Genomic DNA, 144179 nt, shown 5'->3' with positions numbered 1-144179 from the left:
CACAACTTTAAGAAACATTTAGACAGGTACATGGACAGGATAGGTTTAGAGGGATATGGGCCAAACACAGGCAGGTGAGACTAGTGTCGATGAGCCATGTTGGCTGGTGTGGGCAAGTTGGGCCAAGGGGCTTGTTTCCACGTTGTAAGACTCTATGACTCGATGATAGAACTAATGTTTGGCATCAGTGATTCCTCAGTAGAACCAACCCACTAAGGACTGCCCAGCACTTACCACTCAGTGCCTTCAGTCAGGTACCTGGGCTGCGTTGCAACTGCTGAAGCTGCATGGTTGGTGAAGTCCAAGGCTGGCCGCAGGCGGGGAGGGTAAGGAGGTGCCCTTTCCTGTATCCGCCTGCAAAACGACAAGACAAAACTGCTGGAGAATGGGCCTTTTCTGAGCGAATCATGAAAGTTGCAGTGAGCTAACGTTTGCTGATGCTGACCCAGAATTTAATCATTGCAGAACAAACATGGGGCAGATATTCCATTGCCCTGGAACCATAGACTGCATCTGGCTGAACTGTTGTCCTTGTTTAGACCTTAGTGCAGTTTTACAGGGGGAGCATGGCTCCCAGCTCTTCAGTGCAGAGAGGTTTCGATTTTTTTTTTAGATTTAGAGATACAGCGCGGAAACAGGCCCTTCGGCCCACCGAGTCCGCGCTGCCCAGCGATCCCCGCACATTAACACTATCCTACACACACTAGGGACAATTTTTACATTTACCCAGTCAATTAACCTACATACCTGTACATCTTTGGAGTGTGGGAGGAAACCGAAGATCTCAGAGAAAACCCACGCAGGTCACGGGGAGAACGTACAAACTCCGTACAGACGGCGCACGTAGTCAGGATCGAACCTGAGTCTCCGGCGCTGCATTCGCTGTAAGGCAGCAACTCTACCGCTGCGCCACCGTGCCGCCCACCGTGCAGTATGGAGGAAGGCAGCTTGCTGGACTCACAGACTATGCAGCCCTGTCTCACCATGAGAGGAAATCCCATTAAACCAGGTAAGAAACCTCTGTCGTCACAAGGAACTGCAGATGCTAGTTTACAAAAAAAGACACAAAGTCCTGAGGTAACTCATGATTAAAGGAGTATTCTTTGTGAAGAAACTTTTCTGTGGTCAAAGATCCTGAAATTACACTTAACATTCTTACCTGAGGTTTTACCATCCACCATTTTGTTTCAATGGGTTAAAAAACAGAGAAGGCCCAGTCCATAAACACAGGCCATCCAGTTTCCTCCACCATGCTGCCTGTGCCACTGAACTCTTCCTGCACTTTGTTTCTCGCTTGAGATGGCTAGGCTGTGAATTTTCTCCTGTTAATCTCGTTATTCTATCAAATTTGCAAACTGGGAGATCTTGGGTGAAGGTTTGGATACTGTCCCTCCAAGAACCCCAACTTTAAAAGTCACTGCACATCAGGCAAGGTTGTTGAACCCACAATTACAGGGAGAGTGTGCAAACTCCACACAGAGAACACCCGAGGTCAGGATCGAACCCGGGTCCCTGGTCAATACTTACTGAATGTTTCACTTTGGAGGAAATCAATGCCAATTCCAAATGGAAAACTTGAGTAGGTTCACTAGGTTAATTCCCGGAATGGCGAGACTGTCATATGTTGAAAGACTGGAGCGACTAGGCTTGTATACACTGGAATTTAGAAGGATGAGAGGAGATCTTATCGAAACGTATAAGATTATTAAGGGGTTGGACACGTTAGAGGCAGGAAACATGTTCCCAATGTTGGGGGAGTCCAGAACCAGGGGCCACAGTTTAAGAATAAGGGGTAGGCCATTTAGAACTGAGATGAGGAAAAACCTTTTCAGTCAGAGAGTTGTGAATCTGTGGAATTCTCTGCCTCAGAAGGCAGTGGAGACCAATTCTCTGAATGCATTCAAGAGAGAGCTAGACAGAGCTCTTAAGGATAGAGGAGTCAGGGGGTATGGGGAGAAGGCAGGAACGGGGTACTGATTGAGAATGATCAGCCATGATCACATTGATTGGCGGTGCTGGCTCGAAGGGCCGAATGGCCTCCTCTTGCACCTATTGTCTATTGACCTTTCCCAACCAGGGGTCAATGTTTGCAATGATAGAACCTGCAGCTTGATCATGATCGGATGAGTCTAGTCACACACAAACCCCATGGATGGGTGAGAACAGCTCAGAACAGCTCAGAACTATACCGCATTCACTTCAGGAGTACCTCGGACAGGTTTCATATCTCAACAGCATTGCTTGTCCCTGGCCTTCACGTACCTGGGGAACGGTAGCAGCCTTCCCCGCTGGGCATCGAGCAGCTGGTGTTGCAGGAGGTATTGCTGGTGCAGCGGCTGAGGTAAGTATGAGGGCAGGTCTTGGAAGCGGCGGCTCGGTAAGGTTGCCAGAGGCCGGGGCAGTGGCAGAGGCGATGCGGCATGCTGGTGCGATGAAGCCACGTCGGTGCGCAGGGCTGGTTGTGGCCGGACAGAGTAAGGCAGAGGAAGCTCGTCTTGATGAGCCAGCTGAAGCTGTCTGCAGGAAGTGACTTGAGAAGACTGCCACCTTGGGAAGGTGGGACCTGCGGAGATAACAATGATCATGACTAACACACTCACCCAGGATTTCCATGGGAGTTCTGCAGGAGTGCATTGAAACAATGTACACAAGAGGCTGGAGTAACTCTGCAGGTCAGGCGGCAGTTTTTGAGAAAAGGAATAGGTGACGTTTTCGGTTGAGACCCTTCTTCAGAAAGGTGCACATGGCTAATCTGCGCATTTGTGCTGTTCCTTTTGTTTTAAACCAAATTTGTAATTTGGGAGATCTCGAGTGAGGGGTTGGAGACTGCCTTGCCGAGAAGTCCCAATTTTAAAACTCACCGCACATCAGGTAAGAGATCTGAACTCACAGCTCTCTGATTCACGGCCAGATGCCTTCAAACGCCCCATGACTCAAGAAATGAGAAATAGGGTTATGGGTTTTACTTTGCGTTCCCTCTGTCCCTTCTGCCTTCCCGACAGTCAACAGGTGTGGTGGGGTGTCCTGTGTGCAATATACTGAGTATCTCCCACTCCCTTCACAGGACTGATGGAGTATTGGACCAGAGTTAGCCAAAGCTGCAAATACATTTTTAGAAGACAAATCAATTGTCATCAGATTATCTCTGGACAGATAATTATTGGTTCATGTCTTTCTGCTTCATCTTCCTCCGAACATGTAGGCAGAGGCAGAGGTAGTGGCGGACAAAGAGAAATTGGAAGGCTGAAGGAGCCCCCATTTTGGATAAAAGACAGGCACAAAGCTCTGGAGTAACTTAGTGGGTCAGGCAGCATCTGTAGAGAAAAAGGATGGATGATGTTTTGGGTTGGGACACTTCTTCAGACTCTGATTAAGATTAGGAGTCTGAAGAAAGGTCCCGACCTCAAACGTCACCCATCCATTGTTCTCCAGAGATGCTGCCTGACCACTGAGTTAATCCGGCATTTTGTGTCTATCTTCAGTATCTTAGGTATAAACCAGCATCTGCAGTTTGTTGTTTCTAGATGTTTCTCCATTTTGGATACAGTGGCCTTCATGCTGAACCAGGTCATTGGTTTAGGTCTAGGTTTATTATTATCATTGTGCTTCGTCTTGCATGCTATCATATCAGATCAGATTACACCAGACATAAATACAATCAATGTGCAGGAAGGAACTGCAGATGCTGGTTTAAATCAAAGATAGACACAATAGACAATAGGTGCAGGAGGAGGCCATTCAGCCCTTCGAGCCAGCACCGCCATTCAATGCGATCATGGCTGATCACTCTCAATCAGTACACAAAATACTGGAGTAAGTAAGCGGGACAAGCAGCATCTCTGGAGAGAAAGAATGGGTGACGTTTCGGGTCGAGACCCTTCTGCAGCCTCGACCCTAAACGGCACCCATTCCTTCTCTCCATAAATACAATCAAGTCACGCTCAGGTACAATAGGTAGAGCAAAAGGAAAGATGATGAAGTCCATGAAGAGGATAGTTAAATATTTAACACAATCTTAAAAAGAAAAGAACCTGTCAGTGCACAGTTTTATCACTCAGGAGTCAGCCTGATGTGTTTCAATTCATTGATGGTTCGGTGGGTGGGTCCAACACAAGTGACTTCCAGGAGCAGGGCAGCCCTCTGTGTGGGGTAATTAACCAGCCCGAGGTCTCATTACCAATCTGCTGCCCTCAGATTCTTCTTCACTAAACAGCTTCTTAATTCAGTTTAGTTCAGTGAGATACAGCATGAAAACAGGCCCTTCGGCCTACCGGGTCCACGCCGACCAGCGATCCCTGCATATTAACACTATCCTACACACACTAGCGACAATTTTTTACATTTACCAAGAGAATTTACCTACATACCAATTAACCTACACACCTGTACGTCTTTGGAGTGTGGAAGGAAACTGAACATCTCGGAGAAAACCCACGTGGTCATGGCGAGAACGTACAAACTCCATACAGACAACTCCCGCAGTAAGGCACAACTCTACTGCTGTGCCAATGTGCCATCCTGGTGTTCCATCCGGAGAAGAAAACAGATACAGGGAAGCCTGCACCATTCATTATACCTGTCACTTCCAAGCTTTACCATCTCATGCTAATCCCTACTCCCTTTACCTTTCTCCTCCCCACCGAGATTTTCTCAGATATAATCTCAAATCTAAACTGTATCAGTTTTAGTTTTAGTTTACCGGCCCACCGAGACCATTCCGACCATCAATTATCCTTTCACACTAGTTCTATGTTATCCCATTTTAACATTCACCCCTCACACTCTTGGTGGAATTTACAGAGGCCAGTAAAACCTACAACCTGCACGTCTTTGGGATGTTGGGAGAAACCGGAGCACCCGGAGGAAACCAACGCGGTCAGAGGGAGAACGTGCAAGTCCACTCCCGAGGTCGGGATTGAACCCGAGACTCTGGCAATGTGAGTCTGCCAGCTATGTCACAGAGCATCCCTCTCGGAGCAGTAGCTGGAGCCCTGTAATTGGATGCAGGATTCCTGGGTGAAAGAGGAATGAAATGAGCAAAATTCCCACTTCTGATCACTCCCGAGTAATCCCTGTTGGGGTGGCTGGCACTGCTTCAGGTTTCTATTTTTATTGTTATTTCAGGTACTTTAGATCAAATGCAAGGGTGACACAGTGGCGCAGCTGGTAGTGCGCTTGCCTCACAGCGCCAGGGTCCCGGGTTCAATCCTGACCTCGGGTGCTGTCTGTGTGGAGTTTGTATGTTATAGACAATAGACAATAGACAATAGACAATAGGTGATCATTCTCAATCAGTACCCCGTTCCTGCCTTCTCCCCATACCCCCTGACTTTGCTATCCTTAAGAGCTCTATCCAGCTCTCTCTTGAATGCATTCAGAGAATTGGTCTCCACTGCCTTCTGAGGCAGAGAATTCCACAGATTCACAACTCTCTGACTGAAAAAGTTTTTCCTCATCTCAGTTCTAAATGGCCTACCCCTTATTCTTAAACTGTGGCCCCTTGTTCTGGACTCCCCCAACATTGGGAACATGTTTCCTGCCTCGAAACGTGTCCAACCCCTTAATAATCTTATACGTTTCGATAAGATCCCCTCTCATCCTTCTAAATTCCAGTGTATTTCCAGTGTTCACCCAGTGACCCTGTGGGTTTCCTCCAGGTGCTCCAGTTTCATCCCGGGACGAGCAGATTTGTTGGTCAATTGGCCTCTGTAAATTGTTCCTAGTGTGGAGTAAGTGGATAAGAAAGTGAGATAACATAGAACTGATGTGAATGACAGATCGATGGATAGCATGGACTCCATAAGCCGAAGGGTTTGTTTCCATGCTGTATCTCTAAACTAAACAAATATAGGGAAGGAAAGCATGGAAAAATTAGGCTTTATAGACTTTAGAGAGATACAGCGCAGAAACAGGCCCTTCAACCCACCGAGTCCAGGCCGACCCAAACACTAGCTCTATGCTACACACGAGGAACAATTTACAATTTAACCGAAACCAATTAACCTACAAACCTGTACATCTTTGAAGTGTGGGAGGAAACCGGAGCACCCGGTGAAAATCCATGCGGTCACAAGGAGAACGTATAAACTCTGTCCAGACAGCACCCCTAGTCAGGATGGAACCCGGGTCTCTGACGCTGTAAGGCAGCAACTCTACCGCTGAGCCACTGTGCCGCCCAGCGGGAGTGCCTTGAGATATGTGTGACCATGAGCAAAGAGCAGAGGCAGCCTCAGCTTTGAATCCTCCCAGGTTGTCTGTTCACTGTTATGATTTACATCTGAACAACACGAGTACTGACGAGGCCTCCAGAACCAAATCTCAGAAACTAAGAACAATGGGGGATGGAGGCGGTCAGGGAATTGACGAATTTGAAGAATTATGCTGTCAGATGGTGCTACAGGAGAAGCAGTCCCAGAGAAGGATCACAAATAAATATCAATCTCAAGCAGTGCAGAAACCAGAGTACAGCAACAAAGAAGATAACATCAGTTCAGCTTCAGTTCATTGGTACATCACAAGAAACAGCACCGTTTAACAGGACAGGTACCTCTGCAGGGAACAAAAAGCCAGTCTGTAGTCTATAGTACAGCACTCACACTTATATTCAATAAAGCACTTACAGTGAAGGTGTATTTTCAATTCTGCATTCTCAGCATTAGACGCAAAACAAATTATGTCAACTTGTTGCCTGGGGTGAGACAGATCGACTAACAAAATACATTTCATTTTAAGTTAATAGAGTATGGAAAGTTCAGCGTAGGTAGCTTTTGTAAACAAATACAGAGAATGTGTTATGATTTACACATCAATATCCCCTCACAAAACTGAAACACAAAGAGCACCTGAACTGTGTCACAGAATTCACACCAGAGATTTACAACATAACACACACTCCACAATCAGCAAAAAATGAAAGCAACATCGCTTGTCGTTTAAAGAAGAGAGAACACATTTGATAATTTCTTCCCCTTGAAGGGAGTACCTCTATTGTTCACAGAGCCCAAAACTGGAAGAACAAGATAGCCGACATGTACCAGCACCATCCTGCCGTCTTTGTTGCTGCCGGCCGCTGGGACAGATGGCCCATGGAGCTGCTGCCTCCCAATCCCGATGTACATTCAAATGTGGAGCTGTGCCTGCAGCTAGCTGCCTCCCGCACAAAGAACAGCAGTCCAATCGAGAGCACTCATTATCCAGGGACTTTATATCTTGTCGCACTACAGCCAGCCAATCGGGGGTGACTGACCCTATTGTACTTGCACCCCATCACTCCCCTCCCCCAACCAGATACACAACCTCCCTCTCCCTCTCTGCTCTGCAGTCTGGATGTGAATCTGCCAGTCCCGGTGTGTTTGTGTTCAAGTGCGGGTGAGAATTTTGGTGCCAGGATTGCATCTGTTAACATTAGGAACATTATCAGTGACTCTCATGATCACATGACAACTTTAACAACATTTAAAAGACATTTGGACAGATATATGGATAGGAAACGTTTAGCGCAACACGGGCCAACATAGATAGGGCATCTTGGTTGACATGGGCAAGCAGGGTCGAAGGGGCCTGCTTCCTTGCTGTATGACTTAGCTGTAAACCCTCATCTGCAGTTACTTCCTACATATTTAATAGGAATTTACTTGACTTTATCTTGCACTAAATGTTATTCCCTTTATCCCGTATCTGTACATGGTAGACGGCTTTATTGTAATCATCTTTTCACTGACTGGACAGCACTCAACAAACAGCTTTTCACTCTACCTCGGTACACATGACAATAATAATAAACTAAACCCGAAATGTCACCCATCCTTTTCCCCAGAGATGCTGCCTGACCCGCTGAGTTACTCTCGCACTTTGTGCCTATCTTTGGTTTTAAACCAGCATCTGCAGTACCTTGTTTCTAACTAAACCATTATTTAGGAAGCCTTGGCATTTGCAACCTGACATTGCATAATGTTTGTACGTAAATGGAATTACTTACCGCTGCCTCATCAGGAAGGCAGGTAGAGCCGCTGCCTCGCACTGCCAGCTCCACGATGTTAAGTCCTGCAGGCTCCCACGGTTGGATCTCCCAAAGCCGGTCCCCAGCAAGAGGCTACCAGCTCCTCGATGTTAGGCTGCAGCGCGGACGCAGATACGATACAGAAAAAAAATCGCATCTCCGTCAAGGAAATAGATTTTTTTAAAGTTTCCCCCAACCCCCCCATATAATACAAGGCTAAAGATACACCAAAACATACATTTAACACATATTAAAAAAACAACAAAGAAAGAAAAGGATGAGACAGACTGTTGGCGAGGCTGCCATTGTACGGCGCCACCTGGTGGATTTGAAAGTAAAGAGCAAATACTATTTATTGTGCAAGACACAAAATGCTAGAGTAACTCAGTGGGTCAGGCGGCATCTTTGGAGAAAAAGAATGGGTGACGTTTCGGGTCGGGACCCTTCTTCAGACCTTTATCGTGGCATTTAGTCATTCCATACAGCCAAGCAAGGGATGCAATTTGCGACTGTTAATCGTGTTTTCATCTCTGGATCGAACCGAACAGCAGATGTCAATGAACACCAATAGCTCACCAATGGATACAAAGTGCCGGAGTAACTCAGCAGGTCAGGCAGCTTCTCTGGAGAACATGGAAACGTGACATTTGGGGTGAACAGAGCGGCACAGTGGTGCAGCGGTAGAGTTGCTGCCTTACAGCGGCAGCCACACGGTTCGATCCTGACTACGGGTGCTGTCTATACAGAGTTTGGATGTTCTCCCCGTGACTTGCTTGGGTTTTCTCCGAGATCTTCGGTTTCATATCACACTCCAAAGACGTACAGGTTTGTAGACTAATTGGCTTGGTATAAATGTAAAATTGTCCCCAGTGTGTGTAGGATAGTGTTAGTGTGTGGGGATCGCTGCTCGGTGCGGATCAGGTGGGCAGAAGGGCCTGTTTCCACACTGATCTGCAAACAAAACTAAACTAAACTAAGACACCCTTCTCACCAATAAAGCTCCTGCTGTCTTTTTATAAATAAGCTATCTCCAGAAATTTTCCAGGCACATGATAAAAGTAAAATTGAATTGTTCATTCGGCCACTACAAATGAAGAACAATTCCTACACTTGACCTCTGGGTGGGCCATGTACCCACATGCTCGGGTGCAATTTACTCCTTCAGTCTTTCAAACCTCTGAATATCTTCTGATGACGAATAAACAGTCAAATCTGTCTGGAGACTGGGTGGGATTGGAGTTGCTCAAGGTCACCGTCAAAAGGATGTTTAGTTTAGTTTAGAGAAACAGCGCGGAAACAGGCCCTTCAGCTCACCAAGTCCGCACCGACCAGCGATCCCCACACATTAACACTATCGTGCCACACACACTAGGGACAGTTTACACATTCACCAAGCCAATTAACCTACAAACCTGTACGTCTTTGGATTATTGAAGCTGTGACAGACACAAAAAGCAGGAGTAACTCAGCGGGTCAGGCAGCATCTCTGGAGAAAAGGAATAAGTGGCGTTTCGGGTCAAGACCCTTCTTCAGACTGAGAGTCAATGGAAAGAAGAACGAGAGATATAGACGGTACTTAGGAGAAATAAACGTAAGATGTGCAAAAATCAACGACAATCAAGGAAATGTGGGGCACACAATAGCCCATTGTTGACTGTGGGATAGGTGACAATGAATATACAGACAGGAACTCAACAGGATAACAGTAAAACTAGTACAATGACCAGGGTGGAGAGAGAGAGGGGATGCAAGGGTTACTTGAAGTTAGAGAAATTAAATTTCATACCGCTGGATTGTAAGCTGCCCAAGTGAAATATGAGATGCTGTTCCTCCAATTTACATTTGGCCTCACTCTGACAATGGAGGAAGCCCAGGACAGAAAGGTCAATATGGGAATGGGAGGGGGAGTTCAAGTGTTTGGCAACCAGATCACATCAGCCGAGGAGGCGGGTTGCTAAGCAGACTCCATTAGGCGGCGCCCGGCCTCTGGACCTACAACGGACCCTGGGCCTACACTGTCCGGGCCTACACTGTCCGGGCCTACAGCGTCCGGACCTACAGCGTCCAGACCTACAGCACCTGGACCTACAGCGCCCTCCCTGGGCCTAACACGGGACAAGGGTGGTCCAGTATGGGACAAACCAATTCAGCCCAAAATACAGGATGTCCCGGCTAATACGGGACAGTTGGCAACCCTAGTGCCACCTCACAATGGCACTCAATTCCCTGCTCTTTTAGAAACATCTCTACTTTCGCTTTAAGTACCCCCAAAGATCCCGCCCTTCTCGGGTTGAAAAATTGAGAGATTCTCCACCCTCTGCAAGGTGAAATTTCTACTCACCTCAGTTTTAAATGACTGCCTTTTAATCTTGTAACTATGTCTGTGCAGGAAGGAACTGCAGGTATTGGTTTATACCGAAGACAGACACAAAATGTCCACAGTTGAGGTCTTACTGCCTGGACAGCAGCGAGGAGCCATGGCTGCCCCGCGCTTTCGAGGAAGTTCTGATGCCAGGCCTTGATCGGAAGGCCTTTGCTCTTCCTTTATTCCTTTGCCTCAGTAAGTTGAGGTTCAGTGTGTGCCTTGACAACTTTCGGTTCTGGACACCATGATGCAAGCTGAGCAATTTAAGGTCCACTAAGCAGCTAAATGCAATTTCAAACTTGATTTTCCATTTTCAGTTCAGTTGGAATATACCCAAAGCACTAGAAACCGATAACAGGCAGTGAAGAGGCTTTAACCATGCTATACGAAAATATCTACTCTCCATATAGTCTGGACTTTATGGCTGTAATTATGGAAAGGATAAACAACAGAACAAAGTTCACGTGATATCTGGGCTTAAAGCCCATATTGTACTGTATTGCCCGTATTGCCCCTGACTCTCAGTCTGACAAAGGGTCTCGACCCAAAACATCATCTATTCCTTTTTTTCAGAGATGCTGCCTGACCCGCTGAGTTACTCCAGGTTTTTGTATCTATCTTCGGTTTAAACCAGCATCTGCAGTTCCTTCCTACACAATCTGCACTGAACTGTCTTGATGTTAATTATATTCAAAGGTTCATTGAACTATTGCCAGTTGAGATTGCCGTTCATGGCTTTATGCCATTACTGGGATGTTCCACACATAGTACTAATGCATGTAACTAGGGTTAATATATTTCATTAGCAAATAAAGGTAAGTATAAAGCTTGGAGACAATGCCTGCAGATGCAGCAACATTCAGGCATATACAATTTTCAATTCTTGTTATTTACAATATATATTAACGATTTAGACGAGGGAATTAAATGTGACATCTCCAAGTTTGCGGATGGCACAAAGCTGGGTGGCAGTGTGAGCTGCAAGGAGGATGCTATGAGGCTGCAGTGTGACTTGGATAGGTTGGGTGAGTGGGCCGATGCATGGCAGATGCAGTATAATAATATGGATAAATGTGAGGTTTTCCACTTTGGTGGCAAGAACAAGAAGGCAGATTATTATCTGAATGATGTCAGATTAGGAAAAGGGGAGGTGCAAGAGACCTGGGTGTGCTTGTACATCAGTCACTGAAAGTAAGCATGCAGGTACAGCAGGCAGTGAAGAAAGCTAATGGCATGTTGGCCTTCATTGCAAGAGGACTTTAGTTTAGGAGCAAGGAGGTCCTACTGCAGTTTTACAGGGCCCTGGTGAGACCGCACCTGGAGTATTGTGTGCAATTTTGGTCTCCTAATTTGAGGAAGGGTATTATTGCTATTGAGGGAGTGCAGCGTAGGATCACCAGGTTAATTCCTGGGATGGTGGGACTGACATATGATGAAAGAATGGGTCGACTGGGCTTGTATTCACTGGAATTTAGAAGGATGAGAGGGGATCTTATAGAAACATATAAAATTCTTAAGGAATTGGACAGCCTAGATGCATGAAAAATGTTCCCGATGTTGGAAGAGTCCAGAACCAGGGGTCACAGTTTAAGAATGGGGTTGGCCATTTAGGACTGAGATGAGGAAAAACTTCTTCACCAAGAGAGTTGTGAATCTGTGGAATTCTCTACCACAGAAGGCAGTGGAGGCCTATTAAACATAGAAACATAGAAAATAGGTGCAGGAGGAGGCCATTCGGCCCTTTGAGCCAGCACCCCCATTCATTGTAATCATGGCTGATCGTCCCCAATCAATAATCTGTGCCTGCCTTCTCCCCATATCCCTTGATTCCACTAGCCACTAGAGCTCTATCTAACTCTCTCATAAATCCATCCAGTGATTTGGCCTCCACTGCCCTCTGTGGCAGAGAATTCCACAAATTCACAACTCTCTGGGTGAAAAAGTTTTTTCTCACCTCAGTTTTAAATGGCCTCCCCTTTATTCTAAGACTGTGGCCCCTGGTTCTGGACTCGCCCAACATTGGGAACATTTTTTCTGCATCTAACTTGTCCAGTCCTTTTATAATTTTATATGTTTCTATAAGATCCCCCCTCATCCGTCTAAACTCCAGTGAATACAAGCCTAGTCTTTTCAATCTTTCCTCATATGACAGTCCCGCCATCCCAGTGATCAATCTCGTGAACCTACGCTGCACTGCCTCAATTACAAGAATGTCCTTCCTCAAATTAGGAGACCAAAACTGTACACAATACTCCAGATGTGGTCTTACCAGGGCCCTATACAACTGCAGAAGAACCTCTTTACTCCTATACTGAAATCCTCTTGTTATGAAGGCCAACATTCCATTAGCTTTCTTCACTGCCTGCTGTACCTGCACGCCAACTTTCAGTGACTGGTGTACAAGGACACCCAGGTCTCGCTGCACCTCCCCCTTACCTAATCTAACTCCATTGAGATAATAAACTGCCTCCTTGTTTTTGCCACCAAAGTGGATAACCTCACATTTATCTATATTATACTGCATCTGCCATGCATTTGCCCACTCACTCAACCTGTCCAGGTCACCCTGCAACCTCCTAACATCCTCTTCACAGTTTACACTGCCACCCAGCTTTGTGTCACCCGCAAACGTGCTAGTGTTGCTTCTAATTCCCTCTTCCAAATCATTAATATATATGGTAAACAGTTGCGGCCCCAACACCGAGCCTTGCAGCACTCCACTCGCCACTGCCTGCCATTCTGAAAAGGACCCGTTTACTCCTACTCTTTGCTTCCTGTCTGCCAACCAATTTTCTATCCATGTCAACACCCTACCCCCAATACCATGTGCTCTAATTTTAGTCACCAATCTCCCGTGCGGGACCTTATCAAAGGTTTTCTGAAAGTCTAGATACACTACGTCCACTGGCTCCCCTTTATCCATTTTACTTGTCACATCCTCAAAAAATTCCAGAAGATTAGTCAAGCATGATTTCCCTTTCATAAATCCATGCTGACTTGGACTTATCCTTTTACTGCTATCCAAATGCACCGTTATTATCTCTTTAATAATTGACTCCAGAATCTTTCCCACCACCAAAGTCAGGCTAACTGGTCTGCAATTCCCCGTTTTCTCTCTCGCTCCTTTCTTGAAAAGTGGAATAACATTAGCTACCCTCCAATCCACAGGAACTGATCCTGAATCTATTGAACATTGGAAAATGATCACCAATGCGTCCACTATTTCTAGAGCCACCTCCCTGAGGACCCTGGGATGCAGACCATCAGGCCCAGGGGATTTATCATCCTTCAGTCCCATTAGTCTACCCAATACTATTTCTCGCCTAATGAAAATTTCTTTCAGTTCCTCCATCCCCCTTGATCCTCTGTCCTCCAGTACATCTGGGAGATTGTTTGTGTCTTCCTTTGTGAAGACAGATCCAAAGTACCTGTTGAACTCTTCTGCCATTTCCTTGTTACCCATAATAATTTCACCCGTGTCTGCCTTCAAGGGACCCACATTTGACTTTGCTACTCTTTTTCTCTTAACATATCTAAAGAAGCTTTTACTGTCCTTCTTTATATTCTTGGCCAGCTTCCCCTCATACTTCATCTTTTCAGCCTGTATTGCCCATTTTGTTACCTTCTGTTGTCCTATGAAAGTTTCCCAATCCTCTGGCTTCCGGCTACTCTTTGCTGTGTTATACATCTTTTCTTTTAGTTTTATTCCATCCCTAACTTTCCTTGTCAGCCACGGTTTACTCCTACTCCCCTTAGAATCTTTCTTCCTTTTTGGAATGAAATGATCCTGCTTCTTCCGGATTATGCCCAGAAATTCCTGCTATTGCTGGTCCACCGTCAATCCTGCTAGGATCCCTTTCCAGTCTACCTTGGCCAGCTCCTCTCTCATGCCTTCATAGTCCCCTTTGTTCAACTGTAACACTGACACTTCCGATTTAACCTTCTTCTCAAATTGCAGATTAAAACTAATCATATTATGATCACTACCTCCAAGCGGTTCCTTTACCTCAAGTTCTCTTATCAAATCTGGTTCATTGGACAACACTAAATCCAGAATTGCCTTTTCTCTGGTAGGCTCCATTACAAGCTGCTCTAAGAATCCACTGGATGTTTTCAAGAGAGAGTTATATTTAGCTCTTAAGGCTAAAGGAATCAAGGGATATGGGGAAAAAAAGCAGGAACGGGGTACTGATTTTACATGATCAGCCATGATCATATTGAATGGCGGTGCTGTCTCGAAGGGCCGAATGGCCTACTCCATCACCTATTTTTCTATGTTTCTATGTCTATAGGCTTTATGCCTGCCATTAGGAGCTAATCTCAACTTGGTGAAGAGTGTTCAGTGTTGGTCACCTGCTAAAGAAAGGATGCCATTAAGCAGGAAAGAGTGCAGAGAAGATTAACAAAGATGTTGTCAATACTGGTGGGACAAAGGAAGGATATAGGTGGAGACAGGAAGATAGAGGGAGATCTGGGAAGGAGGAGGGGAAGGGAGGGACAGAGGAGCTATCTGAAGTTGGAGAAGTCAACGTTCATACCACCGGGCCGCAAACTGCCCAGGCGAAATATGAGGTGCTGCTCCTCCAATTTCCGGCGGGCCTCACTATGGCACTGGAGGAGGCCCATGACAGAGAGGTCAGACTGGGAATGGGAGGGGGAGTTGAAGTGCTGGGCCACCGGGAGATCAGTGGCGTTAATGCGGACCGAGCGCAGGTGTTCAGCGAAGCGATCGCCGAGCCTGCGCTTGGTTTCGCCGATATAGATGAGTTGACATCTAGAGCAGCGGATGCAATAGATGAGGTTGGAGGAGGTGCAGGTGAACCTCTGTCTCACCTGGAAAGAATGTTTGGGTCCTTTGATGGAGTTGAGGGGGGAGGTAAAGGGACAGGTGTTGCATCTCGTGCGGTTGCAAGGGAAAGTGCCCGGGGTTAGGGTGGTTTGGGTAGGAAGGGACGAGTGGACCAGGGAGTTGCGGAGGGAACGGTCTCTGCGGAATGCAGAGAGGGGAGGGGATGGGAAGATATGGCCAGTGGTGGGGTCCTGTTGTAGGTGACGGAAATGTTGGTGGATGATATGTTGGATCCGCTGGCTGGTGGGGTGGAAGGTGAGAACGAGGGGGATCCTGTCCTTGTTGCGAGTGGGGGGATGGGGAGCAAGAGCGGAGCTGCGGGATGTAGAAGAGACCCTAGTGAGAGCCTCATCTATAATGGAGGAGGGGAAGCTTAGCTGGGGCATTTTGGTCGGCATGTGTGAGTTGGGGCAAAGAACCTATTGTCATTGATGACTCTAAGTGTGGCCTCACCAATGTCTTTTACAACTGTAACAAAACGTCCCAGCTTCTATTCTCAATTCCCTAACTGAACAAGGCCATAGCATGTCAAAATCTTTCTCACCACCCCACCCTATCTACCTGTGATACCACTTTCAGGAAACTGCACTTTTACTCTTAAATCAATCTGCTCTACAACACTCCCCAGAGCATTATCAATCACTGTGAAGGTCAAGCCCTGTTTTGACTTCCCAAATTACAATACTTCACATTTATTCCTCGACCCACATGCCCAACTGATCAAGATCCTCCTGTAATTTGTTATAACCATCTTCACTGTATACAATAGCACCTATTTTAGTGTCATCTGCAAGCTTGTTAATCATGCCTTATACATTATCATCCAAATCATTGATATAAATGACAAACAGCAATGGGCTCATCACTGATCTCTGAGACATACCACTAAGTTACAGGCCAGTGTGAAAAGCAACCTTCCCTCGGTCTCTGTGTCCAAGCATGAAGCCATTTCTGTATTGTGAAGCCAATTTACACTTTACTTTTAGACTTGAGTTACAGTGTGGAAAACAGACCCTTTGGCTCATCGAGTCCGCAACGACCAGCCATTACCCCATACACTAGCACTATCCAACACACTAGGGAGTGTGGAAGGAAACCGGAGCACCCGGAGAAATCCCTTGCGGTCACGGGAGAACGTACAAGCTCCATGCAGACAGCACCTGTAGGCAGGATCGAACATGGGTCTCTCTGGTGCTGTAAGGCAGCAGCTCTACCGCTGTGCCACTGTGCGGCCCTGGTGCCCAATGCTGTGTTCAAAGTTCAAGCATCTTCATTGCAGTGTGCACTCACTCCTCATTTTGACTCATCGGCCACATGGATACATTACACTCCACCCGTTCCTCCAGATTATTAATACAATCATTAATAATTGAGGGCCAAGCATAGATCCTTCAGCACTTCTCCAATAACATTCTTCCAGCCCGACAAAGACCTGTTTATTTCAACTCTCAATCTCCTAAACGATAGTTGATCTTCAACTCTCCTTATCTTCTACTCTCCTTATTGCAAACTTAAAGAACTTGAGCAAATATATCAAACATGATTGTCCTTTCATAAGGGATGAAACATGCCTCTCCATGAGAGGCATAGATAGGGTAGACAGTCAAAACCTTTTTTCCCAGGTTGGAATGTCAAACATAAGCTATAAGATGAGAGCAAAAAATGTAATGGAGATGTGTGGGGCAAGTTTTTTCATACAGAGTGTGGTGGGGGCCAGGAACACATTGCCAGGGGTGGTTGTTTAGTTTAGAGATGCCGCACAGAAACAGGTCTTCGGCCTACCTAGTCCGCACCGCCCTGCGATCCCCGCACATTAACACTACCCGACACACACTATGGACAATTTACACATACAAAGCCAATTAACCTACAAACTTGTACATCTTTGGAATGTGGGAGGAAACCGAAATTCACGGAGAAAACCCACAGGTCACGGGGAGAACGTACAAACTCCGTACAGACAGCACCCGTAATCGGGATCGAACCCGAGTCTCCGGCCCTGCAAGTGCTATAAGGCAGCAACTCTACCGCCACGCCACGCCACCGTGCCACTTTGTGGTAGTGAAGGCAGATGCGATGGTGGCATTTCGGAGGCTTTTAGACAGGCACATGGAAGTGCAGGGAATAGAAGGATATGGATTCTGCACAGGCAGACGAGATCAGTTTAATTTGACATCAAATTCGGCACAAACATTGTGGGCCATAGACAAGAGCCCATTCCCGTGCTGCACTGTTCTATATTGATTTGATCACTGTAAGCTTCTGTAAGTGACTGGCTATTTCTTCCCTAATGATAGATCCCAGCACCCTGCCAACAACAGATGTTCAGCCATCAAGCATGTCGTTACAGACTTTTCCTTTTTTGAACAATCGAATCACATTCATGGTTTTCTTAATGAAACCTAACGGCTCCACTATCTCTGGATTTGCATTCCCTAAAACGTTCAGATGTTAGCCATTGGAATCTGATATCTTGTCTGCCATTATGTGGATAAATGTGAAGTTATCCACTTTGGTGGCAAGAACAGGAAAGCAGACTATTATCTGAATGGTGGCCGATTAGGAGACGGGGAGATGCAGCGAGACCTGGGTGTCGTGGTGCACCAGTCAATGAAAGTAGGCATGCAGGTGCAGCAGGCAGTGAAGAAAGCGAATGGTATGTTGGCATTCATAGCGAGGGGATTTGAGTATAGGAGCAGGGAGGTTCTGCTGCAGTTGTACAGGGCATTGGTGAGACCACACCTGGAGTATTGCGTACAGTTTTGGTCTCCTAATCTGAGGAAAGACATTCTTGTCATAGAGGGAGTACAGAAAAGGTTCACCAGATTGATTCCTGGGATGGCAGGACTTTCATATGAAGAAAGACTGGATAGACTCGGTTTGTACTCGCTGGAATTTAGAAGATTGAGGGGGGGATCTTATAGAAACTTACAAAATTCTTAAGTGGTTGGACAGGCTTGATGCAGGAAGATTGTTCCCGATGTTGGGGAAGTCCAGAACAAGGGGTCACAGTTTAAGGATAAGGGGGAAGTCTTTTAGGACCGAGATGAGAACGTTTTTCTTTTTCACAGAGTGGTGAATCTGTGGAATTCTCTGCCACAGAAGGTAGTTGAGGCCAGTTCATTGGCTATATTTAAGAGGGAGTTAGATATGGCCCTTGTGGCTAAAGGGATCAGGGGGTATGGAGAGAAGGCAGGTACGGGATACTGAGTTGGATGATCAGCCATGATCATATTGAATGGCGGTGCAGGCTCGAAGGGTCGAATGGCTTACCCCCGCACCTATTTTCTATGTTTCTATGAGTCCCATGAGTTTATCTAAGCCCTTGTCCCTTGTGATGGTGATTATCCTTCTAACCTCTCTGAAACTAGCCCATCAGAAATCTTAAGGATTTTTACTGCCCTCAACCATGAAAACTGGCATAAAGTAATGATTTAACTTAAGTGGCATTTCTTTGCTTCCGAGTGGTAATTCCAGTTTCCCTCGCTTGGGGCCTATATTTCCTATTATTCGCCATTTTTTTCCATCTCATTATCAATTTGATCCCTTCCGCATTCACTTTACAGCCTCTCCCTGCTGGTTCTAGTAAAGTTCCCATTGCACAAATTCCTCCTCCCTGGTCACCTTGCCTGTTTGAACAGTCCAATGAATGTGCAGGTTAAAATACCCATGATAACTGCAGTTCTCTTTTCATGTGTTTTTGATGTTTCCCCCATTTATACGTTGTCCTACCACTGGGCAACATCTTGGAGGCCTGTTGATCCCCCCCAGCCTGTGCTTTCGTTCCCCTGCCATTCGTTATTTCCACTCAAACCGTTTCCACCTCCCCTCCCACTGCATCTGTACAGCTATTCAGCAGTGACCTGGTTTTCTTCCTTCATTAACAAAGCTAGCTCACCTGAGCAGTTTTGGGCCCCATATCTGAGGACGGGTGTGCTGGCTTTGGAGAGGGTCCAGAGGAGGTTTACGAGAATTATCCCAGGGATGATATGATATGATATGATAAGCATTTAAACGACATTGGACCTGTACTTGCTGGAGTTAAGGATGAGTGGGGACCTCTTTGAAACTTTCCGAAGAGTGAAAGGCTTGGATACAGTGGATGTAGAGAGGATGTTTCCACCAGTGGGAGAGTCTAGGACCAGAGGCCATAGCCTCAGAATAATAGGACGTACCTTTAGAAAGGAGAGGAGGATGAATATCTTTAGTCAGAGTGGTGAATGTGTGGAATTCATTGCTGCAGAAGGCTGTGGAGGCCGTAAAATTATATTTTTAAGGTGGAGATTGATAGATTATTGATTAGTACGGGTGTCAGGGGTTATGGGAAGGTAGGAGAATGGGGTTAGAGGGAAAGATAGATTAGCCATGATTGAATGGCAGAGTAGACTTGATAGGCCAAATGGCCTAATTCTGCTCCTATAACTTATGCACTTATGAATCTCCTGTTCCTTCATGCCATTTATTTTGGGATCTTAAATAACCGGTTTCCATTTGAGTTTCCATTTGTGGTTAGTCTGCAACCACATCTCTGTCATACCTATTAGATCATATTCCTCAGGTACTATTTCTGCTCTCAGATATCTTGTTACAAACACGATGTGCATTCAGACGGAGAGCCTTCAGCTTTGACTTGAGAACAGCACATGGACAGACCCTTCAGCCCACAATACTGTATCTGTGCCGAGTCTGATGCCAGGCTAAACTGTCCTAGACAATAGGTGCAGGAATAGGCCATTCGGCCCTTCGAGCCAGCATCGCCACTCAATGTGATCATGGCTGATCATTCTCAATCAGTACCCCGTTCCTGCCTTCTCCCCATACCCCCTGACTCCGCTATCCTTAAGAGCTCTATCTAGCTCTCTCTTGAATGCATTCAGAGAATTGGCCTCCACTGCCTTCTGAGGCAGAGAATTCCACAGATTCACAACTCTCTGACTGAAAAAGTTTTTCCTCATCTCAGTTCTAAATGGCCTACCCCTTATTCTGAAACTGTGGCCCCTTGTTCTGGACTCCCCCAACATTGGGAACATGTTTCCTGCCTCTAATGTGTCCAACCCCTTAATAATCTTATACTTTTCGATAAGATCTCCTCTCATCCTTCTAAATTCCAGTGTATACAAGCCTAGTCGATCCAGTCTTTCAACATGCGACAGTCCCGCCATTCCGGGAATTAACCTAGTAAACCTACGCTGCAGGCCCTCAATAGCAAGAATATCCTTCCTCAAATTTGGAGACCAAAACTGCACACTCGGGCCCTGTACAACTGCAGAAGGACCGCTTTGCTCCTATACTCAACTCCTCTTGTTATGAAGGCCAACATTCCATTGGCTTTCTTCACTGCCTGCTGTACCTGCATGCTTCCTTTCAGTGACTGATGCACTAGGACACCCAGATCTCGTTGTACGTTCCCTTTTCCTAACTTGACACCATTCAGATAATACTCTGCCTTCCTATTCTTACCACCAAAGTGGATAATCTCACACTGTCCTCTGTCTGCACGATACACATCGCACCATTCTCTGCAGATCCAAGTACCTATCTAAATAGCTCTTAAGCACCACCATCATACCTGCCTCCACCACCACCCCTGGTAGTGAATTCCAGGCACTCACCACTCACTGTGCAAAAACACATGCCCTCCATTAACTTTTTCTTTAACACTTTTTAATCTTCCTCTGGGTTTACTTTCGACTGTCATTTCTTTGCTTATTTTTTCTGCTCCTCCTGTCATGCTATGATTTTCAACCCTCTCTCCCCCCCCACCCCCCTTCACAATGACATACCGTTTGCTCTTGATTAATTAAACTTTGCATCATTAGATTTCTCCCCCTACCAAATTAGTTTGAAGCCCTTCCTACAGCTGTGTTCACCAAGACATTGGTCTCAGGTGAAGCCCATCCTGACCTCCTCCTTCCCCAGCACAGGCACCAGTGTCCCATGAACCGGAGCCGCACCAGTCTTTGATCCACCCATTTGTTTGTCTGACTGGAAGTTTGAAACCAGCAGTGCAGCAGCTGGGACTGTTCTCAGTGGAGTGCAGGAGGCTCTGTGGTGAATTTATTGAGATTTACAAATTTGAAGGACATAGACAGTCACTGTCTTTTTCCTGGGTAGGAGAATCTAAAACTAGAGAACAAATATTTAAGATGAGGGGGGAAACATTTAAAGGAGATGAGACAGATACAATAGAGACGTTTAGGTAGGCACAAGGAGGTGCAAGGGGTAAGATCAATTTAACTTGACATCATGTTCAGCACAAACATTTTGGGCCAAATGGCCCGTTCCTATGCTACACTGTTCTATGAGATCTAAAGGGAAAGATTTTCAGAGAGGGCGGTGAGTGTATGGGAAAATCTGAAGGAATACGTAGTAGAGATGACTACAATCACAGTATTTAAAAAGCATTTGGAAGGGTACACGGATGGGAAAAGAATAGAGGGATGTGGGCCAGGTGCAGGAAAATGGGATTAGCGCAGAAAGGCTTCTTGGTCAGCATGGAGAAGTGCCGAAGGGCCTATTTCCATGCTGTGACAATGACTCATCCCCATTTAGAACGGAGATGAGGAAGAACTTTTTCAGTCAGAGAGTGGTGAAGGTGTGGAATTCTCTGCCTCAGAAGGCAGTGGAGGCCAGTTCGTTGTATGCTGTCAAGAGAGAGCTAGATAGAGCTCTTAAGGATAGCGGAGTGAGGGGGTATGGGGAGAAGGCAGGAACGGGGTACCGATTGAGAGTGATCAGCCATGATCGCATTGAATGGCGGTGCTGGCTCGAAGGGCTGAATGGCCTACTCCTGCACCTATTGTCTATTGACTCATTTCTCTAATCAGTTCTCCTGCCATTTCCTGTCAAGTCATCCATTGCAATAAAGTCCTTGATTGACCTATGCAACAGGATGGAATGCCTTTGGCCAGCTTCCCATTACTCCATGTGGAACTGAATGACGCAGCCTGATCGCAAAGAGACGCAAAGTGTAACCCTAATTTGATCCTGTAAAACACACCTCCAGCGGATTAGACAAAAAATAAACTGGCAGGTTAAAATAAATCACAAACATGACGAGCTCACCCACTGGCTGGTGAGGCTGAGTATGGTTCAGCACGGTGTTACACTGAGCATATGTGATTCTCATGATCATGAGAGGAATAGATCGGGTAAATGCAGTCTCGAGCCCGGAGTAGGTGAATCGAGGACCAGACGACATAGGCCTTAAGCTGAAGGGGAAAAGATTTAACAGGAATCAGAAGGGTAACTTTTTCACACAAAGGGTGGTGGGTGCATGGAACAAGCTGCCAGAGGAGGTAGTTGAGGCAGGGACTATCCGAACATTTAAGAAACAGTAAGACAGGTACATGGATAGGACAGGTTTGGAGGGATATGGACCAAATGCTGGCAGGTGGGACTAGTGTAGCTGAGACATGCTGGCCGGTGTGAGCAAGTTGGGCCAAAGGGCCCATTTTTACACTGCATCACTCTATCATCTCCTTCCTAAAAGCACATCCTATAATTCTGAGGCTATGACCTCTAGTTCTAGACTCTGCCACTAATGGAAACATCCTCTCCCCATCCACTCTATCCAAGCCTTTCACTATTCTGTGTTTCAATGAGGTCCCCCCTCATTCTTCTAAACTCCAGCGAGTACAGGCCCAGTGCCGACAAACGCTTGACAGCTTAATGACATAAAGAGTAAACGACAAGGAAAGGCAACATGCAGGATGTTGCCTGGATTGGAAGGATGTGTCGAGGCCATGTGAATGTCATAAATTTGCAAAATCAAAGGGCCATCACATGCAAATAATTTTTAGTTTATTCCCCCTTCCTCCCCCCCTCTACTTTCAGTATGAAGAACGATTCCGACCCGAAGCGTCACCTATTTTTTCTCTCCAGTGAGAAACTACTTTCAACTAGAGCTGCTGAGGTTAAGTGACTCATGCCCTGACACCTTAAATAATTTCTGCCACTTGCTCAGGAGGGTTCACTTCACTTTGTGGTGAAGTGCTTTGAGAGGTTGGATATGGAACATTTCAACTCCTGCCTTAGAAAGGATCCGAACCAACTACAATTCATCTACTGCTGCAATAGATCAACTGGGATTGGGACAGTACTGGTTTCACACTCTGCACCAGACCACTTGGACAATAAGAACATAAACGTATGGCTATTGTTAGACAAAGTGCTGGAGTAAATCAGCAGGTCAGGCCTCCTGTGGAGGCTCCGGCCGCGTGGACGTCGGAAGCTCGCAGCCCCTGCCCTGGGTGGGGGCCGACATCTGGAGCTCCGGCAGCGGCAGTGTCTTCGCCCGCCCCGAATCGCGGGGCTTGGGTCGGCCCGCTGCGCACCTTTCACCATCCGGCGCGGCTTGGAACGTGGCAACTCCAACAGCCTGACCGCGTGAGAAGACGGCAGGGGAAGAGAAAAGACATTCTGGCCTTCCATCACAGTGAGGAGGTGACTGGAGGAGACTCACTGTGATGGATGTTTCTTTTTGTTTGGTGTTGGTTTATGATTGTGTGTGTTATTGCTTATTTTTATTGCTCTTATTGTTGGACTGTGGGTAATCTTTCATTTCACTGCACATTTATGTGTATGTGGCAAAGAAACTTGACTATAACTATGACATCTCTGACGAAAAAGGATAGGTGACGTTTCAGGACAGGACCCTTCTTCAGACTCATTTATATCTTGGGTATAAACCAGCATCTGCAGTTTTCTACATGTAGCTGTTGCTCATCCACGACAGCTCAGTGTTCAACACAATCATTCTCTCCAAACATAAACTTGGACGAGTTTAAGAAAACTGTTTAACCCTACGTAACTGGATCCTCGACTTCCTTATCAGCAGACCACAATCAATATTAAGATAGACACAAAAAGTTGGAGTAACTCAGCGGGACAGGCATCATCACTGGAGAGAAGGAACGTGTGACTGTTTCGGGTTGAGACAGTTCTTTGTGTCTCCCATTCCTTCTCTCCAGGGATGCTGCTTGTGCTGCTGAGTTACTCCAGCTTTTTGTGTCTATCTTCGGTTTAAACCAGCATCTGCAGTTCCTTCCTACACAATCAATATGAATTGGCAGAAACATTTCCTCTTTGATAACCATCAACACAGGTACACTACAGGTCTGTGTTCAGTCCCTTACTCAACTCTCTTGATACCCAATTGTGTCACCGGGCACAGCTCCAACCCATCTTTAAATTTACCGATATCATCATTGCTGGATGAATGATGAGTAACAATGTGTCAGAGTACAAGAGGGAGATTGAAAAACTGATTGAACAGTGCCAGAACAACCTTGCTCAGCAAGACCAACGAGCTGATGGTCGACTTCAGGTGAAGAAAGCCAAAGATTCATGGTCTTCAACATTGTCGGCAGTGAGTCAACATGGAACAGTATAGCACAGGCCCTTCGGCCCACAATGTCTGTGTGAAATATGATGCCAAGTCCAACTCTTATTTGCTGCACCATATCTACATCTCCCTCTTCTCTGCATATCCAATTAGTCTGCATAGTCCCTTAAGGCACCAATTAATCTCTTAAATGCTACTATTGCATCTGCCTTCTCCATTACACCCGGCAGAGTGTTTCACGCACTCACCACTCTTGTGTAAATAAAAACTTGCCTTGCACATCTCCTTTACATTTTGCCGCTCTCACCACAAAGCTATGCCCACTGGGATCCTGGGTTAAAAGGTTCTATCTACATTATCTTTAGCCTCACCTAATTTTACATACCACAGCTTCAAGTTCCAGGAGGCGCATTTCTCTGAAGATCTGTCCTGGGCCCTGCATATTAATGCAATCACAAGCAAGCTCATCAACTCCTCTACTTGATTCAGTATGTCACTGAATACTCTATTTAACTTCTACAGGTGTAGAGAGCATATTGACTGGTTGCATCATGGCCTAGCTCAGCAGGCTGATTGAACTATTATGGTTACTTAGTATTGCAGTCTAGCTATTGTATTTTTGATCATTACACGTCTGCTTGTAATTGCATGATAAGGGCCCATTATGCTGCAGCAAATAGGAATTTCTGTGCTCTGTTGTCAGCAGTGTTGCAGTGCTAATTTTTTAGGTGCCAGAGCTGTCATTGGTGCCGGAGAGGCCGCTGTTAAATTCCCCGCTAGTTAAAATTCCCCACTTTATATTTTGGCTTTTTTTTTTTTTACAGGTGTGCACCCCTGGTTGTCAGTACATATGACAGTTGTCTCTCGAGGTGGTGTTTTAGTCTCAAGTTTCTATTTCTCTTCATAGTTTAAGTCATTAAGAAAATCAATTATTCACTGTGACCCTTGTAAAAAAGTGATGCTCATTTAATGCTGGAGGTTATCACAAGTGAGATATTAAAGAACTTATTGGTTTTTCCCACAAATACATTGTGCAGTAATCTACTCAAAGACTATTCTGCTTGGGGTTTGTTTAATGCTCACGGGATTCTTCACGTCGGATGACGACTCGGGTACAGTCAGCTTGACAGCTTACCTGCAATTTCAGATCAGTTACTGTAGGCACAGTAGTTGAGTAGTTGACCAAAGAACGGGTGAACTGATCCACTTACTTACAAATTTCCATTTTCACTGAGTACTTTTCACCTCAGTCTGCTTTGATAGAGTGGTTTTCGGTAGGATGCAATTATGCCATAAATTTCACATGTGCGACATTAATACTTAACAAGCTTTAAAACAGATAGTTTTAAACTATCTGTACAAATAACGATTTGTCAGCAAGAACGCAAATCAGCTGCAATTCCTTTGCATGCAAGTCTTCTATTATTACAGCATATACTGAGGGCTGAAGCTGGCCTTAGAGATATGGAAGCTAAACGTCTGTAACAGTTACAGACTCACTGTCTGTAACTGAAACACAATATCTGTCACCTGTTCGGAATTTCCAACGCATTTACGCGTGTGGCTTCATGTACAGGAAGGTGATAGAGAGCTTAGTGACATGGTGTCAGGATAATAACCTCTCCCTCAATGTCAGCAAGACTAAGGTGTAATTATTGGTTTAAGGGGTGTGGTGGAGTACATGCCCCGCTCAACATCAATGGTGCAGAAGTAGAAATGATTGAGAGCCTCAATTTCCTTGGCATTAATATTACAAATGATCTGATGTGGACCAATCATATTGATATGACAGCCAAGGAGGTATACCAACTTGAGGAAATTCAGCACGTCTCCAGTGACTCTTACAAACTTCTATCGATGCATCACAGAAAGCATATGGTCGGGTTGCATCAGAGCTTAGTTTGGGAACAGTTCTGCCCAAGATTGCAAGAAACTGCAGAGTTGTAGATGTAACCCAGTCCACCACACAGACTAGACTTCCACACAGACTGGACCATTGATTCCATCGACACTTCACCCTGCCTCGGAAAAGCAGCCAACCAGACTCAGGAACAACTCTTTCCCTTCTGTTATCAGGCTTCTGAACCATTCTTCTCTAAGCCTGGGGACTGTTTGATTCACTTCTATCCCATTGTGGACATTGGACTTTGTCTATGGAACTGAAGCGCTACAATGCTGAGAACTACATTCTGCACTCTATCTTCACCGTTGCTCTACGTACTTGAGTTTGACTTGATTGTAATTATATTTGGTATATCTGATCTGTTTGGAAAGCATGCTAAAAAGCTTTTTCACTGTACCTTGGTAAACATAATAATAAACCTAAACAATATTAGAAATCGCATCAAAAATAGTGCAACCTTATTTTGGGCGTTGGGGGGTGCTGATATGTTTGATGGTTCAGGCAACGAAAGGCACAATTTTTTTAAAAAAAACTTAACTTGTGAATGCTTGACAATTACCCGTAGCAATTAAGAGGTTCTTTAATAAAAAGTGAACTGTTGATGTTTAAAAGTAATTTTTTTATTCTCCTTTCTCAATTTTTCTATTTTTTTGATAATCACTGCATAACAGTTAAAATTTTATACGCTGCCACCAGAGCTTCAGACAAGGCAGCATAAAGTATTTACATATTCTTAAACAGGGGGGGAAGGGAAAGAGAAAAAAACCACAAAATCCATAATTAGTGCAATCTCATCAGATCTTCATTTTACATATCGAAGATTATTTAGAATTGCTTCTTTAAACTGCGCATAAAACTCTTGTAATAATTCTATACATTTTTTATGCTTCAATAAAATCTACTTACAAGCATCCATACCTCAATTCTTTTAGCTCTGGCTGATACTATCCAGTGTAGCTATTTCAGAAGAAAATAATAGCAATTTTTATCTCATTGAAGAATTTGACACAAAAAATTAAATAAACCATTAAGCTGGTTCTGAAGGGAAAAAAATAACCGTACCAAAGTAGAGTCAGAAGGAGCTGCAGATGCTGAGGAACTCAGCGGGTCAGGCAGTACCTGTGGAGGAATGGACAGATGATGTTTTGTGTGTTGGGACTTTTCTTCAGACTCCCATCATATCCAACTGATTCAGCCAAAGAAAATCCTCCTCCAGAGGATTTACTCTTCAGCTCATCCTTCGTTTCCTCCAGGAAATGGATATATGGTGGGATAGAGTATGAGGAAGGGTCACAATCCAAAATCCTGCCTGTCCATTCCATCCACAGATGTTGCCTGATCTGCCGCGATCAACCAGTACAATCCGGATACAAAATATTTTAAAAACATTTTTTGTTTGTAGTAATGGCTCAGCATTTTAGAGAGGTACTTTTTTGATTTAGGTGAAATTCCGTACTAAATTCCCTGAAGTAGCTGATGAGCAAATATCCTCATACTTGTTACTGGGCATGTCATTTAGATTGTATCTGTGTATAGTTTCTACATTACCTTGCCTTGAATGGTTCCTTATGATTTAGCTAGAAAATCCGAAGTTCTAGACTTAACAACTCATCCTTTGCTCCTACCTTACTCCTCCAGGAAATGGATATGTGGTAGAACAGAGGTCAATTGATATTGGTAGTGATGTGATATAGGTATTGGTAGTGGTCAAAACTACTTCAACAAAGTGACGTTATAATTTATCCTAGAAGAGTTTTAATTTGGTATCTTTCTGTGTACTCTTCAACTGAGATTGCTGAGTAATGATCCAAATGTGAAAATGCAGACTTTACTTGTTTCCCTAGCTTCAATAACTTAGGTTAGATGTGATGCTTTAACCAAGCTCACTGAGGCCAAGATCAAATCTGAACATTACCTCATGTATAGCATCAAAGTATCAATGTATCTATCGAGTACTAAGTCGCTTCCCCTTTGTGCCTCAATGGAAAAAGATAAAAACGATCAGGATAATTAACAAACTATTTAAGTCTCAAACCCAACCCTGAATGGACACATCTGTAACAAGAATAATATGTGCCTTTAATTAATCCACTGCTTTGTTTTCTTACTATCACTAAATCTTAAAGTTAGAGAAGAATTCCGGATGAACGTTAAAGTGAGAGAATGGATCTATACTGTTCATTTCATCATGAGTGTTTGTCAGGTATGGGCTACTCACAATTTTTTTATCCTGAGACTGCTGCAGCCATTACTCAGAGGTGGCTTAGAAAGTTTCAGCGAGGGCTATCAGTAAATTTAACTTTTAATTTTTTTTTAGCATGCACCTTGCAACTAAACAGTTTAAAATTCACATGGAATTAGACAGCAACGTCCAACGTCTCTCTTCTTCCAGTAACACTCTTAGACATTACTCTAAAAGAGTAAGAGGAACAGAGAGCCATTGGGAATCTTCACCTGTCACATACCAATTCTGAGAGCTTTTTACTTGCAGGATAATTATTAAACACAACTATTATCCCTAAATGCAGAAGCACGAGAGCAGCAAGAGAGGAAGGACATTATTAGATGGAAATTTCTAGTATTTCACAGTACACAAAACTGGAGAGTGTAGCATCCATTATTGCTGAAATGTACAACCATAATATAAATCCTGGCTGTCACAAAGTAGCCCGATTGGTTTGAATAGTGCACTAAACTTTAAGTTCAAATGAAAACAAATTATTTCAGACCAATACACACAAACTGTACATCAAAGGAAGACCTACCCAGCTGGAAACCCCACCAAAGATGCTAAGCACATCTAAGCAATTTATCTTGAGGTTATGTGATAAGCTTGTCGATAATATCCTATGTTTTGTCCTCTAAAGGACACCATGTAAGTACTTAAGCTTGGAGTCAACAAAATCATACTTAAGGATTGAATGGCATTCTTTCACTTTTAGTTTGAAATGGGAAGATTGTTTTCTTTGTTTGACTATATACCACACAGGAAGCTGATACTCACAGTCCTTAAAGTCACAGGCTATGAGCTGATGCTTTTAGCTTAATAATCAAGATCAGAAAGAATGTGGTGTTGAGGCCAAGAATGGATCAGCAAAGACCTTAATGAATAGTGAAGCAGGCCCAGGAGGTAGTTCGGCCTTCCTCTGCTCCCACTTCTGATGTTTATATACAGCACTTAATTCTGAGCACTTGTTTCACAGCTAATGCAAACAATCAATGTTGAATAAAGATGGATACTATTTTAAGAAAAGTTGAACTTGGGGAAGTTGGCTGGGGTTTGATGTGGAAAGAGAAATCCATTGTTAATCATACTCCTTTCATTGAACAAATGAGCACTAATATTTGAATGCAAAAAACTTTGAATAAACACAAAGGACTAAAATAAAAAGTACATTCTATTATCGCACATTTTAGTGTTAAGCAACTTCTTGGAAAGATAATTGCCACTTGCGACTAAAAAGGTTCATTGCTGACGAAAGCTTCCCTCAACTCTCTCGACAGTTAATTAAAATGCAGTGAAATGCTAACATCTGAAAACTTTAATGGTGGGCTAAAAAAGATTCTGAGGTTTGTGATTGAAGATGGCTAAAAATATAATGTACTGGTCTCATTATCAGCAGTTTTATAAATAAATGAAAACTGCCATTTATCACAACACTACAATAAACAACTAATGAGATAAATGACCCAGTTGTCTTTGGAGCTTTGACTCTAAAATGGCAATCCTTCAAAATATTAGGAAGCAAACAGATCCACAAAGCAGAAATTTGAAATCAATCACAAAACAATGAACACAATTTGCCCAGATGTTACAACACCCAGATATTAGTTTCCATCCAACACTTCTTTCAATTACACTCTTCTTCAGATTCAAGCAATGTGCAGGGTAATGGGGCAGGGGCAGGAGGTAGGGGTTACTAATTAGAAAGGACTTCCTTGTGCACTGGATGATTCTGTGATTTACAGGCATTACAGCCTCCCCAATCATAGAAAGCCTCACAATCAGTCCCAATCAAACGGAATCTGAAATGCAAGTTCAACCTTCTAGCAAAGATTGGAGGAATTTAAAAAGGTGTAGCACATTCACCTCCTAACCCTAACAACCAAACTGTTTAAAGCAAGTGTCCAATGAGGACATCGGGTTGGACAACTATGATGTGCGTGGCACTGAGCTTCCAGAATGATTTACCGCGTTCTATTTTAAACCACCACTTGCAGCAGGCAGCATATCAAAAGTGACCACAATTTATCCTCAAGCTTGAAAATAAAAATGCCTGAGGGAATAATGCACGCTGCAAAAGTTTTCTGCAGTCTCACTGTCAATGGATAAAATTCTCGTGTGTGACAAATGTGGTGGCAGGGCACGTTTCAGATTAGTGCTTTGCTGAACATTTCTGAAATGAAGTGATGGGGGGGAGGAGGGGGAAAGAGAAGAGAAGTATTTACACTTGTGCTCATTTACTTCTCGCTGCAGCAATAGCTCAAACTGAGATTTTAAACCAACTGTTTGATACCAAACTGCAACTACTTTCAAATTTAGAAACAAACCTTTTGGTATTATTTGTGATTTTAACCCTCTCTATAATTAAATGTATTGATGTATTTCTGTCCAGTTTTACACAAGGACTTCAATGATATAGAGTCCAACTATTTGTTTTATTGGGTTTAGTCTATTGGGATACAAAGGAAAACCATTCCTTCAGTGGGTTTTTTCTCATTCCAATATATTCCCAATTGCAACTATAGGATTTTACAGCTGACTGCAGAGAAACCAACTGCAAACATAAAGGTTGATATGGCTAACTGCTGAAAGTTATTGTGAATGACAGATGGTTCTACTGGATTCAGCTTTATACTCAGCAATTGGCCCATCTCCATATAAATTAATTAACCAAACTGCTGTACTGCCAGATAATATCACAAATAACTTTAAGTTTCCCATTTAGGTTTTTGTGGCACCCAGGGAACCCAATCAATGCCATGGGACAAAGGATCCTTGTGTAGACTAACGCTGGCACGTTGTAATTAAGATACATTTTCACGGTACATGCAAGAGGTTAAAATCAAACGGTTGTGATGCTAGCCTTAAACAAGTTCAGTTATCCTGAATCAGCCTTAAAACTGCAAAACAAAAGAGAAATATTTGAAGTCAGCTACATTTTACTTAAATTTCTAGTGCACCTAGTTCCAGTCTGGTCACACCATTTAAAGGCCAGGTTTAGCGCAGATAACTCTTCAACTCTAGTTTAGGTACATGCAATGTGAATCCAATAATCTACTGAAACATCTGGCACATTGTAAAATACTAATTAAATTTATAAACACTCTTCCCGCATGGATCCCACAATACTGATGTATTGACATTTTAGGACAATTAGGAAACAATTCTTTTTGGGCGATACTAAATGATGGAAACTTCAGCAATTCCAAACAGAGAACAAAAATGAAATAACTTTACAAATCTTTGTGAACAATAGAAAGGTGATGTCAAGCTTTTTTTTTGTTTTTCCTTTTCTTGCAACACAAAACAAAGAAAGCACACGATTTCCATCACAGCAAGTATCTGCGTCTAGCATCTTCATCCAGGGTAAGGTCAACAACCTCTGGTGGCCCGCTCCAGGTCGGCTGGGAAATGGCAGGCCATGAATGCATTTGTTGTTGTTGCTCCCTGCTGCCGAGGCAGTACGAGTGAGGAGTCTGCTTCCATGCTGAACATCGCTGAATGACACCAGGTCTGCTCTGAGTGCACCTGTTTAAAACAAAAGTGAACAATCTGTCTTCAATACACTTTCGTTTTTGTTTGAATTCAAGTTTTTCTTTTTAAGGGCAACAGTTCCTTTGTAGAATCTGCCTCATCATTTCTGTCATAGAGCACATAACCTCAAGATAAATCGTTTAGATGTGCTTAGCATCTTTGGTGGGTTTTCCAGCTGGGTAGGTCTTCCCTTGTTGTGCAGTTTGTGTGTATTGCTCTGAAATCATTTGTGTTAATTTGAACTTAAAGTTTAGTGCACTATTCAACTCATCGTATGCAAAATTCTGAGCACTTTCCCTGCAGCAATACATTTTACCTCCAATTTGAATGACTGCACCCAAGCATGGTAGAGCTTGTAATTCTACATTTCCTACTACCCTCCTCTGCCTGGCCAGTAACTCGTGCTAGGTATTAACCCCTTTAATACAAGTAGCCTTTAGAGTATCTTTTCCACTCAGTTGTTCGTCATGCGCAAACTTGAGCATCAAGAGATTATTTGCAGAGATGGCAGCACAGCAGAGTCCAACTTCTGCCTATCTCAGGCCCATAAACATATACTCCCCAGAGGAGGGTACAGACTTTCCTCTCTTTAAAATTCTGTAGAGCATTCAACTAAATTGGAATTAGCCATCTCAGAACAAACCAAAGAAAATATGACCGAACCCACCTGAGGTGGTTTAATTTATGTTTGGTTAGGTTTAGAATTATTGTCATACGTACAATGAAGAATTGTGTTTTGCATTCCATGTAGGCAGATTGTACCATAAGTGCATACATCAAGGTAGCGCAAAAGAGGGAGAAAACTGTAGTATGTGGTTTCCAGCTACAGAGAAAATGCAGGAAAGAGCAAGGGCTGCAACGTGATAGGCTGGAAGATCAAGAATCTTAGTTTGTGAGAGGATCATTCAAGAGTCTGATAATAGCAGGGTGAAAAAAGGTGTTTGTGAGTCTGCTTGGATGTGCCTTCTCGATGGGAGAGGGGAGAAGAGAGTGTGACCAGGGTGTGTGGGGGTCCTTGACTAGTTTGGCTGCTTTCCTGAGACAGCAGGAATTGTAGAGTCGACGAGGGGGAGGGGGAATCTGCCAATTTACTTAATGGACATATGGAAGCAGAAGGCATTAAGCAAAACAGAGACAGATGTAAAAATGAACACATTCCATCGATTACTGTCCCGTTTGAAGATTTGTTTTTTAAAAAATCAAAGCTACAGGATAACAGAAAAAAAGGCAGGTGTCATGAGTTTCTTGGGACGATACTGTGGTTGGTTTTGTTCTTTTTAATATACTATCAATTAGATAGTATCGGAAAATAGATAGTATCTTTTTTTTAGATATTATCAAATAGATTCATTTAATTCAAATTATGTTTTTTAGGTGAAAACCTTTGTTTTTTTTAAGGTTCTATTGACCTAATGTAAAGTTCTTCCAGGCAATAAATACTAGAGAGCCATGTGATAAAGAAAATTAAGTTGCAGAAATGTAATCAGACACACTAAACTACAGGAGCTGACAGAACAGTATTGGTAATTTTTTTTAAATGGTATTCAATGCACCCAAAAAGAAATATACTCATTTAAAAAAGCTAAATGTTCTAATCTGTATGTTAGTAATTTTAAACCCTAGTGTTAACTGTGCTTTACACGTGTGCAAATATCAACGCCATTTCTATTTAAAATTTAACATTATAACATTAATAAGCAATGAAACTCTAGAAAGACCCTTATTGGCTGTCAACGTTCTTGCAAGGAGATCTGCAAGCCCTGACACTGCACTAGGCTGTGCAGTACTTAATATTGTGGAGTGATTGTACCTTGAATCTTCTTGGACTCCTACTATTTCAACCTCACTATCTGAGGAGGCAATCTGGATTTCCTCCTTTTCCGGTATAAAGAAGCCTGTGGAGCCATCAGCCGCAATGAAGTTTTCTTCTCCGCGGCCTGCATGGAACCAGAAGCAAACATCAACTAAGGAAAGGGTCAAAGTCCTTGAAGATGAAAAATCATTAGCATTTCAAATGTAATCAAAATCTCTTGTCAACTCATGATCGGTCTGCAAATGCTCTTATTTTCAGCATCTCAACTCTTGCCTGTTTCTGGTTTCCCCCCACCCTAATCTCTTCCTGTAGAGCATGCTGTAAATCAGAATCCTTCATTATAAGAGGTTAGTCTGAAAGAGGTGGTTCCATGGCCTCCCCCCAACAGCCAGGTTCCCATCTCTCAAGCGGCCACAAGGGGCCAGGTGGGATTATTCCTCCCTTCATCACACCCCCAATGGCAAGGGGGATTAGGCCTCTCCCCCCCCCCCCACACACCTCAACAGCCATAGGAGGGGGGAAGAAATCAATCCCCTCCCACAGCCAGGGAGGTGCATGGACAGATGTTACATCTGCTGTGGTTGCAGGGTTAAAGTGCCGAGGTTAGGTGCGAAGGGATGTGCAAAACAAGGAGATGAGCGTGATGTAAGAGGACACCAGAGTGCCCATGGAAAACCCATGTGGTTACAGGGAGAACGTACAAACTCTGTAGACATCACCCGTAGTCAGGATCGAACCAGGATCTCTGCGCACATTAACTCCAGCCCCCGAGACAGCCTTGATCCATAGTAATTCTCCTACTGCTGCCACATGTTAATGGCAAACACCATTGACCTGGCCTTGACTCATCTCTGGAAAATGTGGATATCAAGGATACTTATATCAGACTCTTATTTATTCACCACAGTTCTGTCTTCAACATCATAATTCCAACCAAACTGATCTCTCAACTCTGGGATGTCAGACTAGGTACATCTTCTGCAACTCGATCTGTGGCTTCCTGACCCACAGACCATAATCAGTAAGGATAGGCGACAACACCTCCTCTGCAATAATCCTCAATACTTCCTCCATGACATCATGTTCATTGAGCCTTTTCTAACCCTAGCTTTAAAGGAGAATCAATTGATCTTCCTTTGATACGAGACCAAGATTTTATCAAGGTCAGAATAGATGTCCTCTTTGGCTTCTAGATTTGAAATATGTGCCTATGTTGGTTCCATATTAAGTTTAAGAAAAACACTGGTGCAGTGGCTTAACTCATGGGTACTCATGTACTCATGGGTACAGATTGAAGCTATTGCACACAATTTGAAGGTAAAAGAAAAAAGGTGAATGTTTTTCACTAACTAACCTGTAACACATTGTTCCAGTAGTCCCTGATTCCTTATTGTGTTCACTTTAAACTCATGATGTCCAAAGGAGAATTGTTCCTGAACGGCAGCAGCTGCAAGAAGATTATCCACATTCAGCACACTTGGGTCGGAGTTAGTGTCAGAAATATCGTAATGTGCTGTCACTGGAGGGCCATCTGGGAACACACAACACCATAGATGAGTTTATTCACATATGCAAGTAAAAGTAGATGAGAGCAAAGTAAAAACATTTCTGATAACCAAGCAGATAACAAAAATTAAACAAAAGGTAGAGAATTTCTTTCACTTTCTACGGTGATTAGCCTCTAGCATTCCTCCTGCTCCTGATGCCTCGTTAAACGCAGTGCAATCTCGAGCACGCACAAAGAAATAACCCTGGCATTTTGCCCATGAAAATGCAGGAATGGGAAAAAAATAAAAGATGCCAACCTTCAATCTTTTCAATGTGCTCTATAAAGTCTGCCATAACTCCTGAAGGTGTTAGAGATAATCTAAAAACAAAGCATTAAATGTGGACAGCACTGTAGACAGTCTGACTACGAGCCACAAATACACATGTTCTACCATTTAAAAAAACCCTAAATGGTCAGAACAAACCACATACCCAATTTCCTAGAACTATCCATATAAGTAAACAAATATTGGGGTACTATTCACTACCCAGATATTTGTTTAAGTGATTGAAAAATTAGAATATATACAATTCTATTTTGGAAGTTTCTTACATCAACAAAAGTGCCAAAAACACAAAGCCAATATAGTCCTCGTAGCTTTTCTTAATTTCATGTTATCTAGTCTGGGTTACTTTTGTTGTATTGCATGGCAAGATTTGCCTCAAATAGAGTAATGTATAAAGATGTGAAGCAAAGACAAAGCACATTTTGTTGTGACTGCTTAGCGTACTCATCATACTGTACTTCAGTAGGTGCTAGCACACATTTTGACGACACATTTGCTTCAACAACATCCAATGTTCTAACTAGTACTCCCACGTGAGGCATTCATATCAAAGCCTAACCTCAAAATTAAGCTCAGATAAGCAAGCTTAACCAACTTCTAATCAATATGCTCCTTATAATAAAGGACAGAAAGTAAGGCAAGATCAAACTATCGTGCATCACAGAGATTGCCCTTATAACATACAACAGTGTAAAATATTAGATTACGCTTTCCAATGAAGTAAAAGGGCAACTTGATGGCATTCAGAAAGTAGAACACGGATAGTTTAACGACTTATCATTTTTAGATAAGCATTTTGTGGCAGGGTTGAATATTTAGCTATCCTTGCCATAACTTAACCGCCCATAAATGAAAAGTATAAGGAATAAATCAACACTGACAGGTAAAACTGTATTTAAATAGTCTACAGTTTCTCACTCTATAAACCTGTATTTGTGTGAGCACATAAGGGGCGGTTTTATTTTGCAGTCATCATTCGCTCTAGCCATTCTACCATTTCAATCTACCCATTCCCTACAATCGCCACTAAAGCTGCGCAAAGACCTATCATTCGACCAAGTGTTACAAGGTAACCAGGCAAATACAGGCTACTAAACTATGTAGCTTCTGCACAGTAACTCTTCAATAAAGATAAACTGATTTTGAAAAATTCATGATGCACAAGGTCAAAAATCTGCACTTTATACAGCTGCAGCACATTTTAAATCACTTCCAGTTTTGAGAAAGACTCTTCAAAAGGAGGCCAAGTTATATTGGCAAGTTTTTGCGTAAATTCCAAAGTCACTATAACACTGGGAAATTCCACCCCCCCCCCCCCCCCCCATCACTTTGCTCCAATTCATATCTTTAAAATAATTTGCATTGTATTACATTTTATGTCTATTCTGTATTACCCAAAATATAAAATGTGCAGTCACTGGAGGGCCATCAGAGAACACAGAACACAATGCATGTTGAAAATGAAAATGCTATCTTAATTCTTTATTCTGTAAATGTTAGTTGAAACAAGACTCATCCTTTCAACCTCATATACACTTGTCAAAGGCCTATTCCCTTGACTGTTTGCAAAAAAACATTTCCCTCAGCCATGACATATCCCCATATCACCCAATAAATACCTGTTGTAAATTATTGCACGTGTAGAATAGATTCAGTCAGTCTCTATATCCTAGTTGTAACATAATTTATTACAAAGGTATATTCCTCACAGTTAATATTAAGGACAACAGTTCTCATGCCCATCCTTTACAGCATTTGGCCGTCTTTAAGATGACTGGTGTAACACACATTATCATGATGCATTGATTTAGGTCTGATAAAACTTGCATCTATTGTATTAACAAAATAATAGGACAGCAATCTTGGGCAGGCCACTTTTTTATCTCACATTTTCACGAGGATTAACGAAAAAGTGTGCATGTACTGATTTTTTTATTTGCCAGCTGAACCACCTGATACTTCCCTGGTGATGCCATTGCAAATTAGTTATAGAATAGCATTGGTTGAAGAATAGTATACTTCATCAAACAAGGGAAAGAACTGTATAGAAAGGTTTAAAAGTATTCTCACTTACCAGCTCTGTCTAATGTACTATAAACTATATTTGCCCCCCTGTTAAATTCTCACCTATCTAGTTGATTTAAAAATGAGATAAATTGTAACAATTGAATAAGAATTAAAAAAACATTTTAAAAATGTGAATGCGTTTCTTTTAAGGAATGGCAATTAAATTAGAAACTATACCGAAAATGAAAAATAGCCACTAGGGGGGCAAAAGCCTTTTCTTGGTGTGACAGTGCCTGGAATATTTAAAATATTTGGTGAGGCAGCAGTGCTAATTGTTATGCCATCAAGTCGTGCAGTTTTTCTTTAGATATCATAACAGATCTGTTGCTATTATTTGCACACATAGGCAACTTAATGGCATGACAATTAGCACCACTGCCTCGCAGCACCAGGGACCCAGTTCAATTATAACCTCAATTAATACTTTGAGGCTTTCTACTGAGTTCTTCAGTTTAGTTTTAGTTTAATTTAGTTTAGTTTAGTTTAGAGAGACACGCAGAAACGGACCCTTTGGCGATCCCTGCCCACTAACACTATCATACACACACAGGGACAACGCACAAATTTCCCAAGCCAATTAACTTATAAATCTGTACGTCCCGAGTGTTGGAGGAAACCGGAGATCCCGGAGAAAACCCAAGCAGGTCACAGGGAGAATATTAAAAACTCCGTAAAGACAAGCACCTGTAGTCAGGATCAAACCCAGGTCCCTGGTACTGTAAGGAGCAATTCTACCGCTGTGCCAACGTGCCACTTCCCCATGATAAACTGGTCGATTTATTGGCTGCCGTAAATTACCTATGATCTTTTTTGCAACTTACCAATGCAAAGGTGATGGTGGGCAAGTTAACGGGCACATGAGTGGGAATAATTTGCGGGGCTACAGGGGAAAAGGGAGAAGGGAGAGATTGGAATAGCTCTGCTGAAAGCTGGCATAGACTTGATCGGCAGAACTGCTTCCTTCTGTTGTAATATGAATGAATTAGGAGAGGACTTAAGAATGTGGAATGAAGGCAATTAAGTACCACCACCAGGTGGCGCCGTACATGGCAGCCTCACCAACAGCCTGTCTTGTCCCTTTCTTCTTTTGTTGTTTTTAGTCTGTTTTTACTTGTAGGTTCAAGTGTACTTTTAGTTTTTGTATTATGTGGGGGTGGGGTTGGGGTTGAGAGAAACTTTTTTTATCTCTTCCCTCGACGGAGATGCGATTTTTTTCCCTATCGTATCCCCGTCCGCACTGCGGCCTAACATCATGGAGCTGGCGGTCCCTTTGTTAGGGATCGATTTCGGAAGCTCCAACCACAGGAGCTTCGACCGGCCCGATCGCGGGAGCCTCGATCACCCCGATGCGGGAGGTTCGATCGCCGACTACAGAGCTTCGATTACCCCGACCGTGGGAGAAAAGAAGGAAAGAGGGGAAAGTTATTTGCCTTCCATCACAGTGGGGAATGTGAAGTCGCCAAAAAAACAAAATGGATGTGCTGCCTGCACTGGTGAGGACTCAGAGGGAGTGCCTTGAGTGCAGTGATCTCAGAGTTTGCGGAGACATCGCTCCATGAGGTCTAGTGCGAGTGTGGACGGCTTTCTGACTGTTCGGGCGGACAGGGACTGCAGAGAGAGTGACAGCAGTCGGTACAACTCTGGTCACATCACGGCGAAGGAGCGTGTGCCGTGACCTGGACATTGAACTGATGGCTGTGGGTCTCCGCTCATGCTGTGTGCCCTGGGGATTCTCACACGCCGCTGTGGTGGCTGATTAAGTCTATATTTAATCTTTATGTAGTTATGTATCTTGTTGTATTTTTTGTATGACTGTATGGCAAATCAAATTTCACTGTACCTTGGACACGTGACAATAAAGTACCATTGAACCATTGAAGTATCAACTATGAGAAAAAAAATATTTTCGTAAAGGATTTTTGTTTTGACTAAATGTTTTGACTGAATGTTTTGGTATGGACAGGGACATTTTTGTCAACTAAAGATAATAAATTCCCTCCTGTGGGAAAGTAATGGATGGTTAGTTCGATTGATAGATCACTAGAACACAATGGCTAGTTGCAGAGTCCTGAGGGAATTGTTAGGTAAAATCAAGGGATATGGGGGAAAATCAGGAATGGGGAACTGATTTTAGATGGTCAGCCATGATCATGTTGAATGGCGGTGCTGGCTTGAAGGGCCCAATGGCCTACTCCTGCACCTATTTTTCTATGTTTCTATGTTTCTCTTGGCATCATGTTCAGCACAGACATTCGAAGCTGTAGGGCCTCCTCCTGTGTTGAACTTTTCCATGTTCTATGAATATATTATGTCAATTTAATAAAATCAGGGAAAATTGGTACATTTAAAAAGGAGATGAGAAGGAATTTCTTTAGTTAGAGGGTGGTGGATCTGTGGATTTAATTGCCATTGACGACCTTGGAGGCCAAGTCAATGAATATTTTTAAGGTGGAGGTTGACAGATTCTTGATTAGTATGGGTGTCAGGGGTTATGGGGCAAACGCAGGAGAATGGGGTTGAGAGGGAAAGATAGATCAGCCATGATTGAATGGCAGAGTAGACTTGATGGGCCGAATGGCCTTATTCTGCTCCTAAAACCTATGAACTTATGGTTTAGTTTAGTTTGTCAGCAAGTTACCAGGACATCCATGAACAGGGTCACAATCTGCACAGCCCAAGGTCAAACTACTCATGGCCAATGCTCATCTGCATCAAGGATCTCCAGATTAGTAAGAATCAAGCAGTTAATACAGCCACAAAGTTGGCTCAAGGTGGAGGAGATAGCACAAGGCTCTGACAGGTCCAATATTTAGCAGCCGATATTTGACTTTGATAATTATTTGGGGGTTACAGAATCTAACTCATAAGCACTGCAAACCATTTCTTCAGTTGGGGTACAATTGTGTATGAAACTATAAAGAGAGCATTAGCTAATTTCCAGAAATCCACCACTTACAAAGGACAATACAAATTACTCCAAGAGACAAACACAAATGCCTGCATGTGCCTTTCAGAAGAGTAATTAATATCACTTGCTGCTTAGATAATACATCAAAAAGCATACATTTTAATCCAGCAGTCTATTTAATAAACTGAATCAGGTTGTAAATTCTGACTTGAAATGTTTTTGGGGCATCAGTCATTCTCCATTTAATTCAGCATTGCTAAAGTATTTATAGAATAATTCATGGTTCTAAAATATATCAATATCACAACTACATACGCAATATTCCTTTGACTTTGTGCATTCATAACAACGAGGAACTAAACCCTGATAAAGTAACAGCCTGGTGTTTTAATTCTACTGTGAAACTAAGAGAGATTTTACCTTTATTTATTTTTAGAGATACAGCGCTGAAACAGGCTGCTCAGCCCACCGGGTCTGCGCTGACCAGCAATCACCGTACACTAGCACTATCCTACACACTGGAAACAATTTACAATCTTTACCAAAGATAATTACCATATAAATCGAAACATCTTTGGAGTATGGGAGGAAACAGCAGCATCTGAGGAAAACCCACTCAAACGTACAAACTCGGTACAGTCAGCACCGATAGTCAGGATCAAACCCAGGTCACTGGCACTGTAAGGCAGCAACTTGACCGCTGCACCACCGTGTCATCCAATCACACTTTGTATTCAATCAGAATTTACACTTGGAAATTTGACAATGCAGTGTGCTGAAGCAGCAAGATGTTTCATTATGAGAACATCCCTCCTTCCCCCTCTGGATTTATTAAATTTCAGTTTACATTGTGAAAATGGGAAAGAAACCACAGGCAGAATGTTGCATGAATTATCATCAAACTCTTCGTATTAACGAGCTCCAAAGGGAGATAGGTTCAGGGTAGATATCCTACCTGAACAATGGTAGCATGCACACCAAGAGATATGGGGATGGAGGATGAAAACAAAGACATCTAGTTAAAAAGCAGAGCAAACTTCTCTCTTCCCTTTAAAAGTAAACAAAGTTTATAAAGCTTTTCTGGTATTTCATACACATTTGCACTCAAATAATCTTATATGAACCTGCAAATTGCAATGCTTTTGTTTACGGTGTGGGCATGCAAGGTAAAAACTAAAATGCAAAAGGATTAAAAACACAGCCTGGACAACATAAATGTACAGGGTGGACAAATGCTATCATCAAAGCTTAAATGCAGCCAGTAATTGATGGCTATGAAATAAGAGACATCAATTTACTGGAAATGAATTAAACAACTAAGGTTCAACGCATTAATAAATTGACAAAAGAAAACACCAATTTAAGGGTTTTTTCGCAGATAGGTGACACATAAACAATCTAGAATTAACAGATTGCGCCGATAAATGTATTTGAATATTGAGAGCAAAGCTGTCAACAATTTGCACTCCAACAACATTGGTTCGAAAGGAGCTCCAAGTTAGAAATAATGCAACTTTGAATTAAAAAAGCAAGGTACAGGCTTGTTATTGATCCAATACATCAGTTTTTTCTTAAAATAACCATCTAAATTAGACAAACAAATTAGGTTAAAAATTCCACAGTAAACACACTGAATTCCACAGAAAAGTAAAACTTTTCCAAAAAGAGTACAGAGAGAAGAATGAGGTAAAAACCACTGAACTGGAAAATGATTTTGATGAATGATACAACTATCACAAGTCTAGTCCTATCAAATTACAAAATCTATGGCACATACAGTACTGTCCACATTTATTCAATTGCGCACTTGCTTCCTATCTTTTTGCCAATCAGTCATTCAAAAGTAAGCAATGATATATGAACCAGAGCTTTTCATGAATGTACAGTTTAGACCTAATTACAAGAGGCTTATTTTAAATTATATGGATGTATTTTTCTCAACCGAATAAACCTCACCTTTGCTGCAATTCCCCCAGAAAAGGAAACTATCTGGTGAAGATGGGTTTTTCACACCTAACAAGAATATACTAAATCACACGAAATTAATAGAATGGAATTGATTTTACGAAAGATTCCAGCAATGCCACAGGTTCACATACTACATTCATATTCACAGGTGGATCTCCAAAAACCACAAATGCAGACATGCAAATTGATTCCAACACTGAAACTGAAAAATGATCGGAATAGAAACATTATTATGACGTGCTTTGAAGAACAATGATGCAGATAGCTGTGAATACATGCTGGCAGAAATAGCTTCCCCAATTTCATCCAACTAGAGAAGTGACAACTAAGTTAGTTAAAAGGACTTAAACAGCTCTTTAATACTCGCCTCAGAGGCCATTCTCCATCTACAACCCGAGGCAGTTGGTACAAGCAGGTTATTCAATTGTGTGTGGATAGCAAAACAGATCCTAAAAATATTCACGTCTAATGTTGGCTTTCCAACAAAAGTATTTTAAAAGCACCCAATTTTTTTCTTTTTTGAAATATTATTCAGTATTTTTATTGTAGTAAATTATTGACCAAGGGTATATTGCATTCAAAAATATAATTTTGAGGAAAAAATTGTATATCATACTCAAACAAGAAAGTAAAGGTGATTGAACCATAATGTCACATAGTATTTCCTTTCATTTTCACTGCAAGTACCAAACATGTGCACATTTTCTGAGGAATGTTACACACTTAACTGAATCAACCTGCTTGTTTGAGCTGTTATTAGAATTTTAGAAAAATAACTGAAAATATATGTTACTCATTATAAAATATAAGATTATGTAATCCATCAAATAATCACATCTCTTGGTGCAGAACGAAGCAAATTAACACTGACTGACCAAGCTTCAGAGACTTTCTCCCAGCCAATATTTATACAATGACAATTAATATATGGAACAAACACATGCAACATTAATTGGTAGTACGAACATGCAAATATAAATAGCTTAGCACCTACCCCTTTAAAACATGTTTGGGAAACATTTCCATTCTTCAGATTCAGAAAGTACAGGCACATCTGGTTATTTCTGTAGCCGTGGTCCTGCATCTTCATGTTACCAAACAACACGTCATCAAGCTTAAGAAACGTACTGCTTTAGTGCAGATCACTACGAGGGAAAGGACCACGGTATTCTGAGACAGCATAAGAGGGATTAAAATGCTTTTATCCAGGGATGATGGTATGGAGGATAATTATTTATCCTGATATGGGCTTGGTAGTGCAGTTTCCAAAGTCTTTTACATTAAAAATATTGTCAAAAACTAAACAGCCATTCAGATCCAAAGGTTTTTTCAAAAGTAAATTGCACTGTGATTTTAGCCAACATTTCTAATAGCCTTTCCTTCGTAACAAAACTCCTTGAAAATGAAAACAATGTTCATAATTGTCAATCTCTATTGTTCTTTGCGAAATTTTAAGTTTTAGTTTAAAAGATTGTGCAAGGTATAGATACTGTATAAACATAATGGCGAAACATACTGATCCAATTTTCATGATATTTTCAATAGCTTATACAAGTGCAACTTATACAAGTGCTTTCACAGGATAAGGAGTAATAAATTCCAAAATTGAAGAATTGGATTCCTTCTGAATATGAGTGTAATAATAAAATGTAAAAAACTAATTTTGAAATTAAATTTCACGAAGGCCTCAATGTACACATCTTGTTGAGGGTAAAAGATGGCCCTTAAAAGAGTACTTATTTTTTTACAAATTATGTATATAAAATGGAATAGTAGTTGTTTGAACAAATTTGCGATGATGCTCATTGAATAAATGTATTTTACTATTTGTCCTTGATTCACATTTTTACTGTAACTTAGTTGGTCATAACAATGGAAAAGCTGTGTTTTCAACGTGTAACGTCAATAGCTAAAATGATTATTTTCTGAAAAATACTTCAATGACCGCCTCTTGCACTGATACATAAATTTATTGCATCTGTGGGAGGTGGTATTATCTGTCACATTAAAGTTTTAAGACCTCCATTATAATAACACCCTTTTTTTATCTTCTCATATCACTGAGTCATAAATCTTTCCTTAAATTAGTACTGGACTGGTATAAATTACATTGTTAACCATTGTCCCTTTCCATCCAACAAAGTCTGAACATTTTACAGGGAGCAATAAGGTTACGAGCAATAATCCTAAACCTCACTGATTAAAAGCATTAAAACTACACAATGAATGTAGGAAACTCAACAGGAGAGACTGACTATCCGTGGCTATCAAGTCAAACTCAGTTCACTTATTCCTCCCATTTCCTGATGGCAATGGAAGGATTGATTAGAAAAAATTAAAAAATAAGGGGAAACACCAAACATCGTCTTTGTTTTAACTGCTGCAAATTAGGTAACTAAGGGTAATAAATAGAGAAACTATGGGGGAGGGGGGTTGAAGAGGCATGAGAAGCAATACAAAGCCATCTATTGAGCAGCACTGCTCAGGGTAATAACTATACATTTAATACAGGTTGGGCTAACCAATATACATTCAACTATTATATTAAATTCTTTAGTGGGTTAACTAGAAACAAGAGCCAACCGATTTAAAGCTTAGTACACCTTTGCCTGTGGTCAGTGCTTTCCCTTCAGGATTGAGGCATAATTGCCTACTGCAATGGAGGGGGTAAAATGCATACAGCTTTACAAAATACTAAATTTTATGTGAATGATTACAGCAACATTCATGGTTCACTAACCACTTGTATATTTTTAACCATCAAATTTAAAAGGTTCCATTTGTCAGAGCCAAGGGGAATGGATTCCCCATTAATTTTTGAAAACTTATGTCCTTGAACATCAAGGGTCATGTTGGTACCTTTAGCCAAAACAGCTTTTTAAATTTAAAGATAATTATTACAAATTTAGCTGTACCACCTCTGACAAAGAAAAACAATTAAATGCAAGGAATTCCATGACAATATTCAAGCAAACAAATCTTAAGGCGGAAAGTGAGATGAAGAGGTTTTTTTAAGCCAGCCAAGCCAACGATGTATTCTGAAAACTTGAACAGACAAAGCCAAAAGGAATCTTTACTCTGAACAATTTATTTTCATTAATATTGCAGTTATTTTACATTTATTGATTTTACAGGGATTTGGGCAATACAGTACTTAGCAAACAATATCGATACATAAGATAAGTAAGGCATTGCAAAAGCAAATCCTTAAAAAAAAGGTGGGCACAAGCAACAACACTGGATGACTGGTACTGCAAATCATGCAATGCCTGTGATCTTGCAAATAATCCTTCACCCTCAGTTTAACAAAATTGTGAATTGTGACTCGTTTAATCCATTTAATGCTTTGCAAATCATTAAGAAGAAAAACACCTTAAACGCAGCGTTATTGTTAAGAATATTTTCACTGATGAATATTAATCTAAACCAATATACTCATTAAAATGTGCACAAACATTTGACTTTCCAATTTTACTCCCACTTAAATAATGAAAATTAAGAACCCACTGCAAAGTTAGTTTAATTCAGATCTGAAATGAAATTAAATTAATTTTCATTCAGTGATCCTATTTCGATCTTGGTGAGATGTAACCTTGATCAGTTCGGCAAGTGGGTTGAGGAATGGTTAATGCAGTTTAATGCAGATAAGTGCGAGCTGTTGCATTTTGGGAATTCAAGCCAGACCAGGACCTTCACAGTGAATGGCAGGGTTTTGGGGAGTGTTGCAGAACAGAGGGTTATTAGGAGGGTAGGTACATAGTTCCTTGAAAGTGGCATAACAGATAGATAAGGTGGTCAAGAAACTTTCGATACATTTGCCTTCATCAGTCAAGGTATTGAATATAATAATTGGGAATTGATGTTACAGTTGTACAAGACGTTGGTGAGGCCACATTTGGACTAGTGTGTTCAGGTTTGAGAACAGCCGGGCAGTTCTCACTCCTACATCTGATGATGCAGAGAAATTGAAATCGATTGATAATTGGCGTCCAATCACAATCAGATCGATTATGTTGAGGATCTATACTAAATTATTTGCTCAACGATTGTCCAATTCAATCACTCTCAATGAGTGACAGAAGCGATTTATCAAGCCACTCTCTGATGCAACCAAAATATTGCTATATTAAATAATATGACAAAAGACGTCAAGAGGAATCATAAAGACCAGGCGATAATATTTATTGATTTAGCAAAAGCTTGACTCCATTTGCCATAAGTTTATTATTAAAGCTTTGGACCGTATCGGGATTGACACCTATTTAGTGAACATCATCAAGGACTTGTATCCTGATACCTACATTTTTATGTAGAAGTGGGTAAAGCGGGGAGACTTCCTTTCCCTAATCTGTTTTGGCATCATAATGGACATACTCCAGTTCATTGGAGAAGGATGGCTTGGTGTTTTACTTTGGTATCAAAGATACATTCTGCACCACTCTCGCCTTTACCAATGACATTGCCTTTATGAGTGACTCTCTTAAGGGAATGTCAAAAATCCTCAACGTCCTAGAAAATTTCTGCAGAAGATTAAGGTTAATCTCAATGAAACTGCCGCCTTGTACATGATGTTGTAAAACAAGTGTTTCATTTTTAACACTGCCGTTAAGTGATCTTTAAATAAACAGTGTTAAGTTTCTCAACCCGGGTGACTGAGGATTATTCGGGCGCCTTGACAGGCCCCTGGGATGGTTGCTCTACAGGGGCCTGGAGTGGTAAAAATCGAGGAATGGGGAAAATGGCATTCAGAGGGCACGACTTAAGTTGTACAAGAAAGTTGAGCTTTTTAAAATCCATTTCAGTCCTTGATTTTACTACTTCCTTGAATACTCCCAGAATACATTAGTCAGTCTAGACAATTCAGACAGACATATCATTAAAAAGTTCCTACATCTACCCAATTCCACAACTAATGGCATTTTGTATGCCACGGGAAGGGATGAAGACCTTACGATCCCCAAACTCAAGACACTGATCTCACTATTCATCGTGATAAAGTACTCTGATTTTAAGATGCGGCATAGACGGAGCAATTGGGAATAGGGGATAGAGTTTTTACAGAAAACGGGGTGGGAAGAAGTGTAGTCAAGATAGCTGTGGGAGTCAGTAGGTTTGTAGTAGATGTTGGGATGCGTCCAGGATGAGGTGTTTCATACTCTGGCATCAGAGATGTCCTCATTCTTTAGGAAACGAGGGTTCCCCTCTTCCATTATAGATGAGGCTCTCACTAGGATCTCCTCTATATCACGCAGCGCTCTTGCTCCCCCTCTCCTCATTTGTAACAAGGATAGAATCCCTCTTGTACTCACCTTCCACCCCATCAGCCGTCTTATAAAACAAATTATCCTCCAACATTTCCATCACCTCCAACGGGATCCCACTACTGGCCACATCTTCCCATCTCCACCCCTTTCTGCATTCCGCAGAGACCGTTCCCTCCATAACTCCCTGGTCCACTCGTCCCTTCTCATCCAAACCACCCCCTCCCCAGGTACTTTCTCCTGCAACCGCAGGAGATGCAACACCTGTCCCTTTACCTCCACCCCTCGACTCCATCCAAGGACCCAGTCTTTCCAGGTGAGGCAGAGGTTCACCTGCACCTCCTCCAACCTTATCTATTGTATCCACTGTTCCAGATGTCAACTTCTCTACATCGGCGAGACCAAACGCAGGCTTGGCGATCGTTTCGCTCAACACCTTCGCTCAGTCCGCCTTAACAAACCTGATCTCCCGGTGGCTCAGCACTTCAACTCCCCCTCCCACTCTGACCTTTCTGTCATGGGCCACCATTGTCATGGTGAGGCCCAGCGCAAATTGGAGAAGAAGCATCTCATATTTCACTTGGGCAGTTTACACCCCAGCGGTATGAACATTTTCTCCAACTTCAGATAGTTCCTCTGTCCCTCTCTTTCCCCTCCTCCTTCCCAGTTCTCCCACTGTCTTCCTGTCTCCAACTACATCCTTTCTTTGTCCCGCCCCCTCCCCTGACACCAGTCTGAAAAGTCTCAGCCCAAAATGTCACCCAATCCTTTCTTTCCTGAGATGCTGCCTGACCCGCTGAGTTACTCCAGCATTTTATGTCTACCTTCGATTTGAACCAGCATCTGCAGTTATTTTCCTACACATCCTATTAAAAACTGATAATTAGTCTGAGAAAGATATCATTTTTTAATTAAAAATTAACTAAGCACTCATCTTAAAAAAGCACATACAGCTAGTATTTACAAAACAAATTCTCAAGACTAAAGAATATGGGGAAACATGCTATTAAAAAGTGAGTTTGTCTTTATGACTGGAGGCCTGTGACCAGTGGATTGCTGCGGAGGTTAGGCCCACTGTTTGTTATCTACATTAATGAATTGGATGACAATGTATTTCACATTGTAAGTAAATTTGCAGATGATACTAAAATTGGTGGAATAATGGACAGGGACGATGTCCAAGTTTACATCAGAATCTAGATCAATGGGAAGGTGGCCAGGGAACGGCAAATGCTATTTAACTCTGACAAGCAAGGTGTTGAACTGTGGTATGCGAAACCAGGGAAGGACTTGCACAGTAAATGGAAGGGCCCTGGAGAATGTTGCAGAAAAGAGCAATCTGTGAGTACAGGTGCATGGTTCCCTGAAAGTGCAAATTATATGGACAGTGTTGTGAAGGTGTGTGACATGCTTGCCTTCATAGGGAAAGATATTGAGTACAAAAGTTGGGACATCACGATACACATGTACAAGTCGATGTCAAGACCACACTTGTACGGTGTGCAATTCTAGGCACCCAGCTATAGTAAGGATGTCATTAAGCGGAAAAGGATGCAGAAAAGATTCACCAAAAGGTTATCGTGGCTTGAGGTCTAGGGAGAGATTGGATAAGCTGGGACTTTATTCTTCGGAACGCCGGAGGCCGAGGGTAACCTTATTGAGTTGTACAAGATCACAAAGGACATGGAGAAAGTGAACGCTCAGACTTCCCAGGGTAGAGTATTATAAAACTAGAGGGCAGACATTTATAGTGGGACAGAAGAGATACAAGATGGCATCGTGGGGAATTTTTACACGCAAATGGCAATCTATCTGGAATGAGCTGGCAGGAAGCTATAGAAGTGAATACAATTTTGACTTTTATAAAGACATATGGACAGATATATAGATAGGAAGAGTTTAGAGAGCTATGAGCCAAATGGAGACATGTAGGACTACATGTGGGCCTAAGCACGGAAGCAGCTGGAAGCCAGCTGCTTCTGTGCTGTAGAACCCTGACTCCAAGATGCAAAATTATCTTTCAAAGTAGATTGTACAATTAAAAATAAATCTAAAATTTGGGGGCGACCACTAGCCACATTTTCCCATCTCTACCCCTTTCTGCCTTCCGCAGAGACCGTTCCCTCCACAACTCCCTGGTTAACTCATCCCTTCCCACCCAAACCACCCCCTCCCAGGGCACCTTCCCCTGAAACCACAGAAGATGCAACACCTGTCGCAAAACCTCCTCCCTTGACTCTGTTCAGAGACCCCAACAGTCCTTTAAGGGGGGGAAGAGGTTCACTTGCATCTCCTCCAACCTCATCTATTGTATCCGTTGTTCAAGATGTGGACTGTTATACATCGGTGAGACCAAACGCAGACTGGGCTATAATTTCGCGGAACACCTTCGCTCAGCCCACGTGAATCACGTGAACAAACCTGATCTCCCAGTTGCTGGACACTTTAATTCTCCTTCCCATTCCTACACAGACCTTTCTGTCCTCGGTCTCCTCCATTGTCAGAGTGAAGCTAAACTTAAATTGGAGGAACAGCATCTTATAATTTGCTTAGGCAGCCCGGTGGTATGAATATTGATTTCTCTCACTTCAGATTCCCTCTCTCTCTATCCCTCTCCAACCCAAGTTGCATTAGCTTCTCATTTTCACCCTACGAACAGCTTACAATGGCCTGTTTCCTTTATCATCGTTACTTTTTTGCATATCTTTAATTCATCGTTCTTTATCTCTCCACATCACCATCTATATCTCTCGTTTTCCTTATCCCTAAACAGTCTGAAGGGTCTCGACCCAAAACGTCACCAATTTCTTCTCTCCAGAGATGCTGCCCATTTACTCCAGCTTATCATCGGTTTAAACCAACACTTGCAGCTCCTTTGTACACATAACTAACTGACTGAATGTTTGATCCTTTATTTATAATCAGATCCATGAATTCTACAATTAAATAATTTGATAGGTGCTTCAAAATATACTAATAGGCACAAGGAAAAAGAGTTGGATCACACTCCATTGCTCAAATGGAAACAAATAATTAAACATACACTAAAACTGGATTATAACATTCTGAATACATAAACTAATTCACAAAAACCTTGTTTCTTTAAATATTAAGATATTTCTACATATTTCTAAGACAACCAATTGCTTAAGTTTGTATCGCTAATGCCCCAGTTGATTGCTGACAATTCAATAGGCTAAACAAAATCCCTATTTTTTCATCACCAATCATCACCCCCATCTAACCCCGAAAGTCCATAAACACAAAAGCTTCAGTGAATTTAACCAGAGAATAACTAAAACCGAAAGTGATTAGGTCATGTAAAACTGGCAGCGCAGTGGAGCAGCTCGTAAAGCTGCTGCCTCAAAATGCCAGAAACGTGGGTTTGATCCTGACTTCGAGAGCTGTCTGTGTGCAGTTTGTATGTTCTCTCTGTGATCACATAAGTTTCCTCTGGGTGCTCTGGTTTCCTCACACATCCCACAGATGTGCAAGTTTGTAAGTTAATTGCCTCTGTAAATTGCCCCATATGTGTAAGGATTGGATGCGAAAGTGGTATAGCATATGCAGTGTGGAGTCGGTAGGCCTGTTTCCATGCTTTATCTCTAAAACTAAAGAAAATTTGCCAGTGTCCTATTGATTATCCAGAATGGTACAGTATACAAGAACAATAAGTTGGATAGGGTGGAAATGGATAGAATAGGGTTTAGAAGGATATGGGCCAAATGCAGACAGGTGGGACTAGTGTAGATTAGATGGGGCACATTGGCCGGCGTGGGCAAGTTGAGCCGAAGGGCCTGCTTCCACACTGTATGACTCGAACAATAAGTTAAAGAGCCTATTTGTAGTCATGTTAATACTGCACAAGAAATGGTACTCGCACACAATAACAAATAATTTAGAGACATACAGCCATAGAGTGATACAGTATGGAAACAGGCCAACACCGGCCAATATGTTCCAGCTACACTAGTCCCACCTGCCTACGTTTGGTCTATATCCCTCCAAACCTGTCCCATCCATGTACCTGCCCAATGGCTTCTTAAACGTTGGGATAGTCCTAGCCTCAACTACCTCCTCTGTCAGCTTGTTCCATACACTCTCAGATTCCTATTAAATCTTTTCCCCTTCACCTTAAACCCAAGTCCTCTGGGCAAGAGACTGTGCATAACCATTTCCGTTAACCATGGAGTCAGTGGCGCAAAATGAAACATCTGCAATGTGTGATTTTTTTCTCTATTTTTAACTTAAAAGTTTACAGCCATTATCACTGAAAATTAAGTTTGAGGCGAAACATTGTCAGTCATGCACTAGTATGTTTTACTGTGCCTCAGATTTATTAAAGTCAGTCTTGCAATTCACATTTAATGATGAGCAATGGAATCAAGAAATTTGGAGAAACTTGAGTTTGGCTTGAGGTGGGGAATCTGCACAGATCCTTTTGACAGAGCAGCCTCAAAAGGGATTATTTCAGACCCTATTTACATTAAGATTTAATGTAAAATAATAATCCAATATTGTCACATCTTCAAATACACCTAGCCTATCTGTTCTGAGGCAAACATCCTCTCTCAAAAACACAATTTAATCTTAGTTTAGATGCGGAAGTTCCTACTGAATTGAACGCACTTGGTCAATTCCAGCTTCTATTAATGCTCTAGGAAACGATGGGATACCAAAACTGATCATATTCAATCTATAATTGGGGTGATGGGCAGAGGTTGTTATCAGTCCCCATTCAGAGCTATATAAATGACTGGAGAAAAACTAATTCTGTTGATAAGAAACAAAATTTCTAAGCTTTATAATCACCAGTTCAAAAAGTATTACATCACAGACTGTGCTACTTGTGTCCACCTCTAGTACAGTTCTTTTTAAAAAATAAATTGTACTGTAAATAATGTCATAACTTGCGTCCACAGATGTTGCGTAATACTAATAACACTGTTACAGTGTAAATAGCATCTTTAATAACAGAAGTAATGAAACCCTACTTCCATGGATCAATTTAAGCTGCTTTATCCAAAACTGCTCAAGAATTTCATCTTTGGAGATACCTTACATTCATTTTTTGTGAGCCACAGTTTAATGAGTGTTATGATCGCTCACAAACCATTAAATCGTCAAAATCAAGAAAGATTCATGAAATTTAAAACAATTCTTGGAGAAAAGTGACACATGAAGGAGAATAGATCTCAATCTGTGCATACTAGTCAATGTTGGATTTTTCATGAATCACAACCTTAATACTAGTGGCACTCTCCAAATCATAGCATTGTCAACTATAACACAGAATTCTACAGAACTAAGCTGTTATTCTGCAACATTCTAAATGTACTTTGATGGGGAGGAGGAAAGGGGATGAAAAAAACTGCCAAAACCTCTCTCACTTGTCTGGGATAAGACATGCTTATCTCACACAAAATAATAAATTCCAGGTTAAAATTGAGTCCAAGTCCAGATCTTCAAATTGTGGTAAGGGAAACCAATAATAATCACTGACTATAATTGAGGTCATGCACAAAAATCACTTCCTTTTCTCCCCCCATTCCATTCTTCAACATCCTCAAAGTTGGCAATAAAATAACAAACTCTTTTAACTTATCTGCATCTTTGTCATGAACCGTTTGGATGGCTGGCAAAGTGGAAATATAAACGTTGTTAAAATTACAAAGAACGTTAAAAGTAGACCAGTTACTTTTCAAAATGCATCATCAATCTGTGGCATAGCAAAATAATGAAGAGCTCTGGATGTCCATCAATTAAGCTCAGTCCCAAACAAGGAAAACTAAGTTTGTTCAAGAGTTAAAATTCATTCCAATACACCAATAAGGAATACATTCCCTGTCAGTTTTGAATTTAGTTTTGTTGCACAGCGCACACACAAAAGTAGCCAGTTCCTTCCCTGACCAAAATTCACTCTATTTCAGAATTTTCAGACCAAATTGTGCCAGTTTATAAGAAAATAGCTTTCTAATTCCAGAACAAAAAATCAGCCTATAAATAAACATGATAAGCTGCAAGAGGTGAAATAATTCAACATCTATTGGGTCATTCTTACATTTATTTCAGTGTGGAGGAAAACTTGAGGTTTAATTTGAACTTTTCCCTTTAACATGCTGTTAAGTTTAACCCTCCTAAATACTGTAGGAAGGAAAAAAAACAGACTTGGATTTTTGGCGATGGAAAACATGATCAGTACATAGCACATATGTTTGCAGTGACATCTTAGTTAATACCCAAGGGATTTTTGATCAAATAGCATTTCCAAGCATAAACAGCAATGTGACCACGAAGACCTAAAGACGTGCAAATGTCAGATATCCAATACAAATGAGATATCGGCAGGTAAATTTTGGAAGCTCATTAATAGCACAAAACTCAAATTCTGAAAACTAGGAGCACAACTCAGTTTCCAGAATTAAAAACAGAATGCTGAAAATACTCTGGTCAGGCAAAACATTGAGAGAAAGTTAATATTTCAGGTCAGTGATCTTTCATCAGAACTGATCCTCATTCTACAGGTGGTGGCTGACCTATTGAGTATTTCAGCATTTTCTGTTTCTATTTCATATTTCAGGTACCTGTTGTTATCCATTTTCCAGTAGAATTTTCCCTTCATTCCTATCTTTCCAAATTTTTGTCAGTGGCACATTCTTCCACAATAAACCTTACTCAAGTTACTCACCCAAAATCTGTCATGGGACATTTCCAGCACAAAACACACGTTCCAAATATTCTCTCCAAATCCTAATACCAAATAGTATGTTGTAAATAGCCGACACAGTGCTCAAGGATGTGATTCCAAGCCACATTACATTGTAGAGATATATCAGCACAGATCTTTCAATCCCCGAGTGAACATTAAACACGCATGCGTAATAGTTCACAAGTGTTGGTTGCAATGTTTTCTAAAAATGTTAAACCAAGAAATTGTCAAAAAAGGAAGGGGTTTTTTCAGTCTCAACTTTGGTTTATCAGCACATGCAATGGACAAACTAAAGTAGTTTGATGTATGGTCATTTTATATAAAAATAAATTCTAAACTTCAAATTACTTCAGTGAGTGCATTTGAAAATGAAAGAACATGCCTTGGATTGTTTTTTTTTTTTAAATGTCATATATGGAAGCTTCATGCTTTCAATGTGGTCAATCCTAATCTTTCGCTATTTAAAACTATAATTGTTTAATTGAATGGCACACATTCACTGCAGATCTCCAAATAAAAGGGCAAAATTCACATATGTTTTTCATTATACCAATGATATTCCCATCAGGATAACGCAAATCTACAACAATTTTATGGTAATTTCATGGTGGGGGGGGGGGGGGGGGGGGAGTGAACAGCAGCAGGTACTGACCCAAATTTCTTTCAACGTCTATATTGCAGAATATACACAATTTAAGGAGCTTTAAAATTGTTATCCTTGTACCAATTAAGAGATTTTTTCCCCTTAGTTTCTTTTGTTTGGTCTTTGAAGTAAATGATAAGCTTGGGACAGCACTTTTAGATCTCATACACTGAGGCATTCTTTACTTGCAATATTTCAGCAGCCAATCAAGGCAATCTTGAAAAACATCGTTAATCCTAATCCTGTGTTTACGTGACAATTCTTGTGCGTTTAAGGGGAAATCAATCAACAACACTTGAGCAAGAGCCTTAGCTGACTATACATGCTCCTTAGCCTGGGAGGATTAAAGTACCAATTGCAATATTATGTTACCATCTAAACTGAGATCACAAGATAAAAACAGATAATAATAGTAATTTGATCAATTGTAAACCATCCATGCAGAAAAACCTCCTGAAGTTTCTACCTGTCACTTAAATTATTTAAATGTTTGTGCTTAGAATTCTTACCTGCTAATCCAATCAGAGTGGAAGTTATCTCAGTACAGACCAGGGATCAAGTTCAAAATCTTGCTAGTCAATATCACGCCAGACAAATAACACATTTACTGGGGTAACCAAGCGCATTTTGTTGATCCTGATGTAAAGGAGATAATCCTGGCTATTCCAGATCATAATATATCAAAAGCAATTGTAAATTTTGAGAAGTAACACGTGAAGCTTCCTCCATATAATCTAAAATGTATAATTCAATGACATAATTAGCCCACTAAGATTACATTGCTCAGTATATGTTGGGTCTCAAAAATCAAAAGCTTAATATATTTTTAATGGTGGCCGTTCTTTAACCACAAAGCCTTATTTGTCCATGCACTATGAATTACAACCAGATCAATTTATATTGCGCTTTTGAACGATTTAAAAATTAAGACAAGTTGAAATATTTGGGCAAATAAAAGTTGTTCCAAATGAGCCATAACATTTCTTGCATGGCCGGGTTGATTTAAATCACTGTGCACACATAGACATTCAAGTCCAGGTAGTAAGACACAACGAGATCTCAATTTGGTCAACTGTTTTACCAACAGATTCAGGGCATGAATGATGATGTGGGAAAGAATGGAGGGTGGGGTTTGCATCAACATGCTGCTGACTGGGTCAGTGTGTTCTAAACCCGAGTCATGCCATTATGTTGGTTTCTGCTACTTACAGGTAGACAAATTATGACTCTTATTGGAATTGATCATTTCAGATGTCACAAGCCAAAACATTTAAGATTCTGAACTGAGCAATCAGTTATTTCTGTTTGTAATAGCAAGAGTATGAAGTCAGAATAGATATTGGGGTGGATACTTCCTCTAAGTTGTTTGCACTGAACATGTATATCTAGCTAAGCATTAAACTCTACTTCTGCAATACGATTCCATCAGAGCTGAATTTTTACAGATTACAATGCATAATTGCTTTCACATGCAAGTATTTAGTGCAAGCAACAAAGTACAAGTTTTTCACTCCGATGGATTTCCACTGCCCCACTCCGAAAAAAATAATAATTCTATAATTGGTCAGTAATGAGTACTGAAATAAATGCAAAATGCAGAAGAGATGGAAAGCAAATGGGAAGCTGGTGCCATTGATGGGAGCTTCATAGGCTCTGCTTTGTTATCATAATAAACATGCTTAAACATGTGCATAAACAATTCTTATCCTAACAGATGCAAAACAGCTACTAAAGCATTAAACGATTTTTGGTATTAATTTACAAAAAGACTAGTCATTTTTTTTCATCGGGGATAGGCAGTGGACAGGACCAAAAAGAAAGGATGGGAAATTGAAGGGCAAGACAGGAGTATCTGTTAGACTAAATGTAGAGGAAGAGGTACAGAAGAATGGAGACATTTTTGACACCAGCAAAGATGAATCATCTTTTGGCAAACATTCCTTCGCGTGTGTCCCAAACATATGATTATAGGGATTTAGTCATTGGCTGCAAATTAGGATAGCCTCAGATTCACAAACATGCGGGTGTATCAACCTGAAACATGTAATTAACAAGTTACTTGAAATTGTAAAAATACTTTTTCCTATTTTTAAATGATAATTTCTAATTGTTAAAGTTAATTAAATCAATATGCCAATTAAACACTAATGATTAGAAAAGCTTTTCTGCCCTGCAATGTGATCAAAGGTAAAATCAGAGGTAGGTTGTTATAGTTATCATGGTGACTTTTGGCTTTAGAATTCTATTTCAAGCAGTCATTGAGATTAACAACCTGGCCACTGAAGTTCCTATACTGTATATAAAAATTGCATTGCTGCTCGTGTATGATATTAAGAAATCTTATTCAAAAGATCTCTCCTCAAATAGTTGTTTGGCTGAGAGTTTAATTGTATATACTTTATATATCTGATTGCTTCAAACATTTGAGTGATTGATATCATGACCAGAGGAGTTTCCATTCTCCTGAAAAGCAGTTGCAGGATTGTTGTTGAAGGACATTTGATAAGCTGGAGTACAGTCGACATTTGGCTGATTATTCATATAAGGGTTAAGCGACTGTTGTAGATTTGAATGATTGCTAGATAGATGCATAAATGTGCTGGGTTGACTAGGAGGCAGCACTGGCGTGCCACTTGTTGGCATTTTAGGCTCCTGTCGATTCGGTTGCTGCTTTGCGTCTTCATCCGTGTCCAAGCGTGTCAACTTTTCCATCCACATCCGAAATCTCTCCTCTGTCTGTCGTTGCATCTCTGCAAAACAGTTCATTGCTTCCTCCAGGACATTGCCGATACAATTCCGCTCCCATGAGATCCCACCGTCCAGAAGTCCGGTCATTTGGGTGGCAGTGCCTGCAGACCCCTCTGCACGAGTGTTGGCAGCTTGAAAGACATTGAGGCCATTTGATAAGAGCGGTTACAACACACCCATTTTACCTTTTAAAGAGACAGGATCCCTTTCAGTCAGCCTTATCAAAAAGCATTCTAAAATAACAGACTTGAATAACTACAATACAGATATAATTGATGCATGCCTGTTAAGCAAATTTTGCATTAATCAAAAATGTCTACAATAGAAAAAAATAATGTCGTGGCCATTCTCACGAAGCCTCTTGCCCCCAAGAAGGAAAACCACTTCCACTGCATTACACCTCTTATTTAGGGTCTCAAAACGCCACAAAAAATTGTATGCAAGGTGTGACTAAAACTAGAACCAACACCAGAAACAAAAAAAATAAATGTAATAATTTTAGCTTCTTGGAATTAAAAAGATTACTTTATAAAAAAAAACTTTAAATAATTAAATTGCAGTGGAAAAACAAATTGGTTTTAACACTGCTGAATTTTGGCATTGAATGTTAACAATACAAGTACTGTTTTGTTAAACTAAATAACCTTGTACTTTACAAATTTAAATGATCTATGAAATTAGAGTAAAAATAAGTTAAGTTACTACATTTTTGCCATGTCGATAACCTTCTGATTTCTTGAAATACTCAGTAAATTTGGCAAATCCCAACACTGAATTAAAAACAAATTCAAAGGACTATGTTGTCCCTGTCAATGTAAGGCAAAGGAAAAGTATAGCAGTTTAAAAAACTGAAGACACAAATGTTATAGGCATTTTTAAAAAAACAATCAAAGCACTTTAAAACAAAAGAATCAAGTTAAGAAGTGGGCCACAGGAACTGCAGAAATAAAGTTAAAGTGCTGGAGTATCCCAGCGGGTCACGCAGCATCTCTAGAGAACATGGGTAAGTGACGTTTCCGGTCGGGACCCTTCTTCTCACTCATTTTGAGGGGGGTCGGGGGATAGAAAGTGGATGAGAGAGGGGTGGGACAAAGCCTAGTAGGTAACAGTTTGATACAGGTGAGGAAGGTTTTGGTGGGCAGATGGTGGACAAAAGACGGGGGGAGAGAGGGGGAGAGGGAGAGGGAGAGTTTGCAGTTACCTAAAATTGAAGAATTCAATGTTCATACCGTTGGGTTATAAACTACCAAAGCAGAATACGAGTCGTTGTTCCTCCATTCTGCCTGTGGCTTCACTGACAATGGACAGAAAAGTCAGTATGTGAATGGGAAGGCGAGTTTAAATGGTTAGCAATTGGGAGATCCTGGAAGTCTTGGTGGACCAATCGTTAGTGTTCGGTGAAACGGTCACTGAGTCTGCGCTTGAGATGAATATTATCTTTACAACATGACGACTGGCATCCCCGTCACAGATCGGTTTGGGAACAGTTCCATCCAAGACCGCAAGAAATTGCAGCAAATTGTGGACGCAGCTCAGACCATCACACAAACCAACCTCCCTTCTATTGACTCTACTTATACCTCATGCTGCCTCAGCAAGGCCAACAGCATAATCAAGGATGAGTCGCACTCTGGCCGCTCCCTCATCTCCCCTCTGGCAAAAGGTGTGTGAAAACGCACACCTCCAGACTCAGGGACAGTTTCTTCCCAGCTGTTTTCAGGCAACTGAATCATCCTACCACAACCAGAGTAGTATTGAACTACTATTTACCTCTTTGTTGACACTCGGACGATACTTGATCGGACTTTGCTGGCATTACCTTGCACTAAACGTTATTCCCTTATCATGTATCTACACACTGTAAATAGCTCAATTTAATAATGTATTGTTTTTCCGCTGACAGGATAGCATACAACAAAAACCTTGATACAAGTGACAATAAACTAAATTAAACTAAGTTAAGTTGCCAGTACCTGTCTAGAATTTTTTTCTTTGTACTAGAATTCACCAAACCGTCAATCCTGTCAGCAGCAAACTGCAGGTTAACCACCAATTTACAATTTACTTTATTGCAAGCTTCAATTATTGGATGCAAATCAAATACTGATTTCCTTTCCCATCATAAATCTGCCATTGTGAGGATTTATTTCTCTACGGCATCTCTTTCTTTTACATATCCAGAATCTCTTTTTTATCTACAGGTATAAAAACATAACTTTTATGTAAAGAGCTGGAAAGATAGAGAAAAATATCTGACTAATCTATTTTTTAAAATATATCTATTTAACAATCTAAAAATGTTTGAAGTGTCACACGAGCACATTAAATTTCTGTTGATGAAACTGACTCTAGATAATACCATTACTTGGTATCTTTAAAATGTAAAGTTTACCAGAGTTCCCCTGGTCCTCACATTTTACCCCACCCATCTCTGCATCCAACACATCATCCTCTGACATTTCCATCATCTCATACGTGATCCCACCACCACTCATATCTTCACACCCCACCCCTTTCTCGCAGAGACCGCTCCCTCCACAACTCCTAAAAAGTTGTGGTCCTGCAACCACAGAAGATGTAACATCTGTCCCTATAAATCCTCTCTCACCTCCAACCAGGAACTACAAAAGTCTATCCAGCTCAGCACAGAGGCTTGCATGCACCTCCTCCAACCTCACATACTGCATCCAGTGGTCCCGATGTGGCGTCCTATACATCAGCAAGACCAGGTGTGAACTCGGCAACGGTTTCGCCAGACACGTGCGCTTGGTCTGGCAAGCCCAACTGGATCTACTACTGGACCCCTCCCCTCCCTCCCCTCCCTCCCCCTCCCCCCCCCCTCCCCCTCCCCCCCCCCCCCTCCCCCCCCCCCCCCCCTCATCTGTCTGAAAATGGGTCCCGACTCAAAACAGCACCTATCCATGTTCTCCAGAGATGCTGCCTGACCCATTGAGTTAATCCAGCACTCTGTGACTTTTAAAGTTAACCTGTTTGCGGAACAAACGATTAAAGTATGTGTTAGACAGTAGTGAATGACTTGCCCTTTAGTACAACCATTTCAAGAAATTTCAAAACATCTGGCTTTACATTTGATTCGAGTTGTACCATGTTATACCATCCAATATATATAAATGAAATTCACCATAGCTTTCGGCACAGTAGTACACTCTTGCCTCTCTTCAGGAAAAGAGGGACTATCTACATAGAATACAGCACAGGAACAGGTCCTTTGTCCACAATATGCTGAATATATTGTCCAGTTAATCTCTGCCTGCACATGATCCGTATCCCGCCATTTTCTGCATAGCCTAAAAGTTTCTTAAATGCTCTGATATGTGCCTCCACCACCACCCCTGGCAGAGCATACCAGGCACGCACCAATCTCTATGTAAATTAAAACCTGCTTGGCACCTCTATAAACCTCTCCTGCTCTGAGCATTAAGCTTGCGCTCTGGTCTTTGCCTTTTTTCCCCCGTGAAAAACGTCCTGACCATCTACCCAATCTATGCCTCACAATTTTATATCCTTTTCTCAGGTCTCCCCTCAGTCTCTGAAGAAGGGTCTCTCCCGGAAACGTCACCTATTCCTTCTCTCCAGAGATGTTGCCTGTCCCGCTGAGTTACTCCAGCATTTTGTGTCTATCTTCGGTTTAAACCAGCATCGGCAGTTCCTTTCTACACACCTCAGCCCCTGAAGCTTCATAGAAAACAATCCAAGTTTGTCCAACCTCTGCTTACATCCAATATTCTCTCATCTGTGCAACATTCTGATAAAACTTTCGGCATGCCCTCAAGGCCTCCATACCTTTCCCACAATGGGATGGTCACAATACTCCAAATACAGCCTAAAGTTTTATAAAGCTGCAACATGACTTCCTAACACTTATACTCAATGCCTCAACCATACACCTTCTTCAGCAATACTTCAAAGCATTGGAGGTACGTCATCCGGGCAGCCTACACATAATCCTCCAAATCAACCAGACAGATGAGTGAGCCAGTTTCCCCTCAGGAAGACTTCCCCAGCAATGAGGCTCCAGGTACACTCAAATGGCTTAAGTGGTCAGAGCATGTTACAGATATGATCAACAGCAGACATCCTACTTGCAGGGGCAACGTGAAGAGCAGCCTTTTCCCCCACACCGAGGGCGGTGGATTTATGGAACAAGCTATCATTTGGGCTAGTACATGTATAGAAAAGATTTAGTAGTTATATGGGCCAAACGCATGCTGGTGGGACTAGTGATAGGTCATCTTGGTTGGCATGGGAATGTTGGGCTGATGGGCTTGTTTCCGTGCTGTTTTGCTATGACTTTATCTGTCAGGAGTAGAGATTTCCAGATAAACAGAGGAAAAGATTCAAGAAAATTCCCCTGGCCAATAATGCATTCCTTTGCGGTAAAACAATTGATATTTATAACTGAACAAACTTTTCCAGCCATTATTATTCCAAATTCCCAAATTTATATGTGGGGAAAGGAAAGCAACTAGAATCAAATCTTACTGAACCTCTGAAAAGATATGACAACTAGAAGTAAACTTGGTTTACCAATTCTAAGAAGGAATCTAAAGGTCTGAATTTATAGCAAAGAACGCTCATATAACAAATGTCTGTACAGATGAACACACCAATAAAAATATTCTGAAAATGATACAAAATACCATAACTTCAGCAATTTTACTAATGCCAAAGAACAAAATCTAAAACATGACGACTTACAAAGGATGCCTTGACTCAGCAATTTATGGCAAGAGGAAGAAATCAGATCTACTGTCAACCACTGATAAACCAGCACACTCAAGCACACCAGACTAAGGATTTCCTATTAATACTCAAATACATTTTTAATTCATTTTATTCAGAGGTGACATTGTTTTATAATAATTGCCCAAGTAAAAGGAAAACTTTTAAAAAATGCAGGAAATGGGGCCCTGGCAAGTCAGAAGGGAGCATGGAAAACATGACCTGTTGAGCTAAATCCTGAACCATCAGGCTAACCAAATGGTCTGGGAGCAGATTATTAAAGTTTTATTGAATATTCACTGTTGCATTGTATCTCACATATCACAACTATCATGGTGCTTTAAGAGACTGATGATGGCACACATTAACACAGATTAACTCCAGCATTCCAGAACCAAAGGTCACAGTTTAAGATTAAGGGGCAGGCCATTTTGGACTGAGATAAGGAAAAACATTTTCTCCCAGAGAGTTGTGAATCTGTGGAATTCTCTGCCACAGATGGCAGTGGAGGCCAATTCACTGGATGTTTTCAAGAGAGAGTTAGATATAGCTTTTAGGGCTAACGGAATCAAGGGATATGCGGAGAAAGCAGGAACAGGGAAGTGATTTTGGATGATCAGCCATGATCATGATCACTACCCCAAACCGTCAGAGACTCCTCCACTCTCACCACATTCAAAACATCACTGAAGTCTCACCTGTTCAGTACTGCCTTCAACCACTGAAGATCACCTCACCTTCTGTCTCCTTTCTCTGTTCGTTTCCTTATTTATCTATTTACCTGTAAAGCGTCTTTGAGTATATGAAAAGCGCTATATAAATGTAATGCATTATTATTATTATTATTATGATCATATTGAATGGCGGTGCTGGCTCAAAGGGCTGAACGGCCTACCCTTGCACCTATTTTCTGTGTTTCTTCCAGACAGCTTTGATTCACTGCAATTCACCTACCAAGGAAACAAGGAAAGCTACAGCAGAATCTTATTTATTGACAATAGCTCTGCATTCAGCACCACAATCCCAACCAAACTCGTGTCCAAACCAAATCCCTGACTATACTCTCTCACGGCTGTGCAGCCAAATACTGCTAACTCCATTTACAAGTTTGCAGATGACACAATCATAGTGGGCTGGATGTCAAACAAGATTGAGATTTTAATTACATGGCGTCAAGACCACAATCTCTCCCTCGATGTCAGCAAAATGAAGCTAGCAATTGAGAAACAAGGAACTGTAGATGCTGGTTTACCAAAAAAAAGTGCTGGAGTAACTCAGCGTGTCAGCCAGCATCTCTGTAGGTTATTGATAGGTGCCGTTTCAGATTCTTCTTCAGGACAGTTCCTTCCCAACTGTTATCGGGCAACTAAACCATCCTGTCACCAACCAGAGAGTGATCCTGACCTGCCATCTACCTCATTGGAGACCCTCAGACTGTCTTTAATCGGATATGATCTTGCACTAAATATTATCAAATCACGTCTTTCTACTGACTGGATAGCATACAACAAAAAGAGCTTTCCACGCGACAATAAACGAAACTAAATTGATAGGTGGATACAAGAATAGAGGGTGGACACAAAATGCTGGAGTAACTCAGCGGGACAGACAGCATCTCTGGAGAGAAGGAATGGGTGACCCTTCTTCAGACTCATTTAAACCAGAATCTGCAGTCCTTTCCTACACAAGAGGGGGATTTGGCAGATGGATGGATAAAGGCCAGAGATAAAAAGGGAAAAGGATGCAAGGTAAGGAGAGAAGTGTAAAATGTGAAGCCAGAGGATGGGCAGAAGTAGATGCAAGTTAAGGAGAGTAGAGGAGTAAAATGTGAAACCAGAGTAAGGGACATCGGTGGAAGGGGATGGGGAACAGGATAATGGGAGAAATGGGTGGCGCCCGGATAGGAAAAGTGTGCGGTGGGGGGTCACTTAAAATTTGAGAATTCAATGTTCATACCGCTAGGTTGTAAGCAGAATATGACGTGCTGTTCCACCAATTTGTGTGTGACCTCACTCAGGCAATGGAGGAGGCCCAGAGACAGAAATGTGGAAAGGGGAAGGGGAGTAAAAGTGGTTAGCAACCGGGTGATCCAGCAGCCTAGGCGATGGAGCGCAGGTGTTCAGCAAAATGGTGGCCAAGTCTACGCCGATGTTAAGGAGACCACATTAAGGGCATTGAATGTGGTTAGAGGAAATACCTGTGAAGCTAAGTGGTGTGCACACCCAAGTCAGTATCAATGATGCCAGAGTGGAAATGGTTGAAGGCTTTAAGTTTCTAGATGTAAATATCACTAACAATCTGTCCAAGACCAACCACATTGAACGTATGAAGGTTCTACAATGCTTCTAACTGTGCTGCCAGAGGCAATCGTGGAAGTGGATACGAAAGTACCGTTTAGGAGACTTTTAGGGAGGCACATTGATACGCAGGGAATGGAGGGATAGGGATCACATGCAGGCAGAGGAGACCCCAACATTCAAATAACAATCATTGATTTTATTTGCTCTTTGTTGTCTTGCTATGTATGAAATTGCTAGATATCTATAGCCATTCAAAAACTCCTCATTATGCGTAAAGTGCATTTAGATGTCTGAAACAATGTTCAAATCGAATGGAGTAAACTCCAGAGGTGGCCCTGCTCCAATTTTGTATTTTTGTGACACGTCTCACTCATTAACCAGCAATCCTTTCCAAAGAAACAATGTTTGAAGACCGAGAACGGAGTATTCGCTAGCAAAAGAGTATGCATAGATGGAGAAATATGAGACAATTTTACGGCATCATCCTGGGTGCAAACTCAGTAACTTACTGATAGGACAAACATACTGTTCACCTGAAGCTCCCACTCATAGAATTGTTTCAATATTTCTCCCAGCTGCATTAAGTTGTCATAATCTAGCCTCTTGTCTTTTTGCTCAACTGTGTTTTAATGTCCGATCCTTTGCAAGTACTTGTATGCATACTCAGAGCCCGATGTAAATAGCAATGCTTTTAGATATTTTTCATGGGTTTAACCCACATCCTAGCCCTGCAAATTCTTCCAGTTCTCTCACATTTGCTGAAAACCAACATTCCTCCAATTCCATCACAGCAGAGGTTTTAGTAATCCTTCGCTAAACCAACTGTCCCTGCTTCCGTACAAAATCTCAACACAGATGCTAATGATGTACTTTTTTTAACCTGAGCCCATCATAGAAACATAGAAAATAGGTGCAGGAGTAGGCCATTCGGCCCTTCAAGCCTGCACCGCCATTCAATATGATCATGGCTGATCATCCAGCTCAGTAGCCTGTACCTGCCTTCTCTCCATACCCCCTGATCCCTTTAGCAAAAAGGGCCACATCTAACTCACTCTTAAATATAGCCAATGAACTGGCCTCAACTACCTTCTGTGGCAGAGAATTCCACAGACTCACCACTCTCTGTGTGAAGAAGTGTTTCATTCAAAACCACAGAAATCAAATTCACAATGCCATACCAAATTATGGATGGGGATTAGAGATCGTTGTGCTTCAGTCCACGGCCTATGACTCCCCAGGGAAAAAAAGATCCAGCCTATCCAGTTTCTCCATTGAACTCAAGCCTTCCAGTTTTAGTGACAGACTTGTGCATCTTTTCTGCACCCGTTCCAACTTTATATCCTTCCTATTTCTGGGCAGCCAGAATTGCACACAATACCCAAGTGTTGTCTTAACAATGACTTGTGCACTTGCAACAGGACCTTCAAATTCCTGTACTGTGTCCTGACCACTGATGGCCAGCATGCCAAATGCCACCTTCACTACTGCACGCGTGTTGCCATTTTCAGGGAGCTATTTACCTATTCTCTTTGGTCTCACTGTTCTACAATTCTCCAGAGCCCTGCCATTTATTGCGCAAATCCATCCCTACTTTAACTTTCCGAAATGCAACACCTCACACTTATTTGAGTTAAATTTCCATCCAACTCCTTTGCCCACTTTCCCAGTCCATCCAGATCATGTGGTAATCTTAGATAACCTTCTTTACTGTCCACTATCACACCGATTTTGGCCTCATCCACAAATTTCTAATCATTTCCAGTTAACAACTCTGTCATACTCCCTAATGTCTCCTCCCTGCCATGGTCAGTCTTCTTTGTTAACTCTTCAAAAGCCTCAAATCAAATTTGTAAGACACGATTTCCCAAGCACAAAGTCATGCTAATTATTCCTAATCAGTCCTAATCAGAATCCTTTCCAGTAGCTTTCCTACCACAGATATTAGCTCACTGACCTGTAGTTCCCTGGCATCTTGTTGCAGTCCTTAAATGAAGCCACAAAAATAGCCACCCTTTAGTCTTAAAGTACCTCACTAGTGGCTAAGATTGTGCAATTTATGTCTCCCAAGGCACCGTGCATTTTTCCCCTATCTTCCAACAATATTCTAAGATATACTCATCCCCAGAGATTTATCCACCTTAATATGCCTCAAGACTGCCACTACTCTGTTGTAATGTGAATATGTTCCAATAGAATGACTTCATCAGCGCACATCCCTGCTTCTGACCTTACGACTGAAGAAAGGTAATTCATGAAGCAGCTAAATGTGGCTGAGCCCTGGACATGAAGCTGAGGAACCCCTGCAGAGATGTTCTGTGGCTGAGATGACTTACAGTCACCACAACCATCTTCCTTTGTGCTCGTGTGTAGGAAGGAACGGCAGATGCTGGTTCAAACCGAAGATAGACAAAATACTCTCCGCCATGATCCCAGTGGGCTCCCTGCCGAGCTAGCCTGAAACAAAGCGCGTGATTGGTCAATTGGCGTCCGATTCAATGACAAGCGTGCTTTGATTGGACAAGTACTACTCGGAAAATAGACAAGATTGGAGGTTTTTCATATTTTAAAAATATGTGCAGGTTTTGTTCTTGACGAGTTTCAGATATAATTTCTGTAATATTTTTACACAATATGTTATAATTACAGGTAGATATGGGATGTGGGTCACGACATGAAACGAAAAGGCACCTCGGCCCACAGCCCACCTCTCCCATCAGGCAAGAAGTGCAGATGTTTGAAAGTGAATACTTCCAGATTCAGGGACAGTTTCTTCCCTGCTGCCATCAGGCAACTGAACCGCCCTCTCGCCAACTAGAGAGTGATCTTGATCTCCCATTTACCTCATTGGAGACCTTCAAACTATCTTTAATCAGACTTTACCTTACAGTAAACATTGTACCCCATGTCCCCTAAAAAGTACACTATGGCTGGCTTGATTGTCATCATGTATAGTCTTTCCAATGGCTGGATAGCATGTAACAAAAAAGCTTTTCGCTGTTCTTTGTTACACTTGACAATGATAAACAAAAAATCTCTGGAGAATGTGGATACGCGATGTTTTGGGTTGAGACTGATGCTGCCTGACCTGTTGAGTTACTCCGGCACTCTGTCCTCATTCTTATATTTTCCTTTGCCATGTCTTGGTACACAATTCAATATCGCTCATTTAGTTAACATGTCCTGCTCTCCAATCTCCATTCCTAAACCCGTCAGTTTCACTTATTTATAGCATATTCTCACCAAGGCACACCGATAAATATAGAATAATTTCCATTTCATTGCTACAACATCAACATTATAGACATGAAGATAGTAAAATTAAATTAAGCTTCCCCAAGACATAGTAACTAAAAATACAATGTACAATGGTGTGCCAAGAAAATCAGTAGGAAATAATGACAAAGCAAAGGAAAAATTACATCAGAACTGAGGAAGTATGCGTCAATAAAGGTGGAAAGAACTGTCTTTGTACCTCTGAAGGACATATAATCTGACAATCCAAATTGCTGCATGTTTCTGTCCATATTGCTACTAAAACGTGACATGAAAAAAATGATTTATTAATTCAAAATCCCGGAAATTAAGAGTTTTCTGTGTCTTGTAAGTTAAGATGTTTGCCATATTTAATCTTTTAATGCTTACCATTCTGTAGACTTGAGCATTTTGAGTCTATTCAAACGCAACGCAGTATTTTACAAATTATCGAAACCATGAAAATCCCACCTACCTCACGTGTGATATTAGTTGGCTTTAGACATTTTTTTGTCTGCCGTTTTCAGAAAAACAAATGAAAATCTATGAGGCATTTCATTGCAGAAAGAGCCAGGAATGCCACACTTCAAAAAAACACAAAAGTCTTATCTCTAAGGAGACTGACTATTCCAGCCGGTTAAAACGAACACTAATTTTGCATCCTTACTATTTATCCCCAATACCATAAATATTAACTTGATATTTATTTTCGGATGCTTCCAGATCTGTGGTGTTCCAATATTCCACTTTAATTGGATTTTTAAACAACTTTTTATTTATATTTCAGAGCATCCCAAAAGGAAAATGATGAATTTGATTGTCCTTGTCTAATGTTGGATGGGACACACACACAAAAAATGCAATAGAAAGGCGAAACACAATGTCAGCCAACTAATTAATTTGCTCTATTGCCCAACTCCTACTCACAAAAACACTCCTGATCCCTGAGAATGTAAAATTCTGCCGATCTTTGTGGAGCAAGTATATTTTTAGGGATGAGAGCCTGGAGTGAAAACAAATGAAAGTAGCTCCTTTCATCCATCAATTAGCAATTGCAAGAATTAAATATGCAATGCATTCTGAAATTTCTCATGGTCAACTTCAGATCTGCCCTTCTATCTTTGGATTATTTTTCCATGAGCATATTTTGCACAACTTTATCTACGTCTTCCATCTAAAATCAGTTGCAAAGACCAGAAACAAAATACAAAAACCGTGAAGGCATATTTTTGAGCAATCCAACGTCCTCCAATATCTGGGATAATTTCAAGTGGACGTTTATTCTTGATGGTTGAAATACATTAGAATGGGTAATAATTGCATCCCAGCACTAATAAACAAAGATCTGAGCTATAAATAATAGCAAGCAAAGTAAAGATGTAGAGTTATAAAAGGATAGACTGCATCATAAAGATGGATTTTAAGGAGAAATACCTATCCACTTTGAACCCAAGACATCAGGTTACTTTCTTAATGGGCTAGTTTAAGGGTGGAGAAGAATTGGAATGTATTAATGGGAGGTTGGAATAAAAATGCAAGGAAGTTATACTTCAATTCTACAATATTGTTTGGAACATCTAGGTGTAAGAATTTTAGGCATTTGTTGATAATGGTTGATAATTCATCCACACCACATTGGCCACGATGTCATTTCACTCCTGCCATCGGAGTTGACAACAGGGATGGTAATATAAGATGAAAAGTGATGGCAATCGGGAACAACAAGTAGCTTGCAGAAGATTTTAATACGGAATGATTATCTGAACGAATGTGGGGCGTGCTGGGTGGCACTAGGAAACACAGGTAATTTGCAGGTAGTGTAAATGCAGAATAATTATCTGACATTACAGAATGAATGTCTAGTGAATATTGGACATTTGAACAGAGATTGGCAGAAATTATCAACACAAACCACCAAATTAAATGTTGAATTTGGAAGATTATAAAGTAGCTAATGTGGCAGCGGAGGCCAATTCACTGGATGAATTTAAAAGATAGTTAGATAGAGCTCTAGGGGCTAGTGGAATCAAGGGATATGGAGAGAAGGCAAGCACAGGTTACTGATTGTAGATGATCAGCCATGATCACAATGAATGGCGGTGCTGGCTCGATGGGCCAAATAGCCTCCTCCTGCACCTAGTTTCTATGTTTCTAATGGAAAGATGAATTGCTACTCTTCAGTAGAAGAGTTTTGGTGAGATCAAGGACCAAGAGTTCAGAATGGAAGAAAGAAGAAAGTTGCAAGAAAATAAAAGCACGGGCCCACCCTACTCACCATTCCCCTAAAGTATGAATAAACCCACGTTCGTTACTTTTTAAAAACAATTTACCTTATAAACGTTAATAAATCAGCCCCCCCACCCCCCCGGAGGATCAGCGGGAGAACCAGCGCCCGTCTCAGTGTGCCCCGCGCCCGACCTTCCTCCCATACCGCAGCGCGCCGCAGAGGTTGTGGCAGAGGGTCCAACAAGATGGCCGTCGCCCGCCACTCGCAGCAGGAGAAATGCGGCCAAGGTCAGTGGCTTCTCCCTGTCCACTCTCGCCCATCCACGGCCCCGGGAGACGCTCCCCGCCCGGCAACGGGTCCATGCCGACCCCACCGTTCCCGCCGCAGATTGCAGCGGAGCTGCAGGAGATGCTTTGACTCCGCAGGAGAAACGGGGCCGACGTCACTGCTTTTTCCCTCTTCCCCCCTTGCTGGCACACAGCCATGGGGGCACTCCCCACCCAGCAACAGCTCCACGGTTGGGCCGAGGGGGGCGGGAGGAGAGGGGTGGAGCAGGAGGGGGCTGGAGGGGAGGAGGGAGGGAGGGGTGCAGGGGATGGGGTGGGGAGGAGGGAGGGAGAGGGGTGAAGGGGATGGAGAGGGGGTAGGGAGAGAGGGGGAGGGGTGAAGGGGATGGGGAGGTTGGAGGGAGGGGGGGTTGGGGGAGGGGTTTGGGGGGATGGGTGAGGTGGAGGGGTGAAGAGGAGGATGGGGTGCTGCACCAATGCTGGAGAAGTTTGGACCCAACGGGTCCACTTGGTCTAGTATCCTATAAATTAGATAGAATTGAGTGGTGTGGTCAAATCATTCAGCTGGGAGAATGTAACTATTTTGTAAGGGGATACGTTTTTAAGTATACCTATGTTATTGATTTACCAAGCTTTCCCAAGAAGGATGAACGAATGAAGGGTCGGCAGGGTGTCACGGCGGTAGAGCTGCTACCTTTCAGTGCAGAGACCTGGGTTCCATCCTGTCTTTGGGTGCTGTGTGTATGGATTTGTACTTTCTCCCAGTGACCACGCAGGTTTTCTCCGGGTGCTCCAGTTTCCTCCCACATTCCAAAAGCGTACAGGTTTGGTGGTCAATTAGTTTAGTTTTTAGTTTAGAGATACAGCGCGGAAATAGGCCCTTCGGCCCACTGGGGCAATCTAGCAATCCCCACATATTAACATTATCCTACCAGGGACAATTTTTACATTTACCCAGCCAAATTTACCTACAAACCTGTACATCTTTGGAGTGTGGGAGGAAACCAAAGATCTCGGAGAAAACCCAAGCAGGTCAGGGAGGGAACGCACAAGCTCCGTACAGAAAGCACCCGTACTCATAATCAAATCTGGCAATTGATGTGCGTAAATTGGTAAAATTGTAAATTGTAAATTGTCCCATTTTGTAGGATAATGCTAGTGTACAGGGATCGCTGGTCGGTGCGGACTTGATGGGCCTGTTTCCGCGCTGCATCTCTAACGGGCGGCACAGTGGAGCTGCAGTAGAGTTGCTGCCTTGAAGCGCCAGAGACCCGGGTTCAATCCTGACTACGGGTGCTGTCTGTACAGAGTCTGTATGTTCTCCCCATGATCTGCATGGGTTTTTCCAGGGAGCTCCAATTTCCTCCCACATTCTAAAGATGTACAGGTTTGTAGGTTAATTGGCTTGGTAAAATTGAAAATTGCCCCCAGTGTGTGAAGAATAGTGTTAATGTGCAGGGATCGCTGGTCGGCACAGACTCGGTGGGCCGAAGAGCCTGTTTCCACGCTGTATCTCTAAACTAAACAAAAAATGCATTGGTCGGAAGACAAACAAGTACACCTGATTAAATCTCCAATCCAACTTCTTTTAGAGCTGAGGCAACTTCCTGTTGTGCCATGCCCAAGGATGGGCACAGTACTCTAGCTAATGTTTAAGAATAACTTCCTTACTTTTGCAATTCATTTTTTAACAGTCTTTTCAGCTTTTGTTAAATTCCAGGATTTCTGCACATATATTGCCAGGGTTCTTTATATCTGAACTCACTGAACACCAGTCTAAGTTCTTCTCAAGTCTAACATCCTCACTCTTTAACATATGTATGAAAGAATGCCCTCGATTGTCAATTGTGGATTACCCGAATATATACTAAAAAGAGAAGTCATCATAATGTTTGACCTACAAGGAAAAGACTGAGAATTTCCCCAGAGGAAATAAACAGCCATTCACTACTACAAAAGATCTGGTACCTAGACGTTTATTATAAAAGATGCATTAAATAATAGAATGTCACTTTTCTGCAAACTACCACAGATACATAAAAGTGAAAAAAATCAAATTGTATTATCTGTAAATAGTATTGAAGAAGCAAAAAAAGCAAATGTCAGACACTGAAAGTAAAAATTGTTAAAAATATTAATGTTGGGCAGCATCTGTGGAGAAAGAAAAAAAATCTCTCCCTGTACATATTGCTGAGCATTTGACATTTCCTTGAAAACAATCTCACCAAATACTTTCAAGATAGCTAAAGTCAGTTTCAGAAAAGCAAACTGATAGCCACAGCAATGATTAGGATTTTTTATTTATTTAAATGGGCTATATTACAACTTACAGCTTCTTGGAGAAATAGTCAAGCACACAAGAAAATAGGTGTAAGCCACATGTCCCCTCAGGCCTCCCCTCCCATTCAAGGTGAACATGGCAGATCTACTCCAGGTCTCAATTCTTCCTCCCCCTCCTCCTCCTGCTGCAGCACATATTCCCAAAACAACTTTGCACCCCTTATGTTATATTTTGGACAACACGTGCTTTCTCAGATATCTGCTATGTGTCTTGAAGTGCCAAGGCAAATCATTGCAGGAACCAATTCAATGTTCCCATTATTCCATACACACAATAACAAAATTTCCAAGATACTTTAAAATGCACACTCAATATTGCTGGGTACATTTTTCAAACATCCCTGAAATTTCTTTCTTCAACATATTTTTTAAGGCCATCTACTACAAGTTATGACCCTCACAATATTCACTTGAATAGATAACAGGATCATAAATAACATCTAAGCTTCATCCGATGCAATCAGATCAGATAATATTCCCTCTTCAAACAATGTTGATTGAGGATTATTACAACAAATCGTTCAACCTATCTGAGAACAGCTAACTCGGTATAGATGAGATCAAACAGGCCATCAATGGTTTATGTAATCTAGCTATTTGCTGAATGAACTATAGTTACATTCCAATTAATTATCCATCTATTCTGGAGACTAACCTAGTGAGTAGTAGTGAGGCACAATTCAATGACCAAAATGTTGCTGCAGTAAACGCAGACAAAAGATACTGAAACTAAAACAATGGCAGACCTATAATTAACCTAAACTTTATACCATACAGTAAGGTATGGTAATAGTAAGTAGTACATATCTGTATAAGACGTACATATCTCTTTCTTCATCAATCCCTTGGGTCCAAGTTCGACTTGCTTCCACTCAGTTCTGAGGAATAGAAGATGCTTTTGTATGAATTCTTTTAAAGGGAGGGTGGCCATTGCCCAAGCTATTCCATGGATTTGACAAAGTAAGGAGTTAGACTATTGGCCAAGTGGTCCAGGGCCAATGAAAACCAGGTTCTTCTGCAAAGACCTAGCGGATACACCTTTATGGACACATGAAAACACCTACTCTCAAATTACACAAACACAGAAGAACTGCGACTCCACATAAACAATCCTGCCCATGCCTTTTTCCTCATTCTGACTCCAATCGTCCCTGGTTCGATATCCCCTCCCTCCGTTTCCCAGATTCCTAACTGCCACTTTTACTTTCACACTCTCTCCCTCTCTCAGTTCCTTCTTCACGTTTTGATTTTCTTTTCAAATTGAGTTTTGCACCCCTCCACAACCCACATTCTTCCTCCCACCCACCCATCACCAGCTGTACTCACTTAATTTTCTCCAGACCAAAGCCATTCCCCCACCACTGGCATTCGCCTCTCAAAGGTTATGCACCACATTCTCTCATTGTCTGTCACCCTCATCTCATTTTATCCAATCTATCCCAGCAGCTGCAATGTCCAAAGTCTGCAGCTTTGACCTAACAACAAACGTCCGTCAAGAAATCTTGGAGGAATCTTCACTCATCCAGCTGGTTTTGCTGGATGTCAGCAGATCATAGCCTCCGGTTGCTATGCAACCTAAATGATGTTTGCTAACGCACCATTTCCCTGCCAATGGTGGTGGCTTCACCCTGTGAGAGTGGGAGCACCTTGCTTGGCTGAATGAATGCCAAATACAATGCAAAGATAAAATTAAATCATTTACATTACAGAAATGCTTGGTTATTCCAACCAGAAATGATTATGCAAGCATACCAATCGATACCAAGTCTCTCCATAGAGCTCCAAAGAAACATTACCCTTTATTCTCTTAACAACAATTTCCTTTCAATTATCACTCTTTGAAAGAACATCCTTTCAAATGTACAACGGTACAGGTTCCACTGACCCTACAGAAGCTCAAGTATAACCGAAGTAATAGGCATATCATTACCTGTCCCAATTTTACTTGCCACTTGTGGAAACAAAAAACATTATTTGCTTTGTACTGCCATTCATCATGAGTGTAAATGTTGGTACAAAATTATAGATTACACATTGATTTGCACAATTTCTTTCAGCATAAACCTGACATCATCAGGTTTGCAGTGCACCCATTCACACAAATGAACATTGAGGTATTTGATTTACAAAGGATTTAAATTGACAATAGCAGTTGAGAAATGAAACTCAGTGATGCAAATATTCTTACAGGTGTTCCCTTCAGTCTCCTTCCCAAAGTCAGTCTTAATTTGGATTTATACAACACATCAAATTACTGATTGGGGTGGCAGATCAAATCCCAGCAACCAAGCAATTGTTGGACATCATGCAGGTTATTTTTAATTAAATCTAACCACTATTCTAGAGGGCAATTAAATGTTTGAAATAGAATTTACCAAGGACATGCTCAAGTCAACCAGAAGGACCCGCTACCTAGGCTTTCCAACATATGCAGCAAAGGTTATTTTTACTGCATTGTAATATGTAACAGAAAACATAAAAGTTATTAAGCTTCTATGTTAATTTTCCGTCTAACTGAGGCTTTTGTGTTATTATTTTGAAACTGAGTAGATCTTCATTCCAATAGAACAAAAGAATGTAATGGCAGTAAAGTAAAACAGATCCAAAAAAAAATTAGAAGCTGAAGATTTTGTTTAAATACTAGTATTATACATCAAAATGCAAACATGTTAAACCTTCGATGTATTGGTGACTGGGTGATAAATGGAATATATTTAATATAAACAAATGGGTGTATTATTGCTTTGTACAAGATATTTAATTCCCAAAGTAATCAGGAGGAAACTAGACGGGCTTTCAAGATATTTCTTTCATTTCATTAATTTATAATCCCTGACAAAGAATGTTTGTAAATACCTGGAATCTCTGAACTAATCGTCCTCTTGCCATTTCCAGAAACTTCATCCTCTGATGAACTTGTGCTGGAATCACATGTCAAGTCGCTATCACTCGTACTGCTGTCCTGCAGCAATGTATATTTCTTTCGAGCTGCTGCTTCGCGTTTCTGCCGTAGCAAGCGTATCCGTTCCTTTTGTTTCTGCGTTCTAACCTTTGACACACGGCCGTTCTGCTTGTCATTTGAAGAACGGTTCTTTTTGGGAGCCATGGTTGATGTTTCACTCTCAGACCTGGATCGTCGTGATTTTCTGCCTACTGAAGGTCCAGATCCTCCTGCAGGGTCCTCTCCCACAGCTACATTTGCCTGGGGTGCCTCATTCTCCTCTACAGATGAGAGCGTATCAGAATCTGCCAAATGACCACTGGAAGACGGAGAAACCATGCACTGATTGGAAGAATCGCTGTCGAAAGTGCGACCGGGTATTTGTTTATCGCTCTCAGCAGATGGAAGCTGAGATTCAGAAGAGTCTTGCCCAAGTTCCATTAACAAGCAAGGTTCAACAGATTGTCCACTTGTTTTCAATGGATGTTCACTGTTCTCTTTTGTCGTTTTGGCTGCTGTCTCTTTTGAAAATGAACCATCATCTTCCTTGCATGTTTCACTAGATTTTGTATTAACACCTTTTGAAGAAGCCTCAGTTTCCTCCAGACCGTCCTGGGAAGAGAAGTCTGCCTTCTCCGCTGCTTCCATCTTCATGTCAAGTTAGTTCTTAAGCACTTGCTGCAAAACACCATACAGCACAGGTCTAAAGACGTGTGCTCAACTAAAGATTTAATAAATGGGAGAAACCTAAAGAAAGGAGAAAAATTATTGGACATGTTTAGTTAAATTGTAGTTTATAGACTTCCATTTATCCAAACTAAACATAACTCTTATTCGTGGCAGAATATGGATTTTAATTTGGCAATCAGCATCAAATTGAAGAAATACACACAGAAATAATTTGCTTGCCCAGTATCTGTCTCTGAAGAATCAATTTTACACTGGTTTTTAAATTAGGATTTCCAATACTGGTTCATAAACTGGGTGTCAGTTTTCTACTTTATTTTGTAGATTCAATTTTGCTCAACACCAAATACAGGTAGAGATGAACTAAGGTTTAAATATCTGAAGCTCTCATATGTAGTGATAATGCATACATTTTCTATTGGTTATTTTGGAAAAGAAAGGTTACCTAATGCTTTGCTGTTTTTCCTTGACGAAAAACAAATTGAAGAAATTGTTTAAATACAAAAATCTCAGCATATAATTTTGTTTGACAAACTACAATTGTGTTGGATCTAATAGAAGTTTTTAAAAAACTGGAAGAAATTGAGAGCAGAACTATTGTTTTAGGTCAATGTGCTCAACATGGAGATATTCACCATAAAATCTGTAACCACAAGCATCATTCCACATAAGCTTGTTTGTAAAAAACTTCTCAGCAGGTGTGAATGTCAATATTTCAACTCCAAATGTAAGGGGTTCATTCTAACCTTTTTCAAAACCCAGAAGTTAGTTTTCAGCACCATAGATGACAAAAGGTCACTACTTGAATAAACATGAACATTAGTAAATTGGTCAAAACTGTCATGATTTTTATTCATTCATGCAATATGGGCATGGGTGACAAACTTGCACTTAACTATAGTTCTCTAAATTATAGTGATGGCAGGTTTTCATCTTCAATCACTCCAAAAAAGACAGTTAAGAGTCAATTATGTTAATTTGAGGTTGGAGTTACCTATAGACCAAACCAGGGAAGATCAGCAGAGATCATTTATTAAATGTAAATTTCTTCCTTAAAGAGCCACTGTAAGATATATTTACCAATACTATTTTTTTTTAAACTCACACTGCCATAATGGAATATGGAATAAGACTTCCTTCAAGTAATTAGTTGAGACCCTGGATTACCGGTGCAGCAAAACTGAAAGCAGTTTCTAAACATTTGTCCAACCTCGAAGAAACAGTGACCTCAAAGTACTTTAGTATATCCATGGCCAAGATAACCAATATTCAAATCCTAATCGAATATAGATTTTTTTTTAAGATCATTGATATAGGTGCTAAATCCATAAATGTACTTCAGTAATCTAAAGTGAACAGGAATCTACCCACTGGGAATGAAGCATACTGCAGACCCATAGTTCAGTCCAAGATCATTCTTATTTTGAGTTCCAACGAGGTGAGAATGCAGGAACCATGGACCAACAATCCTAAAACAAACACAATTTTCAGTGATGTAAACTATTTTACAATTAACGATATAAAACTCAGGATTAAATGTACATTGTTGATGAATAAATATCACATTTTTATTTCAAAAAAGGTTCCTTCTCAGCCCCCACTTTTGCCTGTTGGGCATAATATCTGAACTAAGGTCAGCAATATATTTCAGATGGCAGACTTTCATCAATCAAAAGATCACCAATATATAGGTTCTGCTGTTATCAGTGTAACAGGTTCAGAAGAGGGGAGCCATGCTGGCTTTCAGCACCAATTCTGTTTTGATGCAACTTCATGCAAGTACAGGAAAAGAACAACAGTATCCAGCGATCATATCTTTTGTAGGGATTGCTATCTTTTGGTAAGGCTGAGTGAAAGAGATGTTAGCAACAACCTTGACTTGGCTCAATGCCCAATGCCATCAAAAAAAGATCATATGTAATAAATGCAAGAACACAAATAAATTCTACATTGCTGGTCATTGATTGGAAGAAACTAAAAACAAACCACTAGAACAGGTATATCTTCCGAACAAATACCTTGAATTCATTAATATTAATGATTAAATTGAATAGCTCAAAGGACAAAGACAACACAGGACAATGATCACAGACTGACAGTACACAGCAAAGTTCACTTCAAAGATTTGCTTTGAAAACTGACACGGCAATCTTTTCTATGGATATTTGTACAAACATACTTTTATCTTTTCTAATACTTTACTAAAGTAAATAATATTTTGCAATCAGAATTCCTGCATGTATAGGCTGCGCATCCATGGAAGCAATACTCTTGAAATCTCACAGAGGATGGATTTCCACTTGTAACGTAAAATTGACTGAGTGAAAATTTTGCAATTCGGAGGTATGATTAGTAAGTTGGCAGAGTGCAGAGGTTGGTGGTGCTGAGAATTACAAGGAAGTGTAAGTCGTTGGTCGGATAGAAGGTACTTAAATTGGCACGGCATTGAAGAATACGAACCTAATACAGTTAATTGGAATGGGCAAAAAGGTCGACATGGAAGTGGTGGAAGCGACAGGCTAAAGAGTCCGTTCAAGTGCTGTACAATTCTATGACTGCACTATGAAATTCTGAATGCACCAGAGTATCTACACAAAACAAATATTTTAAATAATTACCTACAATGTAGTTGTACCTTACACCAAGTAGCCTAATAGTTTTAAAACCATGGCTCCAGGGAACCCTGCACTGTGAAAACTTGGGAGTACAATGCAATATCAAAATAATTCTAAACTTGGATGACATCACATAAATATAGATGCAAGACTCCACGCAGATCTAGAGAACTTACCCACATAATTAAAACAAAAACTAATGGGGCTTCTTCTCTTGATTTGAAGCAAAACAGCAATTTTGTTGTAAAAAGTTAAACATTAAATCCATTTGATTAATTTCCAAAATCAATAATGACCCGTGTCAAAACTGGATTAGATAGAAATGTATATGAACATACAATTATCAAACTATAAAGCTGGACCATCACAAAAACCTCTCTTGGGGAATAGCAAAAATATGAATGAAGGTGTAGTGATTGGTGGACATTACCCGGTCCATAACAGGTACTGACCTCCTCACCATTGAGGGGATCCATAGGAATTACTGCTTCAAGAACACAGCCAATATCAAAGACCCACACCACCTTGGCTTGGCTCTTATTCCATTTTTACCATTGGGACGATGGTACAGGAGCTTAAAAACCACGATGACTGGGTTCAAGAACAGCTTCTTCCTAACAATCACCAGGTTCTTGCACACAACACACTAACTTCAGTAACCAAAGGTATCACAAAATGCTGGGAGTAACTCAGCGGGTCAGGCAGCATTTCAGGCGAGAAGGAATGGGTGACGTTTCTGGTTCAAACCCTTCTTCAGACTGATGTCAGGGGAGGGGGCGGGACAAAGAAAGAATGTAGTTGGAGACAGGAAGACAGTGGGAGAACTGGGAAGGGGAGGGGAAAGAAAGGGACAGAGGAGTTATCTAAAGTTAGAGAATTCAATGTTCATACCGCTGGGGTGTAAGCTGCTCAAACAAAATATGAGATGCTGTTCTTCCAATTTGCAGTGGGCCTCACTATGACAAGGTCAGACTGGGAGTGGGAGGGAGAGTTGAAGTGCTGAGCCACCGGGAGATCAGGTTGGTTAAGGCGGACTGAGCGAAGGTGTTGAGCCAAACGATCGCCGAGCCTGCGTTTGGTCTCGCCGATGTAGAGAAGTTGACATCTGGTACAGCGGATACAATAGATGAGGTTGGAGGAGGTGCAGGAGAACCTCTGCTTCACCTGGAAAGACTGTTTGGGTCCTTGGATGGAGTCGAGGGGGGAGGTATAGGGGCAGGTGTTGCATCTCCTGCAGTTGCAGGGGAAAGTACCTGGGAAGGGGTGGTTTGGGTGGGAAGGGACGAGTGGACCATGGAGTTACAGAGGGAACGGTCTTTGCGGAAAGCTGACAGGGAAGGAGATGGGAAGACGTGGCCAGTGGTGGGATCCCGTTGGAGGTGACGGAAATGTTGGAGGATAATTTGTTGTATACGCTGGCTGATGGGGTGGAAGGTGAGGACAAGGGGGTACTATATCCTTGTTACGAATGGGGAGAGGGGGAGCAAGAGCGGAGCTGCGGGATATAGAGGAGGCCCTACACAACTTCAGTAAGCATGATCTTCAATGGTTACACAATTTACTTTGGTTTTTGCACTATTACCGCATTACAATATTTGATTTATATTTTGGATTATTATATATTTATCTGCGTGTTATTTTGTTTACAGGACTGCTAAACCCAAGAAAACCCACAAGGTCACACAAAGCTGTTCCACACAAACAGCAGCCGAGGTCAGAATCAAATCTTGGTCACTGGCCCTGTGAGACAACAGTTCTCACGTATTTGGATGGTAAATGAAATTAGCAACAAATGAACGTGTACATGCCTAAGAAGGTACTGTAGATGCTGGTTTAAACCGAAGATAGACACTAAAAACTGGAGTAACTCAGCGGGACAGGCAGCATCTCTGGAGAGAAGAGATGCTACCTGTCCCGCGGAGTTACTCCAGCTTTTTGTGTCTAACGTGTTCATGTACATGTACATGCATTGTTGGTCAAAGACTAATGGTTGGGTGAACTGCTGCCGGTCAAAGACTAATGGTTGGGTGAATTTGCTTCTGGAATGGAGATAATGCAAGTTGAACAGTTTCCCATTTGTACTCTGCTTAGTTCCATATTAGCAGGTTTGTTGGAGGAGAGGTTGGTTTAGCATTTGGCAGACTTCCCAAAATGTAAACTGACTTCAAATAAATTCTAATTTTCAGCATTTAAATTATTAAGAGGTGGAAAGACTCTAAGGGGAGTAAGAGACACCTGTGGCTGACAAGGGAAGTCAGGGACAGCATAAAAATTAAGGAGAGGAAGTATAACATAGCAAAGAAGAGTGGGAAGACAGAGGATTGGGACTCTTTTAAAGAGCAACAAAAGTTAACTAAAAAGGCAATACGGGGAGAAAAGATGAGGTACGAGGGTAAACTAGGCAATAATATAAAGGAGGATAGCAAAAGTTTTTTTAGGTACGTGAAGAGGAAAAAAATAGTCAAGGCAAATGTGGGTCCCTTGAAGACAGAAGCAGGGGAATTTATTATGGGGAACAAAGAAATGGCAGACGAGTTAAACCGTTACTTTGGATCTGTCTTCACTGAGGAAGATACACACAATCTCCCAAATGTTCTAGGGGCCGGAGAACCTAGGGTGATGGAGGAACTGAAGGAAATCCACATTAGGCAGGAAATGGTTTTGGGTAGACTGATAGGACTGAAGGCTGATAAATCCCCAGGGCCTGATGGTCTGCATCCCAGGGTACTTAAGGAGGTGGCTCTAGAAATAGTGGAAGCATTGGAGATCATTTTTCAATGTTCTATAGATTCAGGATCAGTTCCTGTGGATTGGAGGATAGCAAATGTTATCCCACTTTTTAAGAAAGGAGGGAGAGAGAAAACGGGTAATTATAGACCAGTTAGTCTGACATCTGAAGATGCTGGAGTCAATTATAAAAGACGAAATTGCTGAGCATTTGGATAGCAGTAACAGGATCATTCTGAGTCAGCATGGATTTACGAAGGGGAAATCATGCTTGACAAATCTACTGGAATTTTTTGAGGATGTAACTAGGAAAATTGACAGGGGAGAGTCAGTGGATGTGGTGTACCTCGACTTTCAGAAAGCCTTCGACAAGGTCCCACATAGATTAGTGGGCAAAATTAGGGCACATGGAATTGGGGGTAGGGTACTGACATGGATAGAAAATTGGTTGACAGACAGAAAGCAAAGAGTGGGGATAAATGGGTCCCTTTCGGAATGGCAGGCAGTGACCAGTGGGGTACCGCAAGGTTCGGTGCTGGGACCCCAGCTATTTACGATATACATTAATGACTTAGACGAAGGGATTAAAAGTACCATTAGCAAATTTGCAGATGATACTAAGCTGGGGGGTAGTGTGAATTGTGAGGAAGATGCAATAAGGCTGCAGGGTGACTTGGACAGGTTGTGTGAGTGGGCGGATACATGGCAGATGCAGTTTAATGTAGATAAGTGTGAGGTTATTCACTTTGGAAGTAAGAATAGAAAGGCAGATTATTATCTGAATGGTGTCAAGTTAGGAGGAGGGGGAGTTCAACGAGATCTGGGTGTCCTAGTGCATCAGTCAATGAAAGGAAGCATGCAGGTACCGCAGGCAGTGAAGAAAGCCAATGGAATGTTGGCCTTCATAACAAGAGGAGTTGAGTATAGGAGCAAAGAGGTCCTTCTACAGTTGTACCGGGCCCTGGTGAGACCGCACCTGGAGTACTGTGTGCAGTTTTGGTCTCCAAATTTGAGGAAGGATATTCTTGCTATGGAGGGCGTGCAGCGTAGGTTCACTAGGTTAATTCCCGGAATGGCGGGACTGTTGTATGTTGAAAGGCTGGAGCGATTGGGCTTATATACACTGGAATTTAGAAGGATGAGGGGGGGATCTTATTGAAGCATATAAGATAATTAGGGGATTGGACACATTAGAGGCAGGAAACATGTTCCCAATGTTGGGGGAGTCCAGAACAAGGGGCCACAGTTTAAGAATAAGGGGTAGGCCATTTAGAACGGAGATGAGGAAGAACTTTTTCAGTCAAGAGAGTGGTGAAGGTGTGGAATTCTCTGCCTCAGAAGGCAGTGGGGGCCAGTTCGTTGGATGCTTTCAAGAGAGAGCTGGATAGAGCTCTTAAGGATAGCGGAGTGAGGGGGTATGGGGAGAAGGCAGGAACGGGGTACTGATTGAGAGTGATCAGCCATGATCGCATTGAATGGCGGTGCTGGCTCGAAGGGCTGAATGGCCTACTCCTGCACCTATTGTCTATTGTCTATTGCAGTAAATGAAAAATCATCTATGGGTAAAATTTAAGTCCAAGATCGGCAAGGCCAGTCTGGCAGACTAGCATCACCAGGACAGGTTCCTCAAGATAACAAGACCTCAGTTTGAAAGCAATTGCACTTGCAGCTAAATTACAGCATTACAAGAGGCATCAATTTGCAGACTTCTCTCAACCCCATGGGGGGTGGGGAGAAAAGCCTGATTACTCATTGCATACTGTATATAAAGGAACTTGATTCATCGGCTCCCTTTAACACCAATTTTTTCAGACCATCCTCTAAGTAGTATTGCATTGCAGGAAAAAATCTATTTGGGAGGCTATTTATAAAACATTCAGAAAGCCTTTTTAAAAAAGTGTATTGCATTAATGACCAGAAGATCCAAATATAAACCCAGCGATCCCAATAACTGGTAACCATGTTGGAATTGAACAAGGTATCTTAGCAGGTTTCTATAAATTATCTTTGAGGAAATCAATTGATGTGCTACTGAGTGACATACTTAAAACTCTATGAAAGTAGTAATGGTCATTCAGCTCAGCTATATTAAAAAAAAACTTGCAGACTACGATAAAGCACCAATAATCCTCTTTCTGATGATTCAGCACCTGGCCCATCAGATGATGTCAGCCTTGTTTCATTGAAACTCATCAGTTTCTGGTTCCCATGTTCAACTGACTGGGGCCTTGGTTTCCACGTGTCCTATAAACTAACCGGATCCAGGACCCCACTTCCCTTTTATTAGCAGAGTGGGAAATTTATATGACTTTGTAACATCTTAAACAAAGTGAATTAAAAGAGGGCTGAGGTATTAATAGGAATAACAGGTAATTGCCCCAACAATCTGCCAGCTCAGTGCCAAAGTCCTAAGAATGCAAGGTTACCCCAGATTTACTGTATTCCTTTTCACTGATTCAAACCACACATGGGATTCACAGTTCAATACCCTTTGTTATTCACAAAAATTGCAGGGAACAGCATCAATCCATGTCCATAAATCATGGGAGCAGAGTTAGACCATTCAGCCCATCGAGTCTACTCTACCATTCCACCATGGCTGATATATGTTTCCCTCTCAACCCCATTCTTCTGCCACCTCGCTGTAACATTGACACCCTTACTAATCAAGAACCTGTCAAAATATCCACTTTAAAAAAAACAATGACCTGCCACCACAGAAATCTATGGCAATGAATTCCACAGATTCACCACCCTTGGCTAAAGATATTCCTCCTCATTTCCATTCTAAAGGTATGTTCTTTTATTCTGAGGCTATGTCTCTGTTCCTAGACTCTCCCATTAGTGGAAACATCCTCTCCACATCCACTCTATTCAGGCCTTTCACTATTCAGTGTTTCAATTAGACCCCCCCCCCCCCCCCCACTCATCCTACTAAACTCCAGCGAATATAAGCCCAGAGTTTCCGTTTCAGTGTCAGTTTAGTTTATTGTCACATGTACCGAGGAACAGTGAAAAGCTATTGTTGCATGCTAACCAGTCAACAGAAAGTCAATACACGATTACAATAGATCCATTTACACTGTACAGATATATATGATAGGGGAATAACGTTTAGCTCCCGTCAAACACTAATCGTATGTTAACCCAATTATCCCTGGGATTATTCTCATAACCGTCCTCTGGATCCTCTCCAACGCCAGCACATTCCTTCTCAGATATGGGGTCTAAAACTGCTCATTATCCTCCACCTGCAGTCTGACCAGTGCCTTACAAAGCCTCAGCTTCACATCTCTGTTTTTACATTCTTGTCCTCTTGAAATGAATGGTAACAATGCATTTGCCTTCCTTACTACCAATTCAATCTGCAAATTAACCTTTTGGGAATTCTGCACGGCACTCCCAAGTCCCATTGCACTTCGAATTTCTGAATCCTCTGCCCATTTAGAAAATAGTCTATGCCTTGATTCCTACTACCAAAGTGCACAATCCCACTTTGCTACACTGTATTCCATCTGCTAACTTTCTTGCCCACTCTCACAACCTGTCCAAGTCGTTGTGCAGACTCCCTCCTTCCTTTACACCGCCTGCCCCACCACCTATCTTCGTATCATCTGCAAACTTGACCGTAAAGCCATCAATTTCATCATCTAAAACATTAATATACGTGAAAATTAGTGGACACAACACCAACCCCTGCAGCACACCACCAGTAACTGGCAGCCAACCTGAAAAGGCACACGTTATTCCACTTTTTGCCTTCTGCCATTCAGCCAATCTCCTATCCATGCTAGTATCTTCCCTCTAATACCATGGGCTCTCATCCTGTTTAACAGCTTCACGAGCAGCATCTTATCAAAGGCCTTCTGAAAATCCAAGCAAACAACATCCACTGACTCTCCTTTGTCTTAGAGGCCCTTCGGCCCAACTTGTCCACACCAGCTAACATGGCCCAGCAACACTTGACCCAACTGCCTGCGTTTGGGCAACATCCCTCCAAATCTGTCCTATCCGTGTACCTGTCTAACTGCTTCTTAAACGTTTGGATAGTCCCAGCCTCAACTACCTCCTCTGGCAGCTTGTTCCATACACGCCCACCCTTTGTGCGAAAAAGTTAACCCCTCAGATTCCTATTAAATCTTTTCCCCTTCACCATAAACCTATGTCCTCTGGTCCTCGATTCACCTACTCTGGGCAAGGGACTGTGCATCTACCCAATCTATCCCTCCCATGATTTTATATACATCTATAAGATCACCCCTCAACCTCCTGTGCTCCAGGGAATAGAGTTCCAGCCTACTGAACTCTCCTGAGAGCTCAGACCCTCTAGTCCTGTCAATAGCCTCATAAATCTTCCCTTTACCCTTTCCAGCTTGACACCATCTTTCCTATAACATGGTGCCCAGAACTGAACACAAAGCGGTCTCACGTTGACCTTATAAGACATTGGTTTTATACAACTGCAACATGACCTCCCAACATCTATACTCAATACTCTGACTGATGAAGGACAATGTACCAAAAGCCTTTTTGACCACCTTATCTACCTGCAACTCGGCCTTCAAGGAACCATGCACTTGCACTCCTAGATCCCTCTGCTCTACAACACTCCCCAGAACCCTACCAATTCACTGTGTAGGTTTTTCCCATGTTAGACTTCCCAAAATGCAACGCCTCACATTTCTCTGTGTATATTTACTTCCTCAAAAAATCCCAGAGATTTGTCAGGCAAGATCTCTCCTTCACAAAACCCTGCTGACCGGCCTATTTTATCTCGTGCTTTTAAGTACTCGGAAACCTCATCCTTAACAATGACCAATTATGCCAATTACAGAAGTCAGGCGCACCAGCCTACAGTTTCCCCTCTTTTGCTTCGCTCCATTTTTGAACAGTGGAGTAACATTTACAATTTTCCAATAGCCTGGGACCACTCCTGACTCAAGTGATTCTTGAAAGATCACTTCCAATGCCTCCACAATCTCTAAAGTTTCTCTTTCATAACCCTGGGGTGCAGTCCATCTGGTCCAGATGACCTTTCAGCTTCCCAAGCAACTTCTCCTTAGTAATAGCAACTCCACAACTTCCGCCCAACTCTCTTGAATTTCTGGCAGGTTTCTGGTGTCTTCCACTGTGTATTCAATTTGTCCTCCAAATCTTTATTCTGCAGTCCTATTTCTCCAGTCATTTTCCAGCAGTCCAATGTCCACTCTTGACTCTCTTTATAAATCTGAAGAAACTTTTGGTAACCTCTTAAATTATTGACTAGCTTCCTTTCATATTTAATTTTCCCCTATTGCCTTTTTAGCTGCCTTCTGTTGTCTTTTAAAGGCTTCCTAATACTCTAGCTTGCAGCTAATCTTTGCAATATTACATGCCTTTTCTTTTAGTTTTATGCTCTCTTTGACTTCCCTTGTCAACCAGAAACTCTTGCCATTGCTGCTCCGCTGTCATTCACTCTTGTTATTCCTGCTTGGGTCCCTTTCCAATCAACTTTAGCCAGCTCCTCCCTTGTGCCTCTATTGTTACCTTTTCATCAGCAGTAATACTATCATATCTGATTTCATCTTCTCCCTCAATTGCCGTTTATGAATCACAAAAACCTTTAACTATTAATTGAGATGGACAATGAAAGATCCTTTTCAATCGTGCATAAAACTGTCTCCTCATTTATCTTTGGTACATGATCTCAAAGCCAACAGGTCTACAGAAAATCCAATCTCACTTCAGACTGGCATGCAAGGCAAACTGTGTCATCACCTTAATAGTTCTCAATGTTTCTCACTTCAATGCAAACTGCACCACACCTCCAACAACCTTCCTGTTAGTGTGGAACTAGTCCACAAGACAAATGGGAAACTGTTCAACCTGCACTTCCTCCATTCCAGGAGCAAATTCACCCCAGCATCAGTCTGACCTGCAACAGGCAAACAATACATGCACGTCCTCATGTTCAGAATACATGTCCCAAGTCTTCAACTTATTTGCTACAGCACAGAGATTGAGTTTTACAAAGACTATCTGCAAAATATGTATTTTACCAATCTGCCCGCACCTCCCCCCACACGCCCACCAATAAAACAGTGACCTTCAACAATAAAGATCCATGACCTGATGAAAGAAAGTGTGAACCTCCAACACAGCACAGAGCTCCTAGCATATTAGGCAGCAAAGATCCCACTTACTTGCGTACTTCTAAGACATGGACTACCAAAAGCAGGCATCTAATTTCACTGAGATACTAGCAACCACACTCCCCACAAATTGCTCCGTCCACTGGAAAGGTCAGTAAACATTTCTCAGGCCAACATCTTATTACATTGTTCCCAATTAAAAAGATATAGGCACAATAATCGAAACAGACACTCTATAATGACTATTATTCGAGTCTGAAGAAGGGTCTTGACCCAAAACGTCACCCATTAAAGTCGGAAGAAGGGTCTCAACCCGAAACGTCACCCATTCCTGCTCTCCAAAGATGCTGCCTGGCCCGCTGAGTTACTCAAGCATTTTGTATCTACCTTCAGTTTAAACCAGCATCTGCAGTTCTTTCCTACACACTCTATAGTGACCTCAGTTCCATAAAAAAATTAGCAGATAGTAATAGTCATGGGGTCATAGAGCCATACAGCGAGGAAACAGCCCCTTTGGCCCAACTTCCCCACACGGCCAACATGCCCCATCTATACTAGTCCCACCTGCCTGCGTTTGGCCCTTATCCCTCCAAACCTGTCCTTTCCATGTACCTGTCCATTTCTTAAACGTTGCCTCAACTACCTCCTTCAGCAGCTCGTCCATACACCTACCACCCTTCCTGTGAAACTGTTACCCCTCAGATTCCTATTAAATCCTTCCCCTCTCACCTTAAACCTATGTCTTCTGGTCCTCGGTTCCCCTACTCTTGGCAAGAGACTGTGTATTTACCAGACCTATTCCGCTCTTGGGAATTAAGCTAACCCGTCTTTGCCTCAACTGCTTCCTGTGAGGATGGGCTCCATGCAAATGTCAGACAGTTAAAACTGATCTCCTTAATTTACAAAGTGCTGGAGGAACAGTAGGTAACACAGCATCTGCAGAAGGGAATGCACATACCAGAACAATCTGAAAAAGAGTCTCAATCCAAAACAGCATTAAACTTCAGACTTTAGTGTGGATGTGACTTCAAGCAGATAGCTTGAAGGGTGATTTGAAATCCTCCTTGTAAAAATATTACACCCCCACCAATCAATGGAGCTCCTATTGCACCACTGCTCAAAATGCAGAAGCAGCATTTTGGGGTGGTATTGAGTTTCAAGTTCATTCACTTTGAGTACAAAGACAACCAGTGGAAACAACATCGGTCTCACAAACCCAATTCCCACCAGTCAAGCACCTTCTGCCCCACCAGTGTCAGATTCTGATAAGCCCACCCTCGCCTAAGCAGCCACTTCAGAGCTCAAGAACGAGGTTGAAGCAAGTTTGAGGGATTACCTAAAAATTAGATTAAAACTAGCCGAATGCTTTGATTTAATGTACTGAAATAGTTTCAACAATCTGGTTTATAAAATTTGCCACTCATTTTAACATTCTTAGAACTTTCATTCTGAATCAGTATTCCAAAGTGGAAATCATTATCGACCATGAAGACCATACAAAAATTCAGAAATAATAACTTAGCATATTATAACTGGCAGTAAAAGTTGTCACTCTCTACAATGGAAATTACTCATATGGGGTCTCCTGAAAGCAAGTGAGATCTAGTATCTATATACTAAAACTCTTGTTTTGTTTGTTTGTCCCTGAACTACAGCCAAAACTGAGGGAGGGGGGTGGAGGGAGGAAGTTTATATTATAGAATTTAGATGTTATTTTCAAAGACCACAATACCCTCAAAGCACTACTTTTAAAACAAATATAAAGTTATAGTCAAACATCTAAAATCGCCATAATTTAAAATTGTAAAAGACAAATATTAGCTCTCCCTGCACTGCCTGGCTTTCACTCCAAGTTCTAAGAAATGTTTCCTTGATCTGCATTTACTGCAAAGTATTTCCTGTATTAAGATTTTTTTTTAATATATTTTTAAATCACCTCTCAACCACTTTACAGTTTCACCCAACATATGTAAATCATAAACACTTAATCCTCCAAAAACTCATTTATTCTGCTTATTCACTTCCAAATGTTTTCAGTATAGTAGCTGTATTTACATTGTGGTCAGAATGCTATGCAGTCTGCTCAGAGGCAGCGCATTTTTAAGATACCATTTTACCTCACATATTTGACTCAGTGTTGATGTTTTATCCCAAATTTGTTCTTCTCACACAAGCCCTAATATCATTCAGATGACTATACTACTTCCATTCCAAAGACAAAACATCCATACAAGTCGATCCCGTAAATCAAACTTTCTTGAGATGAATGCTATCATTCTATAAGGCATTTAGATTTTTTGGTGCTCCGGCTTTCAGTGATTTCTATGCAAAATATAAAACTCATGAAAATACTTCAATTTTCCTTTTTCCAAAGCCAAACTGGTTGTCTTCAGATTTTCCAACGTCGAATCTTGCTGCATTGTCCCATTCATGGCCATTTCTCTATCTTCCATGGACAGAACTCGTGTTTCCAGAGTAATCAGATATATTGCAGATAAACAATTTTCTATTTCTTCATCTATTCCTTCATGCTGGGGAACTCCCCGAGGAATAACTTTTCCGGGGGTATGGGGAACTCCTGAAGGAATAACTTTAGAGAACATTCCCTTCTTGGAATCAATGTCTCCTGCCTTTCAACCAATCACCAACCTTGATCACAATGTTCTGCCAATATTGTAGCCAGCTTACATCAAAACATATTGTCCAGTTTAAACATGTTTCATATAACACAGGAGTATAAACCTGCCATTTGTATTTCCTCTAAGTTGCATCTTTGAGCCAGGTTTATAAACATTTCCAAGGTACCAAAGACTTAATCAAATACATATCAGGAGCCTTTCAAAATAAAGCCATCATAGTTTCAGCTCAACATCGCCACTTTAGTTAAGCAATTCACAAGACTGTAAATCATATCGACCATTATGAGCAGACTGTTGAAATGAGGTCATAGAAACAGTTTAGCCCATGATTTGCAAAGGCTGGGTCAGGCAGCATCCCTGATGAACATGAAAAGGTGACATTTTGAGGTGCGTTTGCGTGTAAAGCTGGAAGAGAGGTAGAATAGGACAAAGATCTATGCACTTGCCAGACTTTGTCCTACTCCCACCTCTCTTCCAGCTTTCTCCCCCCACCCCAACCAGTCTGAAGAAAGGTCCTGATCTGAAATGTCACGCATCCATGTTCTCCAGAGATGTTGCCCGGCGTCTTGAATTACTCCAGCACTTTGTCTTTTCATTGAATGATTATTCTACCAGAGTAACTATAATCAGCTTATGGAATGATCAGTGCAACAGCATTCCTTATCCTTCCCCAATCAAGTCCTTTATCTTTAATATTTATTAAAATAAAAGGAAACTATGCTGCTCAATAGCTCATTGTCTGCTCCAATCAATTATTATTGTGTCACACTCTCAGGATCTCTCCCTGAAACATTGACTGCCCCTTTGCTTTCACAGATGCCACATCATATGCTGAGCTCCTCCAGCAGTGTTTTTTTTAACCTAATCAATCCCATTCACGCTCCTCTTTTCTCTGGAATTTATTCTTTCCCACGTACCTATCAACTCCCTTTTGATTCCCTTCCCATTTACTTACAGCAAGGGGTAATTTACAGTAGTCAATTAACAGCACCCATGCCATGAGGAGAATGCACAATCTGCACACAGACAAGACCCAACAACAGGATCAAACCCAGGTCCCTAGCACTCTGTGCTGCCCTTCAATCTGCATAATCCAAATGCATCCAGGATGAGTGGCTACCTTGTCCTTGCTTGGGATCTTCTCATATGTATTCAATGACCAATTAGACCAACCAGAGCCAAAACAAAGGTCTAAGTTATCCATACACAAATGTAGCATACTGAACAAGGGTCTCGACCTGAAACGTCACCCATTCCTTCTCTCCAGAGATGCTGCCTGTCCTGCTGAGTTACTCCTGTATTTTGTGTCTACATTCGATTTAAACCAGCATCTGCAGATCTTTCCTACATAGATAACAGTATGGTGACCCTGTATTGACATATCACCTCCATTAATTATAATCTAACTCAGCAAAAACAAAGGGTTTGGGATTTTTTTAATTCAATACAATGAAACAATATGGTAACCGATGGAATTTATTGCCAGACTAGCAACTCTTAAGTAAAATCATACCAGATTAAGCTGGGAAACAAATTCCCAAAATCTAATAAATTAGTTAGCAAATGAGCAGCACAGTGGTAGAGCTGCTGTCTCACAGTACCAGAGGCCCGTGTTTGAACCTGACTACGGGTGCCGTCTATGGGGAGTTGGCATGTTTTCAAGAGAGTTAGATTTAGCTCATTGGGCTAAGGGAATCAAGGGATATGGGGAAAAAGCCAAAACAGGGTACTGATTTTGGATGATCAGCCATGATCATATTGAATGGCTGTGCTAGCTCGAAGGGCCGAATAGCTTACTCCTGCACCTATTTTCTATGTTCCCCTGCATGAGATTTCTCTGGTTTCCCCCACATTTCAAAGACATGCAGGTTTGTAGGTTAATTGGCTTCTGTAAATTGCCACTAGTTTGCAGGACATGGAATTAGTATACAGGTAATCAATGGTCAGCATGGGTTCGGTGGGCTAAATAGCCTGTTTCCACACCGTATCTCCAAAACTAAAACAAAGAATGCACAATATTTATAGCATAAATTTCCATCTGACATGTTCAATATGTTACACAGAAAAATTCTATCAAGTTTGTCATCAAAGTTTAGCTAGAAATATCTCTGTGAGAAGAGCCCACTATTACTTCAGTTAAGAGAACTGAGAAGATATTTCTATGATTAAGAATAAAAACCCAAAGGATCTGCCGAGGTCTGAAAAAGATATGCCACAGAAGCCAACGTATTTATGTCTTTGTAAGTGGCAGTAATAAAACTGCCGGATTTATGTGCAACATTATTTTCAGTAAAATACTCATTTATAAATATATACTACATTGAATATACACTGCATACTCCGGTTCACAGAAGATTCTGTTTCATATCTCCACAGGAAACTATTCGTTTTAATTTAAATGCACTTCTCTTCCTTATGACCTCCACAAATAATCCTTAATCTAAAATAAATCTGCAGATAAAGTATGTCACTCCTTTGTAGTTCACTGAATGATTCCAGTATTGAAGGAGGCCTTTCAAATACCAACCAATTCCTCTCATCCTGCCTGTCTTCCTCGCGAGGGAAGGTGATCAACCGGAAGAAGCTGTGCACGTGGGCACAAAAGACGTCGGGAGGAAGAGGAAGGAGGTACTGCAACGTGAGTTTAGAGAGTTAGGAAGAAGACTGAGAAGTCGGACGTCAAGGGTGGTTATCTCTGGATTGCTTCCTGTACCTCGTGCTAGTGAGGGCAGGAACAGAGAGATCGGGGATATGAATCTATGGCTGTGGGGTTGGTGCAGGGATTTAGATTTCTAGACCACTGGGATCTCTTCTGGGGTAGGGGTGACCTGTACAAAAGGGACAGGTTACACCGTAACAGCAGGGGGACCAACATTCTGGGAAGCAGGTTTGCTAGTGTTACACGTGTGGGTTTAAACTAAGTAAATGGGGGGGGAAGAGGTTGACAAATTGGTAATATGAAGATGGAGTTAAAGGGGAAGCAAATACAGGAGAAATTGCAAAGGACTCGAATAAATGGGAAGGAAAGTTCTAGATGGGATAAGAGAGTACAGTCAGGGCCAATGGTGACCGGAGTGAGAGGGGAGGTGAATTGTTGTATTTAAATGCGCGAAGTATAAAAAATAAAGTGGATGAGCTTGAGGCTCGGTTAGACATTGAAAAGTATGATGTTGTGGGAATTACAGAGACATGGCTACAAGAGGACCAAGCCTGGGAACTGAATATTCAGGGGTATACGACCTATCGAAAAGACAGACAGATGGGGTGGGGTCGCTCTGTTGGTAAGGAATGATATTCACTCCCTTGCAAGGGGTGACATAGAATCAGGAGATGTAAAATCAGTATGGATAGAAATGAGGAATTGTACGGGTAAAAAGACCCTAATGGGAGTTATCTATAGGCCCCCAAACAGCAGCCTCGACATAGGGTTCAAGTTGAATCAAGAGCTAAAATTGGCATGTCGAAAATGTAATGCTACGGTGGTTATGGGAGATTTCAACATGCAGGTAGACTGGGAAAATCAGGTTGGTACTGAACCCCAGGAAAGGGAGTTTGTGGAGTGCCTCCGAGATGGATTCTTAGAACAGCTTGTACTGGAGCCTACCAGTGAGAAGGCAATTCTGGATTTCGTGTTGTGTAATGAACCTGATTTGATAAGGGAACTCAAGGTAAAAGAGCCATTAGGAGGCGGTGATCATAATATGATAAGTTTTAATCTACAAATTGAGAGGGAGAAAGGAAAATCGGAAGTGTCAGTATTACAGTATAGCAAAGGGGATTACAGAGGCATGAGGCAGGAGCTGGCCAGATTTGACTGGAAGGATACCCTAGCAGGGAAGACGGTGGAACAGCAATGGCAGGTATTCCTGGGAATAAAGCAGAAGTTGCAGGATCAATTTATCCCAAAGAGGAGGAAAGATTCTAAGGGGAGTAAGAGGCACCCGTGGCTGACAAGGGAAGTCAAGGACAGCATAAAAATAAAAGGGAAGAAGTATAACATAGCAAAGAAGAGTGGGAAGCCAGAGGATTGGGACTCTTTTAAAGATAACTAAAAAGACAATAGTTACGCGACCCCCGAGCAATAGTGTTAGTGTGCGGGGATCGCTGGGCGGCGCGGACTTGGTGGGCCGAAAGGGCCTGTTTCCGCGCTGTATATATATGATGATATGATATGATAATACGGGGAGAAAAGATGAGGTACGACGGTAAGCTAGCCAATAATATAAAGGAGGATAGTAAAAGCTTCTTTAGGTATGTGAAGAGGACAAATATAGTTAAGGCAAATGTGGGTCCCTTGAAGACAGAAGCCGGGGAATTTATTACGGGGAGCAAGGAAATGGCAGACGAGTTGAACCGGTACTTTGGATCTGTCTTCACTAATGAAGATACAAGCAATCTCCCAGATGTTCTAGAGGCCAGAGATCCTATGGTGACGGAGGAACTGAAGGAAATTCACATTAGGCAGGAAATGGTGTTGGGTAGACTGATGGGCTGAAGGCTGATAAATCCCCAGGGCCTGATGGTCTGCATCCCAGGGTACTTAAGGAGGTGGCTCTAGAAATCATGGACACATTGGTGATCATTTTCCAATATTCTATAGATTCAGGATCAGTTCCTGTGGATTGGAGGGTAGCTAATGTTATCCCACTTTTTAAGAAAGGAGGGAGAGAGAAAACATGAAATTATAGACCAGTTAGTCTGACATCAGTGGTGGGGAAGATGCTGGAGTCAATTATAAAAGACAAAATTGCAGAGCATTTGGATAGTAGTAACAGGATTGTGCCGAGTCAGCATGGATTTACGATGGGGAAATCATGCTTGACTAATCTTCAGGAATTTTTGAGGATGCAACGAGGAAAATGGACAGGGGAGAACTGGTGGATGTAGTGTACCTTGACTTTCAGAAAGCCTTCGACAAGGTCCCACATAGGAGATTAGTAGGCAAAATTAGAACACATGGTATTGCGGGTAGAGTACTGACATGGATAGAAAATTGATTTGCAGACAGAAAGCAGAGTGGGGATAAATGGGTCCCTTTCAGAATGGCAGGCAGTGACTAGTGGGGTACCGCAAGGCTCGGTGCTGGGACCGCAGCTATTTACAATATACATTAATGACTTGGATGAAGGGATTAAAAGTGACATTAGCAAATTTGCAGATGACAAAGCTGGGTGGCAGCGTGAACTGTGAGGAAGATGCTATGAGGTTGCAGGGTGACTTGGACAGGTTGTGTGAGTGGGCGGATGCATGGCAGATGCAGTTTAATGTGGATAAGTGTGAGGTTATGCACTTTGGTGGTAAGAATAAGAAGGCAGATTATTATCTGAATAGTGCCAAGTTAGGAACAGGGGACGTACAACGAGATCTGGGTGTCCTAGTGCATCAGTCACTGAAAGGAAGCATGCAGGTACAGGCAGTGAAGAAAGCCAATGGAATGTTGGCCTTCATAACAAGAGGAGTTGAGTATAGGAGCAAAGAGGTCCTTCTGCAGTTGTACAGGGCCCTAGTGAGATCGCACCTGGGGTACTGTGTGCAGTTTTGGTCTCCAAATTTGAGGAAGGATATTCTTGCTATTGAGGGCGTGCAGCGTAGGTTTACTAGGTTAATTCCCGGAATGGCGGGACTGCTGTTTGTTGAAAGACTGGAGCGACTAGGCTTGTATACACTGGAATTTAGACAGATGAGAGGGGATCTTATTGAAACATATAAGATTATTAAGGGGTTGGACACGTTAGAGGCAGGAAACATGTTCCCAATGTTGGGGGAGTCCAGAACCAGGGGCCACAGTTTAAGAATAAGGGGTAGGCCATTTAGAACGGGAATGAGGAAAAACTTTTTCAGTCAGAGAGTTGTAAATCTGTGGAATTCTCTGCCTCAGAAGGCAGTGGAGGCCAATTCTCTGAATGCTTTCAAGAGAGCTAGATAGAGCTCTTAAGGATAGTGGAGTCAGGGGATATGGGGTCTGACATGGTCACGTGTGGCAGCGCCTAACGGCTGCAGCTCGCTGGCAGTCTGTTCGTCTTTTTTCCTTTTTTTTTTTGTTGTGTGTCGGTGTTGGGATGGTTTTTGTTTTTGTTTTTTGGCTGTGTATGTGTGGGGGGGTGGGGTGGGGTGGGGGGTGGTGGGGGAAACTTTTCCTTTTTAGGTCTCTTCCTCACGGTGCGGGGCGCGGCTCGGCCGCTGGACTTTACACCGCTGGTGCGGCTCGGCCGCGGGACCTAACATCGCCCGGTGGGGCTAGGCCGCGGGACTTTACATAGCTGGTGCGGCTCGGCCGCGGGACCTAACATTGGCCTGTGCGGCTCGGCCGCGGGACTTAGCAGCGCACGGTACGGCCGCGGGGCCTTCAATCGCCCGGCTCGGCCGCGGGACTTTTCAGCGCCCGGTGCGGCTCGGCCGCGGGGACTTCCATCCCCTTGCGGGGACTGTGCGGGTCGGTCGGGGACGAGCTGTCTGTCCGTGGGCGTGGGGAAGAGAGTGGAAGTTTTGTTGCCTCCATCACAGTGAGGGGGTGTTTGGAGTCACTGTGATGGATGTTTGTGTTGGGGTCATGTGTCTTGTGTTCTTTTTTTGTTGTTGTGTGTGACTGCAATGTAATTTTGTTCGGTACCTCGGTACCGAATGACAAATAAAGCTCTGTATTCTGTATAAGACAGGAACGGGGTACTGATTGAGAATGATCAGCCATGATCACATTGAATGGTGGTGCTGGCTCCAAGGGCCGAATGGCCTACTCCTGCCCCTATTGTCTATTGTCTGCATTGGCTTACAAATTCTCTCCTTTCATATACATACCCAACTCCTTTGTCAACAGCAAAATTAAAACCACCTCCATGACTTCCCTTAACTGTGCATTTCTAACCCTGTATGGCCTGCCACGTAATAAAAACTGCCCGCATCAATTTAGTTTCATCCGACAATTACTTTCATTCTGTCTCCTAACTCTCAGCCAACGGAACAATTTCTCTCTACCTACACTTCGTGATTTTAGGTACGTTGATCAGATCCCTTCGCAGCCGGCTTTGTCCAAAGAGAAAAACCTCAGCTTCCCCAATCTATGCTTTATAACTAAGGTCATGTGGTGCTCAGACCTGGACACAATACTCCCTTCAGCTGTGGCCTAAACTGGCGTCTTAAAGGTTCATCATGACTTCTTTGCTGTAGTACTCTGTTTAATAAAACTTTCTAAATTTTCTCTGCCACTCTGAACTATGCTTACATATCTAATCTCTCTGTTCTTGGAACAACTTTACAATTGTGACCTCTAATTTATACTACCTTTTCTCATTCATTCTTTCCCCAATCAACCGACCTTGTTTTACTATTTTCCTCACTGTTCACGGTTTCAGGTTTTGTGCCATCTCAAAATTTGGAAAACAAAAACATGCCCATGCCAAAGTCACTAATTTTTACTGAATAAAGCCATAGTCCTTGTACTACATGCTGGGCTACTCCGCTTTCCCTCAGTCCAAAAGACAATCTTTCACTCTGTTTCCTATTACTTGGTCACTTTTATTTCATAGCTTCAGGCTTACTGCTAAACCCAAGAAATGCACCTTCTTAAATGCCTTCTGGAAATCAAGTTCTAACCACAACAAAAGTATTTCCCTGATTGACCATCTGAGTTCATCAAAAAACTTCAAAACAATTGGAAAATTTGCCATACTGCCATTCCCTTACAATTAACCAACTGGAAGCACCCAGGCCACGCTTTTATATCTATGATGAAGTGGATGGGAAGCCCTCGCCATCCACCCGTTGCAATAACACGTCATGAACGGGACCACCGACTGTGAAATGTTTATGCAAGTCGCCTAATACTCAAGTGATAGAGGGCCGGTAGTTGAATCTTTGCTGTCCCCTGAAACAGTCTAACAAAGCAAACAGATCATAGGCAACAGATAATTGACATGAAAAAGTTAACTTGAATGTTCTCTTGGATATATTTCAGATTTTTTATGCATGGAACATAATTTGAAATAAGAGATCAATATTTGGCCACCCATATTCCAGATTTCTCTCGTACATGTACATCCATTACTTCAGAAAATAAAGCAAAATAACCCATCTATGCAAGAATCTAAGACCATCTATTATAGAAAATAAATGCCACATTTTATGCAAATTCGCCCTCAACTGAGCAACACACCATGGCACACAAGTCATAAGTAGAAATTTACAATTAAAGTCTGCCTGCATAAATTCTTCCACAATTTGAATTCATAAAATCATAGAAAGGCAGCATTCAGTCCACTATATCTATTTTGGGAATTTGAAAGGTGATGTGTGGGGCAACTTATTTTTTACATAAAGAATGGCAGGTGCCTGGAACACTGCCAGGGGTGGTGATAGAAGCAGATCCAATCGGGGCACTTAATAGGTTTTTATATAGGCACATTAATATGCTGGGAATGGAGTGATATGGTTCACGAGCAGATAAACGGGATTAGTTTAATTTAGCATCATGTTCAACAGACATCATGGGCTGAAAGCTTCTCAGTTTCAATGTTCTTATTTTGTTCTCACCTGTTACTGCTCTCTTATTATTCAAAAGTTTCCCTTCTCTGTTTCTTCATAACTTTCTCTCCCTTTTGCTATCTTGCCCTACGGGTCTATACATGTCCTCCGCCTCTCCCTACTGCCCCACCCAAGGAACAGCGAGTGCTTTTCCCATCTTTCCCTCATTGATCTATTTAATGTCATATGTTCCATGCCCCTCGCCAATATTAAACCCATTAGGTTTTCTTCCTCTTGCGAGTTCCAATGTATCAGTGATATTCGCAAACCTCAGGCATATCTCTGAAGAAGGGTCTCGACCCGAAATGTCACCCATTCCCTCTCTCCAGAGATGCTGCCTGACCCGCTGAGTTACTCCAGCTTTTTGTGTCTATCTTCAGTTTAAACCAGCATCTGCAGTTCCTTCTTATCCGTTTCTTCAGGAAACGGGGCTTCCCCTCCTCCATTATAGATGAGGCTCTCACTGGGGTCTCTTCTACATCCCGCAGCTCCGCTCTTGCTCCCCCTCCCCCCACTCGCAACAAGGACAGAATCCCCCTCGTTCTCACCTTCCACCCCACCAGCCAGCAGATCCAACAAATCATCCGCCAACATTTCCGTCACCCACCACTGGCCATATCTTCCCACCCCCTCCCCTCTCTGCGTTCCGCAGAGACCGTTCCCTCCATAACTCCCTGGTCCACTCGTCCCTTCCTACCCAAACCACCCCATCCCCGGGCACTTTCCCCTGCAACCGCACGAGATGCAACACCTGTCCCTTTACCTCCCCCCTCAACTCCATCCAAGGACCCAAACAGTCTTTTCAGGTGAGACAAAGGTTCACCTGCACCTCCTCCAACCTCATCTATTGCATCCGCTGCTCTAGATGTTAACTTATTTACATCGGCGAAACCAAGGCGCAGGGTCGGCGATCGCTTCGCTCAACACCTGCGCTCGGTCCGCATTGACCAATCAGATCTCCCGGTGGCCGAGCACTTCAACTCCCCCTCCCATTCCCAGTCTGACCTTTCTGTCATGGGCCTCCTCCAGTGCCATAGTGAGGCCCACCGGAAATTGGAGGAACAGCACCTCATATTTCGCCTGGGCAGCTTGCAGCCCAGTGGCATGAACATCGACTTCGCCAACTTTAGATAGTTCCTCTGTCCCCCTCCTCCTTCACAGGTCTCCCTCTATCTTCCTGTCTCCACCTATATCCTTCCTTTGTCCCGCCCCCTGACATCAGTCTGAAGAAGGGTCTCGACCTGAAACGTCACCCATTCCTTCTCTCCTGAGATGCTGCCTGAGCTGCTGAGTTACTCCAGCATTTTGTGAATAAATTCCTTCTTATACATACCTCTTCCTCACATTTATTCAAGAATCAGGGCACAGCTTCTTTGTTTTTCCACAGCAGACAACTTTCTTTCCTGCAACTTTTCTCATCTGCCTGTGGCTAATTTTCTTCAAGCCAGTCCTTTTACTTATTCTCTACTTCTTTGTCCCTGACCTTGTGAACATTGAGTCATGGTCAAGTGATAACATACTCATCACCTTTTCAAAAACAAACCACCATCACATTCCTGAAATTTAAGAACATTATCTAGGCAAACACATCGAAGCAATGCCAAGGAACTGCAACTATGTCAGAGGTGTCAACTTTCAAAGAAGAGATATTAAACTGTGGCCTCATCTGTCCTTTCCGGTGGTCAAAGGATTGCAAAACTATTAGCTCATTATCTCAGTACTATTTATGGGATTTGATGGGCATAAATTATCTGGTGCATCTACCCCACATTGTAACAGTAACTTCAGAATTACCTAATTTGCTATGAAATTCTGTTGGACACAAAGTCTGGAAAAGAAATTACATTTATTTTCTTTGTTCATTCTCCTTTTACAATATCTGTCCACAAACCCTTAATGAATAAGGTCATAAGATCATAAGTAATAGGAGCAGAATTAGGCCATTCGGCCCATCCACCTATTCCACCATTCAATCTTGGCTGATCTATCTCTCCCTCCTAACCCCATTCTCCTGCCGTCTACCCATAACCCCTGACACCCGTTTAAATCAAGAATCGCTATCTCTGCCTTTAAAATATCCATTGACTGGCCTCCACAGCCTTCTGTGGCAAAGAATTCTACAGATCCGCCACCCTCTGTGTGACTGAGGCGTCTTGACAAGTAGGATGCAGAAAGGATTATTCTCTTATCGAGAAAAAACAAAATCCAGGAATCACCAGTTAAAAATAAGGAGTCACAAGTCTTCAAAACTGTCCTCCAATACGATGGCAATAGATTCAAGTATTTTTAAGGCAGAAATATAGAGATTCTTGATAACAGGGTCATCATGTTTGGGGTGGGATTAAGTTTGTTATAATCCAATCAGCCTTGATCTTACTGAATGACCTTACTGAATGGCAGAGCAAGTTCAAGAGGCCCAACTGGGCCTACTCCTGCTCCTAATTCCTGCGTTCATAAATACATTTTAGACAAAATTTCTGTACCTGTCCCCGAGGGTGTTTTGGGTGAGGGGGGTGGGGAGAAGGTTGTGAGAGAACACCTGAACATTTCCAAGTCTGTCTGGAATAAGATTAAGAGCAGAAGTTAGAAGTTGTGACTTCCCTACCAACTTTCAATTCTGCTGGGTAATAAAAGTTGTAGATTTTATGGGTGGCACAATGGCGCAGCTGTAGAGTTGCTGCCTTACAGCGCCAGAGACCTGGGTTTGCCCTAACTACGGGTGCTGTCTGTCCAGCGTTTGTACATTCTCCCTGTGACTGTCTGGCTTTTCTCTGGGTGCCTCCCACATTGCAAAGACGTGCAGATCCGCAGGTTAATTGTCTTCTGTAAAATTGCCCCCAGTGTGTAGAGTATCGAGACAGTGCTGTAGACAAAAAGCAGCAATCCTGGTGCAATTAGTAACCCCACAACTGGCATATCCCTCATTCTACCCATAGAACCAAGTCAGGGGATCAACACTGGCCCAATAAGTGCAAAAAAGCATGCTGACAGCAGCATCAGGCGTGCCTAAAAATGAGATGCTGAATAGGTGCAGCTGTTCTACATGACTACACTTGCTCAACAAGAACACCGTGCAACAGGCAGAATCAAGCGATCTCAGAGCAAATCTGGTCAAATCTCCACAGTTCTGCTGCCTTTTGCAAATTATTGGTGATGGGCAAGATGTTGAGAGAGAGGAGAGGATTCATTCAGCTGGTAAACTGGGTAGGGCAATAACAGATGCAAGTTAATCAAGTGTGAGTTAAAGCATTTGGTGGTACTAATGAAACATAGACATATACCATGAATGGTAGGGTCCTGGGGAGTATTGAGGAATGGAGAGGCCTTGGAGAGCAAGCCCATAGATCCTTGAAGGTGGCAACACAGATAAGGCTTTCATTAGTCAGGGCAATTTATACAAAAGCAGAGAATTATAATCCATACATTGATCAGACCCCAGCTAGAGTACTGTGTGCAGTTCCGGTCCCCACACTATAGGAAAGATGCAATAGTGCTGACAAAGATAAAGAGGACATTCATCGTGATGTTTCCTGGGATGGAGTGTTTCAGTTATGAGCAGAGACTAAGCTAGATTTGTTTTCCTTGCAGTAGAGGCAGCTGAGAGAGGACGTGATAGAGCAACAAAATTAAGAGGTATCAAAAGGGTAAATCACATAATATTTTTCTAGAAACGCAGATTTTGGGGAAGGAGTAAGTTGTTTAGATGGTATCCAAAGATACGTTTCACTCAGAGTAGTTGGAATCTGGAGAACATTGCCTTAGAAGATGGTGGAAGTATAATAGGGTATAAACGAAGTGCCACGGAATAGGATTACTATTGATAGGTACTTGACGGTCAACATGAGCATGGTGGGCTGAAAGGACTGGTTTCGTGCTGTATGATTATGACTATGTGGCATCTCCATTCTCAACAATGGGCAAGACCTGCATGCTCAAGGCTAAAGCAGTCACAATCACATTCAGCTAGACCTGCCAAGTGGAGGATCTGATTCAACTTCCTTCTGCACTCTCCCCTATTGCTAAAATCTGTCCTCAGCCAACTGGAATCATTCCATTTGACAAAGAAACAGCTGAGAGGATTGAAAATAGCCAAGAGTATTGATCCAGGCAACATATTGGCTTTAATACAGAAAAGCTAAACTCCAAATCTAACGACACAACCGTTCAAAATATTCCAGTACAGTGACAATGCAACAATATGGAAAAGTTCCTGGTATACCTTATTCAAAACACAGGCCAAATCTTATTTCTATTAATGACTATAGAAAACAGTCTACTCTAAATCATGATGGTAAATGTTGTTCACAGTGCTGTCAAGAAGAATCTACACATCAATAACTTGTTCAATGATGTTCAGCTAAGGTTTTATCATGGCATCTCAACCCCAAGACACTACAGCCTTGGTCTAAGCAAATAACTGAATTCCAGAGACAGGTGAGAGCAACTACCACTGATACCATATGAGCATGCGTTCTCTGTGAGATCTTGGATCCCTGGTAAAACTAAATGAATAGGCAGCAAAAGGGAAACACTCCCATAAGAGTCATAACTCAAAGACAAATGTGCTTTGCAGCTGTTAGAGGCAATTCATTCCAGCATTGGGTCATCAATGCAGAAATTCCTCAGAGCACTTTTCTAGCCCTAACAATGTTCAGCTGCTTCATCAATTACCTTCCTTCCATCAAGTGAGAAGCGAGATTACCAACTGATAATTGCACTATGTTAAATTCCATTTCTTGCTCCTCAGGACATGAAGCAGTCCAAGTGTGCAGCAAGATCTAGACAACATTCAGGCATGTCTAATTAGTAACAAGGGTTACTTTCAAAGTACCAAGAAATGACCTTCTCCAAAACAAGAGTCTAACCACCTTCCCTTGAAATTCATTTGCATTACCATTGCTGAATTCCATGTATCAACATTGACCTGGTACGCAATTGGACTTGCCACATAAATACAGTAGCTATCAGAGCAGGTCAGAGGCTAGGTATTCTGCAGTGAATGCCTCACTGTCTGACATTCCAAATTCTTCCCTGTTATAATGCAGGGTCCAAACTCAAAAACGTTGACTTACACCTTTTCCCTTCATAGATGATGCATGCTCCACTGAATTCGTTGACCATTCTATTTCTTGTTCCAAAGTATCTGCACTTTCATTTGTCTTTCAACCAGCTCTAAGGCACATGTCAAGAGTGAGGTGGAATAAGAAGAGCAAAATAAAACTGCAGATGCCATAGATTTGAAGTGAACTGAGGAAATACTGGAAATACTCAGCAGGTCCGGGATCATTTATGGCAAAAGAAACAAGAATACTTCAGCAATGAAAACAAAGGAAATTGTATGATAGAGTAGAGGCCAAGAGGAAATGGATAGCAATACAGAATGGTGTACACTGAGAGGAGGGAAGTTTGGGGAAAATATCTAATTTGTCCGGAGATGCTACAAATAGAGACAGAACATTGGAGAAACAATTTTTTAAAAACATGTTGGAACTAAGAGCTGCTGGATACCTGAAATGAAGTAATCACTGGGAAAGTCAAGCAGGTCATGTAGCATTGGTGGAGACAAAATTGAATTGCATCAGGGCTGGCAGGGATTTAAAAGCAAATAACACACATCAGCAAATGCTGAAAATTTGAAACCAAAACAGAAAATACTTGAGCAGTATTGGCAGAGAGAAACAAAAACAGAGCTAATGGCGCAAGCCAACAATCTCCCATCTTAACAGACCAGTTATCACAGCCACTTGTGCTTTCTTGGGACTTGCCTGTGCATCCATCTTTTACCTCGTGGTTTCCGACCTCGTGGAGACCTCCCAGTTCAGACCCAACCCGGACTATAGATTCCGACAGTTGATCTGACATTTTTCACAACAGTTTTCATTCCTTGCTAAATTACTGAATTAATTTCCACATACCCCGACTCCATCCAATCCCACCTGGTCCAATCCCCATCCCTACCTATGTCCAAGATACCTCACACGCTCTTCGTCTCTTCAATGTCTTCCGTTTTCCAGGCCCCCACTCCCTCATCTTTGCTATGAATGTCTAGTCACTCTGCACCTCCATCCCCCACCAGGAAGGTCTTAAAGCCCTGTTTCCTCGAACGCAGAACCAGCCAATTTCCATCTACTAACACTCTCCTCCGCCTTACCCTTAACAACTTCTCCTTCGACTCCTCTCACTTCCTCCAAATCCAAGGAGTAGCTATAGGCAGTCGTATGGGCCCTAGATGTGCCTGCCCCTTTGTGGGGTACGTCGAACAATCACTGTTTCAGGCGTACACTGGCCCTATCCTCGAATTCTACCAGTGCTACATTGACAACTGAATCGGTGCTACCTTCTACACCCAAGTAGAACTCAATCACTTCATCAACTTCGCGACTAAATTCCATCCTGCACTCAAATTCACTTGGACCACCTCCGACATCTCTCCACCGTTTCTAGATCTCACCATCTCCATCACAGGAGACAGACTATTGACTGACATCTATTACAAACTCACTGACTCCCATAGCTATCTACATTACACTTCTTCCCACCCTGCTTCCTGTAAAGACTCAATCCCCGACTCCCAATTCCTCCGCCTATCCCGCATCTGCGTCCAGGATGAGGTTTTCCAGACCAGGTCATCGGAGATGTCCTCATTCTTTAGGGAACGGGGGTTCCCCTCTTTCATTATAGATGAGGCTCTCACTAGGGTCTCCTCGATATCCCACAGCTTCGCTCGTGCTCCCCCTCCCCCATTAGTCCCCCCTTGCCCTCACCTTCCACCCCCATCAGCCATCGCATACAGCATATAATCCTCCAACATTTTCGTCACCTCCAACGGGATCCCACTACTGGCCACATCTTCCCATCTCCACCCCTTTCTGTTTTCTGCAGAGGCCATTCCCTCTGCAACTCCCTGGTCAACTTCCCACGCAAACCACCCCCTCCCCAGGAACTTTCCCCAGCAACCGCAGGAGATGTAACACCTGTCCCCTTGCCTCCCCCCTCGAATCCATCCTAGGACCCCAACAGTCTTTTCAGGCGAGGCAGAGGTTCACCTTTACCTCCTCCAACCTCAACTACAGTATCCACTGTTCCAGGTGTCAACTCCTATACATTTGCATGACCAAGTGCAGGCTCGGCGATCACTTCGCTGAACATCTCCACTCAGTCCGCCTTAACCTACCCGATCTCCCGGTTGCTCCCCCTCCCATGCCCAATCTGACCTTTTTGTCCTGAGCCTCCTCCATTGTCAGAGTGAGGCCCAGCGCAAATTGGAGGAATAGCACCTCATATTTCACTTGGGTAGCTTACACCCCAGCGGTATGAACATTGACTTTTCTAACTTCAAATAGCCCTTGCTTTCCCTCTTCCTCTATCCCCTCCCCAGTTCTCCCACCAGTCTTACTGTCTCTGACTACATTCTATCTCTGTCCGTCCCACTTCCCTGACATCAGTCTGAAGAAGGGTCTCGACCCAAAACGTCACCCGTTCCTTCTCTCCAGAGATGCTGCCTGCCCCACTGAGTTACTCCGGCATTTTGTGTCAAACTCCCACCATAAAAGGTTATCACCCCAAAATACCAATCATCCCTTTCCCCAGAGATGCCACCCAACCCACTCCAATATTCCCTAGTCTCACTGTAACAGGCAAGTTCTGATACAAACCGGACAGACTGGTATTCTGAACTTGTTGAATTTTATGCAAGGGCTATAACATTCCCAGGTGAAAGATGAAATGCTGTGCCTCAAGCTTGCAAGAGTGACATGTTGCAGTTTTGCAGATCAAATGTAATGGGGAAGTACACAGTTAATGGTAGGATCTTTAACAGCATTGATAGACAGAGGGATGTCAAGGTACAGGACCTGATAGCGTTGAGGCTTTTAGATTGGCATATGATAATGGAGGGATATAAATCACGTGCAAGGACAGACGGGATTACCTCAATTTGGCATCATGTAGAGCATAGATGTTATCAGCTAGAGGGTCTATTCGGTTACTGCACTCTTCTGTGCAAGAAGCTGAATAAACAGATCAGAATGGTAGTGGGATGGAGAATTAAAATGGTAAACAACTTGCTTAATGGTTCTGCAAAGCAATCACCCAATTTGCATTTAGTCTCTCCAACATCACAACATTTGATGGGCAAGGGAATTGCTCTTTCACCTAAAAAGTGGGTTCTGGCTCCTCAATGTGGGATGGGAAGTCGCATAAGCTAAGTACTACATCCCCCATGGTTGCTGGGAAGGTGCTTTTAGAAGGGAAGCCTGTGCAGTGGAAATGGAAGAGTGGAAATGGAAGAGTGAATAGAAATTTCTGAATGCTATAAGGAGGGGATGATGCATATGGTGGTTGCAGCTCCTTGAAAGTGAAGGATGCCTCACTTGCCTGGATGAGTGCAGCTCCAACAACACTCAACATGTTGAAACCATGCCAGGATAAAGCCACCACCATCTTAAACATTCATTCCTTCCAAAGTTCATGTTCATTATGAACAAAGCTGGTGCACTGATCACACAAGAAAATACTAAAAGGAGACCAGGCCGCTCAAGTCATGCCCCAGCATCGATCAGCCATGATTATATTGAATGTGTGCCTTTAACATCTCTTTTATGCCACTTCCAATGCTGCAATTACTCAATCTTTCACATATTGATCACATTAAATAATCTAGCCTCCATCACCATCTGGGACGGAGAATTCTGCAGATTCCGAGAAGAAATTCTAAAGCACCTCAGTTTCAAAAGATTGCCCTTTATGATTTTCCCACTTGTGAAAACATCTCAACATCTACCCTGTCAAGCCCCGAGGATCTTATATATTTCAATAAGATCACATCACATTCTTCTGAATTCCAAGAAATTCAGACCCAAACTATCTAGCCAATATTAACATAACCTGTCATCCCAGGAATAAGCCTAGTGAATCTCCAAAATTCACCAGAGCCTTTTTTAAACAGTACACTCAAGAGTTATAACTTCTATCAACAAGGACAAGGGCTGCAGGTGTCCTATATATTTTTGTGTGATGTTTGAGTGTATGTGCCTGTTATGCTACTGCAAGCGTTTCAACGTGCTTGTACCCCATCGTAATTATGCATATGCCAAACTCAGATTGATACACATATCCATCTTGATTTGGAAATATGGTCAGCCCTCCTTTGTCCCTCAGTTTTGGAATTTCCTAACCAAAGGTCCTGTGGTTGGTTAGCCAACATAACCTTCAACAGAAGGATTGCAGTGATTCAGAGCATCAGCTCACCACCATCATCAGAAGGGCTTCTAAGAATGGGTAACAAATGTAGGCTTTATAAGCAGAGATGAGACTTCTGGAAAATGAATAACTAAGAAATTAAACGGAATAATGGGCACATTTGCCAATTGATAATTAAATGTTAATTAAGATCACCAAAATTATCTTCCACCACTACACTTAAGGATGGATAAATGACCATATTACACATATGCTTATCGTGAACAGGATATATCTAGGCAATTTTCCCCTTGTACTTGATCAGGTATATGCTAGTACTTCAACTGAGTGGAAACAGCCTGGCAAGTGAAAAGACTCACCCGAACACAAGCATTCAGTCACTTCTGACCAACACATAAAATGAAAGTGGCTCGAGAAGGGTGAAAGAGATCATCTACAGCATTTCTAGCAGATGGCTGAAAATGCTTCATCCTCTGATATCTTCTTGTTGGGCTTCATCATCACAAATATCAAATGCCCATTTCAATTCATGATCTGTGGAACTTTGATCTAATCCACTGGATGAAATTGCTCTTGACAGTGCTGTTTCCAGATCCCTTCAACAAGTAATTAGGAAGGAAATGGTGTTCACTTTTATTTCATGAGGAATTTAACATAGGAAGCAAGCATATATTGCTTCAACTGCATGCTTCAAGACCAGTGTGGAACCCAGTGATCAGATCCGCCCTCTGCCTAAAGGTGGCTAGAGTGCAGCAAAAGTTCAGAGATTTATTCCTGAGATAGCTACTTTGCCATCAGAGGAGAGATTAAGCAGACTAAGTCTATACTTTCTAGTGAAACAATAAGAAGTGATCTTAATGAAATGTACAACAATTTTAGGGGGCATGGCAGGGTACCTGAAGAATTCCACAACAGTCTATAAAAAGGCCAGTCTCAAAAGAAATGACTACAGTCTCAAAATAAAGGAGTAGCCATTCAGGGCAGCGATGAAAATAAATTTCTTCACCCAGAGAGAAATGCACAATTGAAATTCACTATCTAAGTGAGCCAAGGAAGCTCAATCACTGACTATTTAAGGCAGTGATTAATAGATTCTTAAATAAGGGATCAAGGAACACAGGGAAGCATGGAAAGTGATGCTAAGGAACAAAATCTAGCCTGATCTAACTCCACACCACAAGAGGCCAAATGCCCTGCTTTTGCATTTATCGTTTAGTTTATTGTCACATGCACAGAGGCAAAAGATCTTTCGGCCCATCCCAACCTTAAAAAGCACATCTTTACCATCGCGTTTAAGAGTACTTGTCCATGGCCTTCTATGCCTTGTCAATTAAAATGCTCATCTAGATAATTAAATGTCATGCCAATCTCTGCTTCCACCATCGAGTCAACAAATGCATTCCAAACTCCAACTCTGGATGAAAACAAATATCCCTTCTGTCCCCTCTGAACCAATGCTCTCTGTTTATAGACAGCTGTACTATGGAAAAATGTTTACTGCTGCCTATCCGGTTTATGCTTCTCAACTTTATACACGCAACACCTCTCCTCGCTCCCCCTTCTTTGCTCTAAAGAGAACATTTTATCCTCCTAATTTATTTCGTAAATACCACTTCTCCTCGTGACATCCAGGTGTCCCCCGAAATTGTTGTTCTCCCTTTTCACCCTCATAGGAACACTTTTTAGGGGGGAAAAACCTACCACTTTTTGTACGTGCATTTATCCGCAAGTCGCTGCTTCTAGTTTCCATTAGCCTAGTCGTGTTCCGTGACGTTGAAATTCCCGTGATCTTCCTCCCCTCGTTACACCCGTCTTCCCTTTCCACGTCTCCCTCAAAACACCCACTGTATTCCCTCTTCTTTCCCAATGCTTCTTCACCACCTCGCGACGTCTGCTCACTTGTCAGTTTCCCTCCATCGCCAGAGAGAGGTGAATCATTGGAATTCACAACCAAAGTGGGCCACACGGAAGCCCCAACACCATCAACCTACCCCCTTTCGTTTCCCCCGCCTGCCCAGGGCTTCTTCCTCTCCAACTCTGGTTTCCCCTACTGCTGCTCACCGTCGCCTCCCTACCCCCGTCCCTCTCCCAGTTTCTTACCGTCTCGACCTCTGTGTCCGCGTCTCCCAAAATAACCTCCTCCCTCCCCCACTTCCACTCCTGCGCACTACGGCTTCACCCGGGCTGCCCATTGCGAGGGGGAGGGCGGACATGCTACCGACCAGACAACGGGATCGGACACCACTCCCAACCAACGCGGTTTTTGCAAACAAAAAGTCACTTCTCACGACGACGCCGCTTTTCTCCCCCTCCCCAAGCAGCCGCGCTTCCCAAAATGGCGGAGAGCACAGCTTGGATCGCGCATTTAAAACCTTACCCGAACTCCTTCGAACCTGCGATTTCAATTATCGGCTTCGCTTGCTGGAGCGCGACGTGCGAGCAGAGTTCGTATGAAGGCCGCTGGCGGGCAAAGCGGCAACATGGTTCTGGGCAGGGGCTGCGGTAGCTCCTCACAAAATGGCAGACGCCGCACCGGCTTCTCCGCTAAAAAGGTCAGCCGGCCGCGACCCGGAATCGTATCCTCCCTCGCCGCGTTGCCATAGTCACCGTCCAGCTCAAGCCTTTTCAGGTGCAGCCTCCATTTTAGGACAGGCACTGTAATTAAAGATAGACACAAAATGCTGGAGTAACTCAGCGGGTCAGGCAGCATCTCTGGAGAGAAGGAATGGGTGACGTTTCGGGTTGAGACCCTTCTTCAGACAGAGATGCTGCCTGGTCCCGCTGAGTTACTCCAGCATTTTGTGCCTTCGGTGTAAACCAGCATCTGAAGTTCTTTCCTATACACTTTAATTAACATTGTTCTGTAAAGTATTTGGGCCTAAATACCACTGATTTCCACTGTATTCGTATCAACAGCCCAATAAACATCCCCACCACAACATTTTTTAAAAAAAATCATTACCCACGGCAGGTGGAAAGGACATACAGTGCAACTTAATGATAAAATAACAATAACAGGACACGCTGTTCGAAGGACCACAGCTGTTTTGATCTTCAATGGCTAATGGATGTGCAACCAGTTACCCAGCCCCATTTCAACTACACATCTTAAATTCCGGTCTTGTGACTTTCCAGGGTCAATTCCCTCCTTAGGTTAATGCTTCTTTCCTTAAGAAAATCTGATCCTCCTCATAAACTTCACCCAAACATCTCGTGGGTACAGACAATAATTGCTGAAAACAGACTGCAAGCACCACGATTTGGAAACGCAAGAGACTGCGAGTTAAGGCGAATCATTGACCATTCCTTTACCTCCGTAGATGCTGCCTGATCTCCCAAGATTTGGAACTTTTTATTTTCTTCTTAAGTGCATTATAGAAATCCCAAACCCCTTACATAACATTGCATGTCACAAGAGAACCATGTTTATCATTAGGTTTCAACCACATTAACAAAAACGTTCAGATTCATGGTCGTGTTACAAAATACTGTGCACCACTATATTATTCATTTATGCATTAATCTTGCTAACACCAGCAGTTCCTATTTCAAGGCAAGTTAAGATTATAGTGGTGATACTTAACCCTGTGGATAATACTTGCATGCATAAGATATGTATGTATGCACTTTACATTCCTGGCTAATTTGGTGAGTTATAGCCATCGATTATAAACAACTATGAGAAAACATTTTCAGCATTCACATCAACAGATAATTTAAATGTTTCAATAAATTGATTCCTCAACCAACATTTGGATCACTTACAATGACCCAAACATTGGTTGGTTGGTAAGTTTGTAATTGGCCCAAAATTGGTGAAATGAAGCAGATGAGGCAGCATCTCTAGAGATTGGATAGCCTGAAACATAAATGTGTTTCATGTCACACTGTTGCTTAACCTGCTGAACAATTTTACTTTTTTTAAATTAATTTAATTTAAATCTAATTAGAAAAGCAGCCTAGTCCCAACAGGCATCTGAAGCTCTGGGCACATTTGGTTGGTTCAAACATTTTTTTTGCTTGAGCCTGAAGAAGGGTCCTGACCTGAAACGTCACCTGTACATTCCTTCCACATGTGCTGCCTGACCCGCTGAGTTACCCCAGCACTTATTGTTTTGCTCAAGATTCAAACACCTACAGATCCTTGATCTTTTATCTTTTTTGCTATGTTGGTTGAAACAGTAAGTAGGAAGGAAATCTTTGTTCAAAATGTATGGAACAATGCAAATTGGAATAGTTGAGATGAGCAACAAATGATGAACTACAATAGATCAAAAGCTATTTTCTCATTCACATGCTTTAATAAAGGCACAGCTCCAGAAGATACAAAATATTTATTCAAAATCTGCTATAATGCATTTACATGTGGAGTAATATTATTTTCTTTTGGACAATGTTGTAGACACCGTTCATTTGCATGTTAAGAAAACAACGAATCATTCATGCCAATGTTCAGGGGAGAGAAAGTAATGTAATACAGACATGAAATGAGGACACATTGTCCATTAGCCCTACCGGTAATGGCACAATGCAGCAGGAAGGTTTCAAATTCAGTTAATATGCCAAGTCAGCTGACCAAAGCCAAGGTTAATGATAATACTCTCTGGAGATATAAAAAATATTTCCCCACATTTTATAGATAGTAATTGCTGCTGAGAGAAATATGTATGAAATCATAATATAACTTGGTTGACATCCTGTCTCCCTTTTGAAGAAAAAACACAGTATAAATTCATAAATGATACATAGGGACCATACCCAAACCAAAGGGAAAAACATCCAACAGATAAATGACGTGGGGATATGGGTAAGAAAAAATATACTCTATTTAGAGTCAGAAATGCGAAACAATAACCACAAAAAAGTCAACTTTCTGAAATGTTATTGGCATCAACAGTCATAGTAACTTACATGCAGCACTATGGATCGAACAAGGAATTAACTAATTGCACAAACCTCATGACACGACCGAGGGTTCATTGTTGGCTGGTATAACAATGACATTTTCACAAGAATCAGCAGTTGATGAGCTATTTAAGAAGCTTTGGCACACTTAAATGTCATCCACAATGTCCACTTAAAAAAGGACAATTCTTGTTAACCTTGAAAAAACCTAATCAACCCAAAGAGACAAATCAACATCGCAGATATTTTTTTTAATAGATTTACTCCACTGTTTTAGTCTTCTCAGCAAAGTTATAGGTTTACAGATAGTGTGAAGTCAGAGATGCGTCATGTTAGAAGGAATTCATACGTTGCCAGTTATCAATTCATTTGAGTAAATTCCCTTCAGGCACCAAACTTTCCAGATTCTCCATCTTCTCAGAAAGGAGAAGATCAATTTTTTTCTAAAAGAGAATTCAATTTATTATAAAATTATTCAATGTTATTTTGTCAGTAATCAAGTATTTTGTCAGTCAAGTCAGTAATCAAACAGTTTAACCTCTGGTTTCCAATGGTGCCATTTTTTTTGTTTTTTATGTATTTTTCAGGATGCAGGCATTGCTAGCAAACAATTATTGTGCATTTCTAATTGTCTTTGAGGTGATAGAGGAGAGTTAATTTCTTAAACTGTTGTAGTCCTTCAGGTGAAGGTTTTCTGACAGTAGTCCTGGGTAAAGAGTTCCAGGATTTAAACACAGGAACAATCAATGACCATTTCCAAGTCAGAATGGACTGTTTTCAAACCAGTGCAAAGTATTTATTGGTATTGAGCAGCAAAGAGACGATTGTTAGTAAATTTGGACATGGTCCTTGTGAGGTTGAAATTGTTTTGTATAGATCAAAACAAAAGTTTGGGGATATATCATAGAGATGTTTGCAGCCAAGTGGGTTTTGCCAGAATTTATAAGGAGAAACTGTTTCATATCATATCATATCATATCATATATATACAGCCGGAAACAAGCCTTTTCGGCCCTCCAAGTCCGTGCCGCCCAGTGATCCCCGTACATTAACACTATCCTACACCGACTAGGGACAATTTTTTTATTTTTTTTACATTTACCCAGCCAATTAACCTACATACCTGTACGTCTTTGGAGTGTGGGAGGAAACCGAAGATCTCGGAGAAAACCCACGCAGGTCACGGGGAGAACGTACAAACTCCTTACAGTGCAGCACCCGTTGTCAGGATCGAACCTGAGTCTCCGGCGCTGCATTCGCTGTAAAGCAGCAACTCTACCGCTGCGCTACCGTGCCGCCCTACCGTTTCCAGTGGCACTGAAAGGTGAAATCCAGATTTTCATATATTAAATGCCTTTCAGAACTTCAGGATATCTGAAATCACTTTATGGCCAATGAAATACTTTTGAAGTGTTGTGCAACATTGGACAAATGATAGCAAATTAACAGACACTACACTCCCACAAACATCAAGTTAAAATGTTCTGATAATCTATTACACTGATTTAGGTTGGATGGATAAATATTGTACGATTTGCTGGGGTTAATGCCATTGCTCCTCAACAAGAGTACCGTAGGATCTCTAATGAAGGGTGGCGAAATTCAATAATAATTGAGAGGAGAAATTTGAATGTATTTAGATAGGGGGCAAAAAAAACTATATCTGGATGAAGAGCAATGAAACAGAACTAACTGAGTAACTCTTTCAAATGGGCATGAATATAATGCACAATAGGAAGTATTCTGCTTTGCCTTCCCTTTCACTTGAGGCATGCATTCTCAGTCATACAGCATGAAAACAGGCCCTACGGCCCAACAAGCCCATAATGACCAAAATTCCCCATCTACATTTGGTCCACCTGCTCACATTTGCCCCATATCCCTCTAAACATTTCCTATCCATGTACCTCTCCAAATGTCTTTTAAATGTTGTTATAATACCTGCCTCAACTACCTCCTCTGGCAACTCGTTCCATATATCACCACCCTTTGTGTGAAAAAGTTGCTCCTCAGGTTCCTATTAAATCCTTTCCAACTCACAATCCTATTTCCTCTGATTCTTGAATCTCCCTGTCTGGGTAAAAGACTCTGTGCATTTACCCGATCCATTCTCTGTTTGATTAAACCATCTTGGCTGCTAGCTTCATTCAACCTAGTACATTGGTTTTAATAGTTCTCTCTTTACACCTCTATACTTATCACATTTCTTTATTTGTTGCAATATGGCTTTACCTTGCCTGGTGCCATTTCTTTCAGCATTTACCCCTTATTCGATTAAAAAAAACATCTGCTTTATTCTTTCTCTTTCTTTCGTGTCATAAAATAAATTACATTCATAGATTTTGTTTCTAATTAAAGTATTCTGCCCCGCAACATTGTTTCCCTCTCCACAGACGCTGCCTGACCTGAAGAACATTTTTCAGATTGATTTCTAATTTAAGTTTTAGTTAAGATAACCACTCACCAGCTCCAGTTTTGTTTCTTCAACTTTCACTTTGGCAGCATAGAGATTCTGCAAAATAACAAATTACAGTACACAAACCCCCATTAGAACTGAGATTTCACCAAAGAGTACAAAAGCAGATCAAGAGATGTGTTAAGGAAAAAATATCAACTTCATTCCTTATCTTGCAAGCAGAAAGAAATGCAATCCAAGGCACTTACAGGCGTCAGATCAAGGTAGGATTTCAGTTTCGCATTTAAAGATGCCACTTCCTTCTTTACATTTTCCAGTTTCTAGAAAGAAAACACACTGAACAATCAGTTTCAAAGGCTTCCACGCTCTAACAGTTCGATCTAAGCTTCTTTTACATTAGAAACCCATTTCCTATCAATGTTTGGGACAGAAACCAATCTGATGTTTCCTCAGCACTGACTTATCATGCACCATGGACATTCAGCACATTTAGTTCCAAATAGGTTTCAACTAGAAACGTCACCTGTCCACGTTCTCCAGAGATGTTTCCTGACCAGCTGAGTTACTCCAGCACTTTGTGTCCTTTTAAGTTTCAACCATCTTACTGCCAGACAACACACTAAAGGTCCATGAAAAACTGGTCGAATTCTTAATTCTTTATCATAAAATCATTTAGCTGGAATACAGGCCCTGGTCCCTCAGTTCACTGCACGGAAAGAATCATTCCTCACAGGCCACAATACAATGGTAAAATTACTTCACCTGTCTATTTTAATCCTAATAGAGGTCAATTGCTGGGAAATGGAATTAAAATAGGTAGGTACTTGATAGCTGACATAGTAAGCCTGCTTCCTTGCTGAATTACACCATTACTCTAAAACCTACACAGGTCATATTTAATTCTTTCAAATTATTTACATTCTTATACCCACCTCAGAAAGTTCCACCAATGATCGATGATCCAAACTTGCGTCAAATCCAACCTTCTTCAACTCATTCTGTTAAAAGAAAATCAATAATGCAAAACTGAACAGAAGTAATAATTCAAAATAAGTTCCAGGAATCACTTGCAATAAATACCAAAAAACGATGTGGGAATACGGGTATTAGGCGAAACAATAAATACAAAATGAAAATTCAGGACTGCAGAGTTGAAAGTACCATACACTTATCCAAATGGAATAAATATATGATACGATAGAACTTTATTTATCCCAGGAAGGAAATTGATCTGCCAACAGTCATAAACACAAAATACATGAAACATGAAATTAAAGTGATGAGTGGAAAGGATTAGAGATGTACAAAGATTGGGGAGGAGAGTCAGTCTCAGTCTCTGTCTACCACGACAGAAGGGGGAAGAGTTGTACAGTTTGATAGCCACAGGGAAGGATCTGTGGCTGGGGGTTCAAAAAGCTTTTCTTGAAGCTGGAGGCCACAGTTGTCAGGTTCCTGTGCCTTCTTCCTGATAATAGCAGAGAGATAAGAGCAAAGCCTGGTGATGTGGGTATTTGATGATATTAGCTATCTTTTTGAGGCAGCTCCTCCTGTAGATCCCTTCGATGGCGAGGTCAATACCTGTGATCATATCATATCATATCATATATATACAGCCGGAAACAGGCCTTTTCGGCTCACCAAGTCCGTGCCGCCCAGCGATCCCCGTACATTAACACTATCCTACACCCACTAGGGACAATTTTTACATTTACCCAGCCAATTAACCTACATACCTGTACGTCTTTGGAGTGTGGGAGGAAACCGAAGATCTCGGAGAAAACCCACGCAGGTCACGGGGAGAACGTACAAACTCCTTACAGTGCAGCACCCGTAGTCAGGATCGAACCTGAGTCTCCGGAGCTGCATTCGCTGTAAAGCAGCAACTCTACCGCTGCGCTACCGTGCCGTGATGGTCCGGGCAATTCCACCATTTTCTGCAGCCTCCAGAAACAATTGCAAAAAGTGGTTCCAAGGCTATTACAATGTTAGAGGGACAGCAAGATGAGAAAAATGTGGAGGTATTTGTGCATAAATCTTTGAGCGCTTGATTAATACGTTGTATTACCATCAAAAAACATACAGGACCATGGGCTCTAATTTAGAGTTCAGAAGTCAACAGGTTACGCTAACCTTAAGTAAATGTAAATCAGCCACAGCTGTTATAATACATGCCATTATCATACCACTGCAATTGAGAGAGGAAAATGGCAACAATAGGGTAAAATGGTTCCAAGGATGATGAATAACTTTTACATGGATAGACTGGAGAAGCTGAGATTACTTTCTTTGGAACAGATGAGCTTTGATGGATGTTTTCCTCTTACTTTATTCACACGGTGTGGACATCACAAGCAAAGTTGTAAATGTAATGTCTACTCCCAATTGCACAAGATGGTGTGACCCTGTATCTTTCTTGAATTTCTACACGTGTACAGCATCACGGCCTGATTCAGCATAACAAAACGTTCAGTAACAATGACCAAAGGTGGTGAACACTGCCTGGTCCATCATGGGTACTGATCATCCCACTACCGAAGGGAACTATAAGAGGTGCTATCTCAAAACTCCAAAGACGTACAGGTATGTAGGTTAATTGGCTGGGTAAATGTAAAAATTGTCCCTAGTGGGTGTAGGATAGTGTTAATGTACGGGGATCACTGGGCGGCACGGACTTGGTGGGCCGAAAAGGCCTGTTTCCGGCTGTATATATATGATGATGATGATGATGATGAAAAAGGCAGCCAGCATCAAGGACCCACACCATCCTGGCCATGCTCTTATTTCACTCCTGCCATCGGGAAGAAGGTATAGGAGTCTGAAACCTATAAAGTCCAAGTTAAGGAACAGGTTCTTCCCAACTACCACCAAGCTATTGAACACTACAAACTCCAACTAAACTCCGAACTACGAACTGCCTTGATTGTACTAGGACTTCAGGCTTTGTTTTGGATTTTGTTTGCACTGGATTAGGTTTTATCAATTTATTCATCTTTTTTTAAATGTTTATTATATTATCTATTGAGTACTTTATTTACAAACCTGGTGTGCTGCTGCTAGTAAGAATTTCATTGTTCTGCTTCAATACATATGACAATTATGCTTTTCAGTTGGCTATCTAGAATTTAGACCCAGTGACAAAAGGAGTGGTGATAGATATAAGTCAGCAGGGCGACACAGTGGTAGAGTTGCTGCCTTACAGCGCTTTGAGCGCCAGAGACCTGGGTTTGATCCCACCTACGGAGTTTGTACATTCTCCCTGTGACATGCATGGGTTTTCTCCGAGATCTTCGGTTTCCTCCCACTCTCCAAAGACGTACAGGTCTGTAGGTTAATTGGCTTTATATAAATATTTTTTAAATTGGCCCTAGTGTGTGTGTAGGATAGTGTTAGCATGCCAGGGTGGCTGGTCGGCATGGACTCGGTGGGCCGAAGGGCCTGTTTCCACACTGTATCTCTAAACTAAACTAAATGATCAGTGACTTGGAGGAGAACTGGTAGGTGATCCCAAGCAGCAGCTGCCCCTGTCCTTGGTCATGTTTATCACAATTTAAGATATCACAAAATGCGAGAGTAACTCAGTGAGTCTGGCAGCATTTCAGGAGAGAAGGATTTGCTAAACTCTCGTAGAAGAGAGGAGGAGAACTTCTTCAAAGTAGACATACCTTGAGGAGAAATCGCATTTAAGATTTAAAATGTACTGTTGAAGAAATGCAATGCATTTTGGAGAGTCAAGAGTGTTGACAATAGACAATAGACAATAGGTGCAGGAGGCCATTCGGCCCTTCAAGCCAGCACCACCATTCAATGTGATCATGGCTGATCATTCTCAACCAGTACCCCGTTCCTGCCTTCTCCCCATACCCCCTGACTCCGCTATCCTGAAGAGCTCTATCTAGCTCTCTTTTGAATGCATTCAGAGAATTGGCCTCCACTGCCTTCTGAGGCAGAGAATTCCACAGATTCACAACTCTCTGACTGAAAAAGTTTTTCCTCTTTGTCACATGTCATATGTCAAAGTTCTCTGACGACTCTGCCATTGTCGGCCTCATCACAGGCGACGATGACAGGGCGTACAGAGAACAACTGATCAAGGAGTTTGTGGACTGGTGCCAGTGGAACCGCATCCGGATCAACGCAGGGAAAACCAGGGAGACGGTGGTAGATTTGCACAGGTGCAGCCAGGTCCCCCCCGACACCGGTGAACATCCAGGGAATGGACATCAGGAGGGTGGACTCTTATAAGTACCTGGGTATTTACCTCAATAATAAATTGGACTGGACTGAACTGAAAACACTGATGCGCTATACAAAAAGGGCCAGAGCAGACTTTATCTGCTAAGGAGACTCAGGTCCTTTGGAGTGCAGGGGGCACTCCTAAGGATCTTCTACAACACGATGGTTGCATCAGCCATTTTCTATGGAGTGGTCTGCTGGAGCAGCAGCATCTCAGCGGCGGAAGGGAAGAGACTTGATAAGCCGGTCAGGAAGGACAGCTCTGTCCTGGGTTGCCCCCTCGACTCAGTGCAGGTGGTGGGAGAGAGGAGGATGATGGCAAAGTTAACATTGCTGCTGGACAACAACTCCCACCCCATGCAGGACACTGTCACTGCACTGAGTAGCTCCTTCAGTGACAGACTCCATCACCCCCAGTGCGTGAAGGAGAAATATAGGAGGTCCTTCCTTCCCGCTGCTGTGAGACTGCACAACCAGCACTGCTCCCAGCAGACCAGTCAACGGCAACAGCTAAGGAATACAATTTATCCTTGTCTTTACTTTTATTTATAATGAATGATCTCTTGCTATCCACTTTGCTGCTGTAACACTGTAAATTTCCCCGGTGTGGGACGAATAAAGGAATATATTATTATTATTATTATGTACCGACAATGGAACAATGAATAAATACAAGTTTCAACACACTGATAAATGCTTAATGTGACAAGATTGTATTGTAATAAAACAGGTTGCTTTGACTGGAAAGAATTGAACACCTTGAGCATTGTTAGGAAGCTAACAACACTCCATCATTTTCATGACTAATGCTGTGCAGGTAGTCGTACAACTTTAAGAAAGTTACTTCTCACAGTGTAGCCAGCCTCTGACCTCCTCTAGCAGTCACTATATTCACGTAGCTAATGTATCTAGTTGTTTCTGGTGACCTCTCAAGATATTAATAGTGGCAGTAAGGCTAAAAGGATGTGTTTGATTCGCTCTTGTTGAAGATAATCATTGTCTGGCACTTGCGTGACATAAATGTGGCTTACCACTTATCACCACAAGCCTGAATGTTGCCCAAGTTTTGATTGAAGCTGGCAAAGGGCTGTTTCATTACCAGAGTGGATCCAATAAAAATGAAATAATCAAAAATCATGATCTCATGAGAAGGTACAGAGGGGGTGTTGGTGGAACAGAATTTGGAAAAAAGACCACACAGGAGGTAGCTAAGGACAATAGTTGGACACTTTCCTTCATCAAGAGTTTTGTCCATTTCCACTGTCCTCTGATAAAGGATCTTTGGGCTTAAACATTAATTCTGCTTCTATTTCAACACATGCTGTCTAAGCTGTTGAGTGTTTGCAGCGTTCTGACTTTGTTCCATTGTCTTCAATTTTATTTCATTTTCAATTTCATAAATGCTCTTGGAACTGTGCATGCAAATCACTGGTTAGCCGCAAAAATAGGATGGCCAGGTTACAGTTTGCCAAAAGTACTTAAAAGAGCAACCATAGTTCTGGAAAAAGGTCTTGTGGACAGATGACGAAGATTAACATATCAGAGTGATGGCAAGAGCAAAGTATGGAGGAGAGAAGGAACTGCCCAAGATCCAAAGCATTCCACCTCATCTGGGAAACAAGGTGGTGGGGGTGTTATGGCCTGGGCATGTATGGCTGCTGAAGGTACTGGCTCATTGATCTTCATTGATGATACAACTGCTGATGGTGTAGGAAAATAACTGCAGATGCTGGTACAAATCAAAAGTATCACAAAATGCTGGAGTAACAGCAGGTCAGGCAGCATCTCAGGAGAGAAGGAATGGGTGACGTTTCGGGTCGAGACCCTTCTTCAGTCTGAAGAAGGGTCTCGACCCGAAACGTCACCCATTCCTTCTCTCCTGAGATGCTGCCTGACCTGCTGAGTTACCCCAGCATTTTGTGATTCCTTAGCATAATAAATTCTGAAGTGTATAGACACTTCCTATCTGTTAAAGTTTAAACAAATGCCTCAAACCTCATTGGCCGGCGCTTCATTCTGCAGCAAGACAAATGATCCCAAACATACTGCTAAAGCAACAAATGAGTTTTTCAAAGCTAAACAATGGTCAATTCTTGAGTGGCCAAGTCAATCACCCGATCTGAACCCAATTGAGCATGCCTTTTATATGCTGAAGAGAAAACTGAAGGGGACTAGCTCCCAAAACAAGCACCAGCTAAAGATGGCTGCAATACAGGCCTGGCAGAGCATCGCCAGAGACGACACATAGCAACTGGTGATGTCCATGAATCGCAGACTTCAAGTAGTCATTGCATGTAAAAGATATGCAATAAAATACTACACATAACTACTTTCATTTACATGACATTGCTGTGTCCCAAACATTATGGTGCCCTGAAATGGGGGACTACGTATAAACACTGCTGTAATTTCTACGTGGTAAAATCAAAATATGTAAAAATGTGCCTTTATTAAAATCTGAAATGTGCACTTTAACCACATGTGATTTTTTTTTCTATTACAAATCTCAAATTGTGGAGTACAGAGGCAAATAGATAAATGATTGGTCTTTGTCCCAAACATTATGAAGGCCTCTGTAGTCACATTGTTGACAACCTGTTCTAATTGACAGCAAGATCATGGTTTTTAAATGGCTTGATTCAACTTGTTCTGGTTTTTATGGATGGGACATCTTTATTCAGATACACATGTGGGGAAAATAAAAATCTCTCATCACCAGGACCACTCTACCACACTTTTTCTATACCTTCACAATGTCTCTAAGGTGCAGTGAGCAGAATTGGCTCAGTCGGTGTTTTTATAAACAATCAACATGACCTTTTTGCTTTTATGCTGTGTATGAAATGCACGATCCTGTAAGCATTTTTTACTTGCTTGCAATCCTAACTTTAGCCATTTAATGCATTAGAAACAACAAAGATATACTGTGAAGGAAGAGGTGGGGGATAACATTAATTCAGTCCAAGCTGCTCTCCCTCGTAGCCTGGTGGCTTTTGAGGACCATCTGCAAACATTCAAAAATTGATAATGTGTTTGGTGAGGTCCCAGGTTATTTTTTTAATCCAGAATAGTGATAGTGATGTCTACTGGAGAAGACAACAGAACCTTCTGTGCCCAACATCCCTATAATACTTCAAATGCGAGGCTCAATTTTTAAACTCGGGAATTAAAGCATTGTAGCTAATATATTGATAACATTTGTTCTCCCTAATTTTAGCACTTTAAATGCAACACAAACAAGTTTTTTATTTCCTCCTGGAGTCAAAATAAAATTCAAACTACACCGATTCCGAATTTGATTTAATACAAAGAGTCTTTCAGCAGGGATATGGACCATGATTGGCAGTCTAATGTGAAGTAAAATTCTGGCCTCTTAAGTTGCAGAAACCAAGTTCATTAACCCGTTCTCACTTAAAAATCCATGCACAAGATGCAAGTTCAGGCAATCACTCTTAAAACTATGACACCAACCTCTAAATTTTGGCTCAATTGGCTCCATTCTTTCATCTTTTTTATGAAGAAGTCCACATTCTGTTTTTTATTCTCTGCCTTTGCGTTCTGTTCCACGACATCACTATTTGCATTCTGTAAATCCCTTAATACAAGAAAAATTATTGTAATTCTACAACTTTCACTCCCTTCCAGCTGAGTGATATCTGCTCTAATGAAAGGAAGACGTTTCACATGTTCCCTTTAGGGTGACCATTGGTGTTGTGGTTAACAAGGAAACTTATCCAAATCTACGGCAGGATATAGATCAGATAGAAATTTGGAAAGAACATTGGCAATGAATTTAATTCTGACAAGTGCAAAATGATGCATCTTGTGTTATCAAATAGGGGAGGACACATATGGTAGGACATGAAGGAATGTTGATGAAGAGTCCATAGTTCTATGAAAGTGGCAACATGGGGGCCTATATCATGCTTGCCTTCCAAAGGTTAGGTCATAAGATACACAAGTTAGTCGTTATGTTCGCAACATCACAAAACACTGGTTAGACAGTACGTGGTATGCTGTGCAGTTCAGGTTGCCACATCATAGGAAGGATTTGGTTGCAGAAGTGATTTTCACCAAGATGTGGCCTACATTGGGTTAGATAGGTGGGGCTCATTTTCCCTGGAGCAAAAGGAGGCTGAGGGTGTGAATAGAGGTCTATGTATCTAAGAGGCATAAATAGAATCTTTTTGCAATCATTTGGTATCAAAAACAAGCGGCCATAGGTTTAATGTGAGAGGAAGACGTTTTAAAGGGGACTTTAAAGGAACTTTTTTTTGGAAAAAAAATCAGTGTGTAATAGTTTTCTGGAATTCATGGCCAGAGGAGGTGGTGCACCAAAATATAATTGCTATTTTTATGAAGTATTTACACAAGCAATTGAGTATACAATGTATAAAAGGGATGCAGACCTTGTGTGGGCAAATTGGATCAGTATAAAAGGGTAAAAAGCCTGTTTCTGTGCTGTACAATTCTATGACTCTACATGCTAAATTAGTAGAGTGGTACATCTTTAACTTAATTACAAAGCCTATTGTCACAAGATTTTTATGCTTAAAAACAGGTTTAAAAAAAAATGTTTTAGACTCATTTACAACAGGCCAATGGTTCAGTAACAGTGGTCTGGTTGCTTGGGTATGAACTGTGCTCTTCCAATAGGTTCTGGCTGCTTCTTGTGAGTAGGATTGAGACCGAGTCTCTCCTGCACTGCCATTCAACCTAATTCCATTCCTCACTAGGCAATTAGCTCTAATTACACCTCCTCCCACCTTTACCACCAGTGATCTCATTAATTACTATTTCAATTAACAGGCTCTCCTTCCAGAACATAACATGACATAACATCCATCACTCTCTCCTTAACCTGCTGCTTCTGATCTGTTTCGCTACTAGTTCAAGATCCAGTGCTGAATGGGCAGGGATTTCTTCCTGTTAAATTTTGGAGAAAGTGCTATCAATAACCTTATCACTTTCCTTTGTCAATCAAAGAGTGAACCTAATTGTCACAAATGTCTCCAATTGCAGTTCCATCTCATCTGCTTCAGTACCACCCAGCTCCACTCAAGTCACCTTCCCCCAAAAATCCACATTCACATTTATTAACTCCACATTCAATTATATAAAAGCTTCGCTGGATCTAACTTTCCATTCTGAAATGCAACACACATAATTTTCATTAATTTGTAATCTGCACTCACTGAACTCCACTGACTTTCGTAAAACATTGCTTCAGTTTTTAAATTCTCATCCTTTTTAATTAGCGCATTGGCCTCAATCTCCTTCATCCTATAACCTTCATCGGTTCTACAATCTTTAACATCGCTGACCTTTATTTTGTGGGACCCAGATTGGACATGTGATCAATAAATTCCTCCTGAAATCTCTCCACTTTTCTCTTTAATCCGTTTTTCTTTAAATCTTCCCTCTTTTTCCAAGTCATGTTTAATATATTTATTTGTAGCACATGGTTAAATTTTCTTTAATTTGAAGTGAAGCATGTGAAGCGCTTAGCAGGACAATTTCTACATTAAACATTAAACTATCATTGAACACTATCCCCAAGAGACATCCACATAATAAAATAACTGGGAAATAGAATGTTTTCACACCAATTGCAGTTTGTCACGATGAGGCACTTTCAATTGTGTTGTGAATACAGTAGCTCTACAAATGGCTGTGGTCTGATTGATGCAAGAGACTCTTATTTCCGGGGTAAGAGGTGCCACTCCTTCTAGTGGAGAGATATTTCATTGCAATAATACAATCTCAATCCCAAACAATCAAACATTTACCCTCTGCTCCTCCACAGTCCCTCAGGATGTGACTATGAAAGCCTCCCCAGATTTTTGTCCATAACATCTTTTAATCTACCTCCATCAATTACTCTTTCACACCGCCATAATTTAATTTGTTAAAATTTGAGATCCCAGTTTTAGAGTTAACCACGTCACTCTCAAACTGAATACAAAATTCCGTTAAAGATTGTAGAACTGATGGAGGTTATGATTTATGATTTGTCTGCCTAAGAGGAAGCCTTACACTGATGAAAAGTCATCAGCCTAAAACATCAACCGTTTCTGTCTTCAACTGTATTATTTAAGTGAAGTGCTTTGGAACAGCCTGACAGTGCTAATATAAAATAAGTGTACTCTTATTTACTCCTAAATTACTGTTGCAAATCACTAGATAATGAACTAGTTTATCAGCAAATAAGGTTACAGTGACTGAAGTCATATTCAGTTCTTTTAAAAGTATATTTGGGAACTACTTTTGAGCACCACTTTTTCAAATTTATAGTGATCAATTAAACCAAATGTATTCATGATGTGGGATTTGTGCAACATTATTTTTTACAATTCAACCATTCTTCAATCAGAAAAAACATAAGCTAGTGGGTTTGCTAATGATTTATACTGCAGAAACATGGTTTTAATTGATGTGTCATGCCAAGAGTCACCTGTCATGAAGGTGATACATCGGGCCAGTAAGGATGCGGGAAAGGCAATGGAAATAAACAAACATCAGCCCCTTGATACTCACGTTTGCAGAGACTTTTCCAGCATGATGCTTTCAGTCAGTTTCTTCGATTGGGCACTAAGAAGTTCTCTTTGATTTCTGTTTTCAGCTGTTAAACGGTCAGATGTCAAGTCGTCTACTGCAAGCATAAAGCTTTAAAAAAAGAAAATGTTATAAAACAGCTAAATAATGCACGGCAGTCTCTGATTCAGACCAATGCTAGTCAAATCTATCCTGCTGGAAATATGTACATGCATAGAAAAAAAAATCAGGGAATAGATTTGATTGCTCTATTATACCGGACAAAAAACCAACTCCTCAGAACTCACCATGAACTGGATAGATTTTTCAAAAAGACCACACATATGAGTGGGCTGAATGGCCTTTCTCTGCGCTGTACGATGCTCCGATTCTAGTTTGCACAAAATTGAAATACTGACAGAACCATTTCTCTCCAACAATCTATACTTTAAAACCTAACTCTCTCTTTCCACAGATGCTGCCTGACCTGCTAAGTGCTTTGGGTATTTTCTGTATTTCTGTATTAGAGGCCTGGATATTCAGCTCCCAAACCTCAAACTATGCAGATGAGGAAAACTAAAGACAAAAATAACGTCCAGACAAAAGAGGAGAAAACAATTAAACATATTCTAACAATCAGATGTTTAGGAGACATCTTAATCTTTTCCAAAATTAATCTATATGACAAAACAATATAACACTGCCGAAAGCATCTATTTATCAATTCTGAACAAAAAAAAGTATGGGAAAGTAAAAGTAAGAATATTCATTTTGTTAAAATAGTTGAAAGTGAATTACTAAGAGATAATAAGCAATAAGAGTTCAAATACAGAGGGGTTGCAACATTTATTATGTTTAAAGTGTAGGTCGATGGACTTTTATATACTAAAGAGATCAAGCAGAACTATGGTTTCATATAAAGAATCAGCTGTGGACTTATTGAATGGCAGAGCAGTCTTAAGGAACAATTTGTCCTACCACTGCTACTGTTGTATAAAGTGTCCTGACCTTTTCTGTCATTCAAAGAATAAAATTGAAATGGACAAGTGAAATTAAACATGCCAATATTTCAAATTAACCATTAATATGAAAACCAGCATCTGCAGTTTGTTCCTCCATAAAATGAAAGTCCGATTGGGAATGTGAAAATAATTGGCAATGTTGGTAGAGATGAGAAAGCAAATTGTCTTTAAGAAGATATGGGCACGCTTCATGAGTAAACAACAACATGGCAGCATAGTGTTAGGATAGTTCTTGGCCATTTAGAATTGAAATAAGGAGAAATTGCTTAATTCATTAATGAATATTTGTAATTCTCCATCCCAAAGGCCTACAAATATTGTAATTTGAGTGCACAGTGTAAGGAGGTTTGAACATTAAGACAGTCAAGGACATAGGCAAGGACAGGAAAGCGAAATTGATGTACAAATAAACCACTTCAATATTTCTGTTAAAATATTGAAAGATTGGGAAATACCGTTTTCGGAAGTACCTGTTGTCCTTGTACACAAGCCAGTGAAAATTAATTTGTACATGCAGCGGACAATTAAAAAAAGAAAATGATTTATTAACCCTTACTGAAATAGGATTTGTGGAAGATAATTTGCTATGCAGGGCCTTAGTGAGACCGGGAGTAATATGTACAATTTTGTTCTACTTGTCCAAAGGAAAATGTACTTGCCATTGGAAGGAGTGCAGAAAAGATTGATCCAACTGATTTTGAGATTGTTTTTATTAATTAATTTCCAGAATCTGGCCTTCGCTCGTTTTAAACGTATAAGCCTACTTTAAAATGTTACTGATGTGCCTTAGTGATTGTGAGAGTCAGGAGACCAATTTAGACTGTGGGCGTTGTGTTGGAAGCAGAGTGCTCGGCATACAACAAGGACATTAAATCTACTAAGATGGTACTAACTAAATATGGTACTTGAAACAGGAAAAGAGGAGCCAGAACACTAATTAAAAGATAGGTTTGATTGTGGATGATCATCCATGATCACAATGAATGGCGGTGCTGGCTCGAAGGGCTGAATGGCCTCCTCCTGCACCTATTTTCTATGTTTCTATGAAAGGGTTCAGAAAAGATTTACGAGGATGTTGCTAGAACTAGAGGGTGTGAGCTAAAGGGAGAGGTTGAGTAGGCTGGGTCTCTATTCCTTGGAGCGCAGGAGGATAAGGGGTGATATAGACATGTACAAAATCATGAGAGGAATAGATCGGGCAGCACAGAGTCTCTTGCCCAGAGTAGGGGAATCGAGGACCAGAGGACATAGGTTCAAGGTGAAGGGGAAAAGATTTAATAGGAATCCGAGGGGTAACTTTTTCACCCAAAGGGCGGTGGATGTATGGAACAAGCTGCCAGAGGAAGTTGAGGCTGGGACTATCCCATCATTTAAGAAACAGTTAGACAGGTACATGGATAGGATAGGTTTGGAGGGATATGGACCAAGCGTAAGCAGGTGGGACTAGTGTAGCTGGGACATTGTTGGCCGGTGTGGGCAAGTTGGGCCGAAGGACCTCTTTCCACACTGTATCACTTTATGAATCTATGACGATATAGAACTAGTGTACGGGTGATCATTGGTCAGCACGGATTTGGTATTTCCAGGCTGTGTCTCCAAAACTAAACTGCTATAATGGTTCAAGAACACCATTCGCTCCATCCAGATCATTCCGTTAAAATAACAAACTGTCTTCAACAGATTTGGTCCGCTGTAACTGAAATCCGTTATAAAGAGGTCCATTAAAATGAGTGTTTTCTGTATTTCCCAAATCATATTATCTTTTAATTCTATGCTTTTTTGCCTGTATCAGGGTTCAGATATTGGCCATTGATTCTAATTTGAAAAAGCAGCCCCACCATGAGATGGCGCTTTAACTATTTTACAGTGCATGGAATAAATTCCATTACTCCTCGAATTTGCACAAAAGCAGTCACTTGGGAGTGGCTACAGCAGGATTACACATTCAACCTCTTTACAGCATGTGACACTGCTGGCACACAAAAATTTTAACAGTTCAGTAAACTTCCAAGATTAATAACACAACACTTGAACCAGAGCTGAAAGAAAGAAAAAAACTGCATGGTTGCAGAAAAACTAGACTCCCGTGTTCAAAAAGGCAGAAAGGACAAGAACAGAACAACACTGGAACAGGCCTTTTGACCCACAATGTCCGTGTCAAACATGATGCCAAGTTAAACTAATCTCCTTTGCCTGCATGTGATCCATATCCCTCCATTTCTTGTATATCCACGTTGCAATACAAAAGTGTCCGAAATGCCACGGCAGTATCTGCTTCCACCATCATCCCTGGCAGTGTTCCAGGAACCCATCAGTGTAAAAAAAAAATTGTCCCTCACTACTCCTTTAAATGTTGCCGCTCTCACCTGAAAGCTATGCCCTCTGGACTTTGACATTTTCACCCTGGGGGAAAAGGTTCTCACTGTCTACCCTGTTAATGCTTCTCAGAATTTTATATACTTCTATCAGATCTCTCCTCAACCTCTGATGCTCTAGAGAAAACAACCCAAGCTTGTCCAATCACTCCTTATGGCTAATACATGATTTCCTGACTTTTGCACTCAATGCCCTGAACCATGAAGGCAGCTTACCATACCCCTTCTGTATCACTTGGATCACAAGATCCCTCTGTACATCAAAGCTCTTAAAAAGAGTCTTGTCATTAACTGTTTACTCTCCCGTTCATTCGACATCCCTAATTGCAACACCTCATACTTACTCGGATTAACTATATTCCACTATCTATTTGGACAACCTTCCTCACTCCTCACCTCCTCACCTCCACCGATTCTGCAGTCATCAGCAAACTTACTAACCAACACATTTACATCCAAGTCATTTATATGAACAACAAAGGTCCCAAGAGTCAAGAGTAGGCAGACAGGGCAGGAATCCCCTGGCGCCATTCCCATCAACAACAGGTATGTTGCATTGGAAACTGTTATAGGGGAGGATCAGTCAGGGGAGAACAGTAGTAGCAGTAGTCCTGTGACAAGCCTGGCTCTGAGCCACAGCCGAGAAGGGAAAAGTCAGACTGAGCCATCATGATACAAGAGTCGTTAGGTAAGGGGACGGACAACAGATTCTGTGACAGCAAACAAGACTTCAGGAATGGTGTGTTGCCTTCCTGGTGCCAGGGTCCGGGATGTCTCCAAATGGTTGCAAAATATTCTCAAGGGGGAGGGGAAGCAGCCAGAGTTGTTGTGCAAATTGGCACATCTGACACAAGTAGGAAAAGGATGTTAATAGACAATAGACAATAGACAATAGGTGCAGGAGTAGGCCATTCAGCCCTTCGAGCCAGCACCGCCATTCAATGCGATCATGGCTGATCACTCTCAATCAGTACCCCGTTCCTGCCTTCTCCCCATACCCCCTCACTCCGCTATCCTTAAGAGCTCTATCCAGCTCTCTCTTGAAAGCATCCAACGAACTGGCCTCCACTGCCTTCTGAGGCAGAGAATTCCACACCTTCACCACTCTCTGACTGAAAAAGTTCTTCCTCATCTCCGTTCTAAATGGCCTACCCCTTATCCTTAAACTGTGGCCCCTTGTTCTGGACTCCCCCAACATTGGGAACATGTTTCCTGCCTCTAATGTGTCCAATCCCCTAATTATCTTATATGTTTCAATAAGATCCCCCCTCATCCTTCTAAATTCCAGTGTATATAAGCCCAATCGCTCCAGCCTTTCAACATAAGACAGTCCCGCCATTCCGGGAATTAACCTAGTGAACCTACGCTGCACGCCCTCCATAGCAAGAATATCCTTCCTCAAATTTGGAGACCAAAACTGCACACAGTACTCCAGGTGCGGTCTCACCAGGGCCCGGTACAACTGTAGAAGGACCTCTTTGCTCCTATACTCAACTCCTCTTGTTATGAAGGCCAACATTCCATTGGCTTTCTTCACCGCCTGCTGTACCTGCATGCTTCCTTTCATTGACTGATGCACTAGGACACCCAGATCTCGTTGAACTCCCCCTCCTCCTAACTTGACACCATTCAGATAATAATCTGCCTTTCTATTCATACTTCCAAAGTGAATAACCTCACACTTATCTACATTAAACTGCATCTGCCATGTATCCGCCCACTCACACAACCTGTCCAAGTCACCCTGCAGCCTTATTGCATCTTCCTCACAATTCACACTACCCCCCAGCTTAGTATCATCTGCAAATTTGCTAATGGTACTTTTAATCCCTTCGTCTAAGTCATTAATGTATATCGTAAATAGCTGGGGTCCCAGCACCGAACCTTGCGGTACCCCACTGGTCACTGCCTACCATTCCGATGTTGTCCTGCAAAGTGAATTTAGGGATTTAGGCAGAAGATTAAAAAGCAGAACAAGGGTAGTAATCTCTGGATAATTCCCGATACCACAATCTAGTGAGGGTAGAAATAGGTATTGAACTTCTTTTTATGTTTTTTTTTGGTTTATTAAGCCGAGTATTATGATTACATACCTGTGGTGCTGCTACAAATAAGAATTTCATTGTTCTGTTTCAGGACACATGACAATAAAACACTCTTGACTTCTCTTGACTTGCATATTTCAACCAAGCATGTTAGATCAGATCTAATGCATTTCCTCTTTCCCTTGTGATCTTGGATGAAATAATAATGATTCCATTCAGAGGGGTAAGAGGCAGAAAGTGCCAACTTATATTAGTTTTTTTAAACAATGTTCCGTAAGACATTTACTGGTTGTTCATATCAAATGATTACCTGGTTTGGGATGTATCTTTCAGGTTCAACGCAAGACTGCTGTCCACCAATATTTTCAAGAAGCTAGATCCATTACTGGAAAGGCTAGAGGCAGACAGACCAACGCTGTCCATAAGGAAATCCTCTAAGTAGCTAGCTGTACAGATAAAGAAAGTTGGACAGAAGTTAGCAGATTCAAGAACAATTACCATGTTATCACATCAGATTAAAATTGGTGTTAGCCTTAGCCTAGATACTGACAATCCACGTGGATGCTGGTTTAAATCGAAGATAAACACAAAAAGCAGGACAGGCAGCGTTTCTGGAGAGAAGGAATGGGATGCTGCCTGTCCCGCTGAGTCACGCCAGCTTTTTGTGTCTATTTACTGACAATCTATTCTTTATCCCAGCACAAGATCCATGGTTTGAACCACGAGTGGCCAAACTGTCACGGCACCAACATCCTAAAACATTCTTAAAAAGAAATCATGTGTTGTTCATCATGGCAGACACTAAAATCTAATCAAAATGATTAAGAATTATTTTATTTATTTAAAATAAATTTCTATTTCTACTTAAAAGCACTATTGTTGGCATTGAAAAGTTTGCCATGGTTAAAATACATTACTTACTACTTTGAAGGTATCACAAAATGCTGGAGTAACTCAGTGGGTCAGGCAGCATCTCTGGAGAGAAGGAATGGGTGACGTTTCGGGTCGAGACCCTTCTTTATACTGAAGAAGGGTCTCGACCCGAAACGTCACCCATTCCTTCTCTCCAGAGATGCTGCCTGACCCGCTGAGCTACTCCAGCATTTTGTGATACCTTCGATTTGGACCAGCATCTGCAGTTATTTTCCTACACTTACTTACTACTTTGGACTGTACAACACTATGCTGGAAGGGTAACAGTTGAGTTGCGTCATTTTACCTCAATATATCACTGACAATTTTTCAAGAAAATGGAAGAGTTGGAACAGAGGAAAGAACTCTAAACCTAATTCCAAAAGTCTTCTACAAGAAAGCACATTCCATAATCAAACCCAAGAGTAATATCAGCAGATAACTCACTGTCAGACTTGTATTCCTCAGCTTTTTGTTTAAGATCCTCAATCAGTAGTTCAACATCATGATCTCGAGTTTCATTCCATTCCATTAGACGGCAGAGAATATCCGTTGTCCGTGGATTCACTTCATAGGAAGGAATTTGCTGGTCTCCAAACATCTTTGATAACCACATGGAAATCTGCATTAAAATAAAGAAAACAAAATGTTACTGAGCCTTAGTCACAGAGTTACTGCTTCAAAGCTTGCACTGCACTTCGCTGCCTCACCAACAAAAGCCAATAATGGGAGTGAACTCGTCAGAGGCAGAGAGGTAGTCCGTCCATGCTGCACTGACCATTCATCAAAGGCCACCTTAACTGTAACTGTGTCCTTTACTTCATCCCACCATAGCAGCACAGGCACATAGACTCAGACAAACACACAAACAAAATAAACATAAATTACACGTGATATTCTAAACGAAAAACTGCAACAAAACAGAAGGTGATGCAAATTCATGTGCTGTTGTGATCCATTAGGTTAGGACTGCGCTAGGACATAGGGTTAGGACTGCGCTAGTTCAACAACCTGATGGTTGTGAGAAAGTCGCTGTTCCTGAGTGTGATGGTGTGGAACTTCAGCCTTCGGTAGTTTAGTTTAGTCTAATTTATTGTCACAGGTATAGTGAGAACCTTTTTGTTACGAGCTAACCAGTCAGCGGAAAGACTATACATGATTACAATTGAGCCATTCACAGTGTACAGATTCAGAATAAAAGGGAATAACATTCAGTGCAAGATAAAGTCCAGTAAAGTCTGATTAAAGATAGTCCAAGGTTCTTCAATGAGGTAGATAGTAGCACGGGACCGCGCTCTACGGGCGGCACGGTGGCGCAACGGTAGAGTTGCTGCCTTACAGCGAATGCAGCGCCGGAGACTCAGGTTCAATCCTGACTACGGGCGCCGTCTGTACGGAGTTTGTACGTTCTCCCCGTGACCTGCGTGGGTTTTCTCCGAGATCTTCGGTTTCCTCCCACACTCCAAAGACGTACAGGTATGTAGGTTAATTGGCTGGGTTAATTAAATGTAAAAATTGTCCCTAGTGTGTGGGATAGTGTTAATGTGCGGGGATCACTGGGCGGCGCGGACCCGGTGGGCCGAAGGGCCTGTTTCCGCGCTGTATCTCTAAATCTAAAAAAAAATCTAAATCTAGATGTTGGTATGATAGTTCAGTCGCCAAATAACAGCTGGGAAGATTCAGCTGTCTCTGAATCTGGAGGTATATGGTTTCACACCTCCATACCGCTTGCCTGATGGGAGAGGAAAGATGGAATGACAGGCGTGAGACCCATCCTTGATTATGCTTCCTGCTCCATACTTCCTGCTGAATGGTAGCAGTGGGAAGAGGGCATGTTCTGGGCATGGGGATCCTTGATGTTAGATGCTATCTATTTAAGGCAGCATCTCAAGTAGATGCTTTTGATGGAGACAATGGCTGTGACCGTGTTGGACGGGACTGAGTCCACCACACTCTGTAATCTCCTTCATCACGGTGCGTTGGCATTGCCAGAAAAGGCCATGCTATAAACAGTCAGGATACAGCACACCTGTGGAAGTTTGTTAAAGTCACGAGACATACAAAATCTCTTTCATCTTCTCAGAAAGTAATGGTGTTGGTGAGCCTTCTTCATGATTACATTTATGTGCTGGGTCTAGGACAGGTTACCCGAGATGTTAGCATCCCGTAACTCAAATTTCACTGTACCTTAATTGGTACATGTGACAATAAATTGATCTTGAAATCTTGAATGTGAAGCTGTTAATTCTCTCCACCCTCCCTCCCCTTTCTGAAATCATAATCCATTCCTTGGAAAAAAAAGATACAATGTGCTGGAGTAACTCAGAAGGTCAGACAACAGGTCTGGAGAACATGGATAGGTGATGTTTCGGGTCAAGACACATCTTCAGACTGAAACAGTCTGACCCAAATTGTCAAGTCAAGTCAAGTCAATTTTATTTGTATAGCACATTTAAAAACAACCCACGTTGACCAAAGTGCTGTACATCTGATTAGGTACTAAGGAAAAAATAAACATAGAGTAGCACACAAACATAACAGCATATAAAAAAAACAATTCACAGCGCCTCCTCAATGGGCCTCAAACGCTAGGGAGTAGAAATAGGTTTTGAGCTTGGACTTAAAGGAGTCGATGGAGGGGACAGTTCTGATGGGGAGAGGGATGCTGTTCCACAGTCTAGGAGCTGCAACCGCAAAGACGCGGTCACCCCTGAATAGCCCCAAGTCGGTCGACCTGAGGGACCTGGAGTTAGAGAGGTGGGTTAGAAGATTTTTGATGTAGGGGGGGGAATGTCCATTTAGGGATTTATATGTGAAAATGAGTAGCTTGAAGTTGATTCTGTACCGTACAGGGAGCGTACCGTACGAGAAATTGTCACCTATCCATGTTCTCCAGAGATGCCACGTGCTGCTCTGAGTTATTCGAGCACTTTGTTCCTTTTTTTTGTAAACCAGCATCTGCAGTTCCTTTTTTCTCCAATGATTCCTTTGGTCTTGTTGACGTTAAGCAAGAAATTGTTGTTGTAGCACCATTCAACCAGGTGTTCTATCTTCCGCCAATACGCTGACTTATCACCATTGGTGATTCAACCAACCACAATAGCGTCGTCGGCAAATGTATAGATGGAATTGCAAATGTGCTCAGCTACACAGTCATGGGTATAAGGAGAGCAGAGCAGGGGGCTAAACTCACAGCTTTGGTCAATGAGAAGGAGACATTGTGGAAAGGATCTTCACCATGTGACAAGCAGCAGAAAAATACAAAAACAGCAGCTACAACATGGCCCCTTCCATCCATACGAAAGACTTTGATCAGGAGGGTCTTAAACTTTGCTACCGATAGATATTTATCTCTACCTTTTGTCTACTGTATGACAACATGCAAACCATGATACTAGTAAATAGGTGTCACACATTGTCAATCTCAGGAATGACTAGTATCAACACTTCTATCAATGTTTTTGCAATGGTGCACTGCACATTTATCAGTGTTGAAATTCACTACCACCTTCAATGGCGCCTCTTGCACACGGGCTCAGTAGACTATTTCTGTACACTTGCTAATCAAGGATCGGGAGTATGGCACTACTCTACTGGACTGTTTGTAAGAAAAAGAACTGTGTTTGCACTTTGCATGTGACAATAAAAGAATCGTTGAACCATTGCGCAGTCTAGCGTTACAGACCACTTTTAACATATGAAAACTGCCCAAAGTGCTTTTCAAAAGTATAAAACAAACCACTAGAGAAACTCAGGCATCATCTGTTTCAGGTCTGAGGGTATCATTCCCCCTTCCCTCTCCATCAGGCAAGGGATATAGGTGTGAAAATGCACACGTCCAGATTCAGGGATTGTTTCTTCCGAGCTGATATCAGGCAACTGAACCATCCTCCCAACAACTAGAAAGCAGTCCTGAGCTACTATCTACCTCATTGGAGACCCTCAGACTAACTTTGATTGGACTTTATCTTGCACTAAACGTTATTCACATTATCATGTATTTGTGCAATGTGGATTGCACAATTGTAATCATGTACTGTCTTTCTGCTGACTGGTTACCACGCAACAGAAGTTTCTCACCGTACCTCGGTACATGTGACAATAAACTAAACTCAACTCAAAAGAGGTGAGAATGAGGGGGAGGGCTGAGGCAGAGGTGATAGGTTATCAGTGGAACCAAGTGAGTAGAGTGAGGAAGCCAGAAGGGGGAGGGATGGATTTCAGAGACAATATCTGATGGTTGATTGGAGAACAAGGAATGAGAAAAGAAGGGTAGATGGAGCCAGACATGGTATGGCATGGAGTGGGGTGAGTGGAGATATATAAAAAGAGCAAGGCGATAAGAGGCTGCAGATGCTGGAATCTAACAGATAAAGAAAGTAAGACACAAGAAACTGCAGATGCTGGTTCATATAAAAAGACACAAAGTACTAGAGTAACTCAGCAGGTCTGGCAGTACATCTGGAGAACAAAGATAGGAGACATTTCAGGTTAGGACCCTTCTGCTGACAGATAAGAGGATGATGGGCCAATGGAAGCAGTTGAGGAGAATAAAACTGGGTAACTGTATCAACAAAGTCTGAAGAAGGTTCTCGACCCAAAATGTCCCTATCCATGGTCTCTAGAGATAACGAGTTACCGCAGCAATGTTTATTGCTAAGTCTAGTTTTACATTCCACATTGATTTTTCTACGTTCCTCAACAGTTGTAAAAGCAGAAAATGTCAGTGACAGTCCCTCATGTGTAGGGAGTGGATGAGAAAGTGGGATAATATAGAACTAGTGTGATCTATATCCTATCTGACGAAGGGTCTCGACCCGAAATGTCACATATCCCTTTTCTCCAGAGATGCTGCCTGTCCCTGCTGAGTTACTCCAGCTTTTTGTATAGGGCCCTTGCACGGTAGGACAGAAAGTCAAAGGGTGTGATGCACGGAATCGCTCAAGCTTTCTGCAGGACAAGCAAGCCTCCGGCATACACTCGTCACACACGCAACACATAAGTCCCGCTGAGTTACTCCAGCATTTTGTCTACCTTTGATTTAAACCAGCATCTGCACTTCTTTCCTACACATTTTGTCCGTTCCACTGCAAAATCTCCTCAAGGTATGTCTAGTTTGAAGAAGTTCTCCTCCTCTCTCCAACGAGAGAGGAGGAAAATGCACCGATTTAGCAACAGGCAGTGCCCGGGAATTGATTGCGGAGAAGGATGAATGAGATGACTGCGCGTTACAAGCCGGCTTTGTATCAGTCCAGCGGTGCCACACTGACAACGCTGAACGCTTGTGTAGGGAGGAACTGCAGGCGCTGGCTTCAACCGAAGATGAGACACAAAAAGCTGGAGTAACTCAGCGGGACAAGCATCTGAAACGCTGAACACTTACTGTACAGCGAGCCTTCAGAGTTCATTAGAGCTCCTCCTCGCTTACATTCCCCCCCCCCACCACAGCTCTATAGTGTGCCGTGGGTCACCAGGTGTCAGGTTTACACTGCGTATCTCATCATGATGATCTATCTAGTACTTTATCGGCACCGCGGCCGTTTTCCGTTTCGTCTGGGGGTCGGCGATGGACCGGGTGCGACGAGCCACAATGCACAAGTCGGCAGACAACGGGGGTAAAGACGTGCCCAACGTCGCCCTCATTCTGATGGCCACCTTCGTGTGTGGCTGCATCAGGCGGAGCATAGAGCCAAGGCACGTGGGCACCAAATGCCACTACCTGCTGAGGTTCTACCTGTCCCCGGTGTTGCGAAGGATGGGCCTGGCGCAGATGCCACGCAATGTGCCAGTCAGCTGGACATTGCCGAACCATCTGTCGTTTGTGGACAGGTTCTTCCGGACCAACACCTTCGACCACAAGTCCATCGGGCAGTGGTCAGCACGGAACGTCCTGCAGGCACTGCAGGGGAATGACTCCATGGATCCTGTGGCGTGGTTCCCAGAACAGACAGCCCAGCTTGTCTGGCAAAATGCCTCATCGCCAGTACTCACCAACAAGCACCAAGACCTGGCTTGGCTGGCGGTGAGGGGAGCCCTCCCAGTCAGATCCTTCCTGCACCGCCGGAACCTCACTACCAGCGCACGCTGCCCTCGGGACGGCTGCTACGGAGAGGAAACGGTGGCCCACCTCTTCAAAGAGTGTGGATTTGCCAGGAGAGTCTGGAGAGGTCTGCAGGGGTCCCTGTCACGATTCATTCCGAGCAGCTCCGTCACAGAGGACTCTGTGCTCTACGGACTGTTCCCAGGGACGCATTCCGAGACTGACATCGAGTGCTGCTGGAAGGTCATCAACTCGGTGAAAGACGCTCTTTGGTCTGCCCGATCCTTGTTGACCTCCCAGCGGAGCGAGCTGTCCGTCAAGGAATGTTGCCGACTGGCCCACTGCAGACTGCAGGAGTACGTGCTGAGGGACGCTCTGAAGCTCGGTGCAGCCAACGCCAAGGCCCTGTGGGGGAGGACCACAGTCTAGGGTCCTTCCGCTGCTGGACATGGGGGGCAGGGTGTGGTGGAGAGAGACGCCCCTCCAAATAAGGGATATGTATGTAAATGTATGTAAATGTCTAAGTAAATGCCTGTATTGAATATGTAACCTCCGGAAATGTCGGATGGGTTTGTTTAAAAATGATGTTTGTAAATGATATTTATAACTTGAATAAAGTATTTTTTGATAAAAAAAAGGTCATCGCATTGGAAACAGCGCCAGTGGAAACGGAGACGCAAGAGAGCAGAGAGCTTAACTTCCACGCAAAAACAAATGACTCTCAGCAGTACAAGACGTGGAACATTTTGGCTCCTGTTCAAAATACCTCGGGTTTACACTCCCTCTGGGCTGCCAATGCCCTTCGAGAGCTGTGTCTCTGGGCTGAGACGCCAGAAGGAGCCCAGCCAAGACATGCTACGACTCTGGATGGATGCTCCACTTAATGTCCACAACCCATCAATGTCATAGTTACACGGTGTGTCCTGGAGCAAGACGGCCAGGTCCAGAGTCTGTCTGACCTCTTCCCTCCCGTGTCTTGCCATCTTTGAATTTGCAGGGAATTGGAAGCTTAGAACACGTTGTCCTCCACAATGTGTAGGGAGGAACTGCAGATGCCGGTGTAAACCGAAGATAGACACAAAATTCTGGAGTAACTCAGCTGGACAGGCAGCATCTCTGGAGAGAAGGAATGGGTGACGCCTCGGGTCGAGAAGGATCTGGACCTGAAACGTCACCCATTCCTTCTCTCCAGAGATGCTGCCTGTCCTGCCGAGTTACTCCAGCATTTTGTATCTAACGTGTCCTCCACAGCGTCACCTCATGGGGAAGCGGCTTCCAAACTGCGATGTCAACCATTATATGGCAATGAGTGGAGAACCGATCTGCCAACCGTGGCCAGAGAGGCTTCACTTCGTGCACTGGTATCGACCACAGACAAAAGTCAAGACACATTTATGACACACAGGGAAACAACAATTAAGCAGCCTGATGTGATTAAGCACTGTAAATTATGTGGTGCCATTCATAAAGATTTTTGGTTGGGACTGAGGTGTTGTAAGTTTAGTGGCGATTTTAGCTTCAGAGTTTCTGGCAGAATTCTGGCAAAAAACTGCGACAATTCAATGGCTGCTGGGACCGAAGACAGTCCCGCTGTTCTGGCAGCTATAGTAAGTGCTTGCATCCAGTACACCGCTTGTCCTCCAGAAGGTGTTGCGTGGCAACATTACGGGTCAGGGGTCATGACCTCGCCGGCCATGCAAGAGCCCTATAGGGGGATTGCACGGTAGGTCTTAAGGTCAAAGGGCGTGACGCATGGAGTCGCTCAAGCCTTCTGGAGTACAAGGCAGCTTCCGGCATACACTCGTAACTCACGCAACATGTAAGTCGCACTGAGTTACTCCAGTATTTTGTCTACCTTCAATTTAAACCAGCATCTGCACTTCTTTCCTATACATTTTGTCCGTTCCACTACAAAATTTCCCCAAGGTATGTCTACCTTGAAAAAGTTCTCCTCTCTCCTCTCTCACTGCTCCCCGTCTATGATTCCGCTATATTATTTTGTCAGGCCAAACCCCTGGCCATCCTTTTCTCCTTAACTTCATGAATTGCAGGAATCTTTTTAAATGTAACCGGAGCCACTGCAATTGGCTATCCATGTCGCCTATCCACGTTCTTCAGGGATGCTTCCTAACCTGCTGAATTATTCTGGCATCCATGTCATCTGCAGTTCCTTGTTATTACAAGCCCCAAGGAACAGTGATTTGTGAGTTCTGCAGCTGGTATCTGGCTTACCATCTGTCATCAAAAGAGCATCTTAAACCTAAATATCATCTTCACCATAGAAAGAGGTCCCCAAGAACACTACGACAAATGGCACAAAATAACACAAGGACAAATTAGTCCACCCAATCAATGAGTAAGGGTAGGGAGAATGTAGGAAAGAAGTTGCTGGGGGATATGGAGAAAATACCAGAGCTCAGAGCCAGAGCAGAAAGAACCATATTCCATAAGTCATTTCCAGAAAGGTGGAAACAAAATAGAAAAATTGAGTAAAGTCTGCTTCACAAGCAGAGAAATATTGAGGAATATATCCTGTCTATTTTCAGCGATGAGATGAATTATTTACTTTGATACGAAAAATTAAAACAAAAACAGATTTATGTAGAAAAATGTTAACATTCTGCTAAATATCACTGTAAAAAGTTACAAGAGCGCTGATGCATAAAACAAGAAAATTAAAATGCTGTGTGTCAAACGGTGTTTGGCCTTTATTTCCAAAAGGAAAAAGAAAAATGGAATTTGAAACAAAAAATAAAGAATAGTGAGAACACTCAGCAGTCAAGTAGCATTTCATAGAATCATAGAGGAATATAGCACCAAACGGGCCCTTTGGCCCATCATGTCCTGCCCATCATCAACAACCTAACTATATTAATCTCATCTACAGTACTTCATTTATAGTCTTCTATGCCTTGGCAATTCAAATGTTCATCCAGCCCTGTCTAACGTCTCTCTAACAATGTCCAACGTTGTATCCTCCATGGGGGTCAGGCCCTGCAGGAAAGTCTCTCCCATTTTCATTAGTTGTTGCTACCTCTAATTGCAGAAACTTGTCGTCTACAAGAATGAGGAAGTGTTATGGATTCTACTGGGGTGGTGAGATTGACATGGTTCAACAGGCAGTGTATGCATGTTGTGGTATGTAGCGTGAAGTTTGCAGCTGTACTAAGTTTATTGGAATGAAGTTAAGCAGCCTGATGTGATTAAGCGCTGTAATTTTGTGGTGCCATTCATAAAGATTATTGGTTGGGACTGAGGCGATTTTGGCTTCAGAGTCTCTGGCAGACTTCTGGTAAAAAAAACTGCGACAATTCAACGGCTGCTGGGACCAAAGACAGTCCCGCTGTACTGGCAGCCATGGTAAGTGCTTGCCTCCAGTACACCGCTTATACTCCAGAAGGCGTTGCGTGGCAACAGTACGGGTCAGGGGTTGTGACCTTGCCGGCCGTGCAATCCCCCTGTATGTCTTTAGTGTGATCCATGGTCAGCGTGGATTCGGTGGGCATAAGTGCCTGTTTCCATGCTAAATCACCACACTAAAGATGGGACACAAAAAGTTGGAGTAACTCAGCGAGACAGACAGCATCTCTGGGAGAAGGAATGGGTGACGTTTCGGGTTCAGACCCTTCTTTTTCTTCTCTCCAGGGATGCAGCCTGTTCCGCCGAGCTACTTCAGCTTTTTGTGTCTATCTTCGGTTTAAACCAGCATCTGCAGTTCCTTCTGACACATATCACTAAACAGTGTCACGTGAGCAGAAAGGCCATCGGCTTGAGGCGTCCACTCTGAGGCTTTCCAGTAGCTTCTCGCCACAAGTGACTGGGACGTTGACTGACAACCGAACCGACCAATCAGAATACATCCCAACCGCCGGAAACTACGTGTGACAGACAATCATCAAGAAGGCGGGACTTCCCCTTCTTGGTAACCAATGTGAAAAATACCGCTGATAGTTTTTAAAGTTGAATTGCAATGTGCACGGTCTCATTTTCTCAGCAATTGCATGTTGATTAACAAAAAACGGATGAAAATACCTTCTCGCTTTGGGAATCCATTGTACTGTGAATATGTAAATTACGACTTGTTCAGAAAGCGAGGATGCTGCCTGCATGCGCCGCCATCTTGTTGAGGTCGGTTACCCAGACGGCCTCGCGGGCCCACCCAGTGACGTCACGGCCATGTGTCACCGCCAACCAAAGATACTAGAGGAGCAGGATCGCCTATACAGGATCGTCGAAATCGCCTATACTGAAGTGTGGTCAGCAAAGGAGCGTAACGTCCGCCATTTTAGTAGGCAAAATCCGCTGTTAGCTATGCCTCTCGCAGTGTGATCAATGTTGTGTGGGAACAGTATGTGTGATGATACCATTAAAATGCAGAAAATATCTAATCTATCAACTCACATTTTTTTGTTATTTTTATTTTTTAATGTTTTTTCCCTGCTTAATTTCTCTGGTTTTATTATTTCTTACTGTTTCTGCCCATTTCCCTCCCATCCTTTCTCCCCAGCCTCCTCTTTTGTGCAGTTTCCCTTGTATTGACAATAGACAATAGGTGCAGGAGGAGGCCATTCGGCCCTTCGAGCCAGCACCGCCATTCAATGTGATCAGTAACCCGTTCCTGCCTTCTCCCCATACCCCCTGACTCCACTATCCTTAAGAGCTCTATCTATCTCTCTCTTGAATGCATTCAGAGAATTGGCCTCCACTGCCTTCTGAGGCAGAGAATTCCACAGATTCACAACTCTGACTGAAAAAGTTTTTCCTCATCTGAGTTCTAAATTTTTCATATTTTTCATATTTCAGATACAGCGCGGAAACAGGCCTTTTCGGCCCACCAAGTCCGCACCGCCCAGCGATCCCCGCACATTAACACTATCCTACACACACTAGGGACAATTTTTACATTTACCCTGTCAAT

The 144179-nt window shown here is 42.2% G+C and overlaps 3 protein-coding genes across 11 annotated transcripts in view; all 3 read right to left on the bottom strand.

Moving 5' to 3' along the window:
- Positions 1 to 7058, bottom strand: part of ark2ca (arkadia (RNF111) C-terminal like ring finger ubiquitin ligase 2Ca) — a 20032-nt gene extending 12974 nt beyond the window's left edge. Inside the window, exons 1-3 of the mRNA XM_078409298.1 lie at positions 6983 to 7058; positions 2263 to 2563; positions 235 to 354 (exon numbers count right to left, since the gene is read on the bottom strand). Of these exons, the coding sequence (XP_078265424.1) occupies positions 235 to 354; positions 2263 to 2563; positions 6983 to 7043 (482 nt within the window). The 5' untranslated portion in view covers positions 7044 to 7058. The remainder of the gene's footprint in view (positions 1 to 234; positions 355 to 2262; positions 2564 to 6982) is intronic.
- A 20002-nt stretch (positions 7059 to 27060) lies between these two features.
- On the bottom strand, positions 27061 to 111316 carry ark2n (arkadia (rnf111) N-terminal like PKA signaling regulator 2n). Of its 9 annotated transcripts, none has more exons than XM_078416942.1 (6): positions 111157 to 111316; positions 78321 to 78418; positions 76178 to 77009; positions 35388 to 35564; positions 34031 to 34157; positions 27061 to 32214 (listed from the first exon to the last, which is right to left on the bottom strand). In XM_078416942.1, exons 3-6 carry the CDS (start codon positions 76914 to 76916, stop codon positions 32016 to 32018), a joined length of 1242 nt encoding a protein of 413 aa, XP_078273068.1. In that variant the 5' UTR covers positions 76917 to 77009; positions 78321 to 78418; positions 111157 to 111316; the 3' UTR covers positions 27061 to 32015. The 9 variants fall into 9 exon arrangements, with proteins under 9 accessions (XP_078273068.1, XP_078272882.1, XP_078273160.1 ...); XM_078416756.1 differs by lacking the exon at positions 111157 to 111316 and adding an exon at positions 110880 to 110947; XM_078417034.1 differs by lacking the exon at positions 111157 to 111316 and adding an exon at positions 110481 to 110713.
- Positions 111317 to 113099: 1783 nt separating this feature from the next.
- haus1 (HAUS augmin-like complex, subunit 1) lies at positions 113100 to 143429 on the bottom strand. The gene is made up of 9 exons (XM_078409284.1): positions 143294 to 143429; positions 133669 to 133843; positions 132620 to 132755; positions 126871 to 126999; positions 123805 to 123928; positions 117033 to 117098; positions 116349 to 116420; positions 116149 to 116196; positions 113100 to 114127 (listed from the first exon to the last, which is right to left on the bottom strand). Exons 1-9 carry the CDS (start codon positions 143312 to 143314, stop codon positions 114050 to 114052), a joined length of 849 nt encoding a protein of 282 aa, XP_078265410.1. The 5' UTR covers positions 143315 to 143429; the 3' UTR covers positions 113100 to 114049.
- Between the last annotated feature and the right edge of the window lie 750 nt (positions 143430 to 144179).

The sequence above is a fragment of the Rhinoraja longicauda genome, chromosome 1, assembly GCF_053455715.1.
Source record: "Rhinoraja longicauda isolate Sanriku21f chromosome 1, sRhiLon1.1, whole genome shotgun sequence".
Taxonomy (NCBI): domain Eukaryota; kingdom Metazoa; phylum Chordata; class Chondrichthyes; order Rajiformes; family Arhynchobatidae; genus Rhinoraja; species Rhinoraja longicauda.
Note: the sequence above shows the minus strand (reverse complement) of the source record. Positions and strands in the feature narration are given on the sequence as shown.

What these genes read in the sequence shown, in the direction of transcription:
- haus1 (XM_078409284.1), bottom strand. Translation starts at nt 143,314, where the DNA reads ATGGATTCCCAAAGCGAGAAG. An exon ending in AAAGATACATCCCAAACCAG is followed by an intron (nt 127,000 to 132,619) that starts GTAATCATTTGA and finishes CTTTTTTTAAAG; the next exon opens with CTTTATGCTTGCAGTAGACG. An exon ending in AATTGAGCCAAAATTTAGAG is followed by an intron (nt 117,099 to 123,804) that starts GTTGGTGTCATA and finishes TTCTTTTAACAG; the next exon opens with AATGAGTTGAAGAAGGTTGG.
- ark2n (XM_078416942.1), bottom strand. Translation starts at nt 76,916, where the DNA reads ATGAAGATGGAAGCAGCGGAGAAGGCAGACTTCTCTTCCCAGGACGGT. An exon ending in GATTAGTTCAGAGATTCCAG is followed by an intron (nt 35,565 to 76,177) that starts GTATTTACAAAC and finishes GTGTGTTCCCAG; the next exon opens with ATGGCCCTCCAGTGACAGCA. An exon ending in GGAGTCCAAGAAGATTCAAG is followed by an intron (nt 32,215 to 34,030) that starts GTACAATCACTC and finishes TGTTTTAAACAG; the next exon opens with GTGCACTCAGAGCAGACCTG.